The following is a 144179-nucleotide window of genomic DNA, read 5'->3' on the forward strand; positions in this document are numbered from 1 at the left end:
GGGGTAACTGTGGTTCTTCAGTGGCTTCCACTCATATTTTATGTTGTGTCTGTTACCAGTGAGCAGGGCCACGGGCGAGCCTGGTGCCTGTGGTGGGCCAGGCAGCCCATCCCAGGCCAGTCACAGGTGGCCAGGAGGTTGACAGGACTACAGGGTGAGCACATGCACTACAGGAATTTGCCAACATCTCTCCAAGAGGCAGAGGAGCCAGTTCAACAGCACACAGCAATGCCACCCACCCTGGGACTCTGGAGCGGGCACTCGGTGTGAGCGTGGCACGGGAAAGCAGAACGAGTCCCAGTGCCTACAAGGACATCAAGCTGCCTAGGAGATTGTTCTAGAGTTTGAAGACGTTGTTTTTTTTTAACCCCAAGCCAGCTCCTTCATCTGAGGCTCGGCTGAAGAAATGATCTGTTCCATCCCCTACACGGCGCCTTCCCTGGCGTATGTCATGTTGGTCCCATAAAATGGTTTGCACATGAGAACTTTTGTCTCAGTCTGCTTGGTTGCTATAACAGAATATCATAGACAGGGCGACTTAAATAACAGACATTAATTACTCTGAGTTTTGGGGGCTGGAAGTCCAAGACCGGGGTGCCGGCATGGTTCGGTTCTGGCTCTCTTCCTGACTCGCAGGCAGCCACCTTCCAGCTGTGTTTTCACATGGCAGAGAGCAGAGAGGAAGCAAGCTCTCTCTAGTCTCTTAATCCCTCATGGGGGGGCCCCACCTCCTAACCTAATTACCTCCCAAAGTCCTTATCTCCTGACACCACCACACTGGGGAGTAAGGTTTCAACCCATGAATTATGGGAGTATATAAACATTCAGTCCACAGCAACATTATTATTTCTAAGTATTCTATTTATTCCTAACAAGTAATACATGCAACAGAAAAAAATGTAAAGATACACAACACTTTCTTCTCTGATTCCCGTCCCCCGAGATGCCCAGACTCCTCCAGGGGACAAGAGCCATGACAAGTTCCACAGGTATCCATGTCAAAATGCAAATGCTGGAGGCTATCTGAGCCATTCTTCATCTTGCTTTTTTGAACTTCCCAGCATATATTGAAGGCCCGCATCGGTAAATACACAGCTGCCTCATCCTTTTAGTGACTGCATAGTAGTGCTTGATCAGGGACATGTGGTAATCTGTTTCATCAATTCCCTGTTAGCCGGTGGTTTCCGATCTTCTGCTCTTACCTTCCTGAGGTGATGGACGTTGCTCACATCCTTTCATGCCCACCAAACTGTCTGTTGGATAAGTCCCTGGAAGTATAATTCCAGGGTTTGTGCAATGCAAGTATATGGCACTTTAAATTTGATGGACGTTGTCCAACTGTCACTGGCCAGAGAGTGTGGTCTGAGTGGACCCCCATCAGCAGTGTGCCAGGGGGCCTTACCAGTACCATGCTGCAGAGGGAAAGATGAATTGTAGTTCACCGCTTACATTTGCATTTTCTCGTGAGATTGAGCATACTTCACATGTTTATTGCCTCTTAGTATTTGCATAGTTTTTCCTATTTCTCTGCTTGCTAATCTTTTCCTTTGTGATTTGGCAGCACTATTTATCAGAGAACTGAGCCATTTGATTTGGCAAGCCTTTCAATTTGTCTATCACCTTAACTATTTTCTTGTTTTTTTTTTTTCATACAAGAGTTTTTATGTAGCTGGATTTATGAATCTTTTCTTTTGGGTTCATGAATTTGGGGTCGTATTTGAAATAACTTTCCCCAGCCGAAGACTAAAAATCAGCTGACTTTCTACCCCTCTCCATACACACATGCCCGCACACACGGTATGTATTAAATGTAACTCTACCGCAGTTACATTGCTCAATATTCACCCATACAACTAGTGAGCTTCTGAGCTGGGAGATGAAAGATCATCATATGGAGCCTCTTGTTTTAGCAGTGAGAGAACCGAGATGCGTGAAGTGACAGTTATCACCTGACATCACATAGGCAGCTGGCCATGTGGCTATGTGAGCACAGGCCACAGGGAAGCCGCCCTCTGTCCTCTGAATTCTGCACAGCCCACATCACCGCCATGCCTGCTGTCTCTGAGGAATGCAGGAGATGAGCTGAACTATGGCTTCTACTTTGTAATCTTCACATACAGCTTCAAGTTGAAATTCAATTGATTTTAAAATAAAGCAATGCCTTAAGTGGTAGGATTTGGCAGGAATTTTGAGATACAGATGGAATTCCAGGGAACAAAGAAGAGAAATTCTTTTCCTGCCAATTATTTTTCAGGGGAATTAAAAAGAAACAAGTTTTTGCAACAGCTCACTCTAGCTGTGGGCTTCCCTGGGAGAGTGACACAGGATTAAGAGCTTAGAGAAGAGGGGCCACACTGTGCCTGCCACCCCTGGGGGAGAACCTGGTGGGAGACACCTGGGTGCCTGACCAGTCGGCAGCGGTTGGCGCAGGAACTGGGGGCGAGAATGGAGGGACAGTGGCCTTTGAAGCTCTTTTTGGACATTGGGGATGTTAATTGCTGGTTGGCAGTCCAGTGGAATCCAGCCCACCTGTCACCCAACTTTGATCTTGGAGAAGCCCCTGGACTGCGGTTGGAAGATGGCTGCCTTGCTGGCAAGCTTTTCCTTCCTCCTCTCTGTGAACTGGAGTCATTCATTACCCATCTCATGGGGCAAATCACCTCCCAATGCCGCTAAATCAAAAAGCTGTGTTTTTAAACCACCTGGTCCCTGATCTCAAACAGATCCACGTGGCCTTCCACTCACACTGTAAGTCCTCTGGGCCCAGGACTCAGAGAACGGGCACAGCACCTCAGCTCCATTTAGGGAGGGCAAAGCCACCACCCACAGCAGGGAGCCAGCCATTGTGAATCAGGTGGGGGGGGGCGTGGTGGGGGTGGTCAGGCCTGGGAGAGAGGCATCTTTTGTGATTCTCCATGGCTCTGCTCCCACCAGGTGAAGATGAAAGTGGGAAGGCAGACTGAAGGGGTGAGGGGGTGGGAGCAGTATGTGGGGAAGGGGAGGGTTTGCTCAGAGGGCATATCAACCCCCTCTGGGGTCTGGTCTCTGTTATTCACCATACACCAGGGTGCCATGTGGCCCGTGGCTAGAGTTAGCCCCATACAAGAACACATACCCGTGTGGCCTCCTAAGCTGGGGGTGCACAGTCCCCACCACCCTGCCAGGATCTCACCTCCCCAGGCACCAGGGGCTCACCCTTTACCCCCACCACTTCCGCAGCCCACGAAAAGGCAACCATCCAGCTCCTGGCTCGCCTGGCACTTCCCTCTCTCTCTAAAAAGTAGCCAAGGGCACCTGGGCAAGCAGGTCCTTCTCCAATCCAGCCCATCTGGTCAAGACTCTGAACTGCCACCTGCTGTCTCCTGGGCTGAGAGCCGGAGAGTGGCCAGTCACGTAAAGCCAAGCTCGCAGCTGCAGGGACCCATGGGAACAGGGACAGGATCCAGGCAGAGGGGTCCCAGTGGACTGTGGTTTTATGCATTTCTGCAGTTCCTGGGGTTGGTGCGTTGTCCTTTGTCCCCAGAGGCTCAGGTTTCAAAGCCTACTGCTGACAACTGCACAGGAGTGCCGGGTGGAGGGGAAAGGCAGCGGGCTTTGGATGTCAGTTACAGGTAGCAACCCCCAGCAGGCACACCAGATGTGGGGGCATTTGCACATGCCCCATTTGCGCCTTCCAGATGACAAAGAGTCAGTAGTCAGAGCCTCTGAGACCCACCCGGCCTGCTTGCAAAACCCCGGCTGGCCTTCCTGTCCTCCAGCTCAGAGGTGTTCCCAGACCTTGTAACACCCTTTCCATGAAAGTTAGCATCTCTCCCTCCACACCCACTTCGCAGGGATGTTGGTCCACTCCTTGCGTGAGTGGGGTGACCCAGGCTGGGAAGAGTGTCTTCTACAACATATAGCTCAACCTGCCAAGAAGATTCTGATGAGCTTAATTTTCTGCAATTAATATTTTTAAAATGTTCTTAGTGTAAACTTCCAAATGTAAATTGTGTATTCATAATGCTGAATAAGTATGCTTTTAAAACTACATCCCCACAAGACTCCACAGGGAGTGTCCCTGCTCCCTCTAATGCTGTCTTTGGAAGGCGGGAGAGAAACCCAGTGATGGTCTGCCATGAGCAAACCCTTTGAAGTTTCCTCCTGCTTCCTTGTCCTCAAACGTGGGTGTAGCTAATGATGGCCACCTCGTAGCACGTGTCCATGTTGAGATGAGACAGCAGATGCTCAGTGGATATTGGCTAAGGAGACGATGGGGGGATTCAAGTGGGGGGATTCAAGTGGGGAATCACCCACAGGGTAGACGCCTTGAGAGCATTGCCTGAATCAGATCTTACACCTTGAGGCAGGAGAGAGAAGTCAGTTTCCAAGCCTGCTTACGTGGTTGTTGATAGGAGTCAGTTCTGGGGGAATTGATGGATTGAGGGGCCCTCAGCCCCTGGCTTCTCCAACACAGAATTCATGTCTCCCCCAAGTGACTAAGCCAGGGTGGCAGGTGTACAGGGAAGAGTTAACACAACAGGCCTGAGATGAGTGCAGGTAGGCCATTGGCTGGCTTCTCAAAACTGGGATTTTGGGAGTGTTCCCCCTACCTTAACTGTTAGGGAGGGTTCATTGCACCAAACGGTTTATGCAACTGATTAACTGAATACCTGCTTCCCTTGTGGAAGCCTCAAATCACGGAGGACCACTATGTGACCAGCCCTAGTAAAAACCCTGGGTGCTGAGTCTCTACTGAGCATCCCAGTGGGCAACATTTCTCACGTGTTGTTACAATTCACTGGTGGATCAGGTGCTTCCTGTGCAGCACCCCCTTGAGAGGCCTCTTGGAAGGTCAAGCCCACTTTCCTCTGGATGTCTCCCCCTGTGCCTTTTACTTCTTTGTGAGTTTGTAATGCATTCACTCTAATAAGTCAGAGCTGTCAGTCCAAGTTTAATCTGAGTCCTTCTAAGGAACTATCAAACCTAGGGATGGTCAGGGACACCTGGCCCAGCGAGACAGAAGTCACCATCTTCTATAACCTTATCTTGGAAGTACATTTGCAGCCATCTGTGCCTTGGAAGCAAGTTGCTAGGTCCAGTCCACCCACGAGTACACACACACACACACACACACATACACACACACAGAATACCCAAGGGCCTGACTCCATGGCAGTGGGATCACTGGGGGTCATTTGGGATGGCTGCCACCAGACAGCAGAACCAGGATGCAATGTGAACTGTGGGCTCCAGGGGCCAGGCTCCTACCCTCCATACCAAGCTGCTCACCATTCGCCAAAGGCATCATGGGCAGGAACAGAAGGACAGGCCAGAGTGCCGTTTCCTGAGAAGTGCTCTGAGGAAGGGTCTGCATTTACTGATATAAAACAGGTGTCATCCAGAGGTCATGGGTGTCCACGGGGAGCTATGCTCTGCGGTCTCACTTCAGCACATGTTTTACATCACATACTCATTTATTGAATGGGTCCCACACTCCTGTAGCCTAAGACTCAACATCTCTATCCTCACCTTGGCCTTGGCCCACCTAGATTCCCTCCCCCGAGGCAGTCACTATTATCCATTGTTTTTTCTGTTTCCTTCCCCAGTAGACAGGAAAGTAGCATTAGTTCCCTAGAGCTTGTTGTAGATGAGGCCCAGAGTCTGCTCTGTACACACTCCTTGAAGAAGTCTCTGTTGACATTCAAAGAACTTCCATCCCAGACATTAAACTGCCTGCTGCCTGTTCCTGCCCTTGGCTGACCTGCTGTGACCTCTGGCTTTTCTTTTCGAGCAAACATCAACCTGCTGGGCCTTAGGAGGTCTTTTCTACAGAGATGCTATTAACCCAGTTCATTTTCACTCACGCATTTCTCATCTGTTTTACTTGAACGTATGCTATATGAAGGTTACTTAATTATCAATTATTAAAGAAATGTGTTCATGCTCAAATACTGGGTTCTTGAGCAAACAATTTTATGTTAGTCAAAGAGAGAACCCGCCAGAAAGTACTGTATTAATGAACCAACTGAGCAGCCCTGCTGGGGTCTCTTAGGAGTTATGTGTTGCAAGCAGACGGTTTAAAATTTAAGGACCTCTTCAGTGATCTAGCTGCTCTCTGCTGTGCCACACAGGGCTGGCGATGCCTAGTGGCAGCTCTCAGAAGAGATTCACAGTGATAAAGGAAGGGAAAGTAGAACACCTGAGTGCTCGTGCTCTAGGATAGAGAGGTGATAGCAATTACTACAATCTCAACAACACTTACTAGTTAACTACTTGTTCCAGTTACTGCCAAATATCTAATCATCCTAAAACTTAGTGGCTTAAAGCAAAAACAATGACTTTATTACTTTCAAATTCATATTGTTTTCTCTTCTCCTCCTTTTGGGGGTTGACTGGGCTCAGCTGGGTTGTCCTTGGGGTCTCTCACATGATGGCACTCAGGTGGTGATCGGGACAAGTGTCCCTCAAAGCTGTTCTCACTCTCACGTCTGGTGGCTGGTGCTGGTTGTTAGCGCGAACCTCAGGTGGGCTGTTAGCCAGGACATTCCATGTGGCCTGGGCTTACTCCTAGCATGGCGGCTGGGTAGGACTGAGCCCCAGGATATAGGAAGGGGAAGCTTCCTCTTTCTCAAAGCCCAGGCTGGGAAACTGGCACCAGGGTCACACTGTGGCTCCATGCATGGGATGTGAACACACAAGTATGTGTGTGAGCCTGGCTGGCTTCGGGGCTTCAGTCCTAGCTGCGACTTCCTCCAGAGAACTATGATGCACTTGCTGTCCACCAAGTCTGGCGGGGGCAGCTCCCCCACAGCCCATCACAGCCTCCTGTGGTTGGGCCTGTGAGATCACACATGGGGTTGGGGGCCGGAGCTGGACTCAGCCACAGAAGGGAGCCCACCAAATGAAGTTGTAAAGGTGGGATGGGAAGGAGCCTGGCTCCAGGGCCCCTGTGGCAGCACTCACCCCTACCTCAGGCAAGACCCTGCACCCCCAGCACCTCTGCCACCAGCAGATGCTCCTGCCTCCTCTCCAGGCTCCATCTCCTGACCTCCCCTGCACAGTGGGCTCCACAGGACTCTGTCCTTGGGATGTTACTCATCGATTTACCACCTCCCCACCCCTTAATTTACCCAGCTCCTTCATGCTGTGACTATACATTCCCCTTAGTTGGAGAAAGGAAAACTTAAAAACTTCTTTCTCTCTGTCCCTTCGCAACCCAAGAATGTAGCCTATACCCACTGCCTACCCCTTCACTGCCCTAGGGTCACTGAATCACCCATTTCCCTGAAAAGGACCTCTCTCTGTGTTTGGGCCAGATGCTGCTGCTTGCCTCTCTAGAGTTCATCCCCCTTCCTTACCAATGGAAACCCAATTTTATCTGAGGCAACACTATGTCCCTTGGAAAAATGAATGTTCCCGGTGCTCCCTGAAGCTAAGGTGGGGGGGATGCTGATCACCCCCATGCAGTCCCACGGAAAAGGAGCAAGGCCCCTGGATTCCTCCCCCAAAAGCTATGGAGTATTTTTTGAAGGAGGGGTTAAGCTCTAAGCTGCCAGGGGCTTCAGCCCAAGGGCTTTTTTGCAGACACCCCTGTCCATCCATCATGCGAGGCACCAATCAGAGGGAAAGTGACAAGGTCCCTGCAGGGGTCTGGTGACTGTTCAGGTTTCACTGCTTCAGTTTGTTGCCTTGTGGACTGTCTGAGCCAAGGCACAACTCCCAGAGCCACTGGGCTTCCGAAAGGCTTTGCTGGAGGAAAACCCTGAAAGTTAGTTTCAGCGTCATTACTCTTCAGAGTGTTATGGGCCAGCCGTGCTGAGAAGGCCATTCTCTGTCATCTCTGCCAAGAATGCCACAAGCTCTTTTGGAAAAACAGCTCATCTTGGCCAGAGCCCTGGCGTCTAGACAGCCAGCTTGCCAAGCCCCAGGGCCTGCATCAAGTGGAACTCGGGAGGTGGCAGACAGGTTGGTCACAGAGCCCTCCGTGCTGACTCGCCCGAACCCTCTGGGCTGGGATAGGCATCCTGGAGGGCTGTCTCCTCTCCCAGGGAGGGGCATTCTCCATCCATGTCTGCGGGAGACCAGCCCACGCTGGTGAGGGCTCAGACTCCCCGTGTTAGCAGGAAGCCTCCGGACACCATGGCTCATTCGGGGTTCAGTCAGTGCAGGCGTTTCCAGGAGCCCTCTGGGCTCAAAGACTGGCTCCCTGAGGAAGAGATGAACATAGGAAACGGTCATTCTGTGGCTTTGGGAGACTCAGACAGCAGAGGAGGCAAAAATGGGTGCTGGGGGCTGAGATCTTATCAACTCCTCAGTTCCCCGGCTGCCCCATGCTGTGCTCAGCTAGGGCCTCACCTGACCCCTGCACCTTCCCCAGGAACAGTCCTCCTCCCTCCTGGCTGGGCACAGTGGGAAGCTGCAGGCAGCTTCTTTATGGCCTGCAGGGAAGTGGGGAGGGAACCCCGTCCCCTTTCCTGGGGCTGACTATTCCTAAGGGAACCCACAATATCCTAGCAGGCCAAGGCACAGAGCTACCTGGATGGGGACATTTGCAATTTGGAATTTGAAGCCTCATCACTGTCACCCAAGGACTGCCCAGTGGGGTAGAGTTGACTCACAGCTGAGTCACAGCTGGGACAGCATGCACCCCAGGCACACGGGTTTGTCCCTGTGGTAGGCTCGGCTTGCAGCACTGGGTGCCAAGGACTCAGGGGAGGCCCGTGAGGTCCCGGGTAGTATTTTTATTTCCTTCAGATAAATAGCCAGAAGTGGGATTGCTGGATCACATGGTAGATCTATTTTTAGTTTTTTGAGGAATCTCCACACTGTTTTCTGCAGTGGCTGAGCCAATTTACATTCCCATCAGCTGTTCACAACAATTCTCTTCTCCACATCCTCCCTTGCATCCTTTCTTGCATCTCGCTTCTCTTGTTTTTATTTGTCAGGTTAGAAATAGATGGGGAGCTGGCCTGCAAGCAAGGCCTCAAGCACTCACCATGTGCACGCCCTGAACTAGCTGGCCCCTCTTCCCTAGATACGTGGGGAGAAAACTGGGGAGGTGGGTGGGGGTGTCTGCTTCTCTGTCTCCTGCTGGTCTCCGTCTGTCGTCGTGGTGGCATGCGGGATCACAAAGATGTCCATCACTGCTGGGCGTTTCCCTCTGTCCGCATCAAAGGAGGGTGTACAGAAATAGTAAGAGAACATGGAGAGAAAGCTGTTTTCCCAGGAAGAAACACTCTTCACTTGACTAACTAAGCTTTGTTCAATTGCTGCAATAGAAAAGGAAACTTTGCAATTTGGAAAATGCTGGGGGGGAAATTCCATGCCTGCGCGTGTCCAGTTTTTTATAAAGTTTTCTGTGCTTTTCCCTGCTGGGCTGGCCTGGAAAACGCATCGTCGCAGAGGGGCCACCCTAACCTTGCCATGGCCGTTTTATGGGCACTCAGCAGTTTTCACAGACTTGACAGGTATAAATGCTTTACAATAACTTTTTATTGCATTTTAGCAGAAACAAGTTTCTAAATATCTGTGTCTGTGACCTTCACTGCGGAGCTGAGAAGGATGTGGTGGGAGCCGGAATCGCTTGTTCCCGGTCGACAGCGAGTGGTGACATGGCTGCACGCGGGCTCCATCCCGCTCAGGCTCATAAATCTTCCTGCCATTCTGCCCAAATCTGGAAAATATCTCAGACGAATGGAGAGACCTGGAGGTATACACTCAGATTTGAAGATGAATTTTTTTTCTCACTCTAGCTTTTAAAATGCTTAAATTCTGCATTTAAAGCCTTGGGCTTGCAATTCCCTTTCAGCAAGTTCATTGTTACGTGTTTCCTGGCTGTGTTTGTGCTCCGGAGGGGTCCAGGTGCTCCGAGCTCTCTCCTCCCACCCTGAGTACGGGGTGCTTTGGAGCCCGGGAGGCTGACAAGGCCCAGGAATGGAGGAGAGTAGGCACAGAACACAGCAAATTCCCACAACCAAGGTGCTGCACCTACATCCCAGTGGGATTAGTCTTTCATTTTTTTCATTTATTTCCTGTATTCAGTTTTTCACATGACTCTAATAATGCTTCTGTTGAAATGACATTTTAAAGCAATTTTATTGAGCTATGACTCACATACCCTACAATTCACCTTTTAAAGTGTAAACTCCGATAGTTTCAATATATTCAGATATGTGCGACCACAGCAAGTTTTAGAACACTTCATCACTTCAGAAAGAAGCCCACAGCCTTTAGTGAGCACCTGCCTGCCCCCTGGGCCTGCCTGAGCCATACCAATATACTTTTGTCTCTACAGATTTCCCTGTTCTGTGTGTCCTGCTCACCACTGCACCCACAGCACCCCCAGCACCTGCACCTAGCAGCGTCAGATACGCTCTGGGACAAATAAATGATTCTGTGAAGGAAGCCAACCACAGTGCTGCAGAGATTTGAATTGCTGGAAAGAAGAGGAAGTGAAGCAGAAAAGGGAGGGTTTCCTGGTCACAGCTGACATTCAAGGTCACCCAGGTGCCAAGCACTGCTTTAACCACTTCATGCAAATTCGATTATTTGACATGGAGAGTAGCCTTCGGCAGGACTTACCTCAGCCTCCTTTGACAAATAAAGAAACTAAGACACAAGGGGTGTAGATGCTTCAGCAGGTCACACAGCAAGTGGCAGTGGAGTCAAACGCAAAGCCCGGTGGTCTGCCTTGCCAGGCTTCCTCCTCCCCACATCACCTCTGCCACCTGCTTTCTTGTTCACACCCTCGGTCTCAGCATAAAACGTGGGAGGGACTCAAGAAGCCATCCCTCTTCTTCATGTTGGCCCCAGCCAACGCTGTGCGGTTGCCCATCCAGAGAGCCGGGCCAGGTTCCAGCTCTGCACCCACAGTGCACTTCCATTTTATTGTTGGTTAAAAGTAGACACTCTGCCATCAGTTAAATGCAAGCTGCGGTGGGCAGACACCTCTTTTGTCTGGCCTTGCCGTCCTGGGAGAGCAATGGTCTGGCACTGCTGCTTCCTTGTTCCTGGGCTGCTTTTGTAAATGCCCGGACTACCCAGGGCTGTGTCTGCCCGATGTTCTGTGCTCCTGAGATCCATGAGTTTTGGATTGTTTGTTGGTGGCTGTGTGTGGTGGCTCTTTGCAGAGGCCTGAAGAACAAGGGGGCTGAGGTTTCAGCTGCCTTGGCTCCTGCCCCCGGGGGCACAGCACATTCTGTGTGAAGAGGCCATGAAGGTTGACTAGGAGAGTAGACTGTGGCTCACTGCCTCATGGGTGGCATCTATATAGCCTTCTTGTCTCTGCACCAACTGAGTTAGGAAGACCACTGGGCAGGAAGTCAGGACCGGAGACCCCATCCCAGCTGCCCATCAGCAAGTCCTTGTCCTGTCTGGGCCCCACTTTCTCCCTCTTTATGGTGGATGGTGTTGGCATTGCACCTTAGAGCCACCCGGGAGCCTTTAGATGATACACCCCACCCTTCCCACCCTTACCTGAGAACATTATGTCCTGGGCCTGGCAAGGCCTGGGCATCAGCATTTCAAAGGCTCCCCTGTGCAGCTGGGGCAGGGGACCACAGGCTAGATGAGCCCCAGGGTCCCTTTAACTCGACACCTACACACTTTTCTTAACTTTTATTCTGGAAAATAAACAGGTTCCCGAAATAGCTGATCTTGTCTGGCAAGAGAGAAATAAGCTTATTTATTCAATGAATTTTTGTTCGCTGGTTGGCAGAAAGTGAAATTGACAAGTAATGTTTATCCAGGGCCTTCTGAGCACGTCGTGGTGGTCACCCCCAGCTTGTCTCCCCTTTACAGCCCTGGCGGAGGAGCACAGGTCCCTGTCATCACCTCCCCAGGAAGTGTGTCCTTGCTGGGAAGTAGAAAAGCACACAGTCCCAGGGCCAGTCCTCAGAGGAACCCTGGGCAGAACTGCTGTGTCAGCAGTCTCAGAATAGCTGGGCAGCTATCTGTTCCTCCCCTGCCGCACACGTCCAGTTTAGTTCAAAGAAAAAAGTCACTCCAGAAGAGTTATCAAAAATGTGCAAGGTCCAATGTGTTCCTCCTGAAGAATATAAATAATAAATGCTGCACAGGGAAGGGAATAATTCACATTTATAAATTTCCATCAAGAATTCTGCTTGCCTAGAAATTAGACCAGGAAGCATTGTGTTTTTGTTTTTAAAGAACAGGAAAAAAATGTGCCCCCTGGAGACTCCGTGGTGATTGTCCACCCTCATTAAGCCAGCTCTGGATTGGAAGGTTGGAGAGCAGGGAAAGAGCAGAATGCTCACCCTGTAGAATTGCCACCTGGTGACACCAGCAGAGGCTCAGCCATGGCCTGGGGGCCATTTGTCACTTTCCACCAAAGGCTGAGTGATGGAGCTCGTTTAGAGGCCCCGGACAGCTCTAGGACTGAGAATCTGCACCTTCAGGCACAGGGCAGGAACACAGCCAGCCATAACCAGGTGTCGCTGTACACAGAATTCTGTAGGAATAGGTCCAGTTTAAAGAGGACCGCTGGACTGGTCTTTGCCTCTTGGTATCTTCCAAATCGTCCATCATTGTGGCGACCACAGCTCTAAGTTCAGGCTGTCCCAGAGAAAGGAGGATCTCTCATTTGGTGGATCCTACAGCATTTCAACAGGGGCAGTGGAGAAACGGAGGACCTGGGTGATCGGAGGTGGGACGAGGAGAGTGAGTCCCTGTAGGGGATTTATAAGCCACTGGGTAGACAGCTCTGGATGCCAAGTAAAAACTGAGATGTTAATAGGCACAGTGGAGGTCTTAATGAAGGCTGGACGGGGGGACCAGCAGCCCTGCGTTAGAAGACCTCATGGGCAGTAAAGACAGCAGTGCCCCAGGTTCTAGCCTTTGGGGACCATGAGCCTGCTGCCCTCCACACTCAGTCAGGCCTCTGTTTTCACTGACCCTCGTGGGTATCTACCTGTGGGCAGGTAGTGCCTGCATGTGGTACAGGTGTGTCCTCTTCCCCTGCTCCACCCCACCATGAGCCCAATCCCGGTGTGCAAGCTGTCTTTTCAAATTCATCCTCTTCGCTGAGAATTCTTCTCCTGAGTCCCCTGAAGAATGGCAGCTCCTGGCTAAGTGAGGTGCTGTGACCTGCGGCCTCCAGGCCAGCCCCACCCTCAGTCAGGGATGTCAGGAGCTTGCCTGAGGCTGACTCCAACCCCTGCCAAGTGCACTTGTGGAGCTGCTGTGCTTCCTGCAGAGGCCCCTGGGGAAATTGGAGGAACGATTTTGCTGGAAACTTTTGGAGCCTTCCTTTATTCCCTTGTTCCTCGTACCCCCCTTTACCAGCCTCAACGTAAATCTGGAGTCTCCCATCCCTCACGCCTCTTTATTGGCCTGACAGAGCAACAGCATCCTCAGTGTTTTAGTTCCCCCGTTGCCCCACCCCAACCCACCCCACCCCACCCCTTGGGCCTTGCTCGCACGGACAGTCTCTGGAGGCTCATGACTGCACAGTTTCCTTTTCTGTTTTCTCATGGCTCCCTCACCACTTTTTTTTAAGTAAAAATTTACGGGAAATATGTATCTTTTCCCCTCCTGAAATGGAAAGAAATAAAAAAGAGAACCCGCACAAATGGAACGTTAGAAAGCTCAAGTGGGCAATTTGGGCCCATTCTGTGCGAATTCTGCGGTTTCAGGGCCCACGCAGCCTTGTTCCCAGCTCTTTGTCCCGATGGCCTTGCTGGGTCCCCCTTGAAATGCACATCTCTACCAGGCACCTGGAGCAGGACAGGAACCTTTAATTGATGCATCTCCTACTTCCGCCCAATGTTCAGAATTGCAGGGGAGGAAAGGAAGCTTTGAAAAGAAAAAAATATAGTTCTCCATATGAGAGGGAAAGTAAATTACAGGGTGAGCTCTAGACGGATATTTTTGCCCAGGTCCTGATTGTGTGGCTGGCTCGTGTACTGTTTGCGGTGAGAAGTGCTGTCTTCTGTTTTAGGCTGGGAATCAGAAGGAACGTGTCCTCCCGCGGGCCATGCCCAGCAGCAGAACCCTGACCTGGCCAGCCCCAGGGCTCTGAGCAGCGAGGTCTCTGGGACCACCCTCCCATGGGAACCATGAGAACCAGGTCCAAGTCAGGAGGCACGTCTGCCCCTCCTTATCTTGGTGGCAGAAGCCAATCCCACTGCAGCTTGATGATTTCACACCCCCCACCCCAGGCTCCTGTAGTCCCTGCCTGGATCGACTTTGGGAAGAAAAGTAATTAACCTTTTCCAGAACCACCCACACATCGGCACACACCGTTCAGAAGCTGCCAGCTTAGAAAGTGGCTGGAGCCGAGCCTCCCTCTTTCCTGGTTCCTAGTCCCTGCCTGCCTCTAATTAAAATGTTCTCTTTCTAGTTAACCCTTCACCAGGCCTTACAGCACCTGCTACACACGAGTCAGGCAGAACCGTGGGTGGGACTGAATCCTGGCAGGCAGGTGAGAACCGGCAGTGCCTAGGAGATTGACAAACATGAGGGTATGTAGTGTGGGGGGCAAATCCTGCACAGATTCATTTTGGGAGATCAAACCTTCTGCCGGTGGAGAGAGAGGGGCAAGTACCCCAGGTGGCCAGGAGACCCTGCGGAAGGGAGCAGCCTTTTTCTCAGTGTGTCTAGGCCCCAGCGGTGGGTCTGCCGTGGGCAGAAGGGCAGTTAGGGCAGGGTTTTTTCCCCTCAGTGGGTAGTGATATGTCTTCCCAGTTGTTGGTGATGGATTTACAGGGCTGGCGGTTTCCCTTCCCAGAGAAGATTCACCTTTTTACGCCAAAATCGAACGTTCCTTTCTTTTCCTCCCGATGCTCTAATTGTCTCAGAAGATGTGTGCTCATAGCCAGGAGGGTGGCAGGAGGGAGGGCTATGAGTCAGGACCGGGAGGAGGTATCTGCAGGACCCCATTGCCGGTGAGTTAGCACACACCTCCTGCCAGGTGTTTGTTACTGAGAGCAAATGTGACAGAGGGAGATACAGTTAAGGGAAAGGTGCCCTAGGTAGGTGGTGATTCACTCCCCAAAGGAGTCATCGTGGGGACTCCAGCAGATGTGAGCGGATCTGGAGAGGGCTTATCACTGGGCAGAATCGTGCTGGCTGTGCCTCCTGCTTTCTCCTCACAGCCTCCACTGGAGAAGCTGTGGGCCCAGTGTCCCTCCTATTGCAGGGCCTTGGGTGAACTGACCCAGGTGAGTGGGGAGAGGCACTGCCAGCCCTGCACCCCATCCCCCACCCCAGCACTGGGATGCTTAGAAGATGGACCTCGGCTTCCAGGTCCAATGCTTGTGGAGAAGCCAACATGGACAGAGCTCCCCAGAGAGAAGGATCTATAGATCAGGGGGGAGGGAAAGGCTTTGCTGTGACTCCGGTGTGCATACAAATTTCCATGTTGACAATGATGCCTAGTGGGCTTGTAGACTCATCCTTCTGATCCCTGCTTCTGCATTCCCATCAGCGTTGCCCTGTGCTTCTGTCCTCAAGTCTCCCTTGGCCTCCCTCTCACAAGGACTCTTGTCATAGGAATCAGGACCCAGCTTAAATCCCAGAGGACCCCATCTTGAGATCCCTAACTTAATTTCATCCGTAAAGACTCTTTTAAAAAAATAGCTTCACATTTACATGCTCCTGGAGTTAGGGCAAAGACATAATTTTTGGGCACCGCTATTCAACCCAGTACTATATACATGTATTTCTTTTCTCTCCATGTTCCAAGATAGTGCCCAGTTCTTAGATGCATCACATGAATTTGTGTGTAGATATACTTTCTACTCTAAGGCCACGTGACTGAAAGAGACAAGGTCCCCATTTCTGGTCCCAGGTTTATAATAGATTAGATGAGGCCCCTGGCTCCTGAATTTAATTTCCTGTACTTTAAAACACCCTTATGAAAAAATGAGATCTCGAGGTTACAGTTCCCTTGTCACAAAGAATCCTTTCACTGTTAGAAGTCAGTGGAACAGGAGAGTTTTAAAACCTTCTATGTGACGGGAAGAAAGCATGTTTGAACAGGCTCTGAGTTTGGGACTCAGCCTGAGGCAGTCTGAACCAAATTAAATGGCAGGGTCATTTCCACTGACCTCTGAGGCCCTTTCCAGCTCATTTATTAAATAAATAATTGGCACGGAGATGGGAAGTCAGAGCCTTTGCTCTTGTTTCCCACATTAACTTTCTAAAGTACATTTTAGCAAGCTCCAAGCTATCATTTGCCAAAAGCAGCGTGTAGTCCCACCATTTAAATGTGGTGGGAAGGTTGGGGACCCTGGATGCCATGAAGTCCAGGACTCTGGGGGCAGCTGACAGGGCGCAAGCCCCCGGCAGGTGAGAATGGAGACCCCCTAGAGGCTCTGGGTCACGGACGAGAGGAGGACAGAGGAGGCAGCATTGCATGGAACGGTGTGTTGTTCCAGAAACTATATTTCATGGAAAAGCAACACTGTAAAGTGTAGAAACTAGAGTAAAGTGAGAAGAAAATCCTTGAAACAATGAGAATGAGAGTACTTAAATGGGCTGTGCGTGCGCACGCATGTCTGTGTGTTTAGATACACAGAATTTGCTCTCGAAGTACTGTCAAATGCAAAATGATCTTTAGTATTTAAAAGGGATGAAGTCTAAAAACTTGTCGCTGCAAATATTCCCTGTCGTCAGAGGTTTCAGAGAGGCTTTGGTGACAGGAAAGTAATTGACCATGTGGAAGAAAATCACATTAGAAAAATCAATTATGCTTTAAATGCCTGTTTCCTCTCTACAAGCTTGGCATAGTGCTCTACCTGGGAGCATTGCCTATGGTCTAAAAGGGCTTTGAGAAATTTCAAACTTCACAAATGTAGAAAGAGAAAACAAAACAGGAGTGGTTTTCCATGGGAATGTTGTTTAGAATTATTTGATTGTATTTAACCTTCAAAATTATTTGTAAGAAAATCTTTCATGACCAAAAAAAAAAAAAAACCCTTTTAAAAATGCTCTGGCATATGTTCAAACAAAAATACTTGTATTTTCAAGTCACTGAATCTTGACCCTGTTACCTCACTCCTGGCCAACCCATGTACTCTTATACACGGCCTCTACAGAAGGCTGAACAGGTCAACTTTAACTCCATTTGTGCCAACAGACTGTATATCCAACTACCTCAATAGCCCTATTATTTCCCTGTGTTTAAGTAAAAATTACTTGTTTCCATTAATATTTAGCACTTATTCTGGCATGGAAATAAAATTCATTAAGACAAATACGGAATGACAGGCAGAGCTCACCAGTATGCATTTTCTGTAGTTTTGACCAGTCGCTAGTCTAGCGATGATGCAGAGACCACACCTTGAATTCTCAGCTTTAGGATTTAGGTGCAATCCTGTTGGCTCTTTTACTTTTGCCTCAAGAAACTATGTCTCTGGCTGTGACCAGTGCGGCTTAGTTGGTTGGGTGTTGTTCTGCAAAGTGAAAGTTTGCTGGTTCGATTCCTGGCAGGGACACATGTCTGAGTTATGGGTTTCTCTCCCTCTCTTTCTCCATCCCCACCTCTCTTGCTAGGAGTAAATAAATAAAATCTTTTAAAAAAGAAAACTATGTTCCTGAACATAGATTAACCAAGCCCAAGCCAGCGCAGTCACCTCCAGCTAGGGCTGGAGATGACTTGGGGGGAGTGGGTCACTCATCCATCTCCATTGTCCAAGAGAAATTCAGAACCAGCGCCCTGTTGGTGGTGGATCTGCCATGTCTTCAACCAAAGAAAAGGATGCAGATGCACTGCGTATGAAACGAACAACCTGAAGCAGAGCTGAATGGCAGCTCCAGCTGTCCACTTGCCGGTGCCAGACCACTCTCACTGTTATTTCCCAAATCATGCATTGAGTATCAGTTACATGCCCCGTGTGGGGCTTCACGATTCCCACACATTGCCTGTCTTGTCACAGAAACCCTCAACAGTAGACATTGGCTTCATAAGTTTAGTCTGGAAAGTGAAAGCTAAATGTCTTGGAGCCTCGGTTTCTTATCTGCAGGTGATAAGAGGCAGAGGGAATTCAAGGCTGTTTCATTTCAAAACCTATGTCTATTCAATAGGAAAATCTTCACAGTCTCAGGTTTTAAATAAAAAATGGGCTCTTGGTTGGAAAATAATCCCAAGTATTGACAGAAGGGTGGAGAAATTCCTTTGATAAACAGTTTAAAATAAAACTGAAAGCCAGCTTCTATACTCATATAAAAAGTTAGCTGAGGTACCCTTTAAGTAGATTGAGCTTAGGGATGTAAAATTGTCACTTTGCAGAATTACTGCTTTATGGCAATTCCAGAGAAGTATCTCTGTAAACCTTATTAGTTTAGGCTACAGTGTTGTGCTAAGCACACAGTTTCAATTACATTGAGAAACTTTAATGGGGATCTTTGGCAAACAGATTAATAAATCTTTCTAATGCAAATGGAGGCTGAAGGAGAAATCTTCTAAATCACACTAATGCTTAATTAGATTCAGGTCAGTTACATTTCATTGACTTTTATGGAGAATATCCATGGCATGCTTTAAAACACAAATAAATCAAAGCACAAGAGGTCAGAGGGCACCGCGTGATATAAAGCCACTCACAGAGGATAATGCACACAGAAACCATAAGGAATTCCAACAGATACTGCACATAAAGCATGCAAGGGCACAACAAACATTGCATGGAAAGACATTTATTGGTTTTAAAGTCTTTCTTTTGAGAATCCTTGTCTTTCCAATTAGGACAGTGTCTCCAGACTACTTGACTCCTGCATTCACCCTCTTCCAATAATCGACATTTCTTTCCTATTTATTTCATGGCACCTGCAATTTTCCCCCTTTCCTCCTGAGGATCACAGAATAGGACAGCTTTGGAAAAGGTATACACCAAAGCCACAGCATGAATTGTGGTGAGAGTCAGAAAATTTACAATAGCCCACAGTATGTAGATCAGCAGTCTACCGTGGTGGTATGGCGACAGTGTTCATGGCATAAAGTCACATCAGTCGGGGAGGCACGCAGGAACAAAACCTAGAACATCAAGTTACAGCAGCTCTATTTTAGCTCAATGAGTGTGATCGCCAGTGTTGCCGGAGATATACCGGTGCAAAGTGATTGCCTGTCTACAGAGGAGGACAGACACTTAATTTGCCTCCAGTAGAGGAAGAGGGAAGGGCCAGAGTTAATCAGTGGTGGGAGGCGGTGCAGGTATTCATTCCTTCACCACATACTACCGTACTGACCCAAGGGGATGACCCTGGAGGTTGGCTCCCCCAATCCATTCTATTTGTCTAGCCCTGTTAGGACCTTGAAATAAAATCTTGCTTCCCTTTGGATCTACATTCCATTCACACACTCTGCTTTGATTACGTCTCTTTGGCCAGGACACTTCGCTCCTGTGTTTCCTCTGAAAGGAGGCTAACATTGCTCATTGCCTTCCTGGATGTCAACCATGTTTATTTGGCCTGTTCAGTCTGTTGACTACATTCTGCAGGTCAGATGGGCCCTGGGACTGAGCGATACTCAATACTATGTAAACTAGAGCCTGCCAAAATCAGAATGATAAGGTAGAACACAGCATAAAGCCAAGGAACAGAGCTGTATATTATCTTAATGACTTTGGAGGAAAAAACAAATACTGACTATGATCCCATGGGCTGAGGTTTAAGTCCCTCACCACAGCTTTCCCGAAGCAGTCAGGAGTGGAAGCTCTGCTCTTTGCACCAACTTGCTTTCTACACATAATGGATCACTTTGGGTGTTTCCCAGCCAGCTTGGAAGACTTGTGGCTCCACTAATTCAGCCCTGGGCTAAGGATGTGGACCATGTGAATTGCTGAATGGTTCATGGGCAGCATCACGGAGGATCAAACAGCACCAGCAAGAGAGAGGACGTGGCTTGTTCCTCCAGCTGAGTTTGGAAAAACCACTCAACCTCTCTTAGCTTATTTCCTCCACTGTAGAGCGTCTGAAGTCCAGACTAAGTGGCCTCCCAAATTTGATGGTTCTGCCCTTCTCTGAACTAGCAAGCCAGTTCTACTTCTCCAGACAGCAAATTCTATTTAGATTTTGCATGTTGTTCAGGTAAAACACTGGAATATAATTCTTAGGTAAGGGGCCAGCCCCACTGCCATGTTAGGCTGTGAGGCTAGACTGCATCCTGCAGATCCACAGGCAGGGTCCCTGCAGGTGAGAAGTGGCAAGGAACTGCCCACTTCTCCCTCTGTGGCCAGTATGGACAGAGACTATGCGCTCTATTCAGGGACCTCAGCCCTCCCCCACTTCTATACCCTTCCTTACCTCTTGCCCAACTGTAGTTCAAGCCTGACTTACTCTGTAAAAATTTTCCTGGTTATCAGTTAGGAATCCTCTGGTTGCACAATGTCTGCCCTGCAGTTTAGCATTTAGATGTCTTTGGTCTCCACTCAGTTATTGCTGGTTTCTGTGCACTTTCCTTGTCTTATGAGTTCCTGTATGAAAGGAGACCAGCCTCACACTCCTGCATTCCCTATATCTGAGTGAGTGGAGGGAAGGTCAATAAGTTTGGTTCATTGACACAAAGTTGGGGATTGGAGATGGAAAGTCAAAACATGACTACAAGGTCATTATAATTGTTCAGTCTGAGCCTTTAACCAAGTGCATTCTAATGAAAGCCAGTTAAAATATAAATTTTCCAGTAATAGTAAAAATGACATGTAAAGTCCACATGATAATTTTGGGTTTTCCAAGCACTTTCCCTCATAATGTGGTCAATTTTTACAGCAGTTTTTGTAGGAGTTTATAGTAGAGGGAACTGAGTTCACAAGCAGGTAAAGTATGCAGTTGGCTTTCTATCCAGGGTCTTTTTTCACTAGTCCACAGATTTCCCTTTAAAAAAAATAAGGTTGAAATTTAATAGATGGAGTGAACTTGGGAGCAGAAAAATTTGGGCCTAAATCTTTCTTGTTTTTTTTAAAGAAATGGATTGTAGAGGTTGTGAATCTTCTCGAGAGTAGGTGCATGTGAGTGGATAAACGCGTGTGGGGAACTGAGCAATAACTTTGCTGCTCACACAGAACTTCCTAAGCCCGAAGTAATCTTGATCTTCCAGAAAGCCATAACCACGTGTAGGTCTCATCCACAGCTCTTGGTCTGCAGTGGGAGAGGGGTGGGCACCTGGAAACAAGGGCAGTTAGGCCAGGAAAACCATTAGATGGAGAGGAGTTTGGGGCTGATGGGAAGTGTGCATGAGTTTGGCTCTGTGGCCTTTGGGGCCACTGGAGTTCCCACTGATAATTGGGGTGTGGAGCTGACAAGATGTAGTCTTTTTATCCTGGTCTAATTACTCCCCTGCGGTCCATCTGAAGAGGGATGGATTTCTTGGCCTGTGTGGGAGCGTGACCAGCCAGCCCACTTGCTGGGTCTGGGTATAGTCCTTCCCTCACCGAGCTCTGCAGGCAGATGCCCACTTCAGAGGAGTGTGACTTGCCTGGCCACAGACACGACACCCCATAGGGTCATCAGCACATCCAGGCTGGGCTGGCTGCTTGACCAACATGGTTGTGCTAGCTTGTGAGTCACCAGACAACAGGAAGGGAGTTGTTGCTTCTGACTAAAGGTCAAAGCAATAGTCAAGTTTGCAATGATTCCCCACTGCTTTGAAAATGAGAATGTCTTACCAATTTAAGTGAAAAATGCTATTTCTTCCACTGGAGGATATTTCATCTGTAACTTCCAGTTTCTAATAAACCTAATGGAAATGCCAAGCAGAAGACATCAAATCCAGGGTGTACAGAGAATAGAAATGGAACCAAATGTCTCCTGTTGCTGTTGGCAGTAGCTTAGCCCGCCTTTAGGCTACTACAACCCTGCTGGCTGCCCCCACGGGTGGCGCCCCCTAAAACAACATGCATAATCTTTTCCACCAGCTGATGAACAGCGCCGAGGTGACCCAGCTTTGGACGTAAAGAAATACCTTCAAGTACATGCATGTGGTTCCTTAAAGGAAGTTGCCTTTAATTTTACATTAGAAGAGGAAACTGTCTGGAAAGAAATGAATTCAGGTGCTTCCCTGGTAAGCTGTTTCTGTCCTAGCACTTTAATGTCCACAGTGTGATTCCACTACAATAAATAGCCAAAACCTTGGGTTAAATGTCAGGTTTCCAGGACGGTGAATTCCTCTGCAGAGGATCAGATGAATGAATGCTTTAAGTTCACTGTCATTGAATTTCATTGACCATTGTCACTCAGAGGGAACTTGAGCATTCTCAATACACTGTCATTTGGGCCGAACAGAGCTGCATGTGTTTTGGGGCACATAAAAAAGTGGTTGAAAGAATGAAAGTAGCCATACAAGGCAGATTTGGTGAATGTCCAGTCGTGCTGGGAGGACTCTGCCTTGTCCCTGGAAGCCAGGTTAGAGCTCTGACAGCACTGGGCTGGGAGCAGGTAGTTGTTCAAGTAGCCAAGCCTGTCTGAAGAAGGGTGTGTCATCGGCAAAGGTTTCTCTTCCTTCAGAGTGGTAAGATATCATTGGCAACATTCAACTTTGGCCAAATCATCCCTTTATTTGCCAGTTTCTAGTTATCTCCCTAGTTGTCTCTGGGGACCGTTTTAACCCGCTGGAGTTTTGTCAAGACTGTGGGTTCCTGGGAGTCATCTGCTGTGTCTCACTGCAGAATGCTGCTGTGCCAGTTGTAGTATTGGAAATATAAAAGTCGTTAAAATAGACTAGATATTTTAAATAGAAGCATTGCCCAGAATGACTGGATTCTTGAGGCAGTGTGTCAGGTATGCATGATTTTATTTAAAATGTGTCCAGTAAGATTTTCCACTTGGGGCGAACACTTTTCTCTTCCCGCGTATTATTATAAACAGTACTTCTGCATTTCATGGAGTTCCTTAGAAAGGTCTAAGTAACTTAACAGAGGAGAGAAATGAAACTGTGGGGAGATTAAATAACAGGAAGTTTATATCACAGTGGGGTGCTCACGCATCCCAGCCTCGGGGGACACACAAGTGACTACAGGGTGAAGAATTAAACCCGGTCATGCAAATCGTCAAACGATCACTTGGTATCCTTTGGCAGTTCTGGCATTCCCTGTCACTAGCACACATGATAAAATGAGTCCGATGACTTCAGTGAGTGGAAAATTGTCTTTTGTTTTTGGTGGTGGGTTGACCAGCAGAGAGAAGACAGGAATAGAAACTCGCTGTTGGAGGAGCATCTCAGGATATCGGAAGAGACCGTCCGCTTGCCACCACCCTTTGCTCTGAGCCCCAGGGAGCGTGCCCCTGGTGTCTCAGGGTTGCGCACCCCACCTTGGCCAGAGCAGCCCTGCCTTTCACCTGCAGGCTCTGGTTTCTCTGTGGACACCACCCCATCAACATAGAGAGCACATCTGAACCAAGAGGGCAGTTGTTTTAAATCACTAGAACCTGGCAATATTAAAATTTTGTTTTCATGAGCCAAAGGTCATAGCACAAATGAGGTCTACATGTTGTCACATGGGGCCACAGAAAGACATGTCTTCAAGTGATCTTGCCCTGCCAGGGAGAGAAACAGAGAGAGAGAGCACAGCAAACACGTACTGGCGATGCAGGGCGCTCCTATGGGATACGAACGGCGCCACTGACACAAAATGGGTCGAGCAGGTGGCATCGAGTTGCCTGCCTGCTCTTTGGAGCTGCTGTCATGGAAAGAAGCTAAGGGCAATGTGGTCAGGGTGGAGGGGCAGGTGGGCTGGGAAATGTCACCATCTCAATATTTGTTCTACAGTGACTTAGAGATGATCATTCATTTATGATCGAAACTTAATCCCGAACAGCGTTTGCTCCCTCTTTCTCTCTGTAAACACATCTGTTCATAAATAACTTAAATGTCTCCTTGGCATTCAGGATTCAGTTCCGGCTGGAGTAAAAAAGGATGGAGGATGCTCAGCGTCGAGGAGGAGATGGCGGGTGTCTGTGTGTGTGGAGAGGCCGCCGAAGCGTCTGAGGCGGCACGTTGCAAACATCAGCCATCGGAAACGGGAGGGGTGACCCAGCCGTACTTTTCATGCGTCTTCACCAAACTCTTAAAGGTGGCTTCCGCCTCCTTGCGACTGAAAGACTTTTTTGATTTGCCGGCTTTTCTACAGATCCGCCCCTGTGTGAGAGGAAAAAGAAGCCAGGTTAGAACTTCAGTAGGAATCCTGTTTTCCACCATCTGTGTTCAAAGAGGTAAAGTTGTGGTCATTCTTAATGTCTGAATCTGAGTGTTGTAAACAGAGATACGGAGCATTACAGCTTCGGTACAAGACACATGGAGGGAGTCCAGTGGCTGGCAAGCTTCTAGGGCAGGGGACAGGCAGGTCTTCACACACCCATGGCACTGGCTTCCTCTGAACTTGCTCCTTCCATGGTGCTGGAAAGCAACCTCTGCCAGTCCCCGAGAGGCAGGTCTGGCTTTATCAGAGCATCAGTGCAGAAGCCAGTGTGCCGTCCGCAAGGCAGGTCCTGTTCACTTCCTGCTCTCCCAAAGCATGCCTTTAATTATAACTTTTAGGCCCTCTCAAAAACAGCAGAGATTTCTACATTTCTACATAGATGAGCATATTTATATAGTCACACACACATTTTAAAAATCTGACTTTAAATTCAAGCTCAGGAGAAATGAATACATTTCTTAGATGTCACACCAGCTCCTTAGATGGGGAGCTGATGGAGCCATTTACATGGAGGGGGAAATCTGTCCTGAAGTTCCACGTGAGGGGGTACATGTGAGGGGCCAGGGATTGCTCGCACAAACTTCAGAGATGGACACCCAGGGGCAGTTCCGCACCCCACCTATGGCGACCAGGTGTGTTCTGGTCCGAAGGTGGGACATTTGGGTCTGCTATAGAAGAAAAGGTTGGATTCATTTAGGATGCACACAGAAGGTTCTAGACCACAAGAGACATGGGACCAGAGACACTGCTACCATGACTGTGTCTCAGGCCATCAGCACCCTTCCAGATAGCCTCCAAAAAGGAAGCCTATTGGGCCCCAGAAAGAACAAGCAGACTGAAGGCAGCGAGGGGTCTGGGCAGCGCCTGGCCCTCAGTCGGACAGAGTTTTCGCTACTCCCACTGTTCCAGCCTCAGACATTCTTTGTTACACCTCTCAACGGCAGATCAACCAAAACTCACTCTGAGCCTCCTGGGCACAGTTCCTTGCACTTGACTTCCCTTTGCTCCTCCTGGGAGACCTGGCCTTTCCGAGTGTCTCATGTGTGCGTTGTGCTGCTGGGGTGGGAACACCCTGCTTGGCTGTTTTCTCCACCAGCAAGCGCACACATACTATTCCCAACATTCTCCTGTTGTTTATAAATGTCTACGAAGAATTATCTCTGAGTGGGCCCTCTGCATTCCCGATAGGTAATATTTTTGTTATAGCACACCTGGGGGCAGGTGCCATCTGTGTCTAATGTGACCTGAGTCAGAGCCAGGCCTCCCTGGGTCACATTGCAAACCTGTTCCCTTGGACAGGCGCTGAGGGCAGCAACCGCCCAGGTTCTGTATGATGGGCAAGTTCCATCCAGTCTTAGGTTTCTCTGATACCCCACTGATAGCTCTGCACTGGCCTCATATTCCATGGGGAAAATAGCAGCCGATCACTAGAAACTGGGAATGGAAGAGTGTCCCACATACTTAAATTCAGTGCTCACGGTTCCTTTCAGCAGTGGATACTCAGACCAGTGCCCCACTGAGGAGTCAGAAATCCAGAGCTACAGTTGTTCTCCATGCCCCGACCTCTGGACGCCCCTGGGTGAATCTGTCCATCTGCCGATCAAGGGCAGCACCACTTTTTCAAGTTTGCTGCCTGTTTCACATGACTTGAGCTGCTAAAAGGGTGAAGGGTGACAGGAAGACAGGAAACTGCCACTTTCTGACTTCTAGAAACTTCCCAACGTCTCACCAGGACATGACGCCTAGTTTTAATTTTATAACTTCCAGTGGTGCTTATTTGGTGTAGTTATACTTGATTAAAGGGGACCACCACAAGCTAATACGTTTGTAATCATCACCATGGGCTGAGATCAAAGTGCGAAGTTACTTCATTAAAAATATGCAAATGCATCTGGGTAGGAATATTGGCATCAGTTTCTACATGAGTGAAAACAAATATTAACGGCTACATTTTTTGAATAAAATGCAAATTCGAATCGCCTCTATGATTCTTTTCCATAATGATGAAAATGTATGGTGTCATTTGAGAATTCTGTCCTAATAGCAGCCAAATACAGGCTGATGATAATCTTGGAATATTCTGTCACTTTTGGCATGAACATATACGTGGCCTATTCTTTGTGAAAGTCCCAATTGTTACAAAAAACAACAGACAAAACCCCAGATGAACAGACCACTCTTTGTGGCCTTTTTCCCCCGGGAAGAATTATGAACATAAAGCGCCAGCACCCAGTCTATTCAGCGGCCGGGAGACAGAGCCTGCTGTCAGCTCGTCGGAGGTCTCCGCGCCTTCACTGCGCTCAGCTGTCCACAAAGAGCTCTCCTCTCCTCTCCTGTTTCCTGCACCCCACGTTACAGTTAACAGACACCTTTTCATAGACTGCCTGCCCTCTGCTGATTGGCTATTTAAGTATCTCCCAGTGCAACCCTGAGCTTGAAAATGACCACTTACATTTCCTGGCTCTGCCAGGGTGGCCGAGCCTTCAGCTGAAATGCCCTTGAGGAGCCCACTGCGCCGGGGAGGGGAGGACTGCTCCGTCCATCCCGGGCCCCTGGTGCTCCAGGGTCCAGGCTCCTAGAATCTGGGCTTTGAGGAAACCCTCAGCCTCACTCCTCTGACTCTCTGTATTGTCCTCTAAAAAGTGGGGACAATAACTGCTTCACAGTAACCCTACGAATATCTGGTAAGACACTGAATTTGGAAATATTTTGAGAATTTTAAAGTACATACACTTAATGAAGAACTATTTTCCTTTTCATAACACATATTTCTTTCTTTTCTGCTTCCATTTAACTAAAAATCAAACAGTCTATTGTGGGCATTTTTGTTAGAATAACTGTTATTTTTCCTAAAATTCCTACTTGTGCTTCATGCTGAAAGACCCAGATGTGACACTTGACTCAACCCGCTGTGATGGCGCTGTTGACTTTAGGCAGTTAGAGAAGTAAACACTCTCCCGAACCATAGGCTGTAAATGTAGAACTGTGAGTAACGTAAGAGTTTTCCCCGAGAACCGGAAAAGTCTCACTGTGATATGGACACAGAACAATGCTGATGAGAATACAGCTCTCTGGGGCTGCATCCGTCAAACAAAACCATTAGTTGGTGCTTTTGGTTTGACCATTTTGGGAGCCAGTCACCATGGTCAACATGAAAACATTTCTGCACAGCTAATGAGTTTCCCCAGGCTCAGGTCCTCAATTCAGCCAACTGATCTTATAGGGTTTTCATTACCTCAATGTGCACATTGAATTCCCATCTGGCTCTGTCAGTCTGCATTTCTCTCTGTCATTCATTCATTCATTCATTCATTCTGTTGGGTGCTTAAAAGATGAAGTGATCTGGGCCCCTGCCCTCAGGGGCTTTGAGTCCATTAGGGGGAGATAACTGGGTATTTGCAGCTGCTGAGACAGACGGTATGCATCAGGGTTGCTCAGCCTCAGTACTACTGATGTCACGAGCTAGAGAATTCTTTGTTGTGGGTGAGAGGGCAGCTGTCCTGTGCATTGTGGGATACTTAGCAGCACCCTTGGCCTCCACCCATTAGATGCTAGCAACACTCCTTGAATTAGGATAAGCAAATTGTCTCTAGACATTGCCAAGTAAAATCACCTCTCAATGAGAACCCCTGGTGTACAGAATAAAGATGGCCCAGAGCAAGGGGGAGTTGGTTCATTCTCTGTTTGGCAAATAATTGCTACAAGTCTTCTCCATTAGGCACTGTGGTGGTTACTGGGACTGCAGGACCATCCAAGGTGGAGATGATTCTGGTCCTCATACAGCTCGGGGGTGGGGATTAAAGTCTACCATGGGGGAGAGAAAAAGAAAAGGTGGGGAGAAGGGTAGTGTCAGTTGTCTGTGCATCCAGAAAGCTTTCTTTGTCTAATTACACTTGAGCTGAGCTTTGAAATACAGGCGGGTAGGTGTTTACTGGGTCTTGGTGATGTGGATAAGGGCTCCCAAAGCAGAGGTTGAAACAGTCGGCTATATTTAGGGAATCACGGGTAGACCCTTGGTAAAGCTGGGGCACAGAGTATGCGTGTATGGGTGCATATTAGGGTTGAAGGGGGTTCAGAATTCAACAGACCTGGCTTACAATCCCTGCTCCAACACCTTCTGGCTGTGTGACCTTGGGTGAGTTATGTAACCTCTCTGAATCCTAATTTTCTCATCTGTAAAATAAGCATAATAATAGTATTGTATGACACTGGATTTTTACAAATATTTACTATGCTAAAGCATATGATATGTTTGGCACAGTGCCAGGTACAAGACACAATAAATGGTGCATTTTATCTTTTAAACCAAAGTCATAGGGTCTTCTTGGGCAAAGTTAGTTTTATTGTGTCCTTTTGAAAAGAAACACAAAATTTTCTTTCTTTGTTGTGGATATTATAACTTGGTTTATTTGGTCACAAAAATGTCTTCAGGCAAATCCAATATTGAAATTTATGTGGTTAATTTCTCAGCCTTTTAAGTAACATCTATTTTAACAAATTGACACAAATGCATTCATTCTCTATTTCTCCCTTAATTAGATTTTCCTTATTTTTTTCCTCTGCAAAGATACCTTCATGGCATTTTTGTGTTTCATTTACCTATGAATTACAGGCTTCTGCTCTTTTAAAAATAGATCTTCCAGACAACTCATGCAAAGTTTTGAAGTTCCTTCACTCATTTCCTGGACTGAATTACAGAGTAGCTATTTGTTTTCAAAGTCTCAGAAAGTGTAATTATTGGTCTACTAGCACTCACAAACCCTAACCCCTGCAACGTGGGTTGGTTTCAAATGCGTGTTAGGCTCCTTTCGGGCAGGGGAGACTTCCTGGAGGAGGTTGCTCAGGAGCTGGACTCAAGGGACAAGTGGAATAATTCTGCCAGAATGCCGGAAGCCAGGAGGAGCCCTAGGGATCTGTGTCCAGGTGCCCCTGGGAAAGGGAGAGAGGACGCAGCAAAGGGAGGACATTAGTTGCTGGGGCTGTCAGGACAGAGTGTCTCAGTGGGTGGCCTCAAACAACAGAAATATATACTCTCCCAGCTCTGGAGGCCAGAAGTCCACAACCAAGGTGTGAGCAGGGCTGCTTCAGGAGGCTCTAGGGTGGGATCTGTTCCACGCCGCCCCCTAGCTCCTGTGCTTTGTTGGCAATCGTCAGTGTCCCTTGGCCTGTAGACAAGTCGCTCGGATCTCTGCCTTCATTTTCCCACAGCCTTCTCCCTGTGAGCCTCTCTGTTTCTGTGTCAAATTCCCCTTTTCTTACCGGGACACCAGTCATTGCACTAGGGCCCCTCCCCATCCAGGATGACTTCATCTTAACTTTACATCTGCAAAGACCCCCAAAAAGGGCACATTCACAGTGGGGTGGGTGAGGGAGGGTTAGGACTTCAATATGTCTTTTTGGGGGACACAATTCTCCCCACTGCAAGAGGTAAGGTTGACAGAAAGGTCTTCAACCCTCTCCTGCAGCATCTGGACTCTCTTGGGGGTGGCAGAGCACCCAGTCAGGTTGTCTTTTGGGACGGGTCACTTGGGATTTGGGTGGCCATCGGGTTGGGGTATTGGCAAGTTAGGTTATGGTCACAGTCCAGAGAAGACAGGCAAAGGCCTGGCCTGTGGCAGAAGCAATGTAGGTGGCGAGGACAGGCCAGTGGAGGCCACATCAGCAGGGCTTGGGAGGCCTGTCATTGAAAGGAGGGAGGAATAAGGCATAAAGGTTTCTGACCCGGTTTCCAGGATAAGCTACTGAGTCCCTCTGGGTGGGCGGGGCTTGGCCTGTGTATCGTAAATCCAGGCACGCAGGCAGGAGGCCGTTGACATAGTGCTTGGTGCTCTCACATCACGGGAAATGGGCGTGGTGGAGGGTCCACCGAGAGAGACTCCAGGGGCCGGAACTCCACTCCGACCACTAGCTACAGGCTTTGAGCAAGTGACCCTCCCTGCGCCTCAGTCTCCACGTCTGATCACGTGGTGACAGCTGACCACTGACACCTGTGATGTTGGGTGAGCCTTTAAAGAAGGATACATCATTGGCCAGGTGTGCAGGGTGGCAGGCGGTCACAGTGGTCGTGTGACAGGGACAGTGTGTGGGTGACACTGTCTTAGAAGATGCTCCAGAAAGGGGACTGGGGAGTTGGGGAGGCAGGGAACATCAGGCAAGAGGGGAAGCAGAAAGCCATGGGCACAGGGGCCGGGCCCGCAAGGGGGCGTCAGGGAGGGTGTGGGTGGGAGTCTGAGTGCAGGGTGCAGCTAGGAGTCTGGAAAGCACTGGCGCCAGCCCTCAGGGGAAGACAGTAGTCTCGGAAGTGTGATGCTTGCTTGGTTTATGATAAAATCAGAACTTTATAAACTCTTCTTGACCTTATTTTTTAAAGCAATCTTTGCACATGAAAGAAAAATCTGATTCTTTAGAAGAGTGCAGTTTGATAACAAAAAAGTCCCGAGACAGCAATCTGTATTTCCCACAGATTAATTAAGTGCTTGCCACCCAACGGACCTTGTACGCATTGCTGGAGACACCAGTGACCCCAGGTGACCCAGGCAAGTGAGATGTGCAGGGCTTAGCCAGGGGCCTGGTGGGTGGTGACAGTGGGTGAATGAATAAATGAATGAATGAGCGAATGAATGAGTGCAACTGGCCAGATTCCAGCTTACTCCCTTGCCAGGGCCACAGACCAGCTCAACTGTGGCAGTGACTCATAGCAGGACAAAGTACAACATTAACGCCATGATGCAAAACCACTTCACTCAAGAAGGGATGTTGCCTTAGTGGAACATTCTAAAGTTTTCTATTGAGAAATATTATATAACCACAGAATCTCTATGAAAGCCTCTAAAATATTTTCTCTAAAGTATTAGGTAGTAAACATCTTCAGATATTTGCTCTTAAATTTATGAAAACTCTCAAGATAACAACAAAGCCAGCATCAGCTTTATTGTAAGAACTTACATAATATTCACTTTTATCATTAAAAAATCCTCAAGCCACTGGCAGCATCAGGGGCACAGTTCTTGGATATTTTTGATGCAAAACACAAGTATCTCTTCCTTCTACATTTCAAAGAAAGTTCTGGCAATTATTGATGCTGTTTTGAGACATACTGTATTTCCTCGGCAGAAGCAAACAGAGAAAAAGGAACTTTCTGCTAAAAATTTAAACATCAGATAATCATTTCCAAAATATTTTTTGGAGATTCTACTAATCCTTACATTTCTGCTCAAGCAGCCGGGCCCCAGTGGGTTTCATTAGCTGCACTGGAGCTCAGGAAGCGACAGCTAGACCTGCTTATTAAAGGCACTCATGGTGCTCTGAGTAGTGCTTGCTGGTGCCAGGACGGGGCTTGAACACCTTCATTAAAACCTCGCTGAAACCCCGCCAAGTGGGCTCAGCCTTGATTTATGGATGAAGAAACAGACATGGAGAGGTCAGTAATGTGCTCAGAGTCACACAGGCTTCCAGCGCAGGGCTGGAGGCCACACTCTGAACCCAAGGCCCAGCTGGCTCACAGAAACATGGAGAAGGATCACAGAAATAAGAGAAGAAAAACGAGATACTGACCATTCACTCCACCAAATGCTGCCCGCCCTGGCTTTCACCTACTGGACAAAAGATGAGTCATAGACACTGAACCCCCTCTGGCCCTCCAAACTCTCTTTTCAACATGGAGCCCCTGGCCTCCATCCCATGGTCACCACAGGGCTGTTTAAGCCCTGAGCTGATCAGTGCATTGAGTCTCTCTCCACCGCTAAGAGCCCGGTCTTCCTGTCCCAGGTGTGTGGTTCCTGTGTGAACCCTCCTCAGCTTTGGTTCCTGGGTGATCGGAGCAGGTGAACCTGCCTCGTGAGATGCTCGCTCACTCACAGTCCCTGTGCCTGCAGACCACCGGCTATCTAGGGTTCCGTTGTTGCTAGACACAGAATGCTGCTTTTGACAGGCCAAGGCAAGGACACCGTGTTCCATCTTCACGGTCACAACGCTTCTTCAGTGCTAAGGAGCCACTTCTTCCGTGTGTTCTACTTACAAGCTAATTCCAGCTGCCTCTGTGTGGGGTTCAGAAAAGCCTCATGGGCATACCCTCTGCCCCTGCATCGCAGGCAGGCTCACAGGACCACCAGACGGTGGACCTGGCTCCACTGGGAAAACTTGTGTTCACCTCGCCGGCCTCAGCAATCCGGCCTCTCTGCTGAGGACCTCTCTGCCTCCGCTCTGCATTCAGTGAGAGATTGGCAGCAGACGGTGGTGTTTTCCCAGCCAACTTGACCTCTTAGGTTGGAATCCAGGCCAAACCACTTTCTTACACACACGAACTTTCTTAGGAAACCACATTTTCCCTTCTTCTCGGAACACATTTTAAAAAGGATGAGAAACGAGATTCTTCCCCACAGAGCCCCACTGGTTTTTCAATCTACCTGTACCTGCTCACTCTCAATGACTTGATTGTCACTGCAGTCCTCCTGTTCCGTGTGGGGGACCCTGCGGACCTCAACCTGCTGCTACCGTGATGCTTGAGGCTGCCTCCAACCGGCCACGTGGCCTTCATTAAGCATGGGGCACCCTGGACTTTCTGCACAGGGAGTCAGAACAAAAGAAGGGTTGTGTGGGGTGGGGGCATTTGTGGGAGAACCCAGGTCTTCCTCTCTTCCAGGGAGGGCAGAGGCCCTGGGCAGGCAGGGCGAACCAGCAGAGCTGATGGCTGTCGGAGAGACCAACTGCCCACTGCCCACACCTCCTGCCTTCTGCTCACTTCCCCACAGAAAGCAGCTGTGCCAACAAGGGTCACTCACTCTTGAAAGCTTCACCCCACACGCTTGAGGGGCCATCTGCCTCCAGTCAGGTGCCCCTCCCCCAGACTCACTGTTGATTTTATGACCCTCTGTAACCAGGTGAACCCGGCACTCTCCATGCCCCATTCCCATAGACATGCGGTTCCGGGGCAGCACAGACAACAGTGATGGAATGCCACGGAAGGGAACCCCAAAGACATGATGGAGACCCACACTGTCACCAGAACCCAGGGCAGGAATCGGTTATGGGAATTAACCTGTCAAAACAGAGGACAGCTGCCTTCCACCCTTGGCCTCTGCTCAGCAGGGGCTTCATGCCTTTGAAAAAATAACCCAAAACTCGGTTGTTCTGGGAAAACTGCGTCAGGTAACACAAGATTTCCACAGAGAACCAAGGTAACAGCAGCATCATGCTTTCACCCTCAAGAAGGCTTGTAGTTTCAGGGGCCATGTCTGTCTGTGCGACTTACGGTGACAGTTCACAGCCTCACTATCCTTCCCAAATGGCATGGCTTGTGATGACAGGGAATGTTGGCACCACAATACAATAACACGAGAAGTTTAAGATGCAGAAGAAAATTCTACAACATTAAATAAATAAAGCTGATGAGATTTTTTGGAATCATTGGAAGTCTTACAATAGATTTTGTGGGAAACATTCAAATGTATAAGGGGGGACCCCCAAACCCCTGGAATTTATTTATAAAAATTCTGTATTTATTCTTACATGTTTCAGCTCCAGTCACCATCAAAGCATTCTCCATCTGATGCAATACACCTATTGAGATTTTTTCCCCACTGCTCAAAGCAGTTTTTGAACTTGATTTTGATGCCTCCTAGTGATTCTGCCATTTTTCGTTTCACCTCTTCCATGTCAGCAAAACATTTCCCTTTGAGGACATTTTTCTTCCAGGGAAAGAAAAATGTTGCTCAGGGTGAGACTGGGTGAGTAGGGAGGGTGGGGCACAAGGGGGGGGTCATGCCATTTTGGTCAAAAACTGCTGAACATTCAACACAATGTGGGCAGGTGTGTGCATAAATTACCCATCATGAAACGGGCAAATGTTTGAAAGAGTCTTAAAAAAATTCACTGAAAGCCGAATGAAGCCTCTCACGACAAGGCCAGCTAGCATACTAATACAGATGGGTTCCTAGGACACTCACCTAGCTGGGGAAGCCTGTACTACAAGGGGGCCTCCCTCCAGAAGATAATTCCAATTTTTCTGTGTCCCCCCTCATAAAAATGTTATGATTTGGGTACAAGTTATCTAAGCTATATATTACTTTTGAGAAGGGTCTGTTTGGTTATAGAAACACAGCAATAACAAGACTTCTGGTCAATATGGAGGCGAAAGATGCTTCTCTTCCTTGTACAACCACTGAAAGAATTACAACTAGATGTCAAACCAAACCAAATCCAGAATCGCCAGAAAATTGAGCTGCGTGGAAGTCTGACAACCAAGGATCTAAAGAAGTCACCTTAACCCAGACCAGTAGGAGGGGTGGAGATGCGAGATGGACAGCGATGTGAGGAGAGGCAGGGAGACGAGGTGTGGCACAGAGAGGTGCTGGCAGAATTGGAAGGTCCCGCATGCACAGGTGGTGGATAAAAATTGGGAGGGATACCTTGGGAGCGACCGATTCCAACCTCAGGCCAGACCACACAGGCCAGGGTCCCAGTACAAGGAAGGTAAGTCCCTATAACTTCTGGCTGTAAAAACCAGTGGGGGTTGGGGTGGTGGAAGAAACTGCCAGATTTTCATAAGCCTCCACTGAAAGGGGCTGCACGGACTTAAAATGTATGTAGACCCAACCCCTCTGGGATTTAGCACCAAGGCACCCATTCTACAGGGTGAGTGCCAGGCAAATCTTAAAAAGCCAGGCAGCGGCATTATCTCCTCTCCAAGTCCTCCCCCCACTCCCACAGAACCACAAAGCAGTGAAGTGGCCCCTGTCCTGGCAATTACCTAAGGCTCCACCTCACACAATTTTCAGGGGTCTTTTCAATGATATGCCATGCTACTAAGACAGGAAGTCAAAGCAGCTCTTCCTAATACACAGGAGCAAACACAGGGAAGCTGACAAATTGAGGAGGCAAAGAAATACAGCCCAAATGAAAGAATAGAACAAAACCCCAGAAAAAGAACTAGATGAAATGGAGATAACCAACCTATCAGATGCAGAGTTCAAAACAGGTGATCAGGATGCTCAAAGCACTCACTGGATGTGGCAACAACACAAAGGAAGAAGTGAAGGTTACACTAAGTGAAATGAAAAATCTATAGGGAAACAACAGCAGTGAGGATGAAGCTATGATTCAAATAAACAACTGGGAACATAAGAAAGAAATAAGCATTCAACCAGAACCGAAAGAAGAAACATGAATTCAAAAAAACAAGGATAAGTTTAGGAACCTCTGCGACATCTCCGAAGATGCCAACATACAAATCATAGGGATGCCAGAAGGAGAAGAGCAAGGAACTGAAAACTTATTTGAAAAAATAATGAAAGAAAACTTCCATAATTTGGTGAAGGGAATAGACATACAAGTGCAGGAAGCACAGAGGGTCCTAAACAAGTTGGACACAAAGAGGACCACACCAAGACACATCATAACTAAAATGCCAAAGGTTAAAGACAAAGAGAGGATCTTAAAAGCAGCAAGAGAAAAGCAGAGAGTTACCTACAAAGGAGTTTCCATTAGACTATCAGCTGATTTCTCAAAAGAAACTTTGCAGGTAAGAAGGAACTGGCAAGAAGTATTCGAAGTGATGAAAAGCAAGGACCTACAACCTAGGTTATTCTATCCAGCAAAGCTATCATTTAGAATGGAAGGGCAGATAAAGTGCTTCCCAGGCAAAGTAGAGGAGCTCATCATCACCAAGCCATTATTACATGAAATATTAAGGGGACTTATTTAAGAAAAAGAAGATGATCAAAACTATGAACATCAAAATGGCAAGAAATTCACAACTATCAACAACTGAATCTAAAAAAACAAACTAAGTAAACCACCGGAACAGGAACAAATCATAGATATGGAGACCATCTGGAGTGTTATCAGCTGGGAGGAGGAATGGGAAGAATGGAAGAAAAGGTGCAGGGAATAAGAAGCATAAATTGTAGGTACAAAATAGACAGAGGGATGTTAAGAGTCGTATAGGAAATGGAGAAACCAAAGAATTTATATGCACAACCCATGGACATGGCCTAAGGGAGGGGGAATCCTAGAGGAAATGGGGGTACTGGGAACAGGGGAGTAAAGGGGGAAAATTGGGACAACTGTAATAACATAATCAATAAAATATATTTAAAAAAGAGATACAGCAATAGCAAAGACTCTACATGGATTATTTACTTTCTTTCTTTTTTGATGCTTAATAAAGAAGCAATGCTCATAAGGATGTACAATTTTATTTCTGGCCACTGGAGAGGCCCCTCCTGCCTTTCACGTTGTTTGAGTAGGATAGGTCCGAGCAGAGATCAAGGCCTGTCTTTGATTTGGTCTTCCTGCTTGCAGTGCTGAGTAAAGTTGGAACCCATTGTTATGAGGACATGATGAAGCCTCCTAGAACAGCCCTGAACATTCAGCTCATCTAAGAACCACATAGTCCAGGTCATCAGTCCACTCTGTTTTTGGTTTACCTGTACCCAGGTGGGGACCCTGGAATTCTCACCATCATCCTCCACCTCACTTCCTAATGTCAGTCCCCTTCTTGCCAGTCACTTTCAGCAGGTCAGCCATTGCTGCCTCTGTGTGGACACTGTTAGGACAAAACTCATCACGTTTTTCCCTAAAGAGTTTCTCTTTTGCTTCCCTATTTTGAACAAAGCCCACCAAACCTATAGTCAACCATTTCTTTAAAGTCTGGAACATCACCAAGAGGCTCTCAGTCAAAGACCCCTGCTGGCAGGAACCAGTCCCTCATATTTCAAAACTGGTGGTGGTCAATGGGGACTCCAGTCACACCTGTCTGGGTGGGGAGAGCAATCAGGTCAGGTTCCCACCAGTCCCCCACCTAAGCCCATCACATCTGCAGCAGACCTCAGCAGGCTGCCTCCAGTGTGAGGGCTGGGTGTGGGCACAATGCACCAGGAGCCTCTGGCATGGTTGAAATCGCGAGCTCGGCCTAAGGTGGCAGCTCCCCCTACATCAGTTTGCCTGGAGAGAGTTTACAGACTGGAACCAAGCTCTGTTTGTGAGTCTCGGTGGGTGCCCAATTAGTCTGAGGCAGAGGCTGTGAGGGTGTGTGTGGAGGGCGTGCCCTGTTGGCTCTGTCCTCCCAGGGAACGGGGTACGTTCATGTGACCATAGGCCTACAACGCTGATGTGAGCGAGTGGTCCCAGAGCTCACGGGTCAGGCCACTTGGGTGAGGATGGGCAGAGACTGTGATTTTTGGGCCCCTGGAGTTGGGTTCAGTGGTTTTCATTTCTACCCCAAATGGGGGCCGTTCCTGCCATGTGTGCAAATCATTGGTGGCAACCGGTGTCCAGTGAAGACAACGGTGGTTCTGTTTTACAAATCCAAAGAATGTTTTCCTGCTGAGGAATCTAATTAACAAGTGGGCATAGTGAACAGCATATGACCGAAGGTCACACCACGCATGAAAGAACCGGAAAGCATCACCCGGAGCAGACTACGCATTCACCGTGTATTTCTGCTGCCGGCCTCACTTTCACAAAAACTGTCATAGCCTGATTCGGCACACTCAGGGAAGGCTGTGTGTGACTCCTTCACAGCCCGCCTGGCCCCACCCCAGAGTCTCCACTTCGTGAGACCATCCATAACGAGTCACTGGGGCCCTGCGGAAGCTCTGCACTGCAGCCCTGCTAGCCCAGCAGGAGCCCAACAGAGTCTTCGAATGCGATGCTTCCCCCTGTGGGAAAACTGGCCTCTATGTGCTGAAAACTTTGAATAACAAACGCCTTATAATGAACTTCACAGTGCCTGGTACATTTGCCTGAGAAAACACTTTTGGTTGTTTTGTGCACCAGCTGCTAATGAGGCGCTAATGAGGTGCCAGGGTGGAAGATGTTGGGGGAGGCACCGCTGGGCACAGAAATCAGAGGCCCCACCTGCTGGGAAGGTGGGAAGACAAGGAGCAAGAGCGAGAAGCGGAGCGTGATCATGAAGGCAGCCCTCTGCCCAGGAGATTTCCAGACCCTCACCTACATCGTGCAGGCGCTGCCTGACTTCCATGTTCCAGGCCATTTCAGGAGTGCGATGGCTTACCCTAACTTAACCAGTCCGAATGCACTTTCCTTTAAACACTAAGTGTATCATAAAACAGCTTTCTGGAGGGTCTAGGGGTGAAACTCAGCCCCCATAAGAGAGGCTGCTCTGGAAAGCCAGCTCATTTCTGTACCGGGTGCATGTACCGCAGCACGTCAGCATTTCGCTTCCATGGCTGGTGTTACTTCCTCCTGTATCCCACCCCTGTCTCCCCTTGGTTCCCCCCTTGCTTCCACCCTTCCATCACCCACAGACCCTGCCTTCCAATCCCCCACACCGTGCACCTACACTGGTTTCTTGTTAAATCAAGAACTCTGAACACAGAGAGTCCACCTGGCCGTGTGCCACGAATGACCGGGTAAAGGTGAAGGACTCCAATGATTGCGGAGCTACACACCATCATCCCGTCTCCCACCTTTGCTGGTGTCACACAGACGATGGTTCCAGTGTAGCCAGAACCCAGCACATGCTTTTTCTGTTTGCAAGAAAAATGCAGGGCCAATAAATGGCGTAAAATAGCTTAATAGGGGTTGGGAAAGCAAGGGTGTGGGGATGTCTCTGGACAATGAGGTGTTCTGTTACCACGACACAGTCCTAAGATTGTGATCAAGAAAGGAAGTCGGTCCTAATTGCAGATTTCCAGTCTCTGACTGAAAGGCTTAGAAAACCGAGGGACTGATTCTGTCTGACCTAATAAGAATCAAGAAGTGATTTTCTATAAGCAACTGGGATGGCTATTATTACTTTTAGGTCATTACTTTGGGGATGCTGTGATTTCAACTCTATTATTTGTGTAAGGGTGTTGCTACAGAGCCTTTTCTTTTTGACTGAGTAAGAATTATAATAAGTAGAGACGAGAATTCAGTCAGTGATTTGTATAAACATCATGGGGGAGTCTTCAAACAATACATACTTTACGATACAATGCAGGAAATGTGTCCCAGTTACTGTTCCAAGGGCTTTACAAGCGTAAGCAAGCCCAGTCCCCACCGGGGAGGGACTGTTACAACCTGGTTCCTGATGAGGAAACTGCGGAACCAAGTTAAAGTGGCCCAGTTCATGTGGCAGATGGGTGGCATCGGGACTCACCAAGTTGGGTTCCAGAGTTCCTGCTCATAACCACTCTGCTGTACTGGAAAAGGTAACAGCAAGTGATAAAAGTATGAACACCGGAGGGCCCACCATCTTGGCCCACAGACGGGCCTTGATTATCATCATCGATGCAATTTTTAATGGAGCATTTCACAACTGTATTTAAATACTAAGCAGATTTTTAAGCAATAATATATCTCATTGTACCAGGCCCTTCTGGAGGGGGAAAAAAGTCACTTTATTTATTTATATTGTATTATTGGATCCTTTCCTAGACCCACCCCTTCTTGCACCCACACACCCTGTCAGGATTATATTCGATTCATTTGATCATTTCCCAAATTCATTTTCCTCTTTTGTACAAGGGCTTTGTGCTTTGGGGACAGAGAAGGAAATTTTCTGCTCCTTCAGTCTCTTCTGTGATGATAATGACTTGAAGGGAGGATCTTATCTTTAATTAAAACACGTGAGTGCTGAGAAGGGAGGCCACAGACCCCAAAAAGAGACACGTGTCACACGTCTTTGTGGTGAGTGAGTGTGTTAAAGCACCAGTGCAGGCGTTACAACGGAGGTGGGATTGCCAGGTTTACTTCTGCTCTCCTTGCGGGTTGCCGGCCTTCCCAACGCTGTGTAAAGGAATTGCGTTGTTTCACAGCTCGATTCTCATCCTTGCAGAGCTTCCTGTTGTTTTTGCATCTTTTCCAAACCACTTTTCCCATCTGCATCTCACTCCTTGGTGTGGCAGACAGAGCACCTATCATCTCCCCCGATACAGGAGGGGAAACTGATGCTGGCAGGTGGGGAACATGGTCACCCGGCTAGGAAATGTTGGAGTCAGGATTCGAACTGGAACACAATCACATTTCTAAACATTCCTTCTGTGTTATCTGAGCTACTAAGCCGTAGCTTTCTAGATCACCCCACACGCCTACTGTGAAGAACACTAACTAATTAGATGTCAAAGGAGTAGAGGAGTAAATCACCAAAACTGCCTTTTCCCTAGTAATGGAATTGTTAACTGCAGGTATATTTTGCAGTAATAGTTTAAATATCATAAGAACAATTACACACATTAATTGTCTTGGCTTCGAGTTATATTTATCTTGGCTGACATTAAGATTCAAAGATACAAAAGTCAAGCTTCATATTAGAGGTGGCAAAAATAATAGTTTGTTCTAGCTTTGTTTCCTTACCTCTCATGGCATTAACAAGTTTTCTGTGCTACTAGAAGGCGATATTTCTGTTGGGTTTATCTGTAGATGATAGAATTTCCTACCTCGAAAATCCTAAAGTCTCACGTATTTTCTTAAACCACTTTTCTTGAGGTCAGACTCACATACGAAGAGCTAAGCATATGTCATGTGTGCAACTGGATGAGCTAAGCTGTGGCTATTTTTGAGCAACTTGATGTGGTAGAGAGTGTTGGTGAGCTGCAAATAGCCAGGAGCGTCCCTACATCTCCCGCCTCCTTCCCGAGCAGATGTGGCCCCAGGGCTGGTTCCGGCCAGTGGGCTGTGAGCAGAAGGGATGTGCGTCCTTCCCGAGTGGGGGCACTTATGAGCTGATGTGCTCCCTCATCCTTACCTCCTGTTGCTGTGGACTTAGGGGTCCCACGTTCAAAGTGGTGAAGGGCAGCAGACCACAGCAGACTGTGTTCATGAAAGACACACTTATTGCTGAGACTTCAGGGTAAACTTGGTTGTGGAAACCAGAGCTCACTACTATGAGCAAAATTATTGACAAGAAATTGCAACATTTACATGGGACACTGATGATCTATAAAAAGCTGGGACGATTTTTAAACCTAAGGCGGAGCAGAGGAGGACCTGGCCAATCTGATGTTCGACAGACTAGGAGGCCATATTCTTAAAAGCAGTTCTGTGTAATATTTATACAGAAGCAGGCAGACAGATGAGTGGAACTGGAGAGAATCAAATTAATATGGGCCTTGCACATGATAAAAATGGCAAAAAAATAAAAGGCAGCAGAAAAGAGCCAGGTGGCTCGGCGGACAGGGCTGAGGAGACCTGCTCACTACGTGGGGAGAAAGAAGCTGGGCTTCTACCTGACAGAATGCACAAGAAAATAGAGGAAACTTAGAAAGCAGAATATGGGGGAGAAAGGGAGCTTACCTTGTGATATAATGGGGAGAAATAGCTCTTCACATACGGTTTTCGCTCTGAACACATGGATACATGGAACTAGTTCAAAATCAGATTTTTTTTTTTCAGTGAGGGACAGAGAATATATTGGGAGAAAATATTTGAAATGTCTAAAACGTACACAAGGAATTCATATTGGAAAACCAAAAGAATTCATGAAAATTGACAAGGAAAAGCCAGACAACCAGAAAACCCAGAGAAAAGTAGAGAAATGGCAGGAACAGAGGCCATGAGGGTGGGGCCTAATCCTATTGGTTTGGTGTGTGTATGGAAAGAGGAGATCCGGACGCAGACTCAAACCCAGAGGGACGGCCACGTGAAGACAGAGGGAAACCGCCCATCTGCCAGCCCAGGAGAGAGATCTTGGGAGAAACCAACCCTGCCAGAATCCTGACCTGGGGCTTTCAGCCTCCAGAACTGTGAGAAATAAAATTCCATAGCTGAAGCCACCTGGTCTGTGATGCTGTTAGGACAGCCCTTGAAAAGTCATACAGATGCTACGCCTCAATAAGATATAGGTAAACTTAAAAATAAGATCTTTTTTTTTGTCAATGAGAGCGGGCAGGACCAAGCAGAGCAGTAGCCGGAGGTGCCTGGGTGGGCGTCTCAGTCACGCAGCTGACGGGAGTGTGACCTGGCATAACCTTCATGCAGAGCAAGTTGACCACGTGTACCCAACCTATATATGGAGTGTGCACGCCGTTGGATCCAGTAACCAACTTCTGGTGGTTTCCTCCGGGGCAGAGAGGCGCAAGTGTGGAAACATGATGTCCTGGGTGGCCCTCGCAGGGTGTTCGTAAGAGCGAAGGGCTGCTCTCATGCACCGCCACGCCGGGGGTGCTTGCCGGTCATTTGGGGGAGTGAGTCTGAGAGGCCCGCAGTGCCCAGGTGAGACAACATATACCAACTCAGACCTCCATGAAGAGTGTGATCCCCTTGCTGTGGAAATGGTTACACCACTGTAATTGCTGCAGGTGTGTGTGTGTGTGTGTAGAAAAGTAGCTATCTCTGGCAGGTGGAACCATGGAGCTTTGCATTTTAGATCTCCTACATTTTGGTACTGTGTGACTTTTATACAATAAGCATATACTTTATATAATCAGAAAAAAACTCAAGGGTTTTATGAGGTAGACAACATAACATACAACGTTACAATTGTGTGCATGATCACCAGATCCATGCTTTTTCAGATGCCTGCATGAAATACTGAACCATGGAAAAATCTAAAAACAACATGATGATGATGATGATGATAAAAGCTACACTACACTACTGTGTAACTAGCTCACTGAGGCCCCGTCTCGAGTGGACCCACTGGAGATGGACAAAGTCGCATCACCAGAACTGTCCTCTGGGAAGGACCCATCTAGGAGGGATCCGTCCTTCCTTCGAGGACAAGGTCGCCACACCCTATCCAGTCTCCTAAGTACGGGGTATTTGCACTCAGCACGGATGTACAGGGATGTACAGACGGAGACGGCAACTTGGCCCCTGACTGCAGCAGCCCACTTGTCTGAGTTTCTGTCCTAAAATGTCTCCCATTTTCACGTTCATTGCAGGAGGACATCTGATTCCAACTCAGTAATTGTTGTTTAATTAAACCGAATTGGAGCAGTTTACTTCTCTAATAAATTGTTATCATCATGAGGGCAGATCAAAGTTGGTGGTAACAGAGAAAATCCATTCGTTACTTTTCATTTAATTAATTGGCTTCTTTTTGATGGGGGGGGGGGGTGGCGTTCAGTGCATTCAGTGGAAGAAAAATCCCCACAGATCATTTTAATTATGGCATTGCGAAAGCCAGGGATGTCACCCTGCAATTAAAATGCAAACATTTCAGTGTATCTGTTTGAGTAGGAACATTATATAAAGACTTTAAACATTTATGTTTATTTTACAAAAAGTGTTGGGTTATATATAGTAGTACCCAGTCTCACGACACTTTGTTAGACTCTGATGATTGTGAAGTTTGTGGAACATCCCTCCACTCACAGAACACCTGGGAACAGCAGGCCTTGGCGATCAAGCGTGGAAAAGATGCAGAGTGTCATCTGCTCAGCTCTGGGTCTAGACACACGGAAATAACATGACTGTGACAAAGGAGAGGCAGGGAGGGCTCAGACAGTGTTGCTGTCCTCTGTTAGCACTGGTGATAAAGCCAAGCCCTTGCTCCACAGAGTTCAAGGTTCCAAGAGACAGGATTCGGGAGGGAGGACCACAGGTGAACGGGGGGCGTCCCTGGGTGACGGGAGGAGGAGACAGCTGTGCTCACACATCATGTTAGGTTCCTCCGGAAACCACCATGCAGGGCTGTGCCAGCCTGTTCTCAGGTCCAGCTGGCAGACTGGTGGAAATATCTGGGGATATTTGAATGAATTCCTCTACTTTTGAGTAAAATAAGAATTCATGCAACGTGCGAATGACTGAGCAAAATTGTCCTCCTCAATAAATCTTGCGATGAGTCTTGTTAAGCGCTTGTTTTAAACAGTTTGATCAATAAAATGACCAAGTAAGAATTTTTTTTCTGATGTAACTGTAAATTGAATGAGTAAAATTACCATAAAAATGAAATTAAGGGCTTTCAGAAAGCATTCTACACCTAAGTTTGGTAAGATCATCTAAATTGATAAAAAAATAACTTTGGATTAAAAAATGCATCAGTTTGGGTATATTGGCATAAAAACCAAGTGGATTAAAACATATTCCCAATTATTTCGACCTCAGCTGGTTCGCTCGTGCGGCCCTTCCAGGATCACCAACCCTCAAGCTGTGGTTTGAAGTCATCACCAACCGAGCAGCCCTGCTCCCTTTGGTTCACCTGGAATGTCCACATGGCCTGCTCCGGGCCACCCCCTCTGCAGCCTGGCTTCGCCCCAAGTCTTCTCTCTCTGCAGGTGCCCAGGCAAATGCATGGAGCACCCTGCCCCTCTTCACAGCCACCTGCTCCCAGGGCCGAGAGGACCCTGAAGGGAAAAGGCAGACACAGAACCCTGGGCAAAGAGGAGGAGAGGAAATACTGAGCCCGAGAGAATCAATAGGACAAGTGACTAGTCCAGTGTGGCCAGGGATATTTGAGACAGTAATGGCCAGGAAGAAAGGAGAAAAGAGTACTCTCATCAACCTTGGATACATTCAGAGGCTTGGCACAGGGGGAGGGTGGGGGGATTTATAGAGACCATGAGAAGGAAAGGTGGGACAAGAAGTCTTCAGGTACACAGGAGCAAAGGGGAGAAACGGAGAGACTGCCAGAGAAGATGGAAGGAATCCATCTTCTGCTCATAGGTTTTTCTGAAAGCAAGGGGAGAAGCCCACAGCATTGAAAGCCAAGAGAAATCCTTCCAGTGGAAAGAAAAAGGACAGCATGACAAAATAAAGGCAATTATGACTATTGGGATAAAGAAGAAAAGAGAGAAGCTGTGGGAGAGCTAAGAAAAACAAAGCTAAGGAGAGGCAGTTCTGGAAAACCTGAAGTTCATGAGGAGGAAGGCTGAAGGAGGGAAAGGGGCTGAGGAGGAGGAAAGGCCAGTGACTGACACAAGAGACCTGGAGGCAGCAGGGGCCAAGGGGCCAGGCCTCAGCACAATGATGGGAAGATGGGAATTCCAAGATCAAAGTCACAAGAGGAGAAGTAACTGGTCTAAATTAATATGTGTTTGGAAAGAAAGACTCTGCTTGGGGCTGAATTGTGTCTCCCAGTTTCTATGCAATGAAGTCCTAATCCCCGGCACCCGAGAATGTGGCTGTGTTGGGAGACGTGTCTTTACAGAGGTCATCAGGGAGGAATGAAGTCACTGGGTGGGCCCTGATCTGAACGGACTGGTGCCCTGGTAAGAAGTGATTAGGACACACAAGCAGAAGGGAGACCTCGTGAGGATATGAGGAGAAGATGACTGTGTACAAGTCGAGGGGAAATACCTCAGAAGAAGCAACCCTGCCGACACATTGATCTTGGACTTCCAGCCTCCAGAACTGCGAGGAAATGAATTTCTGTTGTTTAAAGTACCCTGTCTGTAGTACCGTGATCCCAGCAGCCTTCCAGTAGTAGTACAGGCTCACACAGACTGCAGTGAGGAAAACCACAGCTGGATGTATGGAAGGAAGGAAGGAAAGGAGGAAGGGAGGAAGGAAGGAAGGAAGGAAGGAAGGAAGGAAGGAAAGAGGGAAGGAGGAAGGGAGGAAGGGAGGAAGGAGGGAGGGAGGGAGGGAGGGAAGGAAGGAAGGAAGGAAGGAAGGAGGGAGGGAGGGAGGGAGGGAGGAAGGAAGGAGGGAAGGAAGGAAGGAAGGAAGGAAGGAAGGAAGGAAGGAAGGAAGGAAGGAAGGAAGGAAGGAAGGAAGGACAGGGGAGAGAGGGGACGAGAGAGAGACAGAGAGGGACGGAGAAAACACGGTAGCATGGAAACCTCCAGTCAGAAAAACACCACAAAGATACTAAAGAGAAGATGTTTGCAGACATATTCTTTAAATAACACCCTTCACACTGAAATTATAAAATAAACACCGAACCCTAACATGCCAACCGGTGGCCTGGGGACAGGGAGCAGGGCCCCCCACTCACTATCTCCTGGACCCTGAACAGGAGCCTCCACTCAGTGTTTATTTTCTGGCAAATAGTTATGATGACGTTTCCAGGGCACATGATTAAAAACAAGAATTCATAACACTAATTCTCATATTTACTAAAATGTGATCAATACATACAGTGTTTAGAGAAAAACAGAAAATTCGAACCACATGGGACGCACATGGTGCTGCAGGTGAAGTGAGTTTGGCACTGGGCGTCAACCAGACAACGCCTTCTTGACCCAGTGCGTTTTGTTGCTAAAAATGTCCACTTTCTTGACACTGCAATTACAGGGCACTCAACACCTGTAATTTTTCTTTGATGATTCATTCCTTTGCGGTACCTGAAAGTCATCAACTCAATTTCACTCAGCAAGGGCTGAGTGCCCGCTTGGTGCAAGGTTTGGGCTAGTCCCCACCGGCCGCAAATGCTCTCCTGTCGGAGTCCGACCAAAGTGCTTCTCCTGTGGGGAGTTAGTCCCCCTGTGAGGAACGTCCAGCCCAGCCGGGTGGGGAGACACAGCACGGCTCCTGAGCGGAAGCACCTGCCATAGCACGCTGGAAGCAGAGTGCTCCGGGGGTTGCACGGGGAGCCTGGGCAGAAGGAGGAGCAGAGGCTGCAAGGAGGAAGAGACCTAGAGATGGGCCTGTGGGTGGGATCCCAACAGGGCACTGGACCTTGGGGTGCTGAAGGGGCAGCTAAAATCTTGGCAGCTCACTAAATCCTCACCAGAATGCCAAGTGGATACACTCTTGCTTCCACTTTCAGAAGAGGAAATAAGGAGGAAAGGGAATGGGCAGACCACTGCTAGGACACCAAGAGCTGATCTTCCCAGTAACAGTGAGAGCATCACCACTCTCTGCCTCCCTGCTGTCCAGGGACCAGAGGCAGGTGGGGAGGGAGCGGATGAGAGGACAGAGAGCAGAGGGGAGGACGGGGGAGCAGAGGTTTCCAAGAAATAAATTTTAAAGGACCCACCCAACCTCAGAATGAAACTCTGAGGATATTCTGGGATATCTGAGGATATTTCTAGGATATTCTGAAGTATTTTTTTAAAACATTACCTATCTGTCAAAGTTGTGACTTACTGACTTAGATTAGCAGAAGGTAGTGAAATGGATGAGACTGGCAGGAAATGAAGAAAATAAAGATTGTGTACAAAGTACCAGTGGTCACTGAAATTATATAGAAAAAAATAACATGAAAAGGAAAATATTAAGTAGCAAATGATGGTTGATTTAGAGATTCACACTTTCAAAAGGTGAGATTGCTTATGAAAAACTAACCCTTCTATCACTCATTCAGACTATACTTGCCTTACAAGGCTAGTTAATATCACTGCATTATTCTTCTTAAAGACCAAAAAACAAGTGGCAAAAGAACCGTCTTCCACTGTAGGTTTAGGAACCAGAAATGTCAGAAAGCATTTCCTCGTGGCTGACATCTTGACACCAACAGTTAACAGTAAACATGTATTGGATTACAGGCTCTACAGATGTAGGAATAGGCTTCAACTAAATGCTTCCATTGCTTTTTGTTGTCAAGTAGCTTATAGTCAAAGACTAAGAAAATAAGTCGGTCATGTCCTGGAGGCCTGCCTGTAAACCAAGTTCTAAAAAGGAAATGTTTAAAAGGATACTTTGCTTGAGGTAATAGAAACATGTAGCTAGTTAAGCACAAAGCAAAGACAGTTTAAATAATAACAAAGATCACAAGATGTTTAGTGTCTGCCTTTCGCTTTAAAGATAACATCACTGATCTACAGTCATGCGATGTTTTGCAGAATCTTGGTTCCTCAGCCCAGTTAGATCACCCGACCACAGTGAGGAAGGCTCCAGACAAGGTGACGTCAGGAACTAAATTAATCAGATGAAGGAAAACCACTGAAGCTTAGACAAGAGCTGACCAGTCAGAGTGATTAGTGTCGCCCCTAACCCTCAATCTTTGTCTTTAAACACCCATGACTAAAACCATCGGGTAGTTCAGGTTTTAATTGATAACTTCCTGTTCTCCTGGCTTGGTGTCCTGCCAATAAACTGCTTTAATTTCACCATGGCAAAATTCAGTGTCCAGAGTTCACAACTGCTGCATGTCAGATGGTCAGGCCCTTTTTAGGTTTGGTGGCATTCTTAACATTTCCCTCAACATTTGGGGGGCAACTTAATTTAATGGTACAGGATGGACGTTTCCATTGAATTCATGGGACTGTCCACAAGACTTCTGGATAAAGCAATCTGAGCATTCTCAGGCCGCCAGCTGGCACCTGCTGGCAGAATACTCACTCCTTTCTCCAAGCAGACCCAAGCCTCTTAGGTCTGCCTGCTGCTGTGTCCTTCATACACCTCCTCCCACATTCAGGTTTTGAGTCCTGGGCCTCAGGTGTCTCCTGGTTGGGTGCTGACCATTGCCAAGCTGTGAAGTCTCTGAGGGTCTTCTGGCCATGGTGGCTGGGTAGCACCATCTATCTCCTTTTCAATGGGTCTCAAAGAGTTAAATGATGGCCACCTGCTCTTGTGCGGGCTACTGGCCCCTCAAGGGCAGTAGAGTCAAGTCTGACTAACAGAGCTGCTGGGTTCCTCCTTTCCAACTAAGCCCACTGATGTATCCAGTGGGGGGACTGGCAGCCTCTGAGACTCTGAATGGTGCGTGGCTGGTGCCAAGGTGTGGCTTGAGGGCCCTTCATATTTCTCTTAGGATAGGGCAACCGAAATGACCTCAGACAAAAGATTCAATGACAGCTAAATAATTAGCTTGCAGGAGAGAGGAAGAGGCATAAAACAATCTGAGCAGTGCTGGGTAGACCTGTTTCTGTTTGCCCACTCTGATGCTGAAAACATTACAAACCTAAAGGGCAGTTATGGCAACAGCAGCCAGGCCCATACACTGCTTTACACAGTGTTACAGTCTCCCTCCCACACAGACGATCACATCCCTTCTTAGAATGATGATCTGCTCTGCAGGCTAAGAAACATTGGGGACAGGGCGCTTCGTGCCTCTAAATGATTTCAGATGTTGGATTTCAGATTTCAATATTGCTAAACTACGGAAAAATCATTGTGAGTACAACACCAACAGCATAAAAATCCTGGAGGACCAATGAGCTATAGACCATTCCTTCTGCTTGTGAGAATGGTGTTCTACCCCTCTGAGTCCTAAGAGTTGGAAAAACTGCTGGAGACATCTAGTCACTCTCCTACCAACGCAGGAAGCCTTACCGTAGATGTGGGGCCAATGCCCAGGGCCTGAATGAGTTATAAAGGGAAGGGAGGCAGGCCCTGGTGTTCCATCATTAATTACTCTCCATTTGTCTTAATATCATATATAATATTCCAGAGGTTTCTAAGAAAATTCAGTAATTTCTGCAGGTGGGACATTTCAATGAGATTTCTCGAGTTTCGCTAAATGGAAGGCCTTTCTTATGTGTAAGAAAGGCAACCATAACTGACTTATGATGGCATTCCCTTTCAGTTGTGCTGAGGCAATAGTTGTGAGCATTGTTGGAGCCCACAGCATTTTACAAAATTTTGAATTCAACTTCTGAACCAGCTTTCCATCTTGAAACAAACTGGTACCCACAGAGCTTTCAAATGGACTTGGCATTCTGTAATGAAGAAAGACTCTCAACAATATTTACTGGCTACCAAAGACATTGTATACATTTCGAGACGATAGAGACAAATGCTTTAAATAATAATATTTTCCCATGTAGTTTTCTAACATAGCAGCACCAAAGGAAATCAAGATAGTTTAAAAATACTACTAACAAAATTCTTGAGGGAGTGAAGTTGCAAAGGAGAAAAACCTGTCTGTGGTCAGATATTAATATGATCAGTGTCATCGTCATAAATCAACTCCTCATGATGCAAAATGACTTGATGATGGGAAGTCGACAGAGGCAATGACCACAGTCCATAGGGAGAAGGTACAGGAAGCTCTCCTGTCATTTTTGTGAATATTTGTTACATTATGGTCAAGTATGAAAAAATTGGAGTCACCTGGATGTCAATATTGCCCTGAAATACTGAGAGTTACGAAAGCGGAACGCTTTGTGTGATGGATGTTGAATGGCAGCCAAAGTCTGGGTCGTTGGTCATCCTTTTCCTGTGTATTTATTTCAATAACAATTCTACTTAAGGAAGGAATATCTATTGATCACCTCCTTTATGCCTGACCCTTTGCACATCATTTTTTCAGGATCGTGATTTACCTGTGAAGGGGTTTCTGTTCATCTTCAAGTGAGGTGCCTGAGGCTCGGGGAGGTTTCTGCCTGCCCAGCAGGGAAGCGAGCCCAGGGGAGGGATGGTGTCGAGCCCTGCCTCTGCCTCCAGGCCCCCGGCTTTATCCTAACCCCACCCAGAAGAAGAGTGGTGAAGCGGGGTCATGTATTGGGCTCCTAAACCTTGTCCCCAGCAATTCTGGCCCTGGCCTTCACAGCTAGCTGGAGTTCTTCACCTGGGGTCCACAGACCCCCAAGGATGTATAAACTTGGGTGGGGAAAATGTCTTTACTTTCATTAACTCCTAACTGCACTTTAGCACCTCCTTTAATTATAATGGAAAGTGACAAACTACAGCGGTATCAGCAATGCCTTGACTTTGTCACCAATAGAGAAATTTCAGATTTTAAAAAAATCACATTACAGTTGTAGATATCTTGAAATGTCGCCCGTACTTGTTACTATGTCTAATTAGGAGAGTTGTTGGACCTGTCTCTAGATCTTGAAATTGAATAAAGATATACTTTTTGATTTCATATTTTAGTTCATGATGTTTTTAAGAAATACTATAATTGTATTTTAGTACACAGTAGTCCCCCCTACCCATGGGGAGTATGTTCTGACACCCCCAGTGGACGCCTGAAACTGAATAGTACTAAAGCCTATACAGGCTATAATTTTTCCTATACATCCATAGCTATGATGAAGTTTAATGTATATATTAGGCACAGTAAGCGGTTAACAGTGATAACTAATAATAAAATGGAACAACTATAACAATATACTGAAATAACTGTTATGTAGATGTAGTCTTGCTCACTGTATCTTATTGTACTCTATTCTCTTTTTCACTCAAAGGGAGCAATTTATGGCACCTTTCCGGCACGTCTGAGTTGCCAGCATCACCACCCTCGCACTCTGGGGACATTTTCAGTCAGGGCGACTTGAACACAAGCACTTAGGACATCAGGACAGCTGATTTGATGCCCAGGATGGCTACTGAGTGACTGTCCACCTACAGCAATGGAGACTGAAGACAAAGGGATGACTCATGAGCCAGGTGTGAGGGAGGGGGATGGAGCAAGGTTTCATCTCGCTGCTCAGAACCGCACACAATATAAAACTTATGAATTGTGCATTTCTGGAATTTTCCATGTAATATTTTCAGATTGAGGTTGACTGCAACTGTGAATAAGGGCGAACTACTATAACTACATTTTTCTTGGAAAATCTATGAATTTTATCTTATGCATTTGAAAACATTGCTCTGAGGAGGAGGCCACAGGTGTCCCAGATGTCTGGGGGCTGTGCAGTCCTCCACGTGGGCTTGTGGGGGCCAGAGGTGGCAGGGAGGGGCTCTGGGGCCTCCTGTTCCTCTCAGAGTGATCTTCAAGAATAACCAACAAGATGCCTCCTTCTCTCTTATCTACGAAAAGGCAGATGCCAGGATCCTCTTTTAAGTAGAATTACTAACAATAAATCACCTTAATTCAATCCAGCAGCATTCAAAGTCACTTGTTATTAGATTAGTTTTATTTATAAATGGAAATTATTTTAAGTTTTACGTAATTTTACTGGTTAATCCTGCAGTTAGAGAAACGATCTTTTATGAGCTCTCCAAGATTTTTCCAAAATATACATTAAAAATTAATCAAAGGGAAAACAAGCAGGTCTGTGAGGGGTGGGATGGCAGCGGCCACCCAGGGCAGCTCCTCTGCATCAGCTTCGGGCAGTCTTCGCGCTGGACGGGCTGGACGCAGGGGTTTCCCCCCCAAAGGGCCCTGCCTGGAGCTTGGCTGGGCTCTGCCTTCCCCAGTCCCAGCTGCAGGGCGGCTCTGGCCCCAGGGGAGAGTTCTCGCACCACACACGGGCAACACAAGAAGCTTCTCTGAGAAACCGTCCCCTTCTCACAAAGTGAGATTGAATAAGTTATGATTGATTTAGTATTTTGTTGACTTTTTAAAAGTGACATTTTAAAGGCTCACAACAAGTCAGCTAGCTACAGTTAATTTAAGCTTGTAACAAATTCAGTTGAAGTTTCCTCCACGATATTTCTACTTTTCTCTGGTTGGGAAGCGGAGTGAAAGAGGGCATGTCATAAAATGCAAAGATGTCAGCACAGATACACCCTTGCCGCAATTTGTATTCATTTTGTACAATTACTTCCCATTCCTGACTGCTGTGTCCTGGGAAGCAAAGTGGGTGCCCAGCTTGACACACAAAATCGCCCTAATCACCCTCACATGTATCAGTAAGGCAACACTAATTGTTCTGATAATTATGTTCAACTTTATGCACTAGTAATAACTGCTTTCTATTATAACCAATAACAATCAATTCCATAGCTCCATGTTCTGAGGTTTGGAAGTATATGAATTTCAGGATCAAAAAGTGGCAAGCACCCCCTTAACAATATTTGTCTGGAAATTCTTCCTTCAATTTCCAAGTGAGAGGAATATACTTCAAGTATAATCATTCTCATCAAAGAACTCTTAATTAAAAAATATTGAGAATCCTTGCCAAATATTGTGACAGAGAATTAGTAACTAGTTTACAGAAATTATTTTTTAAAGAAGGAATGTCTCCAATCTGAGTGGTTTCCACCAATATAACCATTATGTTAAAAAAGTGTTTCTTTCTTGAGTTATTTTCAGAATCTTTAAAATGCCTTTCCTTTTTGTGTATTGAAGAAATAAAGCCGCAATAATTATCTTTCCCTTACAGTTTGAAAGAAATAAGATATTATTCCATTTTGCATAATAGAAACAACAGCTTATGGTGAATTTGAACCATTCTAGGTATCCAGCTTTGCTGATAACTCAGTGCCGTGTTAGACTGGATGGATACATGATCTCTTCCCTTGTGGGTCAATTCTGGGTGTTGCAGCAAACCCAAGAACAGTATCACTGCCCAGGCTCCCCTAAGGTGCACAGGGGCCCCAGGGTACAACCAAGCTGCATGTGCTACTTGGAGGGCTGGCTTCCACTTGCCAGTCCCACAGCCCATCAGAACTAGGTGGCCCTGGCACTGGACTGTTTCGTGGAAACTCAGCTGTGTCCTTTACCAGCCATGTGCTTTGGGCATGCCTCAGTTTCCTCCTCCATAAGATGGGAATAGCAGTAGCACTCATCTCATAGTCTGCTGCAACGATTTAACCGAATGACCCATAAAGCATTTTGCACAGTACATGATAACATTCACCATCTGATGTCACACTGCAAGAGGGGTCAAAGCTAAAGCATGGGGAGTGTGCTCAGACCAGTGATCTCGGAACACATACATTTTTTTTTTTTGCACAAATGATGTGCTGGGCATTGTTCGAGGGGAAGGGGAAATATCATTTAAATATGTAAATGCAATATAGCAGGATAAGAATAGAAATGAACGTCTTCCAGAATATGCAGCGGTGGTTCAGAGCAGGGAGCCATTGCTTTATTGCAGGAGTGGTTGAGGAGCTGTTCGCAGAGGGGTTGGAGTATCTCGGCAGGGTTTGAAGGATGGTCAGGGGCTCCCCCAGTGTATGGGGGGAAAGGGCTTTCCAGGTGGGCACACCTGTGAGCTAAGCAGGGGTGGAGAGAACCAGCTAGTGTGTGTTCTATGGCTGGAAGGGATTGGTGGGAGAGGGACCTCTGTGGAGGACACTGTGGTGCTGGAGTGCCACTGTGGGTGGGCAGCACTGGGGGCTTGGGGTCTGTGCTGTCAGGGTCACAGTCAAGGTGTGAGAGTGCCAGGTCTGCATTTTAGAGGAACAAGGACAATGGCAGTAGGAAGGATGGAAGGAGGCGGAGAGACAGCATGGGGCAGTGCAGAAGTCCAAGTGGAGGTCACAGCATCTACTGAGGCAGGAGCAAAGGGCAGACGGAAAAAGCTGGGCTAGACAATCACGGATGGAAGAGTCCCCATTAAACCTGCTCCCTGCTTGTGCCTAGACCTGCTGGGTGGGGACAACCTCACTCGGTCCCCACGTGGACCCCTCCTCTTTCGGTCCTTTGCCACGTCATTGGTCCCAGATCTGCTTCATCCCCTGACTTTCTCATTCTAGGGTCTTTGGTCCTCCTGTTCAGCTCACCTTGTTTCTTCTTGGCCTCCCCAAAGTAGCCGGCCTGAGAGATGGCCAAGAGGATGAAATGCCACACGAAATGGGAGTCACCCTGGGAATGCCAAGGGTGATGTGGCTGTAGCACACAAGTCACGCTAGGCCCTCAGCAAATGGGTGCTGAACGTGAATGAATATATGAATGAATGAAATGTGTGACAATGGGGAAAAAAAAGGAACAAAACCTTATCTAGTTTGCTGACTCCCTGGTAGGAAAGCATAGCCATTACTAGAAATATTTCTGCTCTTACAACAACTGCTTTGTGTGTTTTGAAAAACGCCTGATCTTTCCATTTATTAGCAACAAAACAGTGTTCAAAACTAGGCCAGCCCCCAACATCAGAGGTAAGTCTCTGGGAGTCTCTAGAGTCAAGTTCCCTCTGGGAAAGTCATACAGAAGTTTGAAGATGCTGCGGGCCCCAGGACCCCACCTCTCCCAAGCCCCCAGTGCACACACAGCCCACATATATTAAAAAACTGCACTTACCTAAATATCGAGCAAAATATAACTGCAAAGCTTCCTGCCATGTCAAAGACACACGAATGGGCTTGCATTATCGCCACTGGAGAGGCATTCCTGGGTGTCAGGCACTTTATGTGTCTCTAGTCATCCCTGTGTGCCTAGCGCTCCACACCTGCGCCGTGCGAATTAGCTGACTGTGCACAGTTCTGCGTGGTCCATACTCGAGTGCTCCCAGCTGTGTCTAGTGAGGAGTGAGTGACCATCTTGAGCACATGGCCTTTTGCAGGGTTCATACCCCGTCTTGGTCTGCACGTGCTGTCTAGGGAGGAAGGACTTGGATTCATGATGGCAGGGCTTCCAGGGGGCTCTGTTGGGGTTGACAGAGGGCACTGAACCCAATCAAGGTAAAAGGGGGGAGGTTGGGGCTTTGAGTACACCCACCGCCTCCTGAGGCTCCCTGCCGTGGCTGCCGGTGGGAGGATGCATCCCAGATGGGTGGACCTGGGAACGATGAATTACTGGTCCAGGTGGCTTTTCCCACACTGACTGCCCAGTAGAATCATACAGGAGCTTTTCCAACAAGCCTCTCCCAGGAAGTCTGAATCTCTGAGGTATGGCCCTGGCACTGGAATAATTTAAACGCTCCCCAGGGCATCGAAGTTACCATCAGGCGAGAACCACTGACAGAGAGGAAAGGAGTTACACCTGTCACCTCTCCTCCTCCCTCCTCACTACCTCATCACCGTAGCAAAATTCTAGGACTCAGATTTGAAGTGTGGCTCAAAGAGACCCCTGTCACTAGCTGTTTTTTTTTTTAAAGAAGAAAATAAATTAGCCATCCCCAATGTGGTACCCAGGACTGCCTTACTGAATTCACACACACCTGTTCCCGGGGGTGAGAAAGGGCACACTGGGTTGTGGCTCTCAGACTTTACAGTGAACTTCAACTTATTGTCCACCTTCACACCTTCCACTAACAAAAACAAACATAAGCCCCCAAACTATGCTGCTCCTTGAAAGGAAAAATAAACCTCTCACATCCCTAATATAAACCAGGAAATCAAACAGAAATGCATTTGCATCCTCTTCTTGCAAGTTTAGATTCTCAGAAGTTGACAACTTGGGGCCAAGGGAGTTGCTACTATTATTAACTGTCCCATCAGCCCTGGGAGGAGCGCAGTGCCAGGGAGCAGAGCTGCGGGGCTGCCAAGTTGGCGTGGGACTATTTTTAGGATGTAGAGTCCCGTCTGCATCCTCCTGCCTGCCCTACTTGATAGCAGAATGAGCTATTTTTTTTCCCTCTGAACAGTCAAGCACCTGGATACCTCAAGCCGAAGAGTCATCCTGGTGGGTAAATCTCTCCATCACCCACACATGGCACAGAACAAAACCACAGTGACTCACAGAACCCCTCCCCGGCAAGTCCACTCTGCTTGGGTGAGCACACGCGCAACCCACCCCAGGTTATCATCATTTCCGCTCCAGGTTCTCCAGCCTCCCTCTCAAGGGGCTGCCATGTCTCTGTCCCAAGGTGCACTCCAGGTTGGCCCTCCTCACCTTCCTCAGTGTCTCTGTGTTCACATGATTGCCTTCACTTATGTTACTTGGCAAACCAGCACAGCCTCTAGAGAAACAAGAGGTTAAATTGCTTAAGGAGTTCCTGTTTGGACTCCTTCTGGGCTGCACTGTGTCCCAACAAAATTCACATTGGAGTCCTACCCCCAGCACCTCAGAATTTGGAGGCAATCAAGTGAAACTGGGGTGATTAGGGTAGGCCCTAATCCAATATGACCGGAGTCCTTATGAGAAGAGATTAGGACACAAATAGAAGGAAGAGATGTGAAGCGAAACAGGGAGAGGACAGCCATCTACACGCCAAGGAGAGGCCTGGAGCAGCATCTCTGTCTCACCCCGGGAAGGGACCAACCCTTCATCTCAGACTTTTGCCCTCCAGAACTGAGACGCTACATTTCTGCTGGTTAAGGCTGTCAGTCTGTGCTATTTTGTTCCAGCAGCTCCAGCAAACTAGTACAGGGCTTTTAAAGCATGTGTCAGTTATAATAGTTTAGATCCTGTACATCTTAGGAACCCAAAGTGCTGTCCATCTTCACCGCTTTTTTTGATAAGACCTGAAATGTTGCAGTCATAAGTAAAATGCTGTTTCTAGGCCTCATACTTTGGAAAAAGTTTGGAAGATGACTTTGTGTGGGTGTGCGTGTGTGCTCACACACACGATTACCTGTGCCACCATTGGTACAGCCCCCTTTAAGGCCTAACGTGAACCTTGGAGAAGCACTCTACAACCAAAGCTGACCTGTAGAGCCCTTTACCTCCTCATCACATTCTGGCGAGTGGCCACATCTGCCAGTTTTCTTTACGCATAAGCCCCAGGAACTCGTGCTGTCTGTCCGGCAAATGCAACCATCCTGGCACCCCTGACCAAGTTTTAGTTCAAACGCTAAGATCCGAGGCTGTGTCAGTGTTGTTGTTCTCAGTCTTCTGCTGACAGCTGGCTGCACATGTGTGTTGTGTGGACACAAAGGCTTATGGCACAGGTCACAGATCAGAGGACTGCCTGGAGAGTGCAGTGTCCTTGGGTGGGCGGGCTCGACTGCCATTCCTGACAGCTTTTGCTCGGGTGGGTTGATTTTCACAGCCTTGCCTCTCATTGCTGGTCTTGTATTAATGTCACTTAACTGTGTGGAGTGGCAGTTACCTCACCTGTACGGTGACCATCAAAACAGTAGAACCAAGTGATAGTCTCAGTGCTTAGCTGGCCCAGAACACGCCCCAGACAGAGCACACAGATGTTGGCCACTGCTGATATTACTATGACCATCTTTACGGTGGGCCCAGTCCTGCGGTTGGCTCTGAGGGGATAGAGGAGTGCCATCTGGTCCCCTGCCCCTGGCCATGTCTGGCTAATGAAAAGGGGGACACTTGGGAGGTGAGCAGGTATGGAAACAGAACCCTGAATTAGTAGTCCCTCAAGTGGCTTTGGGGGACGCTTCTACTCATACAGCTGCAAGAAGAGGGTCTCTTTCCAGTCCTCCAGTTATCCCAGACTCCACACCCAGAGGACAGACCAGTGAGCTCCGAGCACTTTGGGCAGGACCCTCCAGTGGCAGGGTCACAGGCTCTGTCCACGGTGGTTTCTACCTGAGGCTGCCTGCTAGGTGCAAGCACTATGCTGACAGTGCACCTGATGTTAGTTTTAAGACAAACTGCTAACATTTGGATGTCGAAAGTCCTGTATGGGAGCTGTGGACTGTCTCCTTTGGGTTCAGTAAATGACAAAGGGTGTAAGTAATGACTGAAACTTTGAACTCAGCCACCAGTTCATTTAAAAAGTACAGGGATTTTCATCCAATTGTCCAGAAGCAAAAGAGTCCCCTAAAGTGTTTCTATTAGTCAAAAGAGGCTTTGTCCCGGACAGGAGGCAAACACACCAGCACGTCACTGTCTCCACATGGAATGTAGTGCACAAGACATTCTCACTGACTGGACTGGAAGCAGCCACAGTCCCCGAGGCAGCGTACCAGAGATTCTGATGACATGGGCCGAAGAGTCAGGTACAGGTCTGGTGAGAGGACTGAGCTGATCCTACGTGAGAAACACCAACTTTTATTTTGTCCACAAAACAATTAAGTGGATCTGTTCACAATATTACCAACGAACCCCTTAATGTTAGTTTTCAATTTCTCTAAAGGTATAGGAACAAAATCAACTTGGTGCGTCCTCAGTTCAGAAAGTTAAGCTGAGCAATTACGAAAGGAAAAAAAAGGAGCCTTTTCTGACTTTAAGAAAAACTGAATCCTAAAAAGACATGCCAACAGATGGAGGAATGCACTAGAACGAATGATTCATTCTTTCAGAGTAATCACTCGTTTGATAGCAGTCCTGTTCCTCTTGGGACACAGAATCAGGTGTTCTGAGTGCCTTCCCAAAGCCTAGTCCCTTTTACTATGGAAATCACTTGGTAACTACAGTGCTGCAATGAGCAGTCTGCAGGTAGGGCGGGCGTTCCTAACGGTGGGAAAGGCGCAGTACTGCTCAGATTCCTGAACCGCCTTTGTGCACAGAATCCTGCAACATTATTGACTTCATTTTCTACTCTTGCATTGTGTTTCCAATAGTTTATGCACACCCTGCATTCCTTGCTTTTGGATGTTAAAGTCAGCATGGGAAACACAAAGAAATTGAATTGGTATTTAAAAAACTTGCTGAGTTCTCACCTTCATTTCAGATATTTTTTTGCACTAGAAATTAGGACAGGTAATATAACAATATGCTAGGTGGAGGGCCCTGAGTTCAATTGGGTAAGATTTTGAAATGAATAAATGAAATTTTATTGATAATTACTTTCATCACCTGAGGTCTCTAACTTGCAAGCTATATGCAAGACTCTCAATTTAAATACAAGGAAAAGGAATACAGATACAAGGGCATGCCTACTTTAACAGAAGTACATGGGCACTAACAGAACAATTATTCACAACATTAATGTAAACATGGAAAACACTTAACTTACTAAGACACATCCTTTAAAAAAGAACTTTCTTAGTTCTCATTTGAGATCTTTACTTTCCTGCATCTTTTAAAATGGAGGCTGCGGTCCAGGCGACCTCTAGGATCTTGTCCAAGTCTAAATTGGTGTGATCCTGTGATGCCATGAAATAAATGACATTTTCTCCCCCGATCCCAAAAGTCATCTTCACTGTGAAGAATGAAAAAAGGTAAGAGACTGCTCCAGCGACTTCTGATCAGCAATGATTTCAGAACCAAATAACAAACTCGTTTCTGTGAAACATTCTTCCACATCCTTTGTGTAAATTGTTTGAAAAACAAACTAAGACTCCCCTCTCCTCCCTGCGTCTTGGATCAACTCCCAGGCACCTTACATTAGAGCCAGCATTGAACGACAGAACTGCAGATTCCTCTGACGTTAATGAGTTAAACCTCGCTCAGTTAGACATGTCGACATGTCCCTCCAGACCTGTCACATTGATCCTATTCCTAACTCAGGAATTAAGTGGAACCTAAACCCCAGAAACGATACTCTAGCAGGAGACTTACTTGGTAACACCAGACCTCAGTCAAGAATTAAGTGCCCTTCACTGGAGGTAGGATGCTATTTGCTTGGTATCCCAGGGGCTCCAGCTCTAGTGAAATTGGCAGAACAAGCATTATTTGATTAGTGTGAAAGATCTTGCAGTGAAAGGGACAAAGGCAGGTGACAGGGGACTACTGATGGCTTCTGATATGCTGGCTGTAGAAAGACCAAATTGAGGCCATTCAGTCTTTTAAACGAAACAATTGTTCTTTGTACATCTAAAAGATGCCCATATGGAAATATGATTTTATTAAGTAATGTTTAATAACGTCTTGGGAAAACATCAGCCAACTCGAACACAATCAAGAGCACATAACGTGGGGAGATAAAACCTTCACGCGCCTGTCTGCAGCCAGGTGGGAGCGTATTTCAGGAAGTTTCATTCATTCTAGGCTCTCAAGTCCTATGGGGTTTCTTCTCAGTAGAGCTGCCATCTGGTGCAATAGGCGAGGGGACTCAGGCATCGAACTTGCCTCTTATTTAATAAAAATCTTAAGCTCTGATAAAGTATTTAACCACTGGGCACCAGGAGACCAAAGGAAGAAACAGGCCTGAAAGAGACCGAGGCCTTGAATATCTGTCTACCCCAGAGGTGAAGGTCCTGGAAGGGGCAGGTGCCAGGCATTTCCCTGGTAGGCTCTGGCCTTGTCCCTAAGGAAGCACTCACATCACATCTCTGCCTCACCAGTGAAATTTCTCAAGAGCAAAATTTTCACCTTTACCTTAGCTGCTGCTCAGGAAAAGCGTACAGGGTCAGGGAGCAGATTCACCAGCGCCGGCAGCCTCTGCAGAGCACACCACGGGGCAAGCACCCACCTGGGAAGTTGGGGAGGAAAGCTGTGTGTGTGTGTGTGTGTGTGTGTGTGTGTGTGTGTGTGTATGGTAGTAAACTAGGTTGGACATTTGGATACCTGGGTTGGACATCTGGACATTTGGATACCTGGGTTGGACATCTGGTACTAAACTAGGTTGGAGTTACACTTAAAGTTCCACCTTTACAGACATTATGGGGAAAGGAGATAAAAGAAGCAGGTGAGGGAATGGGAGAGGGAAGGAAGAGGAGAATGGAGGAGACTGGGGACGGAGAAGGGGGAAAGGCAGAGCGGGAGGCAGAGATGAGAGAGGCGGAGGGCAGGAGAGAGAGGAGTAGATGGGGGGATGGAGAAGAGGCTAGAGGACAGACGGGAGAAGGGTAGGGCTGAGGGACGACGGGGGGGGGGGTGGGTAAGTGGGAAAAGAGGTGGAGGAGAAAATGGAGAAGAGGGTAGGACGGGAAAGCATGAGGATTATGGAGAGACAAGGACAGAGTGAGCAAACCAGAGGAGACAGGTTGGGGGACAGAGAGAGACGAGCTGGAAAAGTAGGAAATGAAGATGAGGCTTCGGGAAAAGAAGCGGAGGCTCGGGGAAGTCTCTCGAGTCTCCGGGCTGGAGCCCCGCGCACAAGAGCAGCCCGAACTCGGAGCGAGACGGCCAGCCCCGCCAGCCCCGCCAGCCCAGCGGGTAGGATCGCGGGCGCCCGCCACAGCCCCTTCCCGCTTACCTGGCCCTTAACCAGGCTGGCAGCAAACTGGCGCATCACGGCCTCCACCGTGTAGGCGCTGGACCAGCCGCGGGGCGTGAGCAGCTCCATGCAGATGGCACCGCCGTCCAGCACGTAGCCGTTCTCCAGGCGCGGGCTGAGCACCCGCATGAAGGGCGGCGAGAAGGGAAAGTTGTCGGGGAAGGTGAGGTTGAGCAGGATGAACTCGGTGTTGGTCTCCTTCATGTCCTGCCACAGCACCGAGTCCTTGTCCACCTGGTGCAGCTTCACGTTCCAGTCGAAGAGGCTCTCGTCCACCAGCTCCACGGAGATGAAGCGGTCGCTGAGGCGCGCGATGTCCTGCAGCTCCTTCATGAGCCGCCGGCTGCGCACCTGCGTGCAGTGCTGCTGGCGCGCGGCGGGCACTAGGCTGCCGCCCGCCGCCGCTGCCGCCCCAGCAGGGCCCGGCCCCGCCCTGGCGCCCGCCGCCTGATCCCGGGGGCCCCCGGCGCCCGCCGCCCCGGCCGCCCCCGCTGCGGGCTGCGGCGGCTTGTCGCGCGGGGCCAGCTCCGGCGCGCGCTTGCCCTTGCCTTTGCCCGGCCCGGGGCTGGAGTCGCCCGCGCCCCCGGGGGGGTGCTGCTGCTGCTTGTGGCTGCTGCTCTTGGTGCCGCTCTTACCGCGCAGCGACGCGCTCTGCTGGCCGCCGCCGCCGCGATGGTTGTGGTGGTGCTTGGGGTCTTCGGTGTCCCGGTTGTGCAGGCGAATGAGCCCGATTTTGCGGAGCAGCGTGGCCATTTTAGGCTCGGCGCCGGCTCGGGGCTTCCCTCGGCTCCTGCCCCCGGAGCCCGACAGCCGAGGCGCGGGCGGCGGAGACGGGCCGACCACTCAGCGGGACGCTGCGCGGGTCACCCGGGGTGCCAGTGGTCGTGGCGCAGAGGAGCGGGCAGCAAGCGCGCTCTGCAGCTGCGGTATCGCTGCTGTCATATGACGGGGCCCGCTGTGGCTTGGGCTCCGGCCGCCCGGGGAGTGGAGGCCAGGAGGGTACGCGGCGTGGCAGGCTGTCCCCAGGCTGTTCCCTGGGCTCAGTCCCCGGAGCCCGATGTCTGCGGTCCTTTGTGCGCGGCCGCAGCCCGGGCTGGCCTGACGTCCGAGCGCAGCGCGGGTGCGCGCAGAGTCGCCCACAGAGCCCCTAGGGCAGGAAGGTGGCCGCTGCCTAGCGCGGTGCGCGCCCGCCGGGCCGTGCGGCGTTGGCGGCTACCGCGGGGCCCCGACCGCTGCCGCTCGCGTTGCCGCCGCCGCTGCGGCTGCTGACATTGCAGAGGCGGCTGCTCCGTCTGAGCCGAGCGCGGTGCGGAGGGGGCGGCTCTGCCGGCGGGGAGGGGAGACGCGGGGCGGAGCCGCGGGCTTGCCTGCGCCGTGCAGCCCCGCCGCCCTCCCGCTGCCCGTCTCCCGCGGCGACACGCACTCGGCCGCTGGGGGGAGACAGCGGTGCGCAGGGCTGGCGGCGTGCGGGCAGTGGGGTCTCAGCACGCGAGGCTTAACAGCTCGAAGAAGCGGGGGCGAGGGAGGGGCTGAAGAAGGGACGTGTGAGAGCGGTAATAGGGTTGTCACAGACTCGAGTTCTCCTCGCCAGTATCCGCGCGCGCTGCGACCTCCCACCCCTTCGCCCGGCCGGAGCCACCTGCCTCACTTAACCTCGTTAGAATAATCCGAAAGGGAAGAGGTTCGGGGAAGCCCGCAAAGCAGCCCGATTACTGATTCCCTGGCACCAGATGGACTCGATGTCCTGGACGGCCGTCCTGATCCGTCAGGGGCCGGGACTAGGGGGACGCTTTCATAAAGACGGATCAAAGAATCCTGGCCAGGGGTGGAGGATGTGGAATCGCGCCCGCCGCAATCTCCAGAAGTCCCTGCAGTTAACCTTAAAGGGTTAGTGGTATGCTAATTAATTCCTCTGCCCGGGTGGGCTCCTCTGTGGTCCCGCAAGCAGGAAGGTTCCTGCGTTTTGTAAAGGGGTCCCGGGAGGAGGCGACCGCCAAGCACTGGCTTCTGATTCCTTTCCAAAAGGCTAGGCGGAAACGAGTCCAACGCTGGCGCCTGCAGACGCTCAGGGCGCCGAACAGGCCCCTCTGAGACGCTCGAGTCCTGGGTACCCCCGGCTGACCTCAGGACTGTCCGCGGAAGAGGAGAGCCTCCTTCGGCCTGGATGCTTCCCTTCTTCCGCTCCCTTTCTGTCTTTAACCCTTGAAACTTATTTTTATCCGTGAAAATTTCAAGTAAAATGCACGTTCAGAGAGCATCGGAAGCTGAAACAACCTGGGGACTGGCGAAGCTTCCGTGCTTGCGGGAAGCGTGCTGCCATGCCGGGTGTAGTGTGTTCGGTCAAGCTCCGCGATGGTGAGAGGCAGAGGTAACCTGTGAAATACAGGAACAATTACCATGTACACCTGAATGGCTCAGGGTTCTAAACTTCACCGCTGTACCTGGTTGGATTTCAACTTGGGAAGCCCCTAAGTTTATCAGCAGAGTGTGTTCATTCTGCTGTCACCACGATTTTTTAAAACCGCCTTGATCATTTTCACTTTTTCCAATTTATTACAGATTTTCGCTGTGAAAAATGACTCATTAGGCCACTGTGGACACCAGTACGGGCCTGGGGTTTGGTTTTCCGGGTTGCCCGCTGGGAGAGTCAGGTGTCAGCGTAAGCCTCTCGAGCTGTGGCAGGCACGAAGGAGGCACCTGCACCCTGCAGTGCTGTTCCCTGGAGAGGTGACCGAACACAAAGGTGCATTTTTACAGAGGCTGTCTTCAAGTGGGTGGAACTGGGCAGTGCAGTGGGCCCCTGCGAGACCGATGGCTGGTGGTGGAGTCCCAGCTGCAACTGCCTGCAAGTCTGTTTGTCTGGGTCTCCTGGGCTTTTTCCAAGGCTTTGCTCTTATCTAGCTCTATTTTAAAAAGATAGGTTGAGAAGGAAGATGAAAATGTCTGTCTCTTAAGGACTGGGTTCATTTAACCCAGGGGAAGAAGGGTATGGGAAGGTCCCATTTTATTAGTGAAGAAACTGAGTTTTGTAGAGGCTCAGCAGCTGACCCAGCTCAGGGGTGTACCTGGACCAGCTGCCTCAGCACACTGCATGAGTGGGTCTGTGACCTGGTAGGGCCATCAGCCCTAGTCCCCAAGGTGGAGGTGAGAAAGCCTCCTCAGGTGTGAGGATCGATGCCACAGAGCCAGCTGACCTTGGGTGAGTCTCAGGGGTCTCACCTGGTGTGGTTTAACTGAAATCTGGAGGAGCTGTTTATAAGGCCTTTATTTTTGAATGGAAATATTGCTAGGGTGATAACATAATTTATTGTCTGAATGCAGATTTTTTCTGAGGATAAAAGAGCCACAATTAATAATGATGCTGGGACCAGAAGCCAAAGCAGGACAGACCAATGCAGGAGATGGGGGTCATCTTACTGTTCGTGTATCTGTCACACGGAATCTCTGGTCATCTCTTTAAAGGACTAAAGCTGCATGTTATTTAAAAATCATAAATAACCATATGTTACAATCAGAGGGGAAGTGTTTAGTAAATGACACCTAATCCACTTGAGGATATATTATGCAGCAATAATTTTATAGTTATAACATATTTATATAGCAAATGAAAATATTTACAACCTACATAATAATTTTGGGTGGGAAGGCAGAGTGCAAAATTATATCCACACTGTGGCTGCAACTACATAAAACTATGTGTAGGAAAAAAGACTAGAAGGAAAAAAATTTAAATGGTAATAGTTACAATGTCAGTTTATTCTCTTCTCAGCCCTCTAGCCCAGCGATTTCCACCCGGTGCACCGTGGCACCCTGGTGTGCTGCGAGAAGTTTTTAGAAAGTGTACCGCCTGACTATTTAGTCAGGGGCACTGACCTCTTTTCCCTTGGTTGTCCAATAAAAAGTGACAATCTAACACAACAATACAACAAGAAGTCAACAAAACAGTAGCCATCTGGTGTGAATCAATCAACATTATACCCATTTTTTTGTCAGTAGGGCAGAATTACATTTTTGGCGAGCTACAGAATTTTTTAAAATTTTAAAAAACATTTTTAAGTGTTATTTCTTTTTTAAAAAATTTTTAAAAGACTTTATTTATTTATTTTTAGAGAGGGAAGGGAGGGAGAATGAGAGAGAGAGAGACATCAATGCGTGGTTGCTGGGGACGGTGACCTGCAACCCCGGCATGTGCCCTGACTGGGAATCGAACCTGTGATGCTTTGGTTCACAGCCCGCGCTCAATCCTCTGAGCTGCACCAGCCAGGAGAGTCACAGAATTTCAGTAATCAGTTTATGTGGCATGAGGTGAAAATCACTGCTCTAGCTCATGGACCTAAACCTTTGCTTCAGTGACGTAATGGTAGGGCAGGGTGGGGAGAGGAGCCTGTGTGGTTCCTAAATCCGCCTCCTTCTCCTGTCCCAGGAGATTCTAGAAAGTTTCAGCTCACTAGCCCAACAAAGTGTAGCAGCTGCATTTTGTTGCTACAGTTATTCTCTTCTACTTGATCTTCAAGTACCCTGAAAAGGAATATATTACAGTTATGATGAAAAAAATTTGTTAGCAAATTTAAAAAATTAGCTTATTGAACATTACATTTACATTAGGACAGACGAATTGAGAACATTTAGTTAAATAAAAGAATCTCTAGGGACAGCAGTGGGTCTCTGGCTCTGCCTCGGTTCACAAGCAATGATGAGGTGGGGAGCGGGATGATTATTGAATGTCTGCAGAGGACCCTGGGCCAATCTGCCAAGAAAGGTAGAAAGGGAGGGAGGAGGGGACTCCGGTTATCACAACTGCTGATTGTCTGGGGAACTGCACTGTAACTGCCAGTGACGCTCCCAAGAGCATTTGAATCAGGGGCCAGCTGTCTCCAGGGGATGTTTTTGTAAAAAGACGCAGATCTGAGGTTCACTCGTTTATTCTCTGCCTCAAAGGACAGTTTCCCCAATTGGCCCTGTTTCCTTGTGAGCCCCAATCTCATAGGGTCACCAAGGCATCAACCAGACCGCCTCAAAAGACCTGCCCTCAACTCATGTACATTGTTTATTCTTCTGAATGAAGGTGTTAAGATCACAGTCAAAATGAAAAAATAAAACAAAACATTTTCTGCCAAAAGAATTCACTGCAGAGCAGTATAGTGTGGCTGTCTGATATTATCAGGTCACATAACGTATTATGCCATTCATGTATTGATCATCAAAGCTAGCCCGTAGAAGACACTTGCCATATTTCAAATGCCTTCCCAAGCAATCTTTATAACAACTCTAGTTCGGTAGGTGCCATGTTTATCTCTGCTTTAGGTATGAGTAAACCAAGGCACCAGAGTCAGCAGAGCCTGGTTTCCAACCCAGACATCTTTGGTCCAGATGGTGCTGTTACCATTGCTCTGTGAACACCTACTGCATACAGTCACTATGGAGACAGCAGTGGAGGAAGTCCCATCCTCCTGGAGCAGAGGTTCTCACAGGAGGACATCCTTAGCACCCTCAAAAAGCTCCATAGAAAGATGGAGACTTTCTACTCCAGAAGTAAGACTGCTCCAGCAGTTGCTAAAGGAAAGAGCTTGAAGACACAAAGAAACATTCCACACTCACATCTGCATTTTCTCAAGCCACACAATGCACACACACATGTTTTTTTGTTGTTTAATTGAAAAATCAACCTTTCATTTTACAGCACAGACATCTGAATTCACTGCAGTTAGGATCTTGCCAAAAGTCAACCAAGACGGGGTGGGAGAGGGAGCCCAGCACTGATGCCTTGTCTCAGGCTATCTTATCCTCATGGGGCCACACACCACAGGCGAAGAGCAGGAGAAAAGGAGGAGAGGGAGGAGAGGAAGGCCAGAGAAGGTAGAAGGAAAGAAGGTGAAGCATGAGGCAAGCACTGCTAATCTGAAATAACTAGTGAAGGACTTCCCCCTTATGTTTTGTCCACCAGCACTTTAGCACACCCTTTCTATGTTTGGAGAATTTTCCTCCTGTGGCAGATTGGATTTCCCAAAGCTGGCATATGTTGATCCCAACCCACATGTTCTTTTTACTACTGACTCTCGCTCTTCTCACAGAAAGATGGGTGCTGTGTTCCTTCCGATTGAGTCTGGACAGGTGGAGTTGTGAGTGCTCTGAACAACAGAGTAGGAGCTTGCAATGAAGTCATGTCTCTTCTGAGCCTGAGTCATTAGAAAAAGTAGGCTCTGAAGGCTTCCTCTCAGGGTAATTTAGCCACCATATTGTGTGGAAGCCCAAGCTGCTAAAAGAGGCCAGGTGGAGATTGTCCAGCCTTCAGCCCAGCCAAGGTCTTTGCAGACAGCTAGCAGCACCCACTGGACATATGTTGGGAACTGCCCTGACTGGTATCAGAAGCTGAAACCCCTGCCTAGGCTAAGGCTAAGGGAATGCCCTTGGAACCATAAGCCAGCAAGGAGACAAAAGCTTATCTCCCTGGCAGGAGCACTGCTTCATTCATAACTGAACCCCAAAGCTTGGTCGGTCAGCCAAAGATGGGTAAGATTCCCCAAGTGGGTAAGATCTAAGACAGACACGATCACTTGGGAGGCCCCCCAAAAGGACTTTGGGGGGCTGCAGCAAAAGGGGGTGATGGACCCTCGCTCCTCAGCTTTGACATAGCCTGAGTCCTCATCATCTGGGAGAAAATCTCCTTATCTCTTGGTTGCCTTAGTTCCCTTGCTCCACCTAGCCTGAAACAATGACAAGGTGGTGCAGCTCTGTGCTGAAAAGGGTGGATTCCCTGGGTGATCAGGCCTAAGAAAGAACACATAAATTCCTGTGAAACCTTTGTTTAGAATGCTCTCAGTTGAATGAGAGGGGTCCAAGGAGGAAGTTAGTTTGTTCCTCAAAGTCTTACAGCTCTTTGACCCCGACTCAAAATAGACTGGCAGAGTTCCTTGTTATCTATTGTTCCTTACTTCCCCCTAATGAGTACTGCACTTTACCTGAATTATTATGCAAAACAAGCCCAATAAAAGCAGGTTTGGATGGTAAATCGGCGTGCTCCCCACTAGAGGGGGTGGCCATTCTGTCCCTACTTCTCCACAGAAACTAGTCTGTCTCTGTGCATGTTTTTTTCTCATGTTTTCGTTGAGCCATCCACAGTGTTCTGTGATTACTGCTGGCTGGTGACCCACGCATCAGATATATGCATGAACTTGTCTTCAGATGATTCTCGTCTTCGCCTTTGAGACTTCTAGTTTAGGACCCAGACATTGGAGAGCAAAAATAGGCCATCCCAACTATGTCCTGACTGAGTTCCCCATCCAAAGAAACTTTGGAGATAAGAAAGAAGATTATTCATTTAGGCCATCACATTTTGGGACAATATGTTATGCAACAATAGATAATCAATACAGCTCCTGATGATTCTCCTTTCCTTGAAGCCAGAAGCTTGATTTCCTAGACTCCCTTGTGGCCAGTCTCAGGCATATGGTTTGGTCTTAGACAATCCAGCGAACCAGAGTGAAACTTCAGTTTACAAGGTGGAGGCCCAGTGAGAATGGGTCCTGTGAGTGCACCCAGTGGTCCAGCTTTCAGAGGCAGAAGCCACTCTTCCTGGGGCTTCGCAGCTCAGAGTGGATGGTTCTACCTACATGCTTGTGCCCTGGCTGGAACAAAAGGGTCTCCCTGGTGGTTCAGTGACATAATCTTGGTGTTTTTTCAGTTGTGTAGTCTTCAAATCAAATTTCTGAGGATCCTGGAAATTCTTCAAATGACATCTATCTATTCTTTTTGGTGGGTGAATGCTATTGTTTGTGAGCAAGAACTCTGGTTTATATGACTTCTAGCCAATGGAAACTGCCTTTGCTGGACCAGTGCCTGCACAGAGCCCCAGCTCCATGACATCTTTCCTTGTGTGCCATCCGCCACTCCGTAACTCACAGGGCCCTCTGCTGCTCCCGGTTCTCAAAGCCTTCCCTTCACTTTGCCATTCCTATACGAACCTGACTCAAGATGGCAAGAGGGTTTTATCTCCTTGCCAACTTGGATCAAGTAGTGGAAGCTGCCAGTGGTGTTTGGAAGGGTAAGTGTTGGATTGAGAAAAGAATGTGGACATTGATTAAGACTGTCTTCTGTAAGTGCTGGGTGAGCAGCATTCCGCATGTTGGGCTGTCTCTGACTTAACTGCAAGGATGCTGGAGGAAAACACCCTGGATACACTAATTCATGTGAAATTTTAAGTAATGCATAGCTCCCTAGGAGTATTTATATTTTACAATAATATACTTTGTATTAGTTACAGCACTGATGAGTTTGCCTTTAAAAAGTAATGTAAAGGCTCATTCAGAAGTTTATTTCTCTTGAATGCAACAGGCCAGGCACCACATGGCTTCCATGGTGGCTTTAGTTGCTGCTTTCTGCTCATTGTGGAAGTAACTATAACTAGAAGCCCTGGAAGTTACTGAATATACCACCCTTCCTCATCCCATTCCATACCCAGCTCCAAAGGTCTGGGAGATGTAGCTTTTGCTGGAAAGCAGGTGCCAGCTTAAATTCACTAGAAAGAAACAGGGGGTATGGACACTGGGGATCAGTTAGAAGTCCTCATCACACCTACTTTCTTCAGTGTTTTTTTTTAATAGCTCAGTTTAAGGGAGTAAAACTGTAAAGGGAAGGATTTCAGGTCACACACACACATGCAGTCTATATTAGGCACCTGGCCAGTTCTCCACTCTGCCCTTCAGTTTGGGACACAGGTTTCTACCAGCATAATTAACACTGTCTTGCAGTTCCTTTGGAATATGACTTTCTTCTATTGGGTGAGACATGACATTTGTCCCCTTGGGGTGAACTGGGCTCTGATTTGGTGCCCATGGGGAGTGGTAGGTGACTGCTGAGTCTTCCCTTGAAAGGCATTTTCCTTGGGTCAGGTAGTATGGGGTCTTCAGCCAAAGGAGACTGGTATTCTTATTCAGGTGAGGAGAAACTACTTCTGGCAAAGGATGCTCAGGGATTTTTGAGTGGTAGTTTTCTCAAAGCTTTCTGAGTCAACCCAAATGAAGTCATTTCAGTTGTCAGGGTGCTCCTTCTTTACAACTGATGCCCCAATTCACCAGAGGGCTGGCATAGCTGTGAATTCAATGCATTTTATAATTCTGCAAGCTCAAGCACCAGATTTTGGGACTGATTTTCAGCAGTACCAGTCCTGCAGCTCTAAGAGTTATGACAGTCTTTGGGGCCATTGTGGAGTGTTCTGCCTGCTCTGACTCTTCTTGAGCTGAGAGTTCCAGTCCCTGAGCTCGCCATGTGTCCTCTGCAAGCTCTCTCTCCACTGCAGTCAGAAGCTGCCGTCCTGTGCTTTGCCGTTATCATCATCACTCTCACCACAGTGGTCAAGGGCAGCGGTTATTTGCTGTCCCAAAGCTTCCCCCAGGCATGGCCTTCATCTCAAGGAACCACAGATGGTGCCAATCATAGAACTGTGATACTTCTCCTTTATACTAACTACCAATTCTCCACTTTCCACAGGCTTTGAGGCCATCAGTGTGCTCAAGGTCCAAGATGTTAAATAGTCATTCCAGTCTTCAAACCCACTCCCGATCCCAAGCCATGTACTAGTCAGGGTCCAGTCCATAACACACAGATATGCTAAATGTTTCCAAAGATAGATGGTTATTAAGGCACTGGAGTATTTGAAAAATAAAAGAAGAAACAGGGTGCTGAAGAAGTCAAAGGAGGGTTGTGCACCTCCCCTCACAGAGCTGGAGTGCAGGGGCCTATATCTGGAGCTGCTGTTGATGCTGGAATGGCACCATCCCCGGGGCCTGTCTCTGTCTGCAGCTGCTTCACCTCTGCTGCCACTGCAGTGACTGCCAGGGGCTAGCATGACATCTGAGCTCCTCTGTTCATTTATGACCTGCCGAAGTCAGAGGGTCCAATCCAACCTCAGGTCAGGGTGTGGACTAACCACCTGGAGGACCTGTGTGAACCATGACAGTCTCTGAAGGGTTCCTCTTGGGCTATACTTAGCTTTTGGAGCAGAGAAGAAAGGACCTGAGATGGCTTTTGTAATTATGGAATATAGATTTTCTCTGGCAGTTGAAGGAATGCTTGAGTGATGAGATGAGTCATGCATTCTTTTCTGAAGAAGAAACTGCTTGGTCCTAAAGAGATTTCCAGAGATAATAATCTAATTTTCCCTGTCCTTTTCATCTTTGCTCGAGGCAAAGACAGTTACTTTCCGGTTGTGTGGAAGTATGAAATGACAGTTGATATTGTATGTCAAGGTGGCATCTCTATTCAATGCCACCTTAAATATTAGGTCTAAATATAGGTCCAAAGAGAAAGAAAGGAAAGTCAGTTCTGCTTCCTGGCACAGCTGAGGGGTGGTGAGTGAAATATTATAATTAGTTGAAAGTGAGAACATGTCTTAGAGTTATCGTATGCATTTTTAAACTGTTAGACTATAATGGAATCTTTTGAACCTTTTTGCTGTTTATCTTAGCAGCGGTATAAAACAGTAAAGGTCACTCTGCTCTTATGGATTACCTGACACTTTATTCTAGAGGCTCACTGTCCGGTCACCTATCCACCAGGCAGAAATAGTTAACATGACCCCTGAGCCATGTACGCTAAGACAAAAAGCCCTGGAAGAGTTGGGAGCTGACTCAGACTGGCAAGTGTCACCGCCTCGTTATCTCTGCGGGCATGCTGTAGAACGAACAGGACGAAACATCTAGTCTTGTTTGTTGACTCAAGAGCTGGTTTTAATAGAGAGATAAGAGTCTGAGGCAAAGAGAAGGGATCATCACAATATCAGTGTGTGCTAAAACACATCATCTTTTCAAATATGAAAATGGGACACTTTAGTTATTTCCCGAAAGGGTCCATTTACTCCTAATGAATTACTCTGGATTTTTGATGTCATTGTGCTTGTGTATATTATAACCCACCCACATATCTCGTATGTCCAAAACACATAAATTTCTTGCACAAATGTTTATAATTAAAATTTATATTTTATACCAGATAAAGGACAAAATGAAACCCACACGTAGATTTAGAGGTACAGAGGCAACTGAGAGTCAGCAGCAGCAATCCAAAATTATCACTGCTGAAATAAATACTTGCTGGCTCAACCACCAGCATCATCAACATCTTGCTTCCATCCAGATAAACAAATACTCCCGCACCCTGGGATAATACGAGATTCTAGAGTCACGATGGGACAGTAACACCATGGCCCCTAATTACAGCCTCTGCGTTCCATCAAAATCATCAGCATGTGTGACACTGGCTTTCCCCCTCTTTTTTACCTAGGTAACACGAATTTAAGCTAAGCAAGAATTTAGCTTGTTATTCTCTACCCCCGGCCCTGCCTGTGTATTTAAAATAATTTTATGCCGAGTCTCTTATCCTCTGATTTTCTGTCAAAGGGGCTCTTGTACTTTGAGAATAAAACCCTTTCCTAAACCTCATATCACAGATTCTGAGAAAACATTTGAATTCAGTGACCCTATGGCATTGTAATGGTCTTGGCTGCCAAAAAGCAGTCACAACTCTTTCCAGTGTGGGACGGTCCGGGTGTCTGTCCCATACATTGTTTGTGCAGTCACATCCCTCCAGTCAGTGTGGGACTTCCCAGGCTGCCCAGACTGAGAGGCACTGAGAATCAGTCCCTGCCTGAGAAGCAAGTAGAGAGGATGGTGGTCACCATCCATCACTACAACCAGAACAACAGAATGACAACTCATGTGAGACTGCTGCCCCTCCCTGACTGCGGTGCCTGCCTTTCCACACAAGGGAAGCCGCACAGACTGTTTCTGGTGAGGCAGCATCACCTGTGGGGACCGCTTTGATCGGGACACAGCGTTTGCTATTTTAATACTCATTCCTGGATGAATTCGTTTATGCACATATTCAATCACTCAGTAAGAATGCATTCCCAAATGCTGTCCACTGACAGAGAACAGACAAAATTGTATCTCACATTGCTCTTGAAGATATTGGTTGTATATATTAAAATCTCTCCTTTTATTCTTCTAGCTTTGTTTCCTTCGATGGTAGTTCTTTGGCCAGGTTTGCTTTTTCTCTAACATTTGGTGGAGATGTATCTCTGTGAATATGTGATTGCACAGGAACACCTGCTCGCGCCCTGGGAGAGGCAGATCCTGAATATCTGGTGTTTCGTGACTGAGGATGAGGAGCACAGTTTCACGGTGACTGAAGGCGAGCTGGTCATCTGGGTGAGCAGCCCCCATTTCCCCCTGGGGTCTCCAGCTGCACCATTGCTTTCTTCTCAGTTTGGGTGTATCTTCCAGGGCAGCCTATTGCTGGCACAGCCAGAATCATTTAGTGACTATCTGGATTCCCCATCCTGTTCGTCACCTCCCTCACTCTGAAATAGCACCCACCTCTGCAGCGAGCTTGCATGCTGTGGCTCCCTTGCACTAATTTCTCCGACAACTCGCTCCAGGATGCTCTTATCCTTTGGGGATCCCTCCGAATTTCACATCCACTGGTGACCCTCTTTCTTGTTTCCTAGCAGTTATGCCAGTGGGAGTGCAACATGCTCCAATCTGAAAAAGAGTTTAGAAGTCTCTTGTGAAGTTAAGCAGATGCCTAGCCTTTGATGCTGCCAGGCAGTCCTTGTCATAACCCAGAAAATTGAAAACATGTGTCCAAAAAGACTCAGACGTGCATAGAAACTATATCACAATATTCAAAACAAAACTGGAAGCCATGAAAATGTCCCTGGCTGGGAAGATGGATAAACACACTGTGTTATGTTTATGCAATGAATACTACTGATAAAAAAAAATTACTGACACACACACGATATGAAAAATCTCACCATGAAATCATATACTGACTATATATTGATTGGGAGATGCAAGATATAAAAGAGTACATACTGCATAATGCCATTGGTATGAAATTCAAAAATAAGCAAAACTAATTTATGGTAATAGAAGTCAGAACGTTGCTTCTCGGTCTTTGGGCTAAGATCGAGTGAAATCAGAACAGAAGGTGTATCTGGTGGAGGAGTGGGCTTGCCTGGGAGAAGCTTGGAGGAACTTTCTAGAGTGATGGAACTATCTTGATTGGGGTGTAAGTTACACAGGTATACATGTTTTTCAATGCCCACTGAGTTGTTCAGGTAATACCTGTGCACTACACTATGTGTAAATGAATCCTCTATTTAAAACACTTAAAAAAATAAGATACTACTGTTCATTGCCAAATTTGCAAAGTTTATTTTAAATACAGTTTTTAAGGGTTAAAGGTCTACCCAGCGATGCTTACCCTTCCTCTGCGCCAGGAAGACACTGTGATTATTTTCTTATTTATCCTACTCTAATCCAGTTGAATCTATTCAATTAGTTTATTTTTTAGAAAATAGGCTTTGATCTGCAGTATTCAAATTCTGCCCCACATCATTTTCCACTAAGAAAACACAATCCCCTCTTCCTCCTACACACCTCAAAATGTGTGTCTCAGTGAAACATTTCATAGGTAGGCGTAGTGGGCTATGCTGGAACACTCAGTACAAAGGCATTTGTAAAAGAAAGGGAATGGTCCTCTACGACAGTGTGAGTAATCAAGACTAGGTTATTCCTAAATGGTGTGAACACCCTCCTTCTCTTCCCCTAGCCCCTGGGGTACGATCAAGCCCTCGCCCCAGCCGGCCCAGTGCACCTGAGCACAGAAGAGCCAAAACACCGAACGAGGCTCGTCTGTTCTCTGCCTTCACACGCAGCTTGGAAGCAAAGGCTTGTAAGACCTCCCTCTTAATCTATCACTGCCATCTCATCTTTTCTGAAAAAAGTCTTCAGTTTTTCAGTGCTGCTTTTTCCTCTAGGCAGTGATATTTTTCTTGAAAAGAGATTTTATTCAGAGTTAGCTTCTGAAGAATAAAAAAGACAATATAAAAAGATAGGTATTGTTTCCTCAAAACAGATAAATAGGTAAGCCATGGAATGCATGTATATGTAATATATCTATGTATATGTGTGTGTATATGTATATATATATGTATATGTGTATATATGTATGCAATTACCATCTATCTGATAGGAAAGAGTAGCCTGGTTGGAATTGAGGTTTATTGTGTAGTTTTATAAGTAGAATGCCTTCAAACAGAACAATATCTGTATAAGAATTCATGAAGAACATCTAATATTTTCTTTTTTTTCCAAATTCATTTTATAAACATTGTTTTGGTTTTTGGATAGTGGAATTTAGAATGTACAATGATATCTTGCAAAACAGAGCATCTTTGGAAATACATTTGCTGAGAGGTGAAATAACCACTCAAGTTGAGTGAGGATCCTTTTTGATTGATTCAGTCACTATACATTGAATGAGGTGCCCAGTCCAACTACCAGAACCTAATCTAACTACCAGGGCCAGTTCTTGGCTCACTGAGAAACAGGGGGGTCCAGCCTTCATTTCTAGCTAGTGGCCTAGTTGTTCCCTCCTTGCACAGTTCCTCCAGGCATTCTGTTCAGCCTGTTCCCTACCTGCCCACTTACGTTCTCTGTACTTGAAAATTATTCCACTTTTGCCCCAGAGTCTCACTGCTGCCAGAAATGCCCTCACTCACCTTTCTCAGTTACCTGGATTACTCAATCACATATACGTGAGTGTGGGTGGGGGTTGAGGGGAATACTGTATCTCTCCTCTCCCCAAGACATGCATGCACAATTTTCCCCTGTTCTGGGCTGAGTTGCGCCCCTCACTCCCAATTCATATGTTGAAGTCCTAACCCTTAATACTTCAGAATGTGACTGATAGGGCCTTTACAGATGTGTTGAAAGTAAAATGAGATTGGGTGGATGGGGCCCTGCTCCAACAAGCCCGATGTCATCAGAGGCGATTAGGACACAGGCATGCAAGATGGAAGACCTTGTGAGGACACAGGAAGAAGACGACCATTGACAAGCCAAGGAGAAAGGCTTCAGAAGAAACCAACCCTACTGACACCTTGAGCTCAGATTTCCAGCCTCCAGAACTGAGATGGTAGCACTTCATTATGGTGGCCCTAGTAAACCGATACACTCCCCCTCGAAGAAATTTGTTGACTCAGATGGGTCCGTATCTGTGCAATACGTAGGGGAGACAGCTTTGAGCATGGACCCCTTGCCTTGTCTAGACAGCTGTACCTTCTATTTTTAACCTGCTTCTCCAGCTAGTTTGGGAAGCACTGTGTCACCAAGGCTCACTTTTAAGTCTTCTAGAGAACAAATTGTATTTGTCCTAAACACAGTATTGTGTGCAGTGATAAGGTGCCCAGACCAATGGTCTTTTGAACCTTAATATATGGAATTATATCCCAGTCATTCTATGCCTTCTCTCACAACCCCTCAGACAGACAGACAGACACACTTAACCCCCTACCCCAGAGGGCTCCCTTGCTTTCTGTTCTGCTGTTACCACTGGCAGCTTCCTCTTGGCCTCATCCCAGGGTGTGGGACTCAGGTACTGGGAGAGGCCCCAGATGGAACCTGGGACAGATGCAGAGGGGAAGAGGGGAGTGGACCTGAGTCCCACAGGACTGTCTTCATTCCTCCGCTTGAAAGCATCTTATTTTAACAGATGGTTTTGCTTTTTTCCCCCCAAGTGGGTTATGAGCTGCCTGTGAGCAGGGCCCTTACCTTCTCTTCTATAGCCCTCAATGTCAATGTCCAGCAGAGAGCCTGGCATCTACAGGTGCTCGCTGGGGACTGGCTGATAGATGCTGGGTCCTCCGTGGAGGGTGTGGGGGCAGAGGGGGACTCCCACCCTCTCCTTCCCTCCCTTGGGCAACCTTACCCAGAGAGCTAAAAACGCCTTGCCTTCCCTGTCCCCAGCACCGTTAGTGAAGTGGAAGGGGCAGTCCCTGGGGGCTCTGTAAGGGAAGCGAGGAGGGGGGACAAGTGCAGGAAAGAGGTGTCCCCCAGCTGAGCTAAGGCTGGCACCTGCGGGGCGTAGAAAGCCAGTTTCATGGACCAGAAGCTGCTTGCTCCTGTGCTTCCATCTGGTTGAGCCCAAAACAAAGATCTCATCCAATTCATGGATTTCAGAGACAAGCTTCTAAGTGGCATTGCTGTCATGAAAAGGTTTCAGAGGAAGAAAACAACGCAGCTCCCTGGGCCTCTGGTTGACTGCCTTGCGCCGGAGCCTTGGGCTGTGTCAGGTTTGGCGGGGATCCGCAGGCTCCCACACAGCTCCACAGACCCTCCTGCCTGGGAACCTCTCCAAGTGAATGCAGACGCAAACAATGAGCCAGCTCGGCGTGGAACCAAAGCAGGCTATTTTTAAAAGCAATACACAAAAGCTGTGCCTGTGACATAGAACTAGCCTGAGCCCAAGCAGAAAATGTGACCCATCTCATGACGATTTGCAAACGTCACCATATCGGAGGTCATGATGACGTGTCAAAATATTTTTTTAAATGCCTAAAGTTTGCTGAATTTTATAAAGTAGTAAATGAAGAAAAAATTTCAGATTTGGGAATAGCATTAAAATATACAGGTATTAAAGTAGTGTTGAACTAAAAATATTGCCCTGTCTTCAAAGAGATGTCCATGAATTGGTGGGCGGGACTTGTTTATGTGTTTCTAAATGTCCTGGGATTTCCTAAGCTGAACTCATTGGCTATCAGGTTAATCAGTTTAGCCTTCCTCCCTCCCTCCCTCCCTCCCTCCCTCCCTCCCTCCCTCCCTTCCTTCCTTCCTTCCTTCCTTCCTCTCAGCTAAAAAGATCTAAATATAGAAACTATCAGGCCTAAAAAAGCCCATAATCCATTCAATTAAATTTTGTCTTTGACCAGAGCACCAAGATTTCAAATTAATTTGAAAGCAATGGTTGAGTGACTACTGAGATAGAGACACAGGATTAAGCCTAGTTTGAAGGTAGTTTCTTGAAGGATATGATTATCCTTCCTGATGTCAGTTTCAGAAATGTGCCCTAAGCAGCCTACTTTCCCATAAGAATGCCATTAATAATGTTATTAATACATCTATATTAATGATTTTAATACATTTATATAGCTTGTACTATCTTTTGTGAGTATTGAATTCTATAAGTTTACTCACAACCATGTGAGGCTGTCCTTCTCTCAGTCTTAAATGTGCATCTTTCATGCTTTGGTGAAGTTTTTTTTCATTTGATAAGTAGAGGCATTTGGAGACTAGTCTCTCGGTTTGATTTAATGGATACCATCATGAGTTACTTAACTTGGGCATGTTATTTTACTCCTGTGAAACTGATCCATAAAATGAAGATAATACCTACTTCCCAGTAATTGTGATAAGTATTATTATTAATAGATTTTCCAAATTTTCAGCAACTATTAGCCAGTCATTCAATTTATATTTGTGTCTTTTAGTGATCTAAAAGACATCAGTAATGCTCCTTTTTAGCTTTATTTTCATTTCAGAGGTCTAAAACTTCATTGATTTAACCCGGGGTTTTTCAACTTTGATACTATTAACACATTGGGCCAAATAAACCTTTGGGGTAAGGGCTGTCCTGTACATTCTAGAATGTTTAGTGGGGGAGGGGTGGTCTCTACCCACTAGATGCCAAGAGCACTTCCTACCTCAGTTGTGATGACTAAAATTGTCTCCAGATATTGTCAAGTGTCCCCTGGGGGTGAAATCACCCCTGGTTGAGACCACAGAAGGACTGAATTTCTAGTTATGGTATGTCAGGCACGTAGAAGCCCAGAGAAATCTCCAGATGCTGTATCTGCAGTTCCCTACCTTGTCTCTGTGTTAGCTTGTCTTTGAGGAATGGGTGCTTAGCACAGAAAAGACACCCTACCCAGAACTACTTTGTGACTGCATAGTGTTAAGTTAGAAATTTAGATACAAACATGCGGTTTTGAGGCTATGACTACCCATAAAGTAAACAATGTATACTGGGAATTTGCTGCATCCTTAATTCCTCTGGCCAACCATAGTCTGCTTCCAGAAAAATGTTAAAATAATTATACAAACTGTACCAAGCATGGTTACCTGTATAGTGCTTCTATATTACAAATGTCTGTTGAATCAAGATATGTGTGTATATGTCAATGAATCCTTTGATCCTGTCTATCCATTATTTTACCCTCTATCCATCAATTCTTTTTTTCCATCTATCCATCTACCCACTGGTCAAAGATCTTTAGGAGCAACCTATCTAAAAAGGCAAAAAGACTAAATGTGTCTTAGTCAAGCACAGAGGGACTTTATAGTTTCCAATATAACAAATTTTAAAGGCTACATATATAAATATAATAATTATATTATAAATAAGTATAATATAAAATTATGATTATTGCATATAATGAAATATAACAGAAATAATTATATGTAAGTATAATTACAATATGTGGCATATTACACAATACAATGTATATATACATACATACGTTATTGTAAATGGTATAATTAGAATAAGATACTCTAGACATATGTTCCTCATAAAATGGCATCAGGCATAAAACGCGCACGTTAGGAAGAAGGAAGACGTGGTTCCTGTTACTAGAGACATTCAAATCCAGTGGAGCACAGCAAAGGAAATGGGCAGCATACTTTAAACAAAAAAGTAGCTTACTTAATATTAGACCATTATTAAATATATATTTTCTCTCTCTCTCTCTCTTGTGAAATAAAAAGATGGAGTAGTAACAAAGACAATTTTTCTTATCGAAACTTATTTCCCTATGTTCTCCCACGTAGTGAATTCATTGTGCTGGGTCTCTGTTTACCCACGTATAAAATGCTTGCATTTCTACCTATGAAGTTTTTGCTAGATCTCATTCCATGGGAATTGGGGACTCTTACACATTGGTTGCTATTGCCTAACTTATTCCTACTCTCCTTCGTTACTTAAATATTTTTGAAATTATGTCTTAATCTCTTGCTTGTCTAAAGGCTTGTTTTCCCTACTGTGTAAATGTTTGAGTCCAGTGGGTTGAATTTGATGAGATGTTGTTTGTTTGAAGTTGGGTAAACAAGATGTTATTTACCAGGGTTTTTACTGTGCAAAGAACGGGAAGTTTAATAAGGTCCAGCACTGCCGCAGCTCAGCCCGTGTCACAGCTACACTCAAACTGTTTCATTGGGAATCCCCTTTCACTCACCGATTTTCATTTGCTTCTCATTTTCACAAGTTGTGGCTTTTGTCTGCAGCTCGCCGTATTTAATCTAATTCCAAAGTCAAATTACTCCAGGCTTATTTGACTCAAATGAGGTCTGCTGTTAGCCAATTTTGCAGGTGTGAAAAAAATATTGTTCACTTTTCATGCAGCATTTCCCCTTTCCTATCAAATGACAAATTCTAGTGAATCAAAATTAACAGGAATGTAACCTTCATCCTCATATAGTCAGAACCTGCAGATCTTCCTCTTAACCTGAGGAAGCCACATGAAGTTTTCATTCATTCATTCATCCACTCATTCTAAAACATTTGTTAAATGTGATAGACCATGCTAGGCTTTTAAAGAAAGGAAGGAAAGAATAGAATGCAATGCCAAGGACTTCAGGGCTTTATATTCTAGTTCAGCGATCTCATCCTGGCCACACAGATGCACCTGGGGGAGAGGGTGGTATACAGCTGTCTTAGGAAAAACTGATGCCTGCTCCCCAAGGGCCAATTAAATACAACCTCTTGGGTAAGGCTCAGACACTGGTAATTTGAAAGTCTTCCCGGGTGTAATGTGTAACAAGGTTAGGATCGTTGGCCTAGTGAGATGGTTGGTGAACAAACCTCCTGCTGTGTGGAGTGCTCTAACTCAGTGCCAGCCCTGCAGGAGGAAACATGGTTCTACCTGGAAGCTCAGAGAGGGCACAGCTCCCACAGGCATGCAGGGACTCATGTGTGGCATGAACATGCATGTGAGCTGCAGTGCAGCCCTTCCAACACCATTCCTGTGTAGCCTCTGTTGGGCTAACCTATCCACGGATATGCTGTGGACTGTGTCATGTGAAGTGGGGCAACTGAGTGGCCAGAACAAAGTGGTTCTGGATGTGGACAGTGTTCTCCTCCAGTGCCACACATTGGCTTGGGAAGGTTCTAAGAGAGTAACCTGCATCTCTAAGCACCACAATCCTGTAGGATGTGGGTGCTAGAAAGTCTATACTCTGGGCCTCAGGGCTGAGCCAGACACAATCACCCCTAGATGGGCATGGAGGGCCTCCTGCCCACCTCGATCCAGCTGGAACAGTGCAGTGAGCTAACCACATGGTGCCCATGATCTTGGACTCGAGTCCAGAATCCCACTGAGAAAAAGGCTGCAGAGTGGCAGTCCATAGTCACAGTTTAGACGCCTGCTTAGAAACAGAATTAATGAGCATACCCTCCTCCCTTTGTTTTCTCTAGGTTGAAACATTTGGTGCATTAACTCTCATTATTAAAGAAGATTGATAGATATGCACCTGTTCCATGAAAGTAGTCCTTTCTAGAAGTGTGGGGTCCAAAGTATTCCAAGGGGGGCTGGTTGTATGGAGAAACATCCCTGTAGGGACCATGTATGTCCAGTGGTAAGGATTTTGCCTGTGACTATTGCATCTGGTGTTAAGAGGTGGTAAAGGCACCCACTGCCATGCTGGTGGCACCTGCTCTTCTCCCACTTCTACCCTGTGTCTGTACTGCTGTCTGTGTGTCCTAACACTCAGTATGCTCACATCAAGTCCCAGCTGTGGACAGAACAGGTAGGTGGGAAGAGGTGCCTCAGCTGTGGACCTGCTGAATCCTAACACGGGAGGTGATTGATTAAAAGGAGCTGCACCCATCCTCTGGGCTGCTGTAGTGGAGCACCACAAACTGGGGGGCTTAAAGGAACAGAAGCTTATTGTCTTTTAGTCCTGGAGGGCAGACACCAGAAATCAAGGTGTGGGCAGGGCCATGCTCCTTCAGAAACTCTAGGTAGAATCCTTCTGTGTCTCCTACCTGGCTTCTGGTCATGCCCACAGCCTTTGGCTTCCTAGGTTTGTGGGTGCATGGCCCCAATCTGCCTGTTACCACATGGTGACCTCCCTGTGTGATTCTGCCTTCACATAGTGTTTCCTTTTCTTATAAGGCCACTAGACTTTGGGTTAGGACCCACCCTAATGACTTCCTCCTAACTCAATTCCATCGGTAAAAGAGCTTATTCACAAGGGTTAGGGCTTCTACATAGCTTTTCCGAGGACACAGTTCAACCCATAACAGGTGAGAGAAAATGCAAGAGCATGCTTATATGGAAGGTGGCAAATAGGGAATGAAGTAGTAAGAAAGAGATGGTGATGATGGCGAAGAAAGTATGGAGACCAGGAAGGACCCTTTGTCTTACATGCAAGTTCTGTCTGGAAAAAAGTCCAACCATTGTTAATATAACAAGAATGATTTGCGTGACATCAATGTAACCTGGCAGCCAAAGAGAGTAGATAAGGAATGTGCATGTGTGAACAACAACAACTTCACTGTACTAGTGAGTGGGGGCGTTAGACACCATTGAGTGAGGATGTGTACTGTGTGGCTGCCATACTCAAAATACAGAGCTAGTAGAGCAATGAATCTGCATCAAATTTTTCATTAAGTTTGAACATTCCTCTGCAAAAACTATTTGGATGATTCAGAAGGCTTTTGGGGATGATGCAATGAGTGCAGTGCTAATAAAAGTGTGGCACAAATGCTACAAAGATGGTCAAGAATCTGTTGAAAGTGATCCACATTCTGGAAGGCCTGCAACAAGCAGAACACCTGAGAATGCTGAATATGTACAGGCTGCAATCAACAAAGATCAGTGGCTGACAGTGCAAGAACTAGAAGCTGATCTGGGGATTCCAAAAACTACTGTGTCTGAGATTTTGACAGAGAATCTTGGCATGAAACATGTCATGGTAAAATTTGTTCCATGGCGTCTGCTACCAGAGCCCGAGGAACAATGTGCTGCAGTTTCTAATGACTTGATTCAAATTGCTATCAATGAACCAGATTTCCTCAAGAAGTTAATAACAAGATGAATTGTGGGTCTACACTATGATCTGGAAACAAAGGCCCAATCATCCCAATGGAAGTCACCTGGTTATCCAAGCCTGAAGCAGGTGCGGCAAAGTCACAGCAAGATCAAGACCATGTTAACTGTGTTTTTTGATTGGGAAGGTGTTGTCCATCACGAGTACACCTCTTCAGACCAAACAATTAATAAGGAGTACTACCTCAATGTTCTTCATTGGTTGAAAGATGCAATATGATGAAAATGGCTGCAGCGATGGGCAACTGGTGGTTGACAGCTTCACCATGAAAATGTGCCTGCTCATGCATTACATCTCACGCAGAGTTTTTTGATGAAATATCAGACCACCCAGGTGACTCAGTCCCCCTACAGCCCAGATTTGGTGCCCTGTGACTTCTGGCTTTTCCCAAAACTAAAATTACCTTTGAGAGGGAAAAGATTTCAGACCTTCAATGAGATTCAGGAAAATATAATAAGGCAGCTGATGGTGATTCCAACAAAGGATTTTGCAGAGTGTTTTGAACAGTGAAAGAGATGCCAGGAGAACTGTGTGAAGTCCCAAGGTGCCTACTTTGAAGAAGACGGAGGTGTCATTGTCCTAAGTACAATGTTTCCTGTATCTTGTATCTTCTTTAATGAATGTCTCTGTTTTTCACAGTATGTGGCTGGGTACTTACTGGACATACCTTTGTATATGTATGCGCACACTGACTGTCTCACAAGCCCTCCGGGTGCTGTGCTATCTCATTAAATATGCTCAAATTCCCATGAGAGTGGTTTCCCACCTGCAAGTATGGAGCTATTTCATGGATATAATTTAAATGGACAGAATTTGAATGTCTTAAATTGTGGGGCAAAATGCACAGTCTGGTCTTCCAATTCTGGTCGCACTGCAAAGTGGAACTGGGTCAAGGCGAACAAAGACTGTGAAGGGAGAGCAATGACATCATCTGGAGTTCTGACTTCAGGCTCTTGCTTCCAAGCCAGGGTCCTATGGGACCCCATTCATCTGAGGTCCTGTGAGGGTGGCACTGCCCTCACCACCGTCACAGCTTGACTTTCCTCCTGGAGTGTGCAGGTGTGCCGTGCGACTTCCCGCTCCAAAGGCAAGACATTCTGTAAAAAAAATAGAAAACAAATAATCAGACATAAGATCTCCAGTGCATTAATAACGAGACTGTAAAAAAACCACTGCAAAGCTGAAAGGCTGTACTTGTCCCCTACGTTGAAAATATAAAATCATAGAAGCAAGTTTCCCAACGACATGTTTGTGACACAGAAGGTGTTCTCTTGGGCTCTTAGATACCTATAAGAGCTCAATTAAAGCTAATTGAATTTAATTACAAGGATAAAGAGAAGCAATTGGAAGCAGCAGGTTGGACTGGGCAAGGGCACAGCTTGTAGAATTGGTTGGACCAGTTGCTAAGCCTGATTCTAAGACATCCTGCTGTGTAAACAGATCAGATCATTCAATGTCCTCTCAGGCACTTCATACAAGTGGGTATAAATCTGAGGAGAGATTAAATCTGGGAATGAGTACAAAGGACGTTGTGTGGTATGTGATGCTGAGGAGGCCCTTGGCAAATCGGTCCCCTACAGCACATCTATCAAGGAACAAACCAATAAGAGCAATGTGTTGCGGGTTGAATTGTGTTCCCCTAAAATGATGTGTTCAAGTGCCAAACTCCTGTACTTCATAATGTGATCTTATTTGGAGACAGGTCTTCACAGAGCTAATGAAGTGAGATATCCTGCCAGTGTGGGCTTCTACAAGATATGACCATAGACTTGGTGGCTTGAGCTACAGGTGTTTATTTACCACAGCTCTGGGGGCTGGGAGTCCAAGAGCAAGGTGCCAGCAGAACGGTGCCTGGTTGGGACCTGCTGGCAGATGACCACGTTCTTGCCTTGTCCTCACACTGTGGAGAGCAGAACCAAGCCCTTTCATGTCTCTTCTTTTAAGGACACTAACCCCAGCATGAGGGCAACAACATCAGACCTAAGCACCTCCTACAGGCCCTGCCTCCTAACACTGGGGATTTTAGCTGCCCACATGGATTGTGGGGAACACAGACATTCAGGAGGTCATGAGGGTGGGTTCTAATCAGACATGACTGCCATCCTCACAAAAAGAAGAAATTTAGATATTGAGATGACACATGGGGGGACGATGGTCAGCTACTGGCCTTGGGAAGAAGCATGGAACAGAGCCTGCCCCTGCACCTTCAGAGGGAGCATAGCCCTGCCGTACCTCAGCTCACACTGCTGGCCTCCAGTCCCTCGAGCGGGGTATTTCTGTTGTTCAACCACCCAGTTTTTCGTTCTTAGGCACAGCGGCCCCAGGAAACTCATACGCAGGGGGTGGGTGTGACAAAAGCAAAGTTCGGTCAGTGCACAGATTTAGCTTGTGTGACCCAAGCTGGGGACTGTTTTCACTGTACAATTCACACCATGCCCAGAGCAAGGTAAGCATCACCTCCTTAAACACCAGGACACTCAGGACAGTGAGGACACACACATTCAAGATAATGATGACCATATTAGCAGTGGCCTTGATGCTCCTCTATATTTATCGGTTAGAGCTGTACAAGGCCAGGACATTGTGAAGACTGGGAAGCATTTGGGTGCAGCACAGCCCCTGGAAAGTCCCCCCAAAAGGACAGTTTTGAGTGCATCCATGAGATTATATGCAGTAACACTGTACAATTATATGATATATTATCAAATTGTAAAATGTGAAGCTGGAAAAACATGAACTTGAGAAAACTGGATCCCCTCTGGGTCTAATTATGTGCCTCTCCTTTGGCTGCCATTGTATTTACAGGGTGATGTCACCTGGGCTGTTGCCATTGTTACTAATGTGAGGCACGTCAGGAAACACGCCAAGGGGACAAAGTCAGTGTCGAGGAGAACACTCATCTTATACGGTACCTAATATTTCATTTGCTCTATGATGTGATAAGATTGATTATTTAATTTTAATGAACATCAACTGGAATGTTAATGATTACCTATTTCCTTCCTTTGTACTTTCCTCCACGGCTTTCTTTTGGTCTGTATAATATGACTATTTACATACTATTTACATACTTCAGCTAACAAAGACCGGCTTAGTTGAGTGAATCTGGAGCTTGAAAACATTGTAGCAGCTTAGACCCTGAGTCTGGGGGCGCCTCAGCTGGTTTCTCAGCCCTGGCACTATCAACATTGAGACAGGGTCATCCCTGTCCCGTGCACTGCAAGACGTTTAGCAGCATCCCTGTCCCCTATCCACTAGACGCCAGCAGGAACCTCACTTGTTATGACAACAAAAGTGTCTCTGGACACTGTCAAGGGACCCTTGGTGGGGACAACTTGCCCCCAGTTGAGAACCACTGGGCTACAGGAAGGGGGTAGATGTTATGCAAGGAGAAAAGAGTTGAGGACAACCGGGTGAACTCTCAGCTGCGAACACACGATGCCTGACGCTGGAGGGCTGGCAAAATCAAGTCCACGTTTTATTGCCGGCAGTTCCACTTCCTGAAGTCAGTCATTTTGTTTGTTTTTCCAGGTTTACATGATGACATCAAGCACATGGTTATGGGTAAAACTGTATTAGTCTGCTAGGGCTGCCGTAATAATAAAACACAGGTAGGGCAGCATAAACAACAGAAATTTATTCTTCCATAGTTCTGGAGGCTGGAAGTCCAAGATCAGTGTTAGCTTTTGGTGAGAGCTTTTTTCTCAGCTTGCAGATGCCGTCTTTTGGCTGTGTCCTCACATGCCTTTTTTCCACGTGGAGGGGCAGGGGTGGGGAGAGAGAGAGAACTTGGTTCTCTGTTCTTATAAGGACACCAGTATGACCTCATATGTCTTTACTTACCTCCATACAGGCCCCATCTCCACATACAGTCTTATCGAGGGCTAGGGCTTCAACTTATGAATTTGGGGAACACAATTCAGTCCATGACAAATGCTGAGATTATAAGTTTGTCAAGGAATTTCCAAGGTACAATCAGTCACAGGGAATCAGGAGAATGAACTTCCATCCTCTTTAAGTAAGGTCTTGCTGGGGACTCTCTGGGCCCTGAAATTGTGGCATTTTCCCTGGTTTGTGTTTGATCACCTGGAGCAAAAGCCACCCCAAGTGGAGCAGAGCAAGACCAAATGGCCCCACGGGCTGTGCTGCTAGCTCCCTCAGAACGGCAGCTTTCCTTCCACCCCTGATTGGAAGCTTCCCTGTCAGGTGTTGACCTTCCCTTGCCCTTCGTGACCCCCTGTGCAGTATGTTCCACCTTTTTGGAGGAGGCTGCCAAGGAGCAAGAAAGGACACAAGCTCTTTGGAGTAGGAGAAACAGTCCTGTATTTACTTGATGACTATGCCAGCCACTGGGCAAAGTCCTAGGGATCCCCTAGGATCCCCTGGCCATGTCCTTGCTGGACAGAGAGGAATCAAATGAGCCTGGAATTAATGGCTGCAGACTCTCGAATGACAGGGAGAGAATGTCTATGGAGCTAGGAAGGCCCTGGACCTGGGGTTTTATCTCCTTTGGGGGAGGTCAGAGAGGGCTTCCTGGAGAAAGTGACAGCTGGGCTGAGATCCCTTTCAAGTACTAATTTTCATGCTTGCTTTAGAAATTGAAACGGAGGCCTTGATTTCCTCTGGGTGATTCTCATCTGCCAGAGCACTTTAATTACAGTGAAACTGGCTATGTTAAAATGCAGTTTGGGATTATTTATTTTAAGGGCTTTAATAAAATTCCCCTTATTATGGAAGCCCCTGAACAAAAGCAAGGAGCATTAAAGGGAGAGAGGAATTCTTCTCCTCCCCTTATAGAAGTGAGGAGGCCATGAACAAAAGGGGTTTGCAGGAGCAGCCAGCCCAGGAGGCTGATGCTGAGGAAGGAGTTTTTCACGGGGTCTTTGGTTTGCTGTGACCCAAGGTCCCCGGACAGGTGAAGGAATCCGAGGCTTGTCTTAAATGTCACACAGGAGTGGTGGTCTTTGAACAACTAAGAACTGCACTGTTTCAAACTGCTACAAAGAGTAAACGGCAATTTTGACCCAGGGTGTTTTGGTGGGTGTTCCCACTTTAGAATTCTGACACCCAATTCCCATGTGTGGTTTTCCCACATCGCGAACAATTCTCCAACATCAGTTGGGTGTTCTGCAATTTAACTCAACTCAAAAATACTACCTGAGATAGCATCAGGTCCTACAGTTGAGGGGCTTCGTCCCCGGAGACTGCCCCCCCTCAGCTTTAGATCCCAATCACAGGTCTAAATTGTCACTTATGCTTCTGACGGACTGACTACAAATGAAAGGTTCCAACAATCCCCTGTTTGAGTTCGATTAATTTTATGGAGCCTCTCACAGAACTTAGAGAAGTATTTCACTTACTAGGTTGCAGGTTTATCATAAAAGGATGCAACCCAGGAACTGACAGATGGAAGGGATGCATAGGGATCCATGCGTGAGGTGGGGTGTGGGGCCTTCGTGCCCTCTACAGGAGCGCCACTCTCCCCCAGTCTGTATTCACCAACCCTGAGCTCTGCTAACCCAGTCCCCCCTTTTTTATGGAGGCCTCATTATGTAGGAATGATTGATTAAATCTTTTTTAAAATGTTATTTTAATTGTTGTTGCACTACAATTTTCTATCTTTTACTCCCATCCAAGCCCACCCACCCAGCCCTCCCCTCCTCCCTCCCATTTCCACCCACTCCTAGTTTTTTGTCCATGTGTCCTTTATACTTGTTCCTGTAAACCCTTCCCCTTTTCACCTGAAATTCCCTCTCCTCTCCCCTCTGAACACTGTCAGTCTGTTCTCTATTTCAGTGTCTTTGATTATATTTTTGTTGTTTCTTTGTTTTGTTGTTTAGGTTCCTGTCAAAGGTGAGATCATATGGTATTTGTCTTTCACTGCCTGGCTTATTCTGCTAAGCATGAAAAAGGTGCTCAATATCGCTAGCTATCAGAGAGATGCAAATTAAAACCACAATGAGATACCACTTCACACCAGTCAGAATGGCCATCATAAACAATGATGTGTTGGCATCAAACAAGTGTTGCAACAAACAAGTGTTGGCGAGGTTGTGGAGAAAAAGGGACCCTAGTGCACTGTTGGTGATTGATTAAATCTTTGACCGTTGGCGACTGGTTCGACCTCCAGACTGTCTCCCCTCCCTGGAAATCAGTGGAGGGACTGGAAGTTCCAATCCTCTCATCACCTGGTTGATTCTCCTGGCAACCAGCCCCCATCCTTAGGTGCTTTCCAAAGTTACCTAGTTAACCTTCGTCTTCTCAAAAGACATTTTTATACCTCTCATCACAGGAAATTCCAAAGGTTTTAGGAGATCTGTGCCAACAATGGGTGAAAACCAAATATACATTCCTTCTTATAAATCACAGTATCACACTACCCCAACCCCATCTCTGAAATCATTCAAGGTCTTGTGGAGAGAGAAGGAATTCTACCGAAATGAAAATGGGGCATGGGTTCTTAGCCCTTGATTCTTAACCCTGGTTGGACACGAGAATTACCTGAGAAGTAATAATGGGATAAATTTAAAAACAATAAAATGAGGATTTCTGTGATCTCCCCAGATTCTAATGTGCAACCAGATCAGTGGACCCTGCTCTAGACTCACCTCCAGTGAAAGAGATGGATTTTTTCTCCGGAGTCGGGTTCCCAGAGTGCACCGAGGAGGGGAAAGACCTACACTCAGAACTGGCCAGCATTTCTCTAACTTTGCTGCCCATCAGGATCACCCGAAGAGTACTGAAAATCCCAATGCCCATACCACATCCCATCAGTGGAGCCCTAAGCTCTGGTGATCTGGTGTCAGTTTTTTCTCTTTAAATGTACAGCTGGGTTGGAGAACTGCGGTTGTAGATCAGGGGTCCTCACAGTTGCCAGAGCATCAGTGACCCAGGGGGCATGTTAACTCGCAGGGCACTGCCCTCTCCTCATCCCAGTTTCCAGATTCAGTAGGTCTGGAGGAGGGGCAAGAACGTGAATTTCTAACACATTCTAAGAACGTGACCCCGATGCTGCTGGCATGACCTTGGAGAACAATGTTCTAGGCCAAGAGAAATATCCTGGTGTCTTCCGTTTGGTTTGTCCCGACAACGTAGCCCAGAGACATTCTACAGAACAAGTGTCCACAGTGTCCCAGCTGGGGCAGTGGCCTCCTGCTGGTTGAGGAGTGAGGGTCAAGGTCTTGCTATGGCTACAGGGAAGCTCTCCCAAGGCCTCTGGCTTGTGGCTTCTTGGTGGTTTTAATCTTTCTTAAATGACCTTGGCTGGGGTTGTGACTGTTGACGAGTCAGAGCTGATGGGACATTAGAAAGGTGGCCACCTTCCAGCAAACCCCTTTCTCCTAGCCCTTTAAGACACGTGCAAGGAAACTAAAGAAGGGTTAAGTTATTCAGCACAGAAAGTAGAGATAAATTTTTCAACTGGTTAGTTTGACATTTAAAAAGCTATTTATAAAAATGATCATTTCTCGAGAAAATAAAAATAGCGAGAAACTCAAAGTTGGCAGTTCTAGCAGAGGGAGATAATGTTATGCAGAAGGCATTTCCAGGACTTCCTTAGAACATATTTTGGGTTTATACAGTGTTCTTTCTCCTCAGTGACATCCAGATATTCCTCAGGCAAGATTCCCCAAACCGAAGTCTTTTTTTTCATTTTGTCAGTTCCAAACAATGCCTGTTCTTCACTGTCGTAGCCACATCAGCATGAGCTGCCTCCAGAGGTGGTTGGCTCTCCTCGGCTCTCCCCTGGTGCCGGGCAGTGGGCGAAGAAGGACTGGCGTCAGTGTTCCACGAGTGGGTGTTTTGTGGCAGTACAGCGGAAATTACGTGACACAGCACAAATGGGAGAACTGCTTTTTAGCTCTCAAGTAGGAGGTGACTCTTCTCCCTGAAAGAATTTAAATCTACCCACCTCCCTCTACCCTGCCCTATGCCTGCTTGCCATCTATCAAGGACAAAGCCAATGGAAACATTCATCCTTCAGAGGACCGACGTCACAGAATGTCCAGGGTAAGAGGAAGATTGGTGACATGGGGTGGGTCCTTATCCTGATTCCTAAGGGAAGGCTGAGAGCTGCTGGCCGAGGGGCCTGCGCGCAGCAGCTCCATTCCAGCAAGTCCAGACCGTATGTGGCCAGAATCACATGGGTCTCGCAGGTCAGGACCCGACTGGACACTGTTTATCCTGATTTTGTTCTGTAATCAGTTTTTCAGGGATTCTTATCAGAATCCACACTTGGTCATCCCCATGAACAGTAAGCATAGTCCATTAGCACACGTCCAATGGCCTGTGGGCCGGCATGCTCAACAGATATTCTGACTGGGTTTATAAAGCCCCAAGTTAAGGAGTCCCTTTGGGTATTGTTAAGCATGAATACTATTGTGGACTTCCTGATGGGTATTATGCCCAAGTTGGGTTGCTGGGACTGTCTGATGCCACTGTCCCTCTGTGCTACACCTTACGTCGCTGGTTCATGTGCGACCCCAACACTCACAGGCTTGGAGCAGAGTGGGCCCCGTCTCGTCATTGTGCCAGATTCTCTCTCCTTTGCCAGCTGTGTCACTATTCCAGGAATATCCTAATGAGGATATGACAAGATTTCAACCAATGCCTTTTTATTTTCTAAAAATTCCCCAATTTTTATTCTGGAATAATGTTAGGTTTACAGAAAAGTTGCAAAGATTGCACAGAATTCCCACACAAGGTCACCCTTGGCTGCGTGTGTGTGATTCCAAGAGTGAGGGCCTCCTTAAATTTGCACCCCAGGTGCCTCGCTTGCCTATGGCCCATCCCAGCCCCATTCCCGTGTATGCCCTCCCCCAGTTTCCCTGGGTGTTTACGTCCTGCATGTCCCTGTGCACTTACTAGGATTAAGAGATTAACATTGCTGCTTTACTGTTAACAAAATATCAGACTTTGGATTGTTCTAGTTTTCCCACTCATGCTATTTTTTGGTCCAGAATCCCACCTAGGGCAGCATTTCATGTGCCCTTGGACTCCTCTTGTCTGTGATGACTTCTCAGCCTTTCACTGTTGTTTTTGACCTTGATACTTTGAGGAGGGCTGGTCAGGTGTTTTGGAGAATGTCCCTCAATTTGGCTTCTCTGAGGTTTTTGTCATGTTTATACCAGAGTCCTGGGTACCTTTTGGAAAGAATACTTCAAAGGTTAAGGTCCCTTTGCATCACATTATATCAGAGGCACATGATATGATGTGACATTGCTGGGTATGATGACTCTGACCAATTGGTTCAGGTGGGGTCTGCCAGATTTCTCCACTGTAGCACTTCTCTCTCCCCTTTCTATACTCTGTCTTTTGAAACCAGTCATGAAGTCAAGTTCATACTCATGGGGGCAGGGGTGGTGCTAAGTGCCACGCTTTGGACCTGGACGGGTCCTGGTATTTACATGTATCGTTTGGAAGTGAGTTGTTTTGAGAGGTAGGTGCAGTTGTTTCCTGAACTTACCCTTTTGCAAACCACAGATAACAGAAACAATCAGTGGCTCAGACAATTCTCGTCAGCAATGTTAGTGACTACGAAGGATGTTGGTGTTGGGAGTCCGGGGGCCGGTGCTGTGTAGGTGGTGTGGCACTTGTGCTGATGGGGCTTCTCATCAAAGGCAGCTGGGGCTGCACGAGTCTGAGTAGATGGTCCGCTGATCTTGTCTTCCTTTGGAGAACAGCACTGACCACCCATGGATAAGGCTCTACCCCAGCCCAGCCCGAGACCCACACACCCCGAGGGCAGGGAACTGGCAACCTCCTTGACAGTACATAGCAATAATTAATGGAGACATCACAAGACAGTTTCCCAAATGAAGGTGGAACTGACAACCTCCTCTTTCAAAGCTATAATTAAAGAAGCAGCTGAGAAATGTTATCTGTCTCATTCTGCATGTGCAAAGCTACCTGTCACAAGCATATTGTTAAACTTCCTCTTAGGTCTTGGTTGTCACTTTCAGATACCTGCCGCACAGATCATTTCTTATGCCTTTACCTTGAGTGCTTTTACTAGCAGAGCCTTACATCTTTAAAGGAATTTCTAGGCCTGGGGAGATGGGGTGGAGTTTGATAGTCTAATGGAAAGCAAATCCACTGTATAACAATTATTTCAGTTACCCATGCTGGGGATAATCTTGTTGAAAAACAAACTTTTGGGATGGATTTGTTTCCATTAGGTTATTTTCGTGGGAATATCAACAGTGTTATTAAAAAAAAAAGGACTGAAGCCTGGACATTATTAAGCGAGCTCTGCCCAGGGAGCCTAGGCTTTTAAGTCTCTGATTGAAAATCTCTCAATGCAGCAGCATTACGTGTAGTTCTCATTTATTGTTGAATCTCTTTATAGGAGAGGGAGCACTTTTTACTCCAATGGGATCCATGTGGCCAGATCTGGGCCCATATTTCTAGAAGGCAAAAGGAAACAGGGCTTGTATTCACTTGGGAGGGTTAGCCCAGGACTAAGCTGGCATTTCCTCTCGTGGCAAGGCGGTGCCGTCCCAAAGACAAGAGGCAGGACTTGTGCCCTGATGGGCTCAGGGCTACCGACAGTGTGGGCGTTCCATCACCAGTCACAATCATCGGGAAACCAGCGCGGTGGCTCCACTCACTCCTGCTTCGTTGTCTCTGCGGATCTGGGTGGGTTTCTTTTTCTCAGGTCAGGTTGCTCTGGACTTAGAATATTGAGAATTCATTTTAGGTAAGATGATATGAAATTCTCCAAAGGTCTGCCCTGGTGGGGTAGAAAAATTAACTTTTTGGTAAGATCTTCCAACTATCCAAAGTTCTGGAGTTTTTCCCTATCCAGGGTTTCTTTATCACTCTCTTGTCCCATTTCACCAGGAAGTGGATGTGTTCCCCCGTCTCCCTCCCCACAAGCATGCGGCTTTGTCCTGGGAGCTGGTTAAGCAGAATGGCTCTGGGCCCTGTGGGCACTGTGCGGGCTGGAGGGTCCAAGGCTGTGAGGTTCAGCTGACCAGGGTAGGCTATGGGTGAGGCTCAGAAATCCGTGCTCAGAATTTTACTCATTTATTCACCTAAAAACACACACCTTCTTCCTAATGTCCATAGGCCCATGCCCTAAAGTTTTCTGTACTGATGTTAAAGTAAATAACGCTTTTCATTTTAGACTCCACATCCTTCTTTAAAACAGAACTCTACGAATAAAGCTAAATTAGGGTCCAGGGAGACTTAAAAGATGCAGAGAAAGAAGGGGGGCCATCACTCTCTGTTCTCAACATCCGCTCCTGCCTGACTTTGCCTTTGCCGTCTCGGTGAATCAGGTCATTGCCCACGTAGCAGCTTGCTTTGGTTTAACATGTGTTTTTCCAGGGATGCTTTTGGCATAGAATGAGCATTCCTGGAGCTGCTGGAATTGTGTGGGGGCAGGAGGCCAGGGGCCAGAATGTCTCTTCGAGTGTCCTTGCTGAGAGCAGAGGTGACCACAGCTCTCTGACCCTGAGAAGAGGGTGCCTAGTCCCCAGGGAGCTGAGCTCTGTCTACAAGTTATAGCATGCATTTATGTAAGTCAGCTGTCACACGATCAGCTCTAAGATGACAGAGACAGGCTTTCTGTCAACTGGGACTTGGTCAAGGAGGAATTGGGTTTATTACAAACATTTTCTGCTCACACTACTTGTGCCACAAAAATAAGTCACCATATTAATTTCAAAGTGCTGATATGAATGTCCATGGGTCATGCATGAAGCTTTTTTAATTAAACTTACTTATCTAAACCAGATTATCTATTTGTATTATGTATCTGGACGTGTGTATTCACACATCTGGTATTTACAAATTCAACGTCAACATCGTAATTCATGATAAATATGACTTTGGGCCAGAGGAATTCTGAGGTTGACATGAATGTTTTTAAAAGATTTTCAATGCACTTCTCACCAAGGCATGTTGAATTTTCAACTTTTGTGCGATCTGAAATATATCGCACATTGTTAAAGAACTCTGTAGTTCTCAGTTAAGAACTCTACAGCTAGAGCCAGAGAGGGAGTTTTAAGTGGCTTGTTCCTGAACCACACGCCACAGAAAATACATTTTTGTTTGTGACATAGGAACATGGGATATTGGGGCTGGGGCAATCCCTAGGGGGATCAGCCCCAGTGCCTCATCTCAGAAATGAGCCGCCTGAAGGCCAGAGGAGGGCAAGTGGCCACTGAGGCTGTCACGAACTGTGGTGAGGATGAGCAGTGGGAGTAAAGAGTAGGACGATGTTGCCATGTTCACTGCTTTTTTAGGGGGATGCAGGCCTCTGTTGGCCTCAAGAATCACATCTGGATGGTCTGGACCCCCACTGGTACCCACAAACCTTGTTATTCTCAAAGATCCTTTCTTAGATCTTGAAATTTCCATCTCATAGTTTGTCAGTATCTAGTTACTTCCTAGAATGCTGGGCAGAAATAAATTAGATAGGACAGTTAAAGATCCATTATCACGTGCAGCTTTTATTTTATTTTACCTTTTGTTGTTTTTATTTTTTTACTTAATCTTTATTATATTTTTTCCATTATATTTTGTCCCCCTATGCCTCCCTCCCCCCAAGCAACCACCACACTCGTGTCCATGTCCATGAGCCCTTTTTCTTTCTTGATGAACAGCTTTTAATTCCATAACATTCAGGTGATACTGTCCTGTCCAACCCCCCACCCCAGCCACCCATGTCAAAACAGGACAATGGGAAGATGCCAGGTCACTGGAAACAGGCACTTATTTGTTCCAGGTGGTCTGGTAAACCAGTATTTACCATTGAAATTCTGTATCCTGAGGAGCATTTATTAAAAACCAACAAAGTTTTGAAGTTATTAGTGGAACAAATGCCTCACATAAATGTGCCCTCCATAGTCCCATGAAAACACCCAAAGGAAAGATGTACCCGAATTAAATGAAAGCCTGGAAGCATCATCTTTTGTTTCCGTACTCAAAATCACTGCAAACCAAATTGAAGAAAGTTAATAACTGTATAGAAATAATTTTTAAAGTATATGTAAAGCTTTGGAATCTGGAGTAGGTATTTCTGAGAAAACGGTATGAGCATAATTTCTCAAAGCAGCTATTTGAGGAACTTTCCATCTTTAAAGATGTTAAGAAGCACTTGTAGAGGCGTATTGCTCCAGAATTATACTAAAAGTTGTTAGTTAGGATATAGCCATATGTTTTCTTTATAAGCATGTTAATCACAGAGAGGTATCCTGGCCATTCATGATTCTATTTCCCGTAATGGTCCACGTGCATCTGGATTAAACAGTCTCGGGAAGTGTGTCAGTGAGTGTTTGTTCACTCATCTCATTTCTCACAGTTTGCAATCCACAAGACTGGTTTGTGGACGTCATTCTGCTGGTCATGTGACACAGTGATTGGAAAAATACCAGACTGGGAGGCCCCAGTACATGGCTCTTGTGGCCTCTGTCATTTAACTCACTGTGTTAATTTGGTTAAGCTACTTATGCATTCTGTTCTTCACCCATAAAATGAAGGCATTAGAACGGATAATCCCCAAACCTGTTAGGAATCTTAAAACCTAATGATTATTCAAATCTCTCACCCTCTTTAGGTCCTTCTCAATTGGTTCTGAGAGCCTCATGGGATGTGGGAAAACCATTTGGCTTTCCAAAAAACTCACCTAAACATTCAGACAATGATGGCTAGCATGGATTTAGGCAAGCGTGGTCAGGGGTGTCTTCTCTGCCAACCAGACACTAAGCTTACATTTCTCAGATAATTTTGATATCTTATAGGATTTGCTGGAATTTAGAACACCCCAAATTTTTGCTACAAGGACTCATATTCACATATTAACCTACCAGAAACATATCCCAGCCAATATGTTGGACAGTCTGAACCAGCAAAACTAGAGCCAGACCCAGACCCTCTTACTCCAATCCCATGCTCCTTTTTTTATCGTCTCACTAGCTGGTTGTATGACCTTTGAGAGTGCACTTTAAAAAAATTTTTAGGCTTCAATTTCTTTGTCTTTAAAATTGGAACTTAACTCAGGTGATTACTAAGGCAGTCTACTTTCAAGACAGCACACTAGGAAATAAAGCTATCAGGGTTCACTCACAATTTGAAGAGTGGAGTTAGGAAGCCAGGGAAAGCCATGAATAGTAGAAATATGCATTTGAGGACAGACCATACTCTCATTTTGATAAGACTGAAGAGTTCTTTTTCACTTGGGTTCAAACTTAACATGCCAGAAAGGACTGTGGTTTTTGTACTCATCAGGGATGTCACAGCAGTTTCAACTTCATCATGACCTAAGGAGGCCAGACCAGTTTTCAGTATATGTTTGAATTCCACTGGTTTTGTGGATTTATCAGAAATATCTAATTCAAGTCCCTTGTTCATTACTGTAAAGGATTTAGACATGGTTTCAGGATATGCTATATTTTTTAAATGACCAACTAGTTCTCCGCCTTCCCAAAGAGGGGATTATTCAATCGCCAGGGATTTATTTCCTAGCAAAAACAACAACAATAACAACAGCAAACACAAACAATCCCCGTAACTTCATCCACCTCTCTTCCCTAAAGTAGAATTATTTTCTGAAGATATTGAATGAAATGTCTTCAGAGAACTCAAGTAGCTAGCTGTGGGAACTGGTTTCTCAATCAACACACTCTGTCTTCTTGCATTTCAGGGCCCTAAAGCATGGTTGCTTCCCACCATTCCCAAACAAGCAAAGTGAACTAGTTCCATCTACATACACTGAGCTTACAGGCAGCTTTGCGTTCCACTGAGAATGGGTGAGTAGTGACCGGTTGATGGGGAAAGCCCTCCTAGTGACTAGAGAGATCAAACTATATGAACAGGAAAAGAAACAAACTAAAGCAAACAGAGCTAAAATAGGGGACAAAGACGCTATTTTTGGTGGCAAAAAAAAAAACCCCACCCACTATTTGTATTTTCAGGGATTCAAGATGCATTGCCCTTGCTGAGCAAAAAAAAAAGTTTTATTTTAAAAAATGGGGCAAATAGAGAATAAGAAAAAGCTGTTGAAATAAAAGATAATTGATGAAACTAAAGAAGGAAAACCCCCAGTGAAGGATTGGAAGATTAAAATAGAAAAAATCTCCTAGACAAGACAATAACAACAATAGAGACAAAACAGAGGGGGGGGGGGAACAAAAGAACAGGAGGATCGACGCATGGGGTCCAATATGTGATGAAAGGAGTCAATAAAAGAAAATAAGAGTGGAAGGAATTATATACAAAAGACATATTGAGAATTTTCCAGAATTAAGGGATAAAAGCGTTCAAACTGGAAAAGGCCTCTGAGCTCCCAGTGCAGTGAACAGAAGACCTTGGCCCAGATCCATTCCTGACAATGTTCAGAAAACCAAGATGCAGAAAGACTTTCTGAAAATGAGCATCAGTTTGAAATAAGATCTCTTGTTATCCACAGTGGGTGCTAAATGATAATGGATTGGCATCTTCTGAGTTCTGAAGATGCTACCCAGCCAAACTATCAAAATAGACAGATCCTATGCTCCCTGCTAGGGATTCTATTCTGGTCTGACTTCTGGTTTCCAAATTTCAGCCCTTGATGTCTCTACCTCCCTCCCGCCCTCACCCCCCACTCCAGGAAACTCCCTGCCTTTCCTGCCCATACCCAAGGGTTTAGGCTGCCTTCAGTTTTGCAAGAGGCCATTAATCTCCTGCTTTGAATTCTAGACATCCAAGGGGCCTGTTAACTGTGTTGTGTCACCCTTGCTGTTGGGTGAAGAAGAAACTTTGAAGATCATTCATCATCAATTGTTTATGGCTTTCTCAACTGTGAACATCCCCATCAGCACACACACACAAACAGATGCCCCCTCACACACATTCACATACATACTTATGCACAGCCACATCTACACACATCCATGCACTCTTATACACATTCACATACACTCTCACATTATTTTCTCATACTTATATATAATTACACACTCACATGTATTTACAGATACATAATGCAAACAGGCATACACACATATTCACATATATTCACATCTACACACATTCACACATGTATGCACACTCTCACCCATTCACACACACTCACACATTCGCTCTCTCATACATGCATGGCAGGGCATCCCCCAGGTCTCCCAGACATGATCTGAGGGGACTTTTTAGAGTCGTGTCTGACTCATGTCTGAGTAAGCCAACACCAGGCTCACAGCAAGAAGTAATTAATCAACTGTGAGTCTTACAACCTCAGCACTTAATGGAGAGGTTCTGGCAAATTTGTGTGTGGAGAAATCACTATTTCTGCCCAGAGGAATCCCATAAATGAAGAACCTGTTACAGAAAAAAGGGGATATGAGAATCAAGCCAAGGATCTGCTAAGTAATAATAAAAAGAAAAACAGATTTCTAAAATTAATTATGTAACATATGTAAAAATGCCTGCCAGAGTGGTTTCTTAATACTCGTTAGCACAAAAAGAAGCCTCTGCCCCCAATTTAGCATCTATAAATAGTGATAAGCTTTGAGAACTGTTAATTTACCTTCTCAAGGAATAAGAGCTCAGATGCTTTTTGGAAAATATGGAATTTTAAAAGCCAGCAATGATTACAGAAGCCACAATAAAATATATACCTTAGAATAAATTATTGTTCAGAATAGTTTATATGTTGGATGCAAAAGTGCTTTGAGAATGTAGTGGCCAGACATTTTTTGGTTCAATTTACTGTCATGATTAAGCAAAAATTACGTTATTTATATTTTTAATTTGAACGAAGCTGGATAATTTCTGTGATGATTATGCTTGTGAAACATTCAGATCAACAGGCTGGAGATTAACATGTAAGAGTAAAGGCCAAGAGTTGCAACTCTTGGGGGATCAGTCATATTCAGGCTGTGAATATATGTACATAACTCAGTTTGGCAGATGCCACAAGTAGACTATGTAACTGTTTGTGTGATAAGATTTTTTTTTTTTAGTAATTTTACACGGCTGACAACTTACCTGACCTCTACCAAAGACTTGGAAAAGGTATGGCACTGAAGTGAGCCAACACCCAACTCTTTCAACTATGAGGGTAACTACTGCCATATGAAATGAGTCAACACCCAACTCTTTTACCTACAAGAGTAACTACTGCCAAGGTGTTGGGTGGGGGTGATATTTTCACTGGAAAGGGCCTGGGCTCAGAGTAGATCTGCCGTAGGCCAGCCTGTGGTGTGTGGGTTCGTGACTTCGTGTAGGAAAGGTTTCACAGCATGAGTCCAAGTGATTTTGAGACTATGTATATTAAAGCTGAGGACGGTGAAGCAAAGGACTTAGGGCAGAAGAAGCAGCAGGAGAGAACCAAGGTGCTGCTCTGCTTTAGCTCCTTAGAAAGGTTTAGAAAAGGGGTGAGCCAAGGTGGGGCTGCTGTTAGCTCACTGCGAAATGAAAGAGGACCTTGGAGGCAGGTTCAGGAGGTGAGCCCAGGATGAGCTGCTGCCGCCAGCTGCTCCCCTAGTTGCAAGTGCTGTAGGGTCCCTGGAGGTTATGGGAAAGTAAGAAGTTCATGCCTGAGAAGGGGAAGGTCAAGCTCCAGAGAGGGCCATGCAGTGTCCTTTGTTGTGAGGGTTTTTAATTCTCTCTTGTGGTTGAGAATCTCAGGGAAGGGTTTCAGTAGACTATTCACCAGCTTTCCAGGTGTGTTTTTAATACGCTGATGCATCAAAATGAGTGTGTAGGGGAGTTAGAATTATTCTATGGTCAGCTTTGCTGCTTTACTTTTTATCTTGGGTCTGTCTGACTCTAATCAAGTTTGTGGTTTTTTTGTTGCTGTTATTTGTTCCCCTGACTTCATCTGTCCTTGGGTTTGGCTGGCACAAAAGATATTAAGCGAGTCTCTGTCCTTTATCTCCCTGACCAGTGCACTTTAAGTTATTTATTCTCTGGTTAGGGAGGAGAGGTATAAACCATTTTCTTTCCGGTTTCTTTGGTTAGGGAAGATAAAGTCTTGCTGACTGTAAGTTGTTCATATTGTTTGGCCTTGTTTAATTTTCTTGTCTCAGTTTCCCCATTCCACTTGCCTAGGAATTTTCCTAGCTTCATACTATCCTGACTCAAAGTCGTATGTGGGGAGGGGATTCTGTGACCCAGACATACTGCCTTGCTCTTGCTTTGTGTCCCAGTTGTGGGAGATAGGCAGCAGAGGACAGCAGGCAGGCTGGGCTGAGCCATCCCCGGCTATGTGGCACAGAATTATTTCCAGCAGCGAGCATAGGTTTAAGTGACGGCAGTAAAATTTGCACATTACAAAAACAGTTAGTAAACCTTTAACCTGAGCAAATTCTGAACTCAGACATTCCAAGTTGAGTGTTCCAGTTTGAAATGCCTATTGCTTGTAGAACTTAAACATACTTTCTGGAGACCTCCCTTCCTAGCATTCCAGGCATGATAACGAGAAGAGTGATGTTCAGCTCTCAGAGTCAGCAGAGAAGGAATGCGGAACCGACTCTGGGAAATCCTGAAAGGTTTTGATGCAAGTGTGTCAGTTTCCTGCTGCTACCATAACCAGTAACCACAAATGTGGTGGCTTAAAACAACAGAAATTTATTTTCTCAATGTTTTGAAACTGATAGATCTGAAATCAAGGTGCCTGAAGGCTCCAGGGGAGGACCCTTTCTGTCTCCTCCAGCTTCTTGGTGGCTCTTGTCTTTCCTTGGCTTGTTTAATCTCCGCCTCCAACCCCTTTGTCTTCACGTGGCTTTCTCCCTTGTGTCTCTCCTCTCTTCTATCTTTTATAAGGACACATGCCATTGCATTTAAATTTTATCTAGGATGATGTTTCATCTTTAAATCTTTCATTTAATTATATATACAACCCCCCCCCCCCCCAGTTAAGTCATATTCATGGATTCCAGGGGCTAAGACAATGAACATATCTTTTCAGGTGGCGCCATTCAACCCACTACTAAATTATCTGAGTAGCACAGGACAGCTGTCAAGCAGAATTTCCTGGTGGCATCTTAACCAGCTGCTCTGTGAGTGGGTAGCACTATGTCTCTCAGGAATTAGACCCTGGATCCCATTGCCAGCACTCACTCCCAGTTCGGCACCCTACTTAGCTCCCCTCTGCCTCCGTCCCTTATCTGACAATCAGGGAGAACAGTGACACCTGTCTGGTAAGTCTGTTTTGAGGATTAAGGAAGTGAGTATGTGTGAAGTGATTATAAGATACCTTGGCCCTGGCAGGCTCTAGAGTGCTGGTTTCATTTTTCACCACCTGGGATGCCAGTGGCTGTGTCAACAAAAGAAATGTCAAACCTAAATAAAAGTTTTATTTTATATATTGGAACAAAAGGTTCCAATATTTTATATATTGGAACACATCCACTTGAACATGTAAGGAAGGGTGCATGATACCCATTGGTGGTAGAATTAGGAGGCAGGAGTAAGCAAGGCAGGGCAATCTCTAGGATAAAGAGGACTCGATAAAAAGATAAATGGAAAGATTCATGATTCCTTTACATTGGTGGGTGCAGGGGAGTTAACGTTTAACATGCATAGTTTACAGAGGTATGCAGCTAAAAAATAACAATGAGGAATGTTGGGGCCATCTCACCCCAGTACTGGGTGTTTATCTCTGGAGGTCTGGAGAAGAGATCATTTTGACATTTTAAGTATGTTACCCTAGAGGCACAAAAACGGTGGACAGGGTTTGCTCAAGATAAAGATTAATCTATCACATAGGCCTCGGGGCGTGACTTCCCTTTATAACCGGCTCGGTTAGGAATTTTAATGGTCAGAACATCTTGTGTGGTTATTTTCAGTTACTGAGCTTGTCAGGTCTGCCATGTAGCCCCGTTTCCTTTCACAGTCGTCACCTCTGATGTGCATGGTCCACAACCGCAGTGAGACGGTTCAAGGCCCTGCAAGCTGCGTCGCCCTGCAGGCCTGGTCATTGCTTACACACCACGTGATGCTGGAGAAGCCCTCTCTCCGATCCTGCAAAGTTGCCTTTCTCCCTCCCATGGGTGTGTTTCCATTCTTGTTCTTTCCTGTGGTCGCTGAGGTCCTGTGTTCAGGTCCTCCTGCTCGAGAGAGTCCCCTCTCTCAGCACCTCCAGCCCCTCCCTCTCCAGCTTCACCTCACACCTCTCAGATGCTCCTCTCATTGCCTTGCTGGTGGCTCTTTCTGTCCTTCCTTGTGTGTGGCAGTCCCCCCACGTTCCTGCCCTGAGCCCTCCAGGTCTCACCACACGCTCCCTCCCTTCACAATCTCACCCTAGACATGACATTAATGGCCTGTAATTCTGAGTTTCCTAAACCCCACTCCCTGTGGTTCTATCATGACCTTGACACTGATCACTGGTCCACTCAGACTGCCTGCTGGGCATTTCCACTTGAACATCCCCAAAGCACTTCAACCTCAAAATGGTTGAAAAAACAACATCCCATGTTTCTTTGATTTAATCCTCTGGAATCTTCTGTCATGTTTCAACATTTCACTCTCTGCCAAATGTTGAAGCCAGAACCACAGAGCCATGTGCAGCTCCTCCCCACACTAGTTCTTTCGTTCGGCTGACTCTCACTAAGCATTTTCACAACCACCCTCTGTCCTACTCATCATCACTTCTCACGTGGACTGATGCTGAGGCTGGGGCCACTGTGTGCTGTGGGTGGACTCATGTTCACCTGCTCGCACCCCCAGGGGCTCTCCACTGGGTGTAGGCAAAGGTCCTCGTGGACTGGTCCTTTCCCCTCACAGTACTCATCCCACAAGACCCTGTGCTCCTGCTGGACAGATCCCACTGTCCTTGCCCAAAACGCTGGGGTGACCCCAGACCTGTGCCAGCATTCAGTTTTTCTGCTTTTATAAAGTAATATGGTTGTGTCAACTTGGCTGGGCCATGGTACCCATATATTTGGTCAAACATTGTTCTAAAAGATTCTGTGCAAGTATTTTTTAGATGAGATTAACATTTAAATCAGTAGATTTTGATTAAAGCAGATGATATCCCCCCATCCAATGTGGGTCTGCCTCATCCAATCAGGTGAAGACCTGAGAGAAAAAGATTGAGGGCCCCCAAGGAAGAGGGCGTTCTGCCTCCAGGCAACCTTCAGACTTGAGCTGCGGCAGCAAACATTCCCGGGGTCTCTGCCTGCAGGTTTTGGACTTGCTGGCTCCTACAGTCACATGAGCCAATTCCCTAAAATAAACTCTCTCTCTCTCTCAATCCATTCTACTGGTTCTGTTTCTCTGGAGAACCGTTATTAATATAGCACCTCACCCCAGGGTTCGTTGCCTGGGTCTCCCCTTCTCTACTCGTGACCACAGGGAAAATTCCAGGCCCTCCTCCCTTCCAGCAAAGGCTTGAAAAAAGATTTCCTGGCAGGCTCCTGCTTAGGGCAAGTTATTTGCATGAGTCAGGGTATAAAGCTGGGCCTGCCAAGCCCTTAGATTCCAGCCATGTGTCACCAGTTATCCCTGGCACCCCTCAGAGGCAGGCACTTAATAAACAGAAATTGATGAGAGTGATCTCGCAGGTGCCCTCTGCCAGCAGCAGCTTGAGTGAGTCACACTGGCCAGTCTTTGTGCTGGGCTGAGGCCAGAGCAACCCTTCCATTTGTGTGGGATGATCGGGGTGGAAGGGACAGAATACCCTTGTTCAGGCGTGCTATTAGAGTCCCACTGGGATTTGTCATCAAGGGAAGTCTCAGAAACAGCAGTTCAACAGCTAAAGTATTGGGTCTTCAGGTAAACTAATGCTAGAGGACTTATTGATCCATTCACTAACTTATTCAATAAACAGTTGTTGGGCATCTTCACTACACTAATCACAGAATAACAAAAAGACAAATGAGAGTCTCTATCCTTGAGATGCTCACAAGAGAGATACCTAAACAGCTACCTACACTATAATATGGCATGTTTTACAGTAATAGTTACAGATAGTGTGTGCTTAATAGGGGCCAATGACTTGCCCAATATTATGCAAGTAAATGGAGGAACCATCATTCAAACCCACATGTGTTAGTCTGTTAGTGAAAGGCTAACACATTGTATAACAAAGAGGCCCCTAATTTCATTAATGATAGATAACAATTATATAATGCACACAATATTCCAAGTGTTTTACATTTATTACTTCATTTAATTCTCACAACCACATGAGTACAATGTGTACTGTTAATCTCTCCAGTGTAGTGATGAGAAATCTGAGGGACAAGGAGATTAAGTGACCTACCCAAGGTCATTCAGCTAGCTATTAAGTGGCAGAGCTAGGATTTGAACTCACAAAGTGAGCCTCCAGATCTCTGCCACAACCATGATGCACACTACCCTAACTATCATAAAAGCATTCACTTTTTTTTGCTCTCTCACCCAATAGTTTCAAGTTAAGTAGCCCATTTTGGTGAGATACTTCTGCTCCACTGAGCATTCCAAGACTCATGTTTCTTTTAAGTCATTTGTCCTCTATCCTCAAAGGCACCAACATCTGATATAATAGCCACTGGTGACAGGAGGTCATTTGAATAAATTAAAATTTGATTAAAAATCATTTTTTCAGTTGCATTACCCACATTTCAACTGCCCAGTTGCTACCCGTCATGGCCACCGACCTGAAGTGAGCACGGAACGCTGCAGATGGATGGTTGAAACACGAGAAAAACACACACATGGACAACCGGGTCCTATGGAGAAATAGGGACAAAAACGGCCACTCTGTGTATTGGGGAGTGCCTTGGCCACCCTCTCTAGGGGAGAGCGCCTCGTTCTCTTGCCCAAGCAAGCTTTTATTGGGTTCATTTACACAGGAATTCAGGTAAAGCTCATTAATCATTGCCAGAAAGTAAGGATCAAACAAGAGATAACAAAGAAATCTGAGGGTATATTTTGAGTCAGATAGCTAAAGAGCTATAAAACTTTGAGGAACAAACTTTCTTCTTGTTTGGACCCTTATCATTTAATTGAGAGCATTCTAAACAAAGCAGGTTTCACAGGATTTTACATATTCTTTCTTAGGCCTGATCCCCTGGGGAAGCCGCCCTTTCCAGCACAGGGCTGCACCACCCTCTGTCATTGTTTCAGGCTTAGGTGGAGCAGGGGAAGTAAGGCAGCCAAGAGATTAGGAGATTTTCTCGCAGACAATGAGGACTCAGGCTATGTCAAAGCCGAGGGGCAAGGGTCCATCACCCCCTTTTGCTCTAGCCCCCAAAGTCCTTCCTTGGGGGCCTCCCACATGATCGTGCCTGTCTCAGGTCATTCCTCCCTTGGGGAATCTTACCCATCATTGGCTAACCAGCCAAGCATTGGGGGCCAGGCAGGGTGAAGTAAAAGGAGCAGAAGTGGTGCTCCTGCCAGGGAGATAAGGTTTTGTCTTATTGGTGGCTTATGGTCCAAGGTCATTCCCTCAGCCTTAGCCTTGGTGGGGGTTACAGCTTCTGATACCAGGCAGGGCATTTCCCAACACTACTGGACAGCACAAATCTAGAACATTTCCAACACCTCAGAAAGTTCTATTGGAAGTAACTGCCATGTCCAGGTCTGGCCAGAGAGGTGAGGGAAGTGATCCTTGAGAAGGATCAGTGGATGGGTCAAGTCCCAGACCCAGGTGTGGCACACATCATTTCTCCTCACATTGCTTAGTAGCTAGACCACAAGTGACTTAAAGCAAGCCTGGGCAAAGTGGACTGGCCGGGGCAGCCATGGGCCTGGTTTAACTTCCATTTCTGTGGAAGAAGGGAGAGTAGATTTTATTGGGATTCAAGTGGTCTCCGCCACAAACATCTGCCTGAAGGTAGACCCTATTCTTTTAGCCTCTAGCTGATCTGCTACCTCTGTAGCAGAAGGGCCAGGTCCCAAATGTGCCAGCATTCTCACCAAATCAGGAATGAAAGCTTCACTGAAGTGGACGAAGTTTCCCCAAGTATGGGACCTATGGGAAGAAGAGGACTGAGCAGAGGGAGGAAATCTGTGAATGTAAGGAGGCAGGGACTGCAAGGCTCCAGACGGGCCCTAGGGTGCAGGTCAGTGGAAGGACTCTAAGGACTCTAAGTTCATTCTGAGAACCGGGAACTCTCAAAGGGAAGATGATGGCTGAGTCTAACTTCCTGGAGGGTGAATATTTCCAGACCACATATTCCACTCTTCTGAGGGTCTCATGGCTCTTTCAGGGTCACATGCAACTGCTCCCCTCCTGTCCCACCCACAGAATTGGGGGCTTGTCATGGAATAAGTACATGGGGCACATGAATAGGGTTATGCAGAGAGATTTACAAATCCCAGTTGTAGACAATTGGAAGATGTCAGAGGATTTTAGGTTGAGGAATGATATAATAAATGCATTTTTGGAAGAAAGAGCCAGTTAATGCTACAAGAAGTAGAGGTTGGCTTTGTACATGTTATATTTAAGCTGATAGAGGGAATCAGATTTGTCAAACACTTTCCAGAGTTCAGGTGCTATTATGGATGTCTTACACAATGATAGACATTACCTTTATTTCTAGGGGGAGAAAACAAATGTCCAAGGAAAATCAAAATGTGGTGCAAAGTCATATAGCAATGATGTGGTGGAGACTTGTCCTTTCCTGGCCATACCTAAATCCCATTTTTAGACAGTCAGAAGGACATAAGGAAAACCATTTGGGGTCACTGAGGGCTCAGTGTGATGATGAGTCATTTGGTGGGAAGTTGTGATGGTGTAGGTCTGAAATCTTGTCACCATGAATTATGTAGAACACATACACCATTTGCTTATATTTTAAAAGCATCCCTTCTTCTCTCTCTCCTTTCTTCTCTCCCTCTTCCTTCCACCTTCCTTCCCTGCTTTCTTCCTTTGTTCCTCTTTTTGGGGTCATACCTATATCTTGGTTTGATTGTTCTTTCAGCCTCTTCTGGTTTCTTCCTTATTTTCTCTAATGCATAGTTTCTCTAAAAATTTCTTACATGTTTAATCCTATCTTGGAATCTGATTCTCAGAGGACCCTGGTTCTCAGAGGACCTGGACTAGCATAACTAAAGCCATTTTCTAGATGGTTAAGGAGGTTAACACTAGTTCTGCTGTCCTGGGCATTCACAAGCATGTCTGTGCAAAGTTGTGTAGGCCTCAATCAGGAATGTCCCTTCTTAGTTTCCATCTTCCATACTGAAGGGTTTTAATATATTTTTACTTAGTTTTATAACAAAAGCTGCTTTATATTTGCTTATTTCAGGTGCTCTTTGCTAGGCAGCATCCTGGTTGGCTCTTTTTCTTTCTTTTCTTTTCTGCCTTGTTTTGAGTCTAATTTTTTTATTAATCATCTTTTTTTGTTCCTCTATTATAGTTGTCTCAGTTTTCCCCCCTTTGCCCTCCTCCGCCCATCCCATCCCCGGCTCCCACCATCAATCCTCACACTGTTGTCCGTGTCTGTGGGTCATTCACACATGTTCCTTGACTAGTCCCTTCCCCTTCTTTCCACCACTATCCCCCTCCCTGCCTGCTTCGGTTCACTGTCAGTCTGTTTCCATGTTTCCAGGCTGTGGTTCTATTGATCATTGGCTTATTTTGTTCATTAGATTCCTCTTATAGGTGAGATCATAGGTTATTTGTCTTTCACAAACTGGCTTATTTCACTGGAGAATATTATGCTAAGGGAAATATCTTTCTTGACCAGAACCAGAAGCAGGTGTTCCGTGTCCATGTGCACTCTGATTTTCTGCAAGGTAAGGCTTTGTTTTCTGGATCATCATAATTAGAAGAGCGGACTTGAGCACAATTCGTTGCTCTCTGGGGTGTTTAATACAAACTTAGACATTAGCTGAAGGTCATTAATTTTTATACAAGACTATGAGACATAAGGACTTAAGCAGTGTATTAAAGGAAGTAGTAGAGTAAAAATGGATATAAAGTCTAAAAAGTCTTATTTTTGTGTCTGCGTGTATAATTGACAAAGGAATTAGATATCTTACCTTATCCCCACTTCTATAATGTTGTCCTGTCTTCTCTTGAATTTGTGATGAACTTTTCACAGAAGCTTGACAGTGAAAGTCCACTGCACACTTCCATTTCCTGATGGGTTTACTCGACAGTCTGTGGGCTTTATGGGTGGAATTTCATGTTGTGGCTGTTAAAATCATGTCACAGTTGCATTACACAGAATTCTGAGGTAGAACCACAATGTTGCATGTGAAAGAAAATAGACAAGAAATCTTAATGTTTCTCAAAACTTATTAGTGTAAGGATAAGACACAATTTGTATTTTTTATTGCAATTCATGTTCTTCTATTGACATGTGAACCTACTAGAATGGATGGTAAATCTAATTTATTTCAACATTCATGGGTTAATGTGGCACTTGGGAAAAAACAATTATCATCATCCTCTACCAAATGGAATTATTCTGCCTCTCGATACTATGAAAACTTTTGGCCTATATTTGACCATGTATGATGCAAATTATAGTAGCTTTCTCTTAGGCTTATGAAGAATAAATGAGATAATTCACATAAATTGCTAGATATTGTTATCACTATGATCATGACCTTCACCACCATCATCATCATCATCATCATCATGAAAGCAATGGAGTTACAAATCTTCCTTCTGCTAGAACTGCTAATGTGTTGAAAATTTGCAAAGTGAAAAGCAGAAACCAGCTGCTTTACCCTCTGGGCAGGATAGCTGCATTTAAAAAATAACTTTAAGCTGAATCTGGTTCTCAGATAAATTAGAATGAATGGCAAAAAGATGTTCCAAATGGCATCATTAGGGGCCATGAGTGATGATGAAGCAACAATAACGTGAATGAAAGAAAAACCCCACAAAACCCCCGGCCTCCAGATTCCAAGGTCACAAGGATTTAGAAGTTAGGAAATTTCCCAGTGGCAGAGCACGTGGCCAGAGGGAAAACAAGGCCGCAGGGCTTACTGTCAGGAGGGCTCTGCAGGTTTTCTGCAGGCAGGGTCTTAGCCAGTATACCTTCTGGCTTGCTGGAATTTTCCAGCTTCATTTCATTTACATTTGGAGCCTGGGGTGTTTAAATTTTAAAATGGTTCTTACAAACAAATCAACAGTATTTAGGATGTTAAGTAAAGGGAAAGCAGCCACTACTTAGCTGTTTAAGGAGGAAAAGGATGAATTTCAATGTAGATTTCAGTAGGTTTTGAATGCTTTTGTTTTCAGCAGGGAACAGTAGTCAATAGAGCAATAATTTTGGACAACTGGGAGATAAGTGACTTAAAAATGCTTTTCAAGTCCTGGGTACTCAGTGGATCTCAATAGATCCATTTGGCATGGTTTCAAAAGTCAGACTTTAAATCTCAATTTCTGTTCTCACTCTAGCCAATGCAAATAAGAGGCAAGGGCAAGGAGACAGTTTATGGCAAGGAAAATTAGACCTTATGTCTAATCACAAGTCACAGAAATGTAAGGATCGATACCAAATTGTCCTCATTTCAACTTGACACAAATATCCTGCAGTCGCAATGCAGAGAGCTGGGGCCAGTGTTTCTGAATAGAAGAGAAGATGTTGGAATCCTCACACCCAGTACCTCAGAATGTGATCTCTTTTGGAAATAGGGTATTTGTAGATACACTGTAATCAAGTTAAAACCAGGTCATTAGGGTGAGCTCTAATCCAAAATGACTGGGGGGAAAAGGGAAAATTCTGAGACAGACCCACATAGGGAGAAACCCATGAGACAATCAGGCAGAGATCAGAGGGATGCTTATACAAGCCAAGGAACCTCAAATATTGCCATCAAACCACCGGAAGCCAGGTGAGTGCCCTGGAACAGATTCTCCCTTAATCTCAGAAGGAACCAACCGTGTGGGCACCTTGATCTCAGAGTTCTGGCTTCCAGAACGCTGAGAGAATAAATATCTATTGTTTAAGCCCTCTGAGCCTGTGATATTTTGTTGCAGCAGCCCTAGGGAATTAATACAAGGGTAACATAACAGACACCGGAGGACTGTTATTAGGCAGGGGAAAAAGCAGCAGTGCAAACGTCTCCGTGTAAGTAAGCTTTCCTTTGGCCAAACTGCTCTTAGAAACTGGCCTTTGCAGGCTATACCTGCAGTATAGGAGAAGACAGAAACAACTCAGTAAATGCTGAAAAACAAAAACCCAAAACAAAACAAGAGGGGGGCCCTAAGTCAAAACTGCAGAAGCCCCCATTTCTCTTAAGTATTTGGCAAGCAAGTGCTGTCAGGTCTACCTCCGCAGAAAAGAATGACTTCCTGGGGAGTTACATTCATAGCGGAAAAACAGGCATTTGGTTTCCTTTTGCTGCTTCCTTTGTCTCGTTTTCCTGTAGCCTTTAAATAAAAACTATTTTTTTGGGACTCTGAGGAATATGTGAGTTTAGAGTCCTGTCCTCAAAATGCCTAAAATACAGTTGGAAAGCTAGGGTAGAAAAAAGAAATTTTAATGACAATTCAGAAGGTTCAATGTCAAAATAAGGGCAGACAATAGCAAGGACTTAAAAAACAGCTAAGTGCTGCTTACTTCCTTGACTGCCTTTAAGCTGACTGGTACGTAAGTGTAAAGTAATCCTGGACAGTTGAGGTGACAGTCTTGTCATTAATCTGATGCTTTCTGCATTTATCCTTTTTTAGATTTAGGAAATTTCTTTTTTTTTAAATAATCGTGAATTGGGTTGAATTTTTATCAAGTATCTATTTTGTAAATTGACTGGAGATTTTTTCTACTTTTTAATGGACTTAATTATAGATTTTATGATATCTAACCATTCACACAGTCCTAGGAAAAGCCCAGTAGATCATTATAATTTTTTCAATATTAAGTGTGATGGGTTGTATTATCTGAAAATGTCTTCAATAAGATTTCCCATTTTACCCACTCTACCAACTCTTAGGTAGCAAGGTGGCTAAGAAAGGACCGGGTGCCAGAAAGGTCCAGTTGAGGGCTTTTATTCCCGGAGGGACACTACGGTCTGCGAGCTGAGTCCAAGAAGACTGCAGCAGCAAGGAAAAGGGTGCAGGATTTTTAAGGGCGTGTAGCAGATCCCAGGGGAGGGTGGGTCACCCTGCTGATCTGCCCCCAGGTGTCCTGAGTAGTACCGGTGTTTGCAAGTAAAGGCCTGTGACCCGCGATGGCTGAGTCAGCGAGAGAAAGTCCGGGAGATTTATGGGCCTAGTTTCTGGGAAAAGCGCGATGGAGTGGGGAGGGACAGTGAGGATTTAACTGGTTTCCAGCAGGATGTGGGTGGCAATGCCTCAGCTGCTTCTGATAATGGAGAATCTCGTGGTCAGGTATTTAGCCGGTGGTGCAGACCTTCTTTGTTCCAGTGTTGGTGGAGGCTTAGGTCCTCCATCTCCCAGTACATTCTAACACCAACAATGTGACTTTCTGTTTCCATTGAGAGGCTGCATTTACATTTCCCTCTCTGGGAATCCAAATGTGCCATGGCTTTGGTGGAAGTATGATGGAACTTCTAAATCTAGGTCATAAAAGGCAGTACAGCTTCTGCCTGCTTCTCTTGAGCTATGTGCTCCTGCAACCCAGCCACAATGAGGTGAGAAATCCCCAAAAGCCTGCAGAGAGACTGAAATGGAGGGGAACAGTGCTCTCCAGCCTATAGTTCATCTGAGCTCCTAGCTGGCATCCACTATCAACATGGCAGCCAAGTGAGTCAGCCACCTTGCAAGCAGATCCTCCAGCCCCAGTGAAGCCACCCCCACTGATGTGACAAGGAGCAGAGACACAAACTGTGAATGCCATGCACAGCCCACATTGCAGATTTGGGAGCAAATAAGAGGGTTGTGATTGTTTTAGTTTTAGGGAGGTTTGCTATGTAACAATAGATAGCTGACACATGTTATTTGATTCAATTTGCTCATGTTCTATTTAGGACTTTTGCATCTACTTGCAGAAAAAAGATTGGACTATATTTTCCTTTTTTTTTTTTTTTCCTGTTTTTCACTGTCTTTGTCTGCTTTTCACACCAAAGTTATACAACCCTTAAAAAATGACCTGGTGTGTGTTCCCTTTTTTCCCCTAGTCTCTGAAAGCATCTAGGTAAGTTTGAAATTATTTTTTTCTTTAATGTTTGATTAAAACAAGCCAAACTAAGGTAAAAAGCTGTCAGAGTTTGATGCTTTTCATTTCTTTAAAGGATTTTTGTCTAGTGGCCAGTTTATTAAAGTTAGGATCTGTTCTGATTTTCTATGATTTCTTAAGTTAATTTTTCATAGTTTCCTAGAAACTTGTCCACATCCTCCAAGCTTTCAAAATATGAACAAATTTCACTGCAACTGAATTATATTTTCTCATTCATTTATAATGTTGTTTATTCTCTCTCTCTGCCTCCCTGATGAGACTTGACAGAAGTATGCATATTTGGCTTTTCAACAGTTAGGTTTCCTTTATGTTGGGAACCGCCCTGACTGGTATCAGAAATTGAAACCCCCGCCTAGGCTAAGGCTAAGGGAACGCCCTTGGAACCGTAAGCCAGCAAGGAGACAAAAGCTTATCTCCCTGGCAGGAACACTGCTTCTGCTGCTTTATTCATAACTGAACCCCAAAGCTTGGTTGGTTAGCCAAAGATGGGTAAGATTCCCCAAGGGGGGGAATGACCTAAGACAGACACGATCACTTGGGAGGCCCCCAAAAGAAGGACTTTGGGGGCTGCAGCAAAAGGGGGTGATAGACCCTCGCTCCTCGGCTTTGACACAGCCTGAGTTCTCATTGTCTGGGAGAAAATCCCCTTATCTCTTGGTTGCCTTAGTTCCCTTGCTCCACCTAAACCTGAAACAATGACAGGGTGGTACAGCTCTGTGCTGAAAAGGGCGGATTCCCTGGGTGATCAGGCCTAAGAAAGAACATGTAAATTCCTGTGAAGCCTTCTTTGTTTAGAATGCTCTCAGTTGAATAAGAAGGGTCCAAGGAGGAAGTTAGTTTGTTCCTCACAGTCTTACAGCTCTTTGACCCCGACTCAAAATAGACTGGCAGAGTTCCTTGTTTTCTATGGTTCCTTACTTCCCCCTAATGAGTACTGTACTTTACCTGAATTATTATGCAAAACGAACCCAATAAAAGCAGGTTTGGACCGTAAATCGGCGTGCTCCCCACTAGAGGGGGTGGCCACTCTGTCCCTACTTCTCCACAGAAACTAGTCTGTCTTTGTGCATGTTTTTTCTCGCGTGTTTTTTGTCGAGCCATCCACAGCATTCTGTGATCACTGCTGGCTGGTGACCCACACATCACCTTTACTGTTCATTTTTTCTAGCTTCTAATTGTAACTGAAAAAGCTGGTGTTCATGCTGCTTGTCACTACCAAACCCAATAAGCAGAGACAAGGATTGAATCTTTATAGGCGCTTTATTCAGATGGTCAGAGATCTGGGAAGACAGTGGGTTTGTACCCTAACAGACCACCTTACATTCCATTTTAAAATGACCCTTTTTGTAAGGAGAACAAAGTGTTGGTGAGGGCTTTGGAATTCAGGGAAAAGTTAATGGGATTAAAAAGCTGCAGCATTCTTGCCCTGGGCGTTGGTCATCTCACCCTGGAGTACAATGGCTCACATACCATCTTGAACTGCTTGCAGCCCTCCTGAGGCACAAAGGTGGAACTATTTTGGTCTCCTGGAGTCAGGGTGAGTCATACTTTCAGTCCCTGGAACAATAGTGTTTATGGGCATTGATTATTAAGCTTATTAGCTACTACCTAAACTAAAATCCCCCATCATAACGAATAGAGAAAACTAGTGAAGCTTTTTAAAAATCAGTATATGTCTTTACTTTCATTATTCCTTTCCACAGGGTCCAGCACAAATAACACCTCTTTTTTTTATTACAAAATCTTTTATTGCCAAATCTTAAGCATATAATTCTGTAACATAACAGTATCACACTCCAGCTCACCATATGACATTTTAGGTGGAATGTTCAAATTGCTGTCCATCTTGTGTAAGACGTTTATGTACCTGACCACCACACCCAAGCAAGCCTTACTTCTGCCAGACCCTGTATACATACAATTGCTGAGCTTGTGATTTCTCTCTTGCTCCTTTTTTTCCTTTTTGAGTTGAAACCCCAGCTTTTTATTTCCAGACTATCATCCCTCAAAGTATCATTTTAGAAATAAAGCTGAACTTTGATAGGAAGTGTTTACCATTCAGTTCCAAATATTTTACGGTTTCCCCTTTAACTAGGGAAACTGTATCAACCAAATTGCGACATTTTGATAGTGAGTAAAAGGAAGTGCTATTAATAATTACATCAGGATGATAAGTATAAACGGGGTCTTACCCATACAAATTCAGATGTAGGTACACCCAAGAAATGCAGAGAACGATTGATCTTAAAGATGGCTTAAGTTGGGGGGGGCAAGGTTTCAGGTCTTTTCCGCTTTCATTACACTTTTTTTCTGTATTGTTTTAATTGTTTGCAATGAATACCCATAATTTGTATGTCCAGACAAAAAAGTCATTTTAATCGTGGGTCTGATCAACTCTCTCCAAGCCCTGGCTGCTGTGCTTTTCCCCTTTTCCTGGTGTTACCTCCTCTAACCTCAGGTAGCTGTCGTGTCTGATTTTCCTGAATATTATGGACGTGAACAGAGGCTCAGGGACAAGAGAACTTGTTCAGGGGCAGAAAGGCAGAGCAAGGTCTTCCAGGTTCTCACTACCCGTCCTTTACAGCCCTTAGCAAGCGGGGGAGTCCTTACGACTGACATCTGGCTGCTCCGCCCACCTATACGGCTTAGGGTTGCGAGGCGGGGCCAACCTAAATCCCGCCCCTTCCCATGATCAGGCCCCGCCCACCAGGCGCTCCAGAACCTGGGATTTGCCCGCAACGGCCAGACCCGCCCACCATCTAGTCCCCACTCCTCCTGCTTCCAGAGGAAACGGAAGTGGTAGTGGGCCCGGGCGGAAGCAGGAAGCGGTTGAGTGGGGCCACTCCCGTGGCGGTGCAGACCGTAGGGTCATGGCGGAGAAGTTCGACCACCTGGAGGAGCACCTGGAGAAGTTCGTGGAGAATATCCGGCAGCTCGGCATCATCGTCAGCGACTTCCAGCCCAGCAGCCAGGCTGGGCTCAACCAAAAACTGTAAGTGGCGGCCAGATGTCGCCCGCGTTTCCGTGGGGCCGGCCGGGCAGCGTTCGTTCAGGGAGCCGGTATGGGAACGGGGATGGGGAACTGGGGTCGGGAAGCCGGGGCCGGGCTTAGAGCCACATCCTGTCTCCCGTCCTCCTCTGGACCTGGTCCTTCCCGGACTCCTCGCTCCCGGCTGTGCACTGAGGGCGGGCTTGCCTTCCCGCTTTGCCTTGCAGGCTCTTTTGGAGACGTTCTCATGCCAGACAAAACAGTTTCTGGTTAGGGGCCACATCCGAGGGAGCCATGCTTCATTATCTAAGTTTCTCCCTGGGCACCTCTGACGCCCTCCCGGTGTTGCCTCCTAACACCCTGGGGAATTCAGAGCTTGTCCGTCCCCAGAGGGGAGGCGGGCTTCACTGGGAGCGCACGGAAATGGGCCTGGGAAGACGAGGGCTGCTGGCACCACCTGTAGCATAGGCTTGAATTTGGAGGAATTGGGGGAAAGGTCGGTGAGAAAGGCCCTAGACCCTTTGTTAACTAGTATTTTTTGGTCAACAGCGTTGTGCCAGCATAGTGCTAGGGCCTGGGATGGAAAAAGGCAAACACAAATAGAATGCTCTGGAGAAGGGCTCACGGCTTTATAGGGAGCATAAGCATACAGTCCACGTTGCATACCCAGTGCTGGGGGACTAGCCCTGTGATTTAGGAAGGCTGCCCAGAGGGGCTGAAATTCAACCGGGCAGTGAGGGCCTTCTTAAGCTGGAGTCCACTGCCCCACAAACGAAATCATAATGCATCTCAGGGTAATTGTTTTTGAGAGAAGGTTTACATTTTTCATGACATTTTCAAGGGAGTTGGTTCCTGTCCCCCAACATTGGCAATTTCTAGTATAGAAAGCAAATCAACAAACATATGAGGTATTCTGTAATTTCAAACCCTTCCTTGGAGTTCTCTAGGTAACCAAAAAGTTATGAGCTATGTGTAAACCCTGTATGTGGAAGGAACACCTTTGTGGAATCCCATTTGGCCAGGGGGGTGGTGCTTACGGTGCCATGGAGTTAACCAAATTCCCTCATTTTTGCCTTTTTCCCCAGGAATTTTATTGTGACTGGCTTACAAGATATTGATAAGTGCAGACAGCAACTTCATGATATTACTGTACCTTTAGAAGTTTTTGAGTAAGTACCATTTCTGATATTCATTCGAGTATAATTTAGTTGTGGTGACTGCTTCAGTCACGGGTGTTTTAGTGCCTGCTGTGTGGTAGGCACAGCCTCGGTGCTGGGAATATGCCAGTGAAGAACATGGACAAAGACACCTGCCGTCATAGAGTTTTATGTTCTGGGAGGATTAACAATTTAAAAATATCTCAGTATTGTTGAAAAACTTACTTAAGAATAGGGGAGTATTAAATATGAAATATGAGAAAAATCATAGATTCTCAAAGTCCTGTTTAGATAGAAGGACAGCCACATAACTTCCCTTTTAATTAAAAAAAAGTGAGTCTTAAGTGGGTTATATTTTAAATTTTAAAAAGTTACAGCCAGAAACAACCCTGAAAAGCAATCTGGTCTGGTATCTCCCGTGCTGCCCTGCGACTGCTAGTTCTTGGAGGTGGGAATATATAAAAAAAAGTTCTTAGGCCAAATAAGTTTGCGAAGGTTGTTCACAGTTTTCTGCAGGAGGGTATGTGTGTCTACTGTAGTCACAGCGCAGAGAATGCATCCAGGAAGTAAACCTACATTTCTTTTAATCCAGGTTTCATCAGACTGGTTTGGTTGTTACATACCCCTGATTTCTCAGGTGAAGGGACTGATAAGTGACTGCAGTGGGCTAGTTACTAGTCTGTGTCAGAGTGAAGACTAAAATCCTGGACTTGTCCTTCCTCACCCAGGGCTGTTTTCTCTGTGACAATCAGCCTCTTCCTGGAGCTGACTCCAATCGATTTGCAAGAGCGTGCTAGTACTTTTTGCAGTAAAACTGAAAGTGTAAACCATCAATTTCCTTGAAACAGTACAGTGGAACCTTGGTTCTCAAACTTAATTTGTTCTGGAAGGCTGTTTGAGAAGCTTTTTTTTTTTTGAAAACAATCATTTTCTCCCATTAGAAATGCAGTATCAGCACGAAAGGGTTGTTGGGTCGAGAAATGGAGTTTTGTTCGACAACTGAGGCATTTTTTTTCTGTGAACAGCTTGGCTGAGAACCAAGTTGTTCCAGATGGGAAATGTTTGAGAACTGACCTTTGACTGTAAAGGGAAAGCTATTGTCATTTTCTATCCCAAAAGGTCAGAGATACAAGTCCAAGTGACAAGGGAGCTCAGCAGCTGTCCACAGAGACGGGACATTCATGCTGCAGTTTTCAGGGGCCCAGCTGCATCCTCGTCTGTTGGCCATGGTGTCACGTTTTCTCTGCATGTTCTCAGTTGGTCCCACTGAATTCTCTGGCTTCAGGTGGGAGTGAAGGTCCCGTGTCTGGGTTGCAGGTCTGGACTCCTGGGTGATCATGCTGGCTTGTGGAGTGTGGGAAGGTGGAGGCTACTTTGCCTTCCTCATCAGTGCTGTTTTGGCCATGAATGTGTGGGATGGCTTAATTGACAGGTAGTAAGATGATGGAGAAAGATTGCTGAAGGACAGCGGGGAATAGGGCTTTGGCCAGCTCAGCCCCAGCCCCAGCAGCTGGGCCAAAGGGACAGTGGAGACTCACCTGGGTATTGACAGTGAGGTTGCCTCTGGGCTCCAATGATCAGTGCTGCAAATTGTCGGTCATTTTTGCCGACAAGGTAGGAGTTTCCTGGCTTGCAGTGGCTTTGTCAGCACGCACTTTCAGACACACTGACTGTTTTCTGTAACAGGGATAAAGATGTCAGCCTGGGCCTTTCTGTCCAGCACTTCCTACCCTCACTGGGCAGGTGTGTTGGCAGAAGTGGGGTCAGCCTTTGGGTCCTGGAAGAAGATCCTAATCTGAGTAATATTGCTGTTGAATGGTGGTTTATTTAGGACACTTGAACCTGTAAGGTTTTTTGTTCTCTAAAATGGATGGATTTTGTTTAGAATTAACCGTAATTCTGCCTCCTTCATTCCATCATTTCAAGAACATTGCAATGCAATGGAATTTCTGGAACTTGTGATTTACTAATTTTTTTATCTGTCATGAAGGCCAGTTTTTATGCCATTAAGTAACTCAACAGTGCCTTTATCTAAAGTGATAATTTTATTTAACTGAAGTATTAAAATACATAAATTGGACTTAGTGTGGTGGTGGTAGTTTTTATTTCTTTGTAATGAATAATTCAGTTTAGCTGAGTGATATGAAGAAGGAGGCAGGAGGTACAGAAGGAGACAGGTGGCCTACTGCTGGTAAGATGTGAATCTTCCTTTAGGCAGTGTGCTTAATGAAATCTTTGGGATAAGGAAAAGTGTTGAAATTTTCAAGAAACAGTTTTATACTGTTTAGAAATAATTGGGGAGAATCTGTTTGGTTCAAGTTACTTAGGTTATTTTGTAACATACCCCTACTAAATAAGGGGGGAGGGAAGGAAAGCAGTGGAACAGTTTATGAAATAATGTTGGGTGAACAGGGCCTGGCTGTCCTGCTTGCAGCTCCCCCCCCCCCCCCCCCCCCGCCCCCAGCAGCCTGAGCCTCCTCCACATAGGGTTCTCAAGGATGGGGGACTTGATGTGTAGGTGGCATCCTGGAGGGCTCTCCCTTGCTCCCCCATATTGCTGTGCCTGAATCCCTTGCCTGAAGCCCTGGCCCACTGATAGTTCTCATATATCAGGGTCTTCCTAGCCTCACGGGTTGTTGTGAGGATCCAGATGTAATGGCCATGAAGCCTTTGGGAGGCATGGATGCTGCAGATGTAGAGTGGTGGAGCTGTGGAGCTTGCTAGGTTTATAAGTGATCATTACTTGATTTTATGAGGTGTTCATATTATTACAAGTAATGAGAGATCACATCTATCCTTGTATAAATGAAGGAATCCTAATTTACCTGGTTCTTGGACAGTTTCTTCTCAACAGGGCCATATGAAGTTATATATAGCTAGCCGCCCCCCCCCCCCCCCCCCCAAGAATAGATATTAGCAAAGAGAGTGTTAAACTAGATGTTTCTTGTTTCCAGGTATATAGATCAAGGTCGAAACCCACAGCTCTACACCAAAGAGTGCCTGGAGAGGGCCCTAGCGAAAAATGAACAAGTTAAAGGCAAGATTGACACGATGAAGGTAAGGCTCCTATAAACAGAAAATAATGTCACAGCATAAATCATTACAAAGCAAATTTGGCTGGTAGACTTTGTCATCCTTTTCCATGTTTGGTAAAATACCAGCTATCTTATAACATTAGAAAGTTGAGATTTCTGAATTGTGTGACATGTAGTAAACAGTTAAATATCAGCGGTGCCTTCTGTCGGGTCTTTTCCTGTACTTGTGGCTCTTTGGTTAGGAGGGGTCTTGAATCTTCATTCCCTTTTGCATTTCTGGTGGTGGTCTCCAACTTCTGACTGCAGACCCCTTTGTACCACATCCCCTCGTCACTCCCTTTTCCACAGAGAAGTTGCTCTGTTTCTGAGCTGTGATGAGATCTAGAAAACTCCGTGCATCTACAGCATGAAATATGTTGTTTTTTTTCTTTCTCTCAATTCACTCAAATGTGGTTCTGATTGGAGCATGCGTGGTTTGATTTTTCCTCTAATTGGACAGTGCCATCCCTTTTCTGGTCTCCCATTTCTGTTGGCCTCATACAAGGAGCCCTGCTGCCTCCCCACCCCCACTTCTCATTCTGGCCCAGCCATGTGGTCTCATTTCCATTTCTGGAGCTCACCAAACCCTCTCCTTCCCTCTCATTCCTGTTTGTTCTCGTGTGGTCCTTTTGTCTGGAGCTCTTACGTGCTCCCTTTGCACACTGCCTTTCCTTTGGGGTCACCGTATGTCACCTGCTCAGGGAGACCTTGGGGACGAGCCTTTCCCAAGCCTCTTTCCTGAGTGCTGAGGAGGATTCCTCTTTTTTTCTCTATTCTGTCTCTTTCTTGCAGCTTATACTCCAGGGTTGTGGGGCATGAGTGTTCCATTCCTGCCGATGTCCAGCACCCACAGGTGTGCTCAGTCATGTCTGATGTGACCTTTTAAGGTCAGAGGGTGTGAGGAGCACGAGAGAGACACTCAGGATCACAGCGACAGGCATCACATGTTGCCCTGCGGTTGCAGGGTTCCTGGTGTGCCCCTAGGTGATCTGTGCTGGTCATAGGCAGCGTGCCCTGGAGGGGCATTTGCTATAACTGTTAGTGTGGCTGCATTTCTCTTCTGTCAGTTGGAAACTCAGTTGCTATTGAATCAGTGTCACCCACAGCAAATAATGCAGCTTTAATCGGCAGTAAGCTGTGCTTATTTGGACTGTTTTTTGAGGGAGTTGGACTGTCCAGCAGAAATCTCCGTGTGAAAAGGGTAGTGGTCCCTGAGAGTTCCGCTCGGCCCCGCCACACTTCTATGCAACTCCAGTGCCTGTGGGTGATGCAGAGGTTTCCTGTTGGCAGTACCGCCTGGCAACTGTGGTTTGTCTTCAGTTTGCCGTGGTTGTTGCTTGGTGTTATTCTCTCCAAGACCTGTGAAAGTCCCTGAGCAGTTACGTGGCCTGCCTTTGTCCAGTGGGTGTGTATTGAAGGGTTGAAGTGCAGTCTCCTTTGAATATTCGTACCTGTGTAAGTATTATATCTGTGTATGCCCACAGTGCTTCTTAGTGTAGTTTATAAGAAAAGGTTTTGAGATGCTGATAGATAAGTATCTAGCTGCCTTTAAGATTGGCGTAAAACAATGTTATGCTGATAAATATGATCAGGAAGCCATGGCATTTGGGGTAGACAGGTTTCCAGGTGCTCTGAAAGCTTTGATTGAGCTGTTTGCACACACAGTGAGATGTGGTTCAAGTTATTCATTGCTTCATTAAATATTATTTGGAGATTCCTGTTACGTGTGCTGTGTACAAAAATCATTTTCACATGTGTAAATGGCTCCCTATAGGAGGGCCTTTTATCACTTTGAAGCAAGAGGGAAGAAGTGTATTTGAACATGATTTCCTCTTTCAGCTAGTTCTTAATGTACCTGTAATGTAGTTGCAAGTGTAGTTTGCAGCTGGTTCACCAAGTATTGCATCCATGGGTGGTGAGCAGGCAGCCCTGGGACATTGGATTGCATGAGGGTGATGTGGACTCCAGTCTTTGGAGGGCTCTGGGGAGTGTGCTCTTTAACTTGGGGGTAGGTCACAAGGATATTTTAACAGTATACATTTTTCTTCTTAGAAATTTAAAAGCCTGTTGATTCAAGAACTTTCTAAAGTATTTCCAGAAGACATGGCGAAATACCGAAGCATCCGAGGGGAGGACCACCCCCCTTCCTAACTTCATCCTCCCTCTGTCTGAAGATCCTTCTAGTCCTGTTTGCATCGCTGTGACCTTCAGGCAGCCTGTGCGTGAGTGTCCTCGGACGGTGGGGCTCTCTAGGGGCTTTGCGGAGCTGTGTGCCCGCAGCCGCCCCTCGTTTTCAGACGGCTGGTGAGCTCAGGTCTCTGAGGATGATGATTTGATCCTTACGGCAGAATTGTTTTGAAAATATTAAATATGTTAGGTAAGGTAAAAGTTTTTAAAAATTCTACTTAATACACTGTTTGCCTACTTTTTTGTTCTATCTTATTATGGTGTCAAAGCTAAAAAATAAAAAAATAAAAATAAAAAAATTGGTTTAATATGAGAAGTACTTGAATTGGTTTTATATTTTATATTTTCAAGTTTAGTGCATAAAGACTGCTCAGTGTAACTGTTTATATGGATTTCAATTAGACATAAGCATATAATAAAGCCTTCAAGTACTCGTATGACTTATTCCATGTAATTATTTCATAACATTTTTACAGTGTAGTACAATGTATCTTGTAAACAGTCAATTATTGCTTCCCCAGAGTGTGAGTAATATTCATAAAATTTATTCTCTAGGCAGTTAGGCAGGAAGAACCAAAGCAAAATGCAGAATTCTGATTTCTTCACGGCCTGCTTCAGAGACAGCATATCAAATGCTGAAGAAGGCCAATCTAGGGACACTGTTGAAGAACATCCTGCAGACCGCTTACCGAGCGCAGGGGGGTTCTGGTCAACTGCACTGTCGGACTCTGTGGGTCCTCGCGGGCCTCAGGAGGCTGCCTGGCTTGTAAACTCGTGATGCTGTGGCATCTGTGGGCCACACTGTGAGTCACAGCCCTGGTGCATCGTTGCTCACGGGTAACTTGCAGGCCACTTGCATCAGCATAACCTGGACTTGTTTGTTAGAAAGGTGGGCCCAAATCAGGCCTATTGAGTTAGAGGCCTTAGGCTGGGGCCTGGGAACCTGTATTGTTGATTTGCTTCCCTGGAGTGATTCTGAGCCTGTTTAGATCCCAGAACGTGCTCCAGGGACTTGGATGCCATCAGTGCATAGTAGTGTCAGTGGTCTGTGTCATGAGAGACTGTAGGAGTGGTTTAGGGATGTGAGAGTCAGAGCCCAGCTTTCAGTGTCCTCACTGTCCCTTTCTGGAATGGGGGGACTTGTGCATGGCCACTGCTCCCCTGAGGAGTCTTACTTCCAGAGAGTCAGGGGCCATACACCTTAGGAAGTTGCTACTTTGTTAATAGTTCCATTCTCTCCAAAGTGATATCAGGAAAGGGCCTCCCACATGGAGACATGGTTTCTTCTTGTTGAGGGGACTCCCCGCGGTCCCCCGTCCTGAGTTGGTTTTCCCACCTGTAGTCTCCCTGACTGTTACCTGCTCCACAGAGGCTTTGGGGCCTGGCTTGCTGAGCCTTCTCCAGGTGCTGCTCTCATGAGTCAACTCAGTTGGTCTGGCCGCACCCCTCAGCTATGGGAACTTGGGCACAGAGGCTAAATCGCAAGCCCATTCACATAGCTAATATGTAGCAGAGTTGCATGTTCAGTGCTGGCTGACCTCCTCCATCTGGGGTTCGTGTTCTAAACCACAGCACTATGTTGCCTCAGTAGATGACATCATTCTGCAGTTGTAGCTGTAGCCGAGCTGCTCCAGACCATTACCCTCACACTTAAAACATTGTACTGTGGCTCCAGGTTTTGGTCTCCTCCTCCTTGGTAGGTGCATTTCCATTCCCTCTGCACTGGTCCCTGGCTGGTCCATTGGTGTCCCTGATTCCCCTCTGGGTTCTGATACATACATACAGGGTGTAGCCGGCAATGGGGAAGCCCTGCATATGCTGGGTCTGGGAGTCACAGGTGGCCTTGGGCCATTTAATATAGATATCTGACTTTGGGGAGAGCAGGTTGCCATCACTTAGTGAAGATGCTTATTTGTGGCCAGTGATAATACAAAGCCTGACAGCATTGCGGGTGTGCTGACTGTGGCCCAGCAGGGCAATGTAGCTATAATGTGTCACTCTGGAATGATCACCAGTCCCCTCTTCACTGCAGATTTGAGTATGTGGTGTACTGCCCTGGAACTCTTAAACAGTTCTCTGAAGTGTACCGACACCACCACCACCACCACAGTGGATCCCCAGGAATGACTAGGAATGGCAGCCCGTGGTGCCGTGGCAGTGTACCATGTTCTCCCTGTGTTCGTGGGTTGGTCTCCATTTTGCACTGTACCTGCTGGCATTCGCACTTATTGCAAGTTCCAGTCACTTGCAAGTCTTTAGATTCAGAACTGACATGGTGTTATGTGATTTCAAAGGGGCATTGAAAGGTCTGCAGGCCACCTTGCAGACTCACAATAAAGGCGTGGTGTTACTTATAGTGGCCACTGTCCCAGCTTCTCTGCCAGAATGTCCAGGACCACACATCAGACCCCAATGTGCACCCTGAACTCCCTGTTTCTTTGCTTGGCCCTTTGACCCCTCCTCAAGGGCCACATTTTAATTAAAACAATAATTGGAGCCTTCCTTGTGAAGTATCAACTGTTTTGATGGGCTGTTTCTCTTTAAGCCACTTCTATCCATAGACATCAAATTTGTCACCAGTTCCTCCTTTGACTGAATGTTTCTCCCACCTCCTTCATCAGCACACAGATCAAGCAACCAACTGGAAAGCTCAGTCACTTTTGTCACATGACTACATCGCTGTGCCACCACGGGCAGGGCCTGGTATAGTCAGGGGGCCTGAGCTTTGAATCACTGTTCTAGGTTATCTGCACTGCCTCTGTGGTAAAGAAAAATCAAAAACCAAATATTAAGCCCCACCTTTATGTAGAAGTAGAATGTCCTTCATCTTTTTGGGTATAGAAGTTCTGTTCAGAAGGTATCCAGTCATGTACTATGAAAGATAGAGATACTTATTGAAGAAGGTACAAGAAACATTGTACATAGGACAGTAACACCTCAGTCTCCTTCAAAGTAGGCACCTTGGGACCTCACACAGTTCTTCCAATTGCCCTCAGCTGCCCCATCATATTTTCCTGAATCTCATCAACAATGATCATAAATCTCTTCCCTTTCAAAGGTGATTTTAGTTTTGGGGAAAAAAAAACAGAAGTCACAGGGCTCCTACTCTGGGCTGTAACAGGGCTGAGTTCCCTGGGTGATTGGATGTTTTGCCAAAAAACTGCATGAGATGTGATGCGTGAGTGGGCACATTGCTGTGATGAAGCTGCCAATCACCAGTTGCCCATAGCTGCGGCCCTCTGAATCATCCAGATAGTTTCTGTGAAGGAATGTTCAAATTTAACACAGAATTTGATGCAGATTTGTGGTTCTCCTTGCTCAGTCAGTTTGAATGTGATGGCCACACAGTGCACATGCTCACTCAATGGTATCTACCACACCCACTGACAAGTACAGTGAAGTCTGCATTGTTCATGCTTGTTCACTCCAGTCCACTCTCCTTGGCTGCCAGGTTCCATCAATCTGGCATAAACAGTTCTTGTTATATTAACAACATCTGGACTTTTTCTGGACAGACCTCATCGTATATCAGATGTGTTTGTACAGAAAACTCAGAAAAATACAGCTAAGAAAAGCATTGTATTGCTGCGTTGTCAGTGTTGTGCCTTTTAATTATCTAGACATTCTTTATTCACAAACATGAATAATTAGGTGTAGAATTATATATATAATAATATATATTATTATATACATAATAATGAAAACCTGGGAGAGTTCAATAAACTTTCTCCTACGTGGTAACTGTTAGTGCTTAGTATTCCTTTAATGTAGTAACAGCAGATACTTAATGTGTGTAATTCGTGTGCCAGACATAGTTTAAACACTTTTTATGCGTTGACTCAGCCCCACAGCCGACCATTGAAGACCTGGAGGCACAGAGAGGGTGGGTGCCCTGCTCGGGCACTTAGCCAGCACGGGGCTGAGCAGGGCTCGCACCTGCACAATCACAAGCCTGGCCCCACGTGGCTTTCTTGCCTCTTGCACTGAGCCCGTCAATCACTATTGGATATCTATGTAGTTCACAATTTTTTACTACAACGAAACACTCATCCTTGTTCATACACTTTCCTCTGCTTGTCCAATGAGGATTTAGGATACATTTCTGGAAGTTGGTTATGGGATTTAGATTTGTTCAGGGTTGCTGTCCCCGTTTCCTGTTGCCCTCAAGCCCTGAAATAACCAGGTGTTGGTTTCAAAGGCAAATGTTCCTGTGGGGTGGTAATGTCCCTGGGTAGTTTATTGATTATGTTCTCATCAAACAAAAATATGTGAACGGCTTGCTGAAGTGTTACGACAGCCAATGATGACACAGATGCTGACTGCTAAGAAGATCATGTGACCCTGAACAACCAGGTGTCCTGCTCTAAGTGGCTCTGTTTTCTGCCACTTACCTGCACGGAGCTGACCCATCTGCCCAACTGACAGAGGTGCCATTGACCCAAGAGGGACCTACAGAGCATGCAAGGCTTGATTCTTTAAAGGCTGGGGCAATTTTAGGGGACAGCTGTCCTGTTTAAGTGTGCCACAAACCTAAGAAGTTACAAACGGAAAAGATGAATACATTTGGTTATATAAGTGTTAAATAAAAACACCCCAAACTAATGTAGAGTCACAAAAATACAATAAACCCCAAAGACAAAAAGTTAAGAAACCTATTATATGACAAAGAGCTAAATATCTACTGTACATAGAGCTCTTACACTAATAAGAAAAAGACAAACCTATGGAAGAATAGGCAGATGTTCATTGTTACATTGTTTAGGACAAGAAAAAAAAAGAAAAAGCAGTAAGTTGAATGTCCACATGCAATAGCTTAAATTAATGGTTTATCTGATAGGTTAGTACGCAGTGACTAAAAAGAATGAAAAAATAAAATCTGTATGTAATGATAAGGAAAAATAACCAAGATATACCATTATTAAAAACAAGTTTGTTCAACAAACATTAATTAAGCGTCTACCTATAGTGATGTAAGCTATATGCAAATCTGGATGAGTGTTTCTCCAAGGGGATCTGCCCACTTGTGGTGGAACCACTGGGGGGCTTATTAAAAATGCTTATTCTAGGCCCCACTCCACAAGCACTGCTGTACGAGAGTCTCTCCGCCCTTCACTTCTAAACAGCACACTCCGCCTACACATTGTGTTGTTTCTCAGGAGTTCTCTTTGACACACCTTCAGGAGTTTTCATTGCACACCTTCTCCCTGGGCAAGCCCATCCATCTTACGGCTCCAGTTACAACCTTGTGCCGAGATTCTCAGGTTTGTATACATCCCGGGTAAGTGAGTCCCACCTGCCCTTAACCAACTTTCTGCTCCCCTCCACGTGGCTGTCCCCCAGGCACCTCCAACTCAGTGTTGCCAAAGCTGGACTCCACATCTTTCCTGCCCAAACCTCTCCCCAGGTCTCCCCTCAGAAAGTAGCACCCTCTTCCTTCCAGATCCATCATTCTTGTTTCCTTTTCCTCCTCACCACTTCTGCCTGTCACTAAGTCTCCTAAATTCCTCATTTCTTTGTCATTTTTTACTACAGCCATGCTAGTATTTGCTTCTCCCAACACAGCCCATCCTTTCCCTCATGGTTCACCTCCCTGCCTGGCTACTTGACTCATCTTCCAGGTTGCAGTGTAAAAGCACCTGCATTAGCTCACCTTCTCTGAGACCCCGGAGCAGAGCTGGTCTACTTGTTAGTCTTTTCTTTGACGTTCAGTATCAAAGGCACAGAGTTACAGGAACATCTTACCTTCAAGACTGTAATCTCCTTAAGAGCCTGGATCATGCCAGTCTTACTTATTCCTATGTTCTAGGACTTACTATGTGCCTGACACATAATGGTGCTTATTAGTCATTGAATAATTATTGAGTAATCAAATTATATAACACAGGCAAGTCCAGGTATTTGGGGAGTCATGCATGGATCCAGCAGTGGCCAAGCGAAATGGCACAAAGCAATTGTGTGACAGTGGAGGTGAAATGTCACAATTGCACTGGATGCAGAAGACTGCTTTATCCTCACAGGAGGAGAGGCTGGGTGTTTCCCAGACCCTACATCCGCGTTCTGTGATGCTAACAGGGGACGGAGCTCACAAGACAAAGAAAATGGCCAGACTCCATCAAAAGGAGTTCCGGTCGGTTGTCTGAGGTCTCTAGCTGAAACTTGGAATGGAGTGGAGATGGATGGGAAATGATCCTCCCAGACCACTCAGTGTGTTTCTGCACAGAAAAAAAAAAAGACCTTGTTCAAAATGGCTTCATGCCCCCACTCCCTTCATCCTGGCCCATTTGGGATCTTTTGAGGGCAGGCTGTTTGCTGGGCCTTCTGGTCCATTAACTTTGTCTTTGCTCAACTGAACTGATGTCCCTGGGTCATCACCTCAGCGATGGTGGGGCTTTCTCATGTTTGCCTCTTTCCTTTCCAGAACCCCCGCGCAGCCCTTGGCCAAGTTTCCGTTGTCAACAAAAAGATCCAGATGAGTGATAACTATTCCTATTATTATAGAAAGAATGTTGTCTGCCCTTAAAGGGTACAGCCATATGTCCATTTTATTTGGCTCTAAAAGGATTCCATATCCAATTTATTGTAGTTTCTGAGAATCTCTTGTAATACCATTTTTGTCCAAGCTATACTAAGTACAGAATAACTTTATTATGTAGCTTTATTATTCACTATTATTTAATTATTGTACCCCCCAAATCTAGATTTTATTGATTTTTTAACTTAATTGCATAACTTTAACTTTTTAACTTTTTTAAACTTTAATGTAAAAATTCAAATGCATGTACTTATATTTCTTAGATAGAAATGAAAAGTCAAATCATTTTATACTAAGGTAGAGGTGAAATCAGTACAACAGGAAGACCCAAAATAAAAGAAGATAGAAGATTATTTCCCTTACCCACAGCCTGACTGGTCTAAGTCTGCAGGGTGGTTGTACTCAACAAGGCCATCGACTGCTCTGTTGGGAGCTGCCCTACAGATAGGCCCACATGGCAAGAGATTGGTGCCTCTGGTCAGAAGCCAGTGTATCTGAATCCCACCACAGCCATGTCCACCAGCTGAGAAACAGACCCTTGCCCATGCAGCACTGGCTGACTACAGTGGCAATGGTTTGCTATAGCCCATGAGAGACCCTGGGCCTGATGCACCCAGCTAAGCCCTGCCTGGGTCCCTGACCCACAGAATCTTTGAGCCAATAAGTGTTTGTTCTTTGAAGTCTCTAATTTTAGGGGTAATTTGTTACCTAGCAATGGCTAACTAATACAATAGTTAGTGAGAAATAGATGTATAGGAAAAAAGAAATAAGGAATGGGGAAAAAGTACATTTCTGTTATTTCATTTTGCATAATACCCAATCTCTTCCTCATCTTCCTCTTCCCAACCGCCCCCCTCCCCCAATTCACTTTGGTAACCAAAAAGAAAAAACATTATTTATTTAGTCATGACTCTTTGATTTGGATGAAACTCATTGGGGACAGCTTGTGCTCCACAGGACCCTCACCTCAGGCTGGCAGGTTCACTGCCAAGGAAGTCCACTCATATGGCTGGCAAGGTGGTGCTTGCTGGGGCTGGGTGCTGGGTTGTTGGCTGGATCCTCAGTTCTCTTCCACTTGCCCTTTCTTAGTGATAGGGTTGGGCTGCTCATCACCTGGACTCTGTGTTCTGACAGGGAGGGTCCCAAAAGTGAATGACTAAAAGGACACATCCTATTGTACAAGCTCCTGCTTGTGTCTTGCTTGCTTGCTGCTGTCCTGTTGGTCAAAGCTAGGCCCGTGGCCAAGCCCTGAGTTAGGGGCATGAGTTCTGGAAGGTGTGGTTCTTTGTGGGGCCATTGAAGCAGCCATTTGTGACAGAGGCATATGTTTATATAAAATACCCATCGTTCTTTTTATTATATAAGACTTACATAGTTGTATTTTTTGGAATTAGATCATTTGTCTACATTAAGAAGTCTTTAAAAATCTAACTGCATGACTTCATTCTTAAAGTTGTAGCAGCGATTAGCCAAGGATAAAACTCCTGAGCAATGTCTCCATGTTTAATTTATTTCTCCAACTTGACTCTTATTGCAATGTTACCCACTCCTTCTTTCCATATTTCCTTTTTTACATCTCCCTACATGACTATATATACTCTTGACACATTATATCCATCTATGGGGGGCAGAATAATGACCTCTCAAGACATCCACATCCTAGACCCTGGAACTGTTACCTTACATGGTATAGGGGAGGGCCTTTGCAGATGTGATTAAGATAAGGATCTTGAGATGAGAGGTCATTCTGGATGATCCAGGGGTCCCAATTCCATCACAATTTCCCTAATCAGAGGAGGCAGTAGGAAAGATGGGTGTTGATGGAAGCAGAGGTGAGATAGGGAGAAGGAGGCGGGGAGAGTAGAGCAGAGAGGGAGAGGGAGAGAGATTCTACACTATGCTCTGGGAAGGGGCCATGAACCATGAGTTAAGGTAAGGTGTCCTCTAGAAGCTGAAATAGACAGGGAAACAGATTTTTCCTTAGAGACTCCAAAAGCAAAGCGTCCCTACAAACAACTTGATTTTGGGACGCCTGACCTCCAGAAGTATAAGGTAACACATTCGTATTGTTTAAATGGGTGACAAACAGTTATAGCAGCAATAGGAAACTAATACTCCAACTGAGCAAACAGATAAGGTACAGAATACGGTTAGAAGAGGTAATCTGTTCACTGATCTTTGAAGAGGCAATGGTTGTATTTACTATTTACACTTGTAGTTTAATTGTCATAGTCTTGTTTAACCCAAGGTTCTAAAAAACACTTCAAACATGTGAAGTCATCATCCTGAAAAAGATTTTGCAGAGGAGATATCGGAAATACGAGGCCTGTCCAGAAAGTATCCATCCATGTAATATGAAAAATAGATCTTTATTGAAGAAGACACAAGATACAAGAAACATTGTACACAGGGCAATGAAGCCTCAGTCCCCTTCAAAGTAGGCACTTTGCGGCCTCACACAATTCTCACAATTGCCATCAGCTGCCCTGTTGTATCTTCCTGAATCTCACTGATGGTTTCCTGAAATCTCTTCCCTTTCAAAGGTGATTTTAGTTTTGGGAAAAAAACAGAAGTCTCGGCACCAAATCTGGGCTGTAGAGCGGCTGAGTCATGTGGGTGATTTGATATTTCTCAAAACTCTGCACGAGACATGATGTGTGAGTCATGATGGTCATGATGAAGCTGCCAATCACCAGTTGCCCATAGCTTCTGCCTTCTGAATCATCCAAATAGTTTCCAAGGAGGCATGTTCAAGCTTAATACAAAATTGGATGCAGATTTGTTGCTCTACTCACTCAGTCATTTTGAATGTGACAGCTACACAGTACACATGCCATACTCAATGGCAACTACTGCCTCCACTCACTAGTACAGTGAAGGCGTCATTGTTCACACATATGCATTCCATTCCACTCTCCTTGGCTGCCAGGTTACACTGATGTCATGCAAACCATGGTCATTATATTAACATTGGCTGGACTTTGTCTGGACAGACCTTGCGTAGCAGACATATACCAAGACTTAATTTCTCTTCTGGCATCTGTGAGAATTTTCATTGTTCTCTCCTCAGAGGTCAAGGATTTATCTGAGGAGGAACAACAGCACAGCCATAAGCAGCTCTTTAAGTAGGAAGGGGCAGTTGAGAGTAAATACAGTCTCCAGAATCTCCGACTGCTGCCTGGATGAGTTTCCTGAGGCTGCCATCATGAACTGTCACAAACTGGGTGGCTTAAAACAGTAAAAACATTTTTGTCATGGCTCTGGAGACCAGAGGTCTGAAATGAAGGTGTTAGGTGTTGGTAGGGCCATATTCTCTCTGAAGACTCTAGGGGAGGGTCCTTGCTTCTTCCAGCCTCTGGTGGCTCTGAGTGTTCTGTGGCCTCATCCCTCCAGTCTCTGTCTGTCTCACACGGCCTTCTCTTCTTCTCCATGTGTCCCTCCTATGTGTCTCTTTAATGATATTTATTACTGGACTTGGGGTCCACAATCCAGGATGATCTCATCTTGAGAATCTTGATATCTGCAAAGATTCTTTCTAAATAAGGTCACATTTGCAGGGTCCCAATGGACAGATCTTTCAGGAAGTCACCATTCATCTACTACTCTGTCCTTTTAGGCAGGCCAGCCATCAAGGCTTTGTTGACCCAGCCTTGTTAGGGTCAGGCCTTACTCTGGGGTTTTCATGTTCATTCTTCTAGATCCACCCAGAGTCCAGCCACTGCCCAGTGTGTGCATGTCTGTCCCTTTACCCATGGACACGGGTCATGAGTTCAGAGTTTAAGACAGAAGACTTGGGAAAATACCAATATAGTAGGTGTCCATGTAGAGACAGAGGCACCATTTGTCTTCTTCCTTGTCCCATACGATTCTTTTCTGCTTTTTGAAAGGAAAAAAATTGAATTATATAAGAAGGAAAAAAAGACATAGGCCTTCTGGCTTGGCGATAAGGAAGAAATATTGTGTGTGACAGTGGAAGTTACAAAGCTGTGAAAGCAGGGATCCTTGCAGACGGCCTTGACACACACACACCACACACACGCACACACGCACACACACTTCAATAAATCCTCATCACTGCAGATATGCTGAGGGCGGAACAGGCTTTCATGTGGCAAAAAATCCCAGCAGTGCACAGAAGTTGTGTGCCGCCTGCCTGTGCAGCCCTGATGCAGGTGACGCAGGTAAGAGGCACTGCAGGAGCATTGGGAGCTCCAGGAGGGAGGCTCACGGAGGCCATTCCTGGTTCCCATGCATGGCAGTGCTGGAAGACGCTCCCATGGGTGCTCTGAGAGAGGAAAGGTAACACATGTGCTGACGCAAACTGCGTGTCCTTGTTTGATACTGAGCCTACCCAGGGGCACGTTTGTATCTTTCTGTCGAGCTGGTGAGTACAGGTTCCCTCCAGTAGCACGTCAGCCACGGGCTGGCACTAAGCATTTCTTGAGTGCCATTTTAAAGACAAACTTTGAAATGGCTTCTTTCATTTGCTAAGTGCATGGAGAAATGCGATGCACACGTTCATTTAATTTTAAAACGCTTTGGAAATACAGGAGGAGGCCAGTTCTGACCCGGTGGTCATTGTTTGCTGCGGTCACTTATTTTACGAAGGGCCCCGTGCCTCTCATCCACATTTGCACATGTGTAGATGTTACGGCACCTGAACAGACACACGTGTGTTTACTGTCTGTTGCACTTAGCCCTTTTGAGGCCTTCACTCAATAAATCAGCCAATAGTGACCAGTCGATAAGGGGTCTCTTAGTTTTATTATTCCTCTCTTACTTTTATTGAGTCTCATTGCTAGTCTTGGTTCCCAGAGCAACTGTTTGATTTTCTTGGCTCCCAACACACTGCCCCAGTGGGACACCGAGCGCTGGTTGGAGGAGGGTGAGGAGGAAGGTGGAGATTCTGTGCTGTTCCCACAGCGGGCAGCGGCATGGTTAGGGAAGCCAGTGTTCAGGTCCTTCGTTATTTCCTTCTAAACCTTCCCTGCCGAGGTGTGCAGTCAGACAGATTGGCCGCTCCTGTGATGTGGGCACAGGCAAGTGGGGTCACGGGAGCAGTTTCTTTTTGCTGTTTTTATGGTGGAGCCATTAGGATAATGAGCGCTGGAAGGGAGGCAGTGTCGCTCTGCAGCTGAACACGCACAGGCTGAGAGAACAAGGGATGCGCTGATGGAATATTTATTTCTGACTTTATTTATAGCATCGTCTGTTGCAGAATGAGAAAGCAGCAAACCGGCAGATAGGTGGACCAGCCCCACGTGCCTGATTGCTGCCGAGGCTGTGTGGGTGCTCGGCCTGTCACACGTGTCCCTTTGTTTTCTTTCATGTCCCTAACCCTCTTCTGTTCTGGACTTTATAATTTTGCCTCAGCTCCTTGGGATTCTGTGACTGAGTTACATTTCACAAGGCCTTTTACTGCCCGGCAATTAGGTGACTTGTGTGCAAGACAAGCAGGGTTGCTAGAATCTTGCTTTCAGCAGGGCTTTCTGACTCTTTATTTTTGTGGGTCCCCATTGAGCTAGGATTATTTACAATGGTGCAGAGGCATTTAATTTTGTTTCACTATCTTTGAAGTTCTGAAGGCTTTTAGGGGTGAGCAATCTTATATAACATCAAGAATACTTTAAAATTTAAAAGTAATTGTACATACTAGATCTCTCAGGATAATTTAAAATGGAATACACTGGATAATTGAAAATAATTATATATGTATGTTTATGTAATTTTATTACATTAATTATAATTATTATTGGCTTTTATCTACTGTTTTATGTAGATTGGCTTCAAATTAGGGAGGGGTCAACTAGCAATGAATTGAAATGATGGAGGTTAGTTTTTCTGTGGTGACAAACAATTCAAAGTTGTCTGTCCAGAACAGCTGTAGCCCCTCACAGGCATCGGCCAGGACCCACACTGATCTACCTTTTCCTCTGCCATTTTTAATAAGTGGCTTTGCCTTCACATCACAAGAAGGCTGCTGAATGTCCTGACATCATGTCTGCATTCCACATAGGGAGGACATAGAAGAGAAAAGCAAAAGGTGAGGAGAAAAAAGACTTCTTCTGTGGAGGCATTCCCATTTTATTCTAGAAAGGTTATCTCTCTCAGAGACTTCTGTTCACATGCCACTGGCCACAGTGGCAGGTCATCATGACCCCTAGTTACAAGGGAGGTAAGGTGATCTAGATCTTAGCTTTCACAACCCGTAGAGTAGAGGCAGGCAAGAGGGGAGGGGACTGGGAATGGGCGTTGTCAGGCAACCTACGGGGCTGGCTCCGGCACATTCAGAACAAAGAAAGATGTGGATTTCCACATACTGGGTACTGATATTTGTCCTTTCTTGCAGAAACTTTCTTGTAGGGGCAACTTAAGATGAAAACTTTAAATTTCATATAAATAACCTCAGATCTCAGATGCAGAGTTATGAAGTTTTGTTTGTTTACTTGACAAATATGTGGGGTCTTTTACTTTAAGAGCCAAAGGTACAAGGCACAAGGAAGGATGAGTCACACCCTACCATCTAGATAGATGCCGGAATGAGAAGGACGGGGACATGCATGGGGCCTTGCACAGGCTCACCCTGGGGGTGCTGGGTAATAACTTCAATGGTAAAGATGCTGGAGCAGAGGCAGGGTTCGTGGCCCGTTCCTCCTGGTGTCCCGAGCTGCAGGTGAGTGGCACTGTCAGTGTCCTGCCCCGGGTCCACACCATGCTTCCCATGCCGGTTCACCTCTACCCCCGTCTGTAGTCGCAAATCAGTGTCCAGATGCTGCCGCTGAGATGCACAAGCCACTAAAAAAGCCAGAAGGTGTTGGCCCTGGCCCTCTGAGGTGGGCTGACTCCCCTGTATAAGGCTGGAAAAACTTGGAAGCACAGTGGCTCTGAAACACTGCCTGTGACCCGTGGGTGGATGGGGGCGGGGAGCTGGGGGTCTGGGGAGCCAGGAGGGAAGGACATTGGTTCTTGTCTTCCTGCATTGGCTACAGTGCCAGGGTTTGTATCAGCAGCATCAACATCTTGACAGCATCACACCCAGTTTATTTTCAACTTATCTTTTCCCCTTCATCTGCAATCATCTCTTCTGACCTTCCTGTTCCTTGTGCCGGTGCCTTCTCAAGGCTGGGGGAGGTGATGGATGCATAGACAGTTAGAGAGTTCACAGGTCTCCTGCCTCCTCTCTATCTTTCTCCTTCTCCTTCTCCTTCCTCCTCCCCCGCCCTCCCACTCTTCCCCTGAAAATGCCCTGAGCTCTGTCCTGTGTCCTTCTCAGTCTCCCTCCCTCCCACGAGGGGACTGAGTTTGAGATGTGCACCACCCCCAATCAACCCTGCAGGGATTTTTATTTGTCCCTGGCAGTATATTGGAGGAAGATGCACACATTTTAAGGTGCCCTCCGGGCAGCCGTTTGTGCCGTGGTGTTTATTAATTCTCGAGTGTATGCAGGCTGCCACGCCAGTGTCCCAAAGGGCCACTAACACAGTTGTCCACTGATTTAATCAAAAGGAGCAGCTGGGGCCCTGGGTTAGGTTGAGTTATGAAATTAAGGCACAAAGCAAAACACAGGATGGGCCTTTTATGTAAACTGCTATCTGTCTGACCCCTTTAAGTTGGGGACACGAGTGAAATGTGAATGCCAGTCCTCAGGTGTGTATCATGCCCCACTGTGAGACTAATTGTATCGCAGGAGCAAATGGAGGCCATTATCATTACTATTACCAATAACCATGTATTTGCTGTCCACAGTGTGCAACCAGAAATCTTACTCAGCACAGAGCGCTGCAGCCTCCCTGTATATATAACAGGGCTTAAACGGTATTGATTTGGACCAGCTTTTTATTGCATCTCTTGTTAAACTTCAATAGCCTTTTGTCTGTACAAATGTTATCTTATACAGCAAGCAAAACCAGACAGCATGCGTACTACTATTATTTCATATGCTTGTTTTCCATGGTGAGAAATGCAAATGGTGCCGTGAAGGTGGCACCTTCCAGACCCCAGCCTCCTTGCTACTAACTACATGTATACTGCATACAGAAACTCCGTAAGTATATGTTCAGGTTTGTGCTTATTCAGATACAAATGGGTCCTATTATACACATTGTTTAGCCTTTCACCTTTTTTTACTAAAATATCTCTGGAGATTCTCCCTTATCAGCATGTGCAGGGTGCACCCGAGCTAGCTGTCAGCACCCTGGCACCAGGATGCACTGTAGGACTCTCACTCCTCTCTTGCAAACGATGATTGTTCCAGCTCCCTTGCTTGTGGACTGAGCTCTCGTTGCTGTGGTGGGCTGAATGATGGCTCCCAAGATGCCCAAACCCCACCCTCCATGACCTGGGAATGCTATCATCATGGCAAAGGAGACTGTGCAGATGAGGTTGGGAATCTTGTGATGGGGAGAGCACATGCACAAACATGCACGTGCATGTGTCCGGGGAGCATTCCTTTGTGCCTCCATGGGAACCATTGTGAGAAAGCTTTAATCTAGAGATCCTGCACTGAATCATGGAAGAACAGAAAAAACTGCATGTTTGCAGAAATTGCTACCATTATTCTCCTCCCTGTCTACAGCGTGACTTGGAAACTCTTCCATCAAGAACTAGTGTAGTCTGTTTCTCTATTCCTTGAATCTGGGCTGACCTCATGACTGGCTCTGACCAATAGAGTGTGGCAGAGGTGATCCTGTGTTAGCTCCAAGTGTAGGCTTCAAGGGGCGGTGTGTGCTTCCACTGTCTCAGACAGCCCTGTCCAGGCACCACGGCGAACAAGTCAGGGCTAGTGTGCTGGAAGATTAGAGACCATGTGGAGTAGAGTGAGATACCCAGCTGAGGCCGTTCTGGACCAGCCGTTCCTCATCCAGCCCCACAATGGAGCACAGATCCATGAGTGAGCCCAGCCAAGACCAGAACTGTCCCAATGGGTCTCACCCAAATGTCACAGAGGAAGACTCCTAGAGCTGGCCTGAGGTCTTTAAAAGCACAAACAATGTACTATACTCTCAGATTAAGTTAAACATAGTCATACACAACCTGAGCCCAGTATCGTGGACATTTCTAACTCTATCCTGTGAGGCTCTGTGAGAGCAACAATAGGGCCAGGGGACTGACTAGGATTTCTACATGCTGGGCCATGGCAGCAGGGCAGAGGAGGAGGGAGAGCAGCTGCCCTGACAGTGAACTTCAAACCTTTCCAGCAAAGCATCCCCTCATATCAGAGGAAAAGGACCTCTGCCTGGATTCATGCAGTTTGGAAGCAAAAATAAAAGACCTGTCTCAGCAGATTTTTAAAAAGGATTTCTTATTTGTAGCTTGTATTTGTTTTAAATAAAATAAGTTATTTTTTTGTTAAATTATTTGCATTGAGCAAAATCATTGGCCTGAAAACCTTCACTTGTTTATTCTGCTGCTTTTTTACCCTTAGGCGCACTCTTGGCCTCCGGTTGAGAAGCGAGGCGGTGAGGGGTGTAGAACTGTGGAAGGACTGGCTGCTAGAATTTTCAGCCTTAGTTACCAGGCGGTTCTTGAGAGCTATGCCTGTATTCTCAGCAATGCCTGCAGGCAAAGTAGGGAAAGCACTTGGAGCAGTGTCAGAGCCCTTAATAAATGTTAATATGTATTCATTCTTCGCCTTTGCTGGGAAGAACACAAGAGGTCTGGCTGAGAATGGAATGAATGAGGTTCCATTATTAAACAGTTAAGTCACCTTTAAGCAATTGTCCTGAATGGCTCTTGATGCTGTGCAGGTGTGGACCAGCTGTTTCCTCCTGGACCAAGTAAAGCACTTACGCAGGAAGGCTGGGGCCCTGTCTTCCTCCTGCTTCTCTCTGGGGTCTCTTCTGCCCTTACCTTCCTGCTTCTCCACCATCCCTGCTTTGCTTCAGTCTCTCACCTTGGAGCACATGCCACTTCAATCGTGGTGGGTTCTTGTTCACCTAGTGGTGACCTAACTTGGGAATAATGCACAGATTGCAAAAACTCTCCTGTCTTTCATAGTGAACTTTAGAATTTCTGGCTCTTTGGCAGTGGTGTTTCTAGAGCTCTCTCTACTTCTTGAGGATGTTGGCTCCTGTACAAAGTAAATAGCTGCTGGAAGGGGCCTCTCCATCATGATGACTTCAGCCTTAATTGGGGGATGCCAGGGAAGCCTGTCTTTTCCCTGCCACCTCAGGGACCAAATGGGACAATGTAAGCCTGGGCAAGACGAGAGGCATGATAGGTTGCATAAGGGCCTCTGAGGATGTCCACATCCTACTCTCTAGATCCCATGGACATGTTAGGTGAGTGATGAAGGAGAATCAAGGCTGTGAACTGGCTGACCTTCACATAGGGAGGTCATCCGGATTATCTGGGTGAGCCCAAAGCCATCACAAGGGTTCTTAAAGGTGGAAAGGAAAGCAGAGGATGAGAGTCAGAGAGTTGTGAAGAGAGGGAGCAAAGAGTCAACGTTGCTGCTTTGAAGACTGAGTGAGGGGCCATGAGCCATGAACTTGGGCAGCTTCTAGAGGCTGGAGAAGGCGAGGAAATGGATCCTCCCCTGGAGCCTCCAGAAGGAATGCCGCCCTGACTGCACTTCAGCTTTAGCCTGGCTAGAACTTTTTTTTTAACTTCTAACCTCTAGAACATGAAGATATATTTATACTGTTTTAATCCACCAAGATAGTGGTAAGTTGTCACAGCAGCAACAGAAAACTAATGCCTGAGGTTGCCTGAAAGTGCCCCCCAGCCCCGAGGTCATTCACTTCCCACTAGCTGAGAGAATCTTGGATTCTGCAGAGCGGTGGGATCTCATTCTTGTGGTACTCTTGAGCTCATGCGAAGCATCAGTATGCATCTGGCCACAGAGAAGATCTTTTCTAGAACTCTCCTTTGGTGAGTGCCTTCCAGGATGGCCACAGCACAAGATGGAAAGGAGGGGAAGACCTCAGCTGAAGGCATCAGGGGTTCCTGCTTGCAGGGTCTGGGGCTGAAATGGACTCTGTAGGCACCAAGGATGCCTCAATGAACAGTACAGTAAGAAGCAGCATGAGGGACCCATAGGTACTGCAGTGGGGGTGTGGGTCTGGGTAATGCAGCCCTCAGCCTGCTCAGCCCCAGCAAAGAACCACAGGAGAGGCGTCTCCCACATAGGCGCTCTGAGCCTCACTTGCCTTCCAGCTGCTGTCACACAGTAGGAGCCAGGGAATGCCCCTTGGGATGGCAGACTTATTTTAGCCCCAGTTCGCTCACTTCCCACATGTGCAAGGGGCAGTCATAAGATAAGCTGCCTGGTGAGCATCTGAAGGAGGCAGCGATGTAGTGTGGACCTGTCCTGTGAACACTCAGGGCTGAGAGATTGGGAAGCTGCCTGTTTTGTGTTTTTTCACCAATCTGGACATTAGAGGTTGCCAAAGAGCAATGTCCATCTGTTTTCTCCCTGATGTATTTCTTTTCAGTAAACTCTAGAGACCTGTGTGCAGAAATCCTTGCTGCTCCTCAGCCTCTTCTCTGAAAGTGCCATCTGCAGAACCCAGTCATCCTCTGACACCCCGCAAAGGGACAGTGTCCTACCTCTCACTGTCCATGGTCCCGGTGGAGCAGGGGCCCTCCTCGTGCCCCACCGCTTCTTCCCTGAGCCTTCTCCCTCTTCCTCCCTCACTCCTGCAGCCCCTCTCAAGCACATGTGCCACTGCTGTCATGCCTGACCTGTGGGTCCTCTCCCTCATTCCCTGAGACTTTGGCTTCTTTCTGGCCATGATATTCCCTCTACTCACCACTGTCATGTCTTTGGTCCCCTTAAGGATGATCCAGGGGATACCCAATCAGTGTTCTGTGACCTTCTCAAAGCTCCAACTATGTTCCCCCTGCCCACCTCGGCCACCTACTCCCATGGCCACACCCAAGGCTGTCATCCCCACAGAGTCCTCACCTCCTCCCAAATCTCTTGCAAGCCTCTTCCCTCTGACTGCCTCCTCCACCTGCCTGGTCCCCTGGTGTTCTCCCTGCTGTGTTCTCCTACCTTCCTGGAGGCTTCCGAGTCTTCCATTTTTACACATGTCCACTACCTAGCTCCCCGATCCTCATTTCCCCTCTCATCCAGCTAAGATTCTGTGGTCTTTCCTATACTCACTTCTTTTACACACCCTCAATTCCCTTGCCCTCTTCCCTCTATTTCATAATTACTTGGAAGCATCCCAGCTCTGATTAAATCCATCCATCTGCCCTGAGTGTCTGAACATTGCAGGGGAAAATTACACAACTGGGCTATGCTCTCACTTTATATTCATGACAGCCAGCCCTGGAAGGGCCTCAGTGCAACCTGAAATCGGCTGCTCCCCACTGAGGGCCTTTCCACGGGGTGTTAGGCAAGCGCGCGTCTCTCTTTGTGGTTCTTAAACCTGGTAAAGTATTACTGGCATCACTATGTGGCTGCTAAGACCCCATTTCCCAACTGTTCTGCCTTTTTTGGTCCAGGGTGCGACCTAGACATCCTTAGGTCTTACTTTTTCTTTCTTTTCTATTTCATTGAAGTATATGAGTATGAGTTTCCTGTGGCTGCTGTAATAAATTACCACACGTGCAGAGGCTTAACACAACAGAAATTTATTGTCTCACAGTTCTGGGGCCAGCAGGAAGGACTGGCCTCTGAAGGCTCTAGGGGAGGATCCTTCCTGCCTCTCCAGCTCCTGGCTCCTTGGAGTGTGACATAGCAGTGTCACTCCAATTTCTGTCTCTGTCTTCACATGGCTTTCTCTGTGTCTCTGTGTCCTCCTACCCCTTACAAGGGCAATCTCATTTTAGATTGAAAGCCCACATGCATAATCCAGGATGAGCTCCTCCTCTCAAGAGCCTTAACTACATCTTAACTATGTAAGGTAATAGTCTTTTGTCACATAAGATTCTGGGAATCCGGGTGTGGACTTATCTTTTTAGTGGCCACTATTCAGCCCACTATACACAGATACACAGGAAAATAGACAAATCCTGCATGTAATTGCACACTGAACATGCCCAGACAAACAAGCTACAGATGAAGTAATAGAATCCTGCTGACATCCCAGAATCCCATGCGCCTCTGGTCAGTCATTGCTCCCCACTTGGAGGGATCCTCTACCCCACCTCTAAACAGCCTGGTTTTGAATTACGCATTCAGGGGTTCATGTGTGTGTTCTGTGTCCACTTCTCTCACTCTCCATCATGTGTGAAATTGACCCTTGTGTGGTTGTAGCTCCTTCATTTTCATCTTGGGGTATCTGCCCATGAATGCCCACACCACCATTGGTAATCCATTCTGCCCTGGGTGGGCAATGGATCATTTCTCCTTTTTGGCCACTACAAATGTGCTGCTATGACTATTGTGGGTTCACGACTCTTGGTGCACATACATGCACTCATTGCTGTGTGGGAACAACTAGGAGTATGAGAGCTGGCCAGAGGGAGGCACCTTCTCAACCCATAGATACTGTTCCCAAGGCAATGAGTCTGCTTTCCCAGGGGAGGACCAGAGCCCATCACTCACTCTGCCCACAGCTGGCATTGCCTCTCTGTCTGTTTCAGCAGCCCTGGTGAGTGTGTAGACTGTGTCATGTTGTGATACGGGCAACACTGACCATCTTTCCACGTGTTCATAGACAATGTGGCTAACATCTTTTTGAAGTGTCAGTCCCTTGCCCAGTTCGTTGAATTTCATTGTCTAGATTTATTGGATTTTAAAACTGACTTATACAAATTTGTTTTGTTTTACCCTGGACACAAGACCTTTTTTCATATATGTCTTGTGAATGTCTTTTTCCTCTAAAGGTTGGCTCTCTCAATGGTATCTTTTGATGAACAAAAGTTCTTAGTTTTAATGTCCAATTTACCAATTTTTCCCTTTTATGATTAGTGCTGTTTTCCCCCGTTCTCCCATGTTCTTCTTAAAGCTTTATTATTTTGCCTTTTACATTTAGATTTATAATCTATCTGGAATTCAATTCTGAATGGTGTGAGATAAAGGTCATACATGTGCATTGCCCTCTGACTTTTCACTGATTTGAGGTTTCCTACTTTCTCTGTCTTGTTGTCTTAGATCTGGGTTTTTTTTCCCCCCTGGTGTCTCCTAGGGCTCATCTTGTGTGGGTGGTAGTGACAGAGCAGAGAGAGAAGGAGACAAGTTCCTGTAGCCTCGTTCCCTCCTCAGTCCTCCTAGTCTCCTTGTCTCCCAGCCCCCTCCAATCTGGGCAGCGTATCTGACTCCTACCCCTCCTTCTCACCTCGGGGCTCCACATGCTCTCCATTCCCAAAGCCCCTCCCCTGCTTACATCTAGTCACATGCACATGCCACCCTCCTCCCCTGCTCCTGCCACCTTGTCAGCTCTTTCTGGAACACACCTTGCTTCTGCCTCCCATCCTACTGGGTGAGCTCATCCACCCAGGCTCATGTCAGATGCTGGCTGACCTGCCCGCCAGGCCTAGTGGGACAGCCATGCCTCCTCTGCTGTCCTTCATGAGGACACACAGTGCACTGCATTGCAGTGCTTAGCTTACAGTGTCTGTGAGCCTTTCCAGGGTAAACACTGGGCCCTTTTCCTCTCGGCATCACTATGTTTGTTGAATTGCATGGGACTCAAATAGTCTTTAGTATATCCCAAGGTGAGTTTTTAGAGAAGTGTGGATGGTTTATAATTCACACCTGAAGTTTAAATCAGGTCCTCAAGTGCATTATAAAGCTCTTAGGAAAAGTGATTGTCAACTACTGTATTTGTTGTTTCCAATGGTGTTTGGTCCAAGGTTTGCTTTGAGTTCCTGTGTTCTGGGCTGCTTTGCTGAAAGGAGCTCTGCGTCCCCTACCCACAACCCCCTAGAATGAGGCTGTGCTTCAAGGTGAAGAGGTTACCAGGTGTTTGTGGACTAGCTCAAGAG

At 46.4% G+C, this 144179-nt stretch overlaps 2 protein-coding genes across 2 annotated transcripts; one reads left to right on the forward strand and one right to left on the reverse strand.

The window, feature by feature from the left end:
* Positions 1–18626: 18626 nt before the first annotated feature.
* On the reverse strand, positions 18627–62747 carry UBE2QL1 (ubiquitin conjugating enzyme E2 Q family like 1). Its single transcript, XM_028530864.2, has 2 exons — positions 61391–62747; positions 18627–24070 (listed from the first exon to the last, which is right to left on the reverse strand). Exons 1-2 carry the CDS (start codon positions 62162–62164, stop codon positions 23939–23941), a joined length of 906 nt encoding a protein of 301 aa, XP_028386665.1. The 5' UTR covers positions 62165–62747; the 3' UTR covers positions 18627–23938.
* Positions 62748–116163: 53416 nt separating this feature from the next.
* MED10 (mediator complex subunit 10) lies at positions 116164–123083 on the forward strand. Its single transcript, XM_028516711.2, has 4 exons — positions 116164–116352; positions 117435–117518; positions 120461–120563; positions 122633–123083. Exons 1-4 carry the CDS (start codon positions 116231–116233, stop codon positions 122729–122731), a joined length of 408 nt encoding a protein of 135 aa, XP_028372512.1. The 5' UTR covers positions 116164–116230; the 3' UTR covers positions 122732–123083.
* Positions 123084–144179: the final 21096 nt, after the last annotated feature.

This window comes from Phyllostomus discolor, chromosome 3 (assembly GCF_004126475.2).
Source record: "Phyllostomus discolor isolate MPI-MPIP mPhyDis1 chromosome 3, mPhyDis1.pri.v3, whole genome shotgun sequence".
Taxonomy (NCBI): Eukaryota; Metazoa; Chordata; class Mammalia; order Chiroptera; family Phyllostomidae; genus Phyllostomus; species Phyllostomus discolor.

Excerpts from the sequence above, each read along its gene's own strand:
- UBE2QL1 (XM_028530864.2), bottom strand. The coding sequence starts at position 62,164 with ATGGCCACGCTGCTCCGCAAAATCGGGCTCATTCGCCTGCACAACCGG. Across the intron at positions 24,071-61,390 it reads CCAGCCTGGTTAAGGGCCAG|GGGCGGATCTGTAGAAAAGC; the intron begins GTAAGCGGGAAG and ends CCTCTCACACAG.
- MED10 (XM_028516711.2), top strand. The coding sequence starts at position 116,231 with ATGGCGGAGAAGTTCGACCACCTGGAGGAGCACCTGGAGAAGTTCGTG. Across the intron at positions 117,519-120,460 it reads GTACCTTTAGAAGTTTTTGA|GTATATAGATCAAGGTCGAA; the intron begins GTAAGTACCATT and ends TCTTGTTTCCAG. Across the intron at positions 120,564-122,632 it reads GCAAGATTGACACGATGAAG|AAATTTAAAAGCCTGTTGAT; the intron begins GTAAGGCTCCTA and ends TTTTCTTCTTAG.